At 39.0% G+C, this 144179-nt stretch overlaps 9 protein-coding genes and 3 long non-coding RNA genes across 16 annotated transcripts; 6 read left to right on the forward strand and 6 right to left on the reverse strand.

Annotated features, from left to right (window-relative positions):
* The first annotated feature begins 28599 nt into the window (after positions 1-28599).
* On the forward strand, positions 28600-42771 carry LOC122082281. The gene is made up of 2 exons (XM_042649742.1): positions 28600-29363; positions 42514-42771. The coding sequence occupies exons 1-2, from the start codon at positions 29055-29057 to the stop codon at positions 42769-42771; spliced, it is 567 nt and encodes a 188-aa protein (XP_042505676.1). The 5' UTR covers positions 28600-29054.
* Positions 42772-60228: 17457 nt separating this feature from the next.
* LOC122082645 lies at positions 60229-61244 on the forward strand. Its single transcript, XR_006141376.1, has 2 exons — positions 60229-60534; positions 60815-61244. It is a non-coding gene; the product is annotated as an uncharacterized LOC122082645 (long non-coding RNA).
* A 1885-nt stretch (positions 61245-63129) lies between these two features.
* LOC122082282 (uncharacterized protein At4g10930-like) lies at positions 63130-70228 on the forward strand. Its single transcript, XM_042649743.1, is given in 7 exon segments — positions 63130-66359; positions 66362-67272; positions 67376-67565; positions 67685-67748; positions 68264-68401; positions 68470-69412; positions 69770-70228. Coding segments are annotated over 6 exon segments (2244 nt in total). The 5' UTR covers positions 63130-66214; the 3' UTR covers positions 69266-69412; positions 69770-70228.
* A 3155-nt stretch (positions 70229-73383) lies between these two features.
* On the reverse strand, positions 73384-81871 carry LOC122081793 (E3 ubiquitin-protein ligase SINAT5-like). Its single transcript, XM_042649081.1, has 3 exons — positions 81199-81871; positions 74547-74933; positions 73384-73963 (listed from the first exon to the last, which is right to left on the reverse strand). The coding sequence occupies exons 1-3, from the start codon at positions 81385-81387 to the stop codon at positions 73601-73603; spliced, it is 939 nt and encodes a 312-aa protein (XP_042505015.1). The 5' UTR covers positions 81388-81871; the 3' UTR covers positions 73384-73600.
* A 5396-nt stretch (positions 81872-87267) lies between these two features.
* LOC122081307 (aspartyl protease family protein 2) lies at positions 87268-89154 on the forward strand. The gene has a single exon (XM_042648373.1). The coding sequence runs from the start codon at positions 87479-87481 to the stop codon at positions 88910-88912; it is 1434 nt and encodes a 477-aa protein (XP_042504307.1). The 5' UTR covers positions 87268-87478; the 3' UTR covers positions 88913-89154.
* Positions 89155-89286: 132 nt separating this feature from the next.
* Positions 89287-93654, forward strand: LOC122081308 (F-box protein SKIP8-like). Of its 2 annotated transcripts, none has more exons than XM_042648374.1 (3): positions 89287-89897; positions 90534-90745; positions 93218-93654. In XM_042648374.1, exons 1-3 carry the CDS (start codon positions 89706-89708, stop codon positions 93441-93443), a joined length of 630 nt encoding a protein of 209 aa, XP_042504308.1. In that variant the 5' UTR covers positions 89287-89705; the 3' UTR covers positions 93444-93654. The 2 variants fall into 2 exon arrangements, with proteins under 2 accessions (XP_042504308.1, XP_042504309.1); XM_042648375.1 differs by having other exon boundaries at positions 90534-90730.
* A 390-nt stretch (positions 93655-94044) lies between these two features.
* On the forward strand, positions 94045-96519 carry LOC122081309 (RNA polymerase II transcriptional coactivator KELP-like). Its single transcript, XM_042648376.1, has 3 exons — positions 94045-94518; positions 94762-94867; positions 96177-96519. Exons 1-3 carry the CDS (start codon positions 94174-94176, stop codon positions 96269-96271), a joined length of 546 nt encoding a protein of 181 aa, XP_042504310.1. The 5' UTR covers positions 94045-94173; the 3' UTR covers positions 96272-96519.
* Positions 96520-97481: 962 nt separating this feature from the next.
* Positions 97482-104543, reverse strand: LOC122082748 (protein DEFECTIVE IN MERISTEM SILENCING 3-like). 4 transcript variants are annotated; one of them, XM_042650507.1, is made up of 9 exons: positions 104413-104543; positions 103672-103846; positions 102584-102727; positions 102278-102392; positions 101949-102186; positions 101018-101209; positions 100628-100948; positions 99555-99783; positions 97482-97804 (listed from the first exon to the last, which is right to left on the reverse strand). In XM_042650507.1, the coding sequence occupies exons 2-9, from the start codon at positions 103690-103692 to the stop codon at positions 97763-97765; spliced, it is 1302 nt and encodes a 433-aa protein (XP_042506441.1). In that variant the 5' UTR covers positions 103693-103846; positions 104413-104543; the 3' UTR covers positions 97482-97762. The 4 variants fall into 4 exon arrangements, with proteins under 4 accessions (XP_042506441.1, XP_042506442.1, XP_042506445.1 ...); XM_042650508.1 differs by lacking the exon at positions 104413-104543 and adding an exon at positions 104135-104368; XM_042650511.1 differs by lacking the exon at positions 104413-104543 and having other exon boundaries at positions 101018-101119; positions 103672-104371.
* A 7353-nt stretch (positions 104544-111896) lies between these two features.
* LOC122082376 lies at positions 111897-113653 on the reverse strand. The gene is made up of 2 exons (XR_006141303.1): positions 113376-113653; positions 111897-112289 (listed from the first exon to the last, which is right to left on the reverse strand). It is a non-coding gene; the product is annotated as an uncharacterized LOC122082376 (long non-coding RNA).
* Positions 113654-118179: 4526 nt separating this feature from the next.
* On the reverse strand, positions 118180-118797 carry LOC122082283. The gene has a single exon (XM_042649744.1). The coding sequence runs from the start codon at positions 118795-118797 to the stop codon at positions 118180-118182; it is 618 nt and encodes a 205-aa protein (XP_042505678.1).
* A 10704-nt stretch (positions 118798-129501) lies between these two features.
* Positions 129502-132938, reverse strand: LOC122082447. The gene is made up of 2 exons (XR_006141316.1): positions 132535-132938; positions 129502-129769 (listed from the first exon to the last, which is right to left on the reverse strand). It is a non-coding gene; the product is annotated as an uncharacterized LOC122082447 (long non-coding RNA).
* LOC122082446 (transcription factor MTB1-like) lies at positions 129925-132537 on the reverse strand. The gene has a single exon (XM_042650013.1). It carries the CDS (start codon positions 132087-132089, stop codon positions 130230-130232), a length of 1860 nt encoding a protein of 619 aa, XP_042505947.1. The 5' UTR covers positions 132090-132537; the 3' UTR covers positions 129925-130229.
* Positions 132939-144179: the final 11241 nt, after the last annotated feature.

Here is a 144179-nt window from a genome sequence, read left to right on the forward strand (position 1 = left end):
GGTAAAATTGGGGTTTTCTTTCCCAGATCATCCCTATTGGCCCTGTGGCCCCTGTGTATGGTGGTGGAAATACGTATTTTTCAGTGGGGTGTCATTTCCCAACTCCATTCCCCTTTCTCCTTCTTTTGTATAGTTTACAAATTGGGTTTTGTGATTTTAGGGTTGGTTTTTCATGTAGGGTATCCTCACACACTTCACTTAGCTTAGGTTTAGTGAAATTAGTGAGTGGATCAACATAGGGTTTCAAGATACACCCAATTTCCTCAATACACAAGTCTAGGTTAGGATACATTGGGGAAGACTTAGGTTGATCTCATGGAATGGTCATTAATGGCTCATGAGATCACTCTCACACACCATACCTCGATTTAATTTCATTTTCCCCAACTTAGGATTAGGTTAGGATGTTAGGTCATAGAGGATTTGTTCAAATTCCCAAATCCTAGGGTTTTGGATAGGGATTTCATAGGGATTTGTCCTTAGACCCAAGGTTGAGTGAATAACCTTGCCAATGTAGGTCTCTTACTCTAATTTCCCTCTCCCATTATGTAGTATTTATGGTTGGGTAGGTGGAATTTGGTTGGATCTCCATTACTCCCAATAAAGAGTGAAATGGGAAAGAGAGAGAGAGAGAGATAGATAGAGATTTATGTGTGTGTGTGTGTGGAGAAATGAGCATATGGGCTTACCTCAAGAATGGAGCCCTAGCCTTCCTCCTTCCTTCATCTCCTTCTCCTTCTTCTTCTTCTTCTTTCTGCCTTTCCTTCTTTCTATTTTGGTAGGAGAAGAAATGTATGGTAAGAGCCCTATTTATAGCTACTTAAGTCCCACTAAGGGCTGTTTGGGAAATTAATGGGTTTTTACCCAATACCGGGTTATTCCGTTATTCGGCACTAACGGGCCCACCTTAGGGTGTCCGAATACGTTCATCTATTCCCCAATAGGTTGTACCAGCTAGGGGTGTCAATTCGTGGCCCGACCAGATAGAATTGATCGGAACCGACCATTTAAAGCCTGGCCCAACCCGGCCCATTTATTAAACGTGTCGGGCTTGAGCCCGGCCCGTTTATAAACGGTCGGTCTCAGTCCTGATACTTGGACAGTCAGGCACCTGACCGAGACCGACCACTTAATACCCAACCGAGACCGGTCTATTTTGCACTGGCCTGGCCCGGCCCGGTTGTAAGATACCTATTTTACCCCCAAGAGTTAAAAAGAAAAAATAAACAAAGAAACCAAAAACCCTAGTCCCTCGGTCTTCAACCTTTCTCTTCATTTAACACTGCCGCGGCCGCTGCTGTGGTCTTCGTTGTCGTCGATTCGCCACTCGCCAAGCCCAAGTTGGTCTTCAACCTTCCTCTTCGAGTCTTCGTTTGACACTGCGGCTACTGTGTCGCTAGTCGCGACCACCACTGTGGTTCTTCATTCTCCGGTGTCATTGATTCTCCAGTCACCGAGCCCAAGTCGATCTTCAACCTTCCTCTTCGAGTCTTTGTTTGACACTGCGGAGACTGCGTCGCGACCACCGTTGTGGTTCTTCATTCTCCGGTGTCGTTGATTCGCCAGTCGCCGAGCCCAAGTCGGTCTTCAACCTTCCTCTTCGAGTCTTCGTTTGACACTATGGCGACTGCGCTGCAACCACCGCTGTGGTTCTCCATTCTCTATTGTCGCCGATTCTCCAGTCGCAAAGCCCATTGAGCTTAGTTCTTCATTTCTTTGCTGTCGCAATATATGGTGTTGGCCGTCTATTACTTCCATTTCCTTCATTCAAATGCATCTGGATTGGAGCTAGATTAATTTCGGTGAGTTTCTGCTTCTCTTACAAGGTTCAGAGAATTTATTTTTTCCCTTGTGTTGCATGTGCCTCCTTTGGTTAAAAGAACCAAGTTGCTGGTGTGTCTGATCCTATAATATTAGAAGGGTTCCGGTGACGATCGGACTGAACTGTAGTTGAGACTTCCTAGGTCAACTGTGTATGATGTTTTCTTTGTACCTGTTTACTATCAATTCTTATGTGCAACATTCATCTCTGTGTCTGTGTAGCTTTGTTTCTCTGTGTCTGTACGATTTTTTTTTTCTTTAAACGATTCTGTGTTCATTCTTTGAGCTACTTCTCTCTTGCTTTAGAGATCTTTCATTCTTTTGTGTTTTTTTTTTAATCAAGAACGAGCACAGGTTTGGACTCTACCTCTTTGTTTTTGTGCTTGAAGTTACATGGTATTTCCCTTGATTCTGGATCATTGTGAGCTTCTTGTTTTGAGCTTCATGTAAATATAACTTTGAATCAATCAAGCAGTCGCTATGGCTGATTTGTGTGTATTGCTTATCCTTCCTCTGCTTTCTCGAGTAACTGTTTTTTATTTAGGGAGACATTTCTTTGGATCTCTCTCCTCTTTCGCTCTGAGATTTTTCTCTGTCAATGAGACTTTTTCCCCCTTTCTGATGTTTTTTGTTCTCCTCACTGCATATGGATTGTTTTATGTGGAACCTACTCTTTCTCTCTCTGATTTCCACTGTTTCTATGCATTTTCTCTGCTCAAGGTGTTTTTACTTTCTCGCAGGTAGTGGTACATCCTTCTTGGAGGAGAGTGATGTTTATCAATGCTTTGGATTTTTTGTGATGTTTTTAAATATGTGACTTGGAAGAGAGTAGGTTCCTCTCTATTTTCTTGATAGAGAGGCTCTGAAATCTTAAAATCATTATCAGCAACAAACCTTATATGATTGTTTGTACTGGCCAAAGTCTATATTTAGTTATATTTAGTTGTGTAATATTTGCAATCTTCTTAAATGGTAAATGAAAGGTACTGGTTATGTATCCAACTCAGACAAGGATTTGTATGCTAGTAAATATGATTGTTAGTTCACTGAACATTGTCTAGTGTACCTATTTTCATGATTTGGGGGGGGGGGGGGTGGCTTTGATTTCATGGTGATAATACAATGAAACTCAACAACAGTGGACTAAACCCCATCATCTGTCACGGCGTCGTTGCTCAANTCGTGGGGGTGGGGTGGCTTTGATTTCATGGTGATAATACAATTAAACTCAACAACAGTGGACTAAACCCCATCGTCCGTCATGGCGTCGTTGCTCAATAATATTAAATAAGGCCCGTTTAAAAATCGGTTACGCCCGTTTAACATTAAACATGTCCGTGGCCCGGTTAAGGCCCGACTAAAACCCGATTAAGGCTCGATTTTGATAGCCCGAGACCGATCGACCGAATATAAAGTGTACCATGTCCTCACTAACTAAGCCCGATTAGTTAAATGGGCGGACACGGTGCAACCTTTAAAAGTCTTCAAGCCCGATTAAGCCCGATCGAAACCAGACCGGCCCGACCAATTGACACCCCTAGCTGTATCCTTCCAATTAAGTGTCGTCATGTGGGAAGGGAAGTCATTCCCTCTTTTTTGCTTTTTCTTTTTTTTTTTTTTTTTTTTTTTTTTTTTGCGTTTTATAATTCTTCTGGATGATATGAAACTGGTTTTATTTTTCTTTGATTTGTCCTTGGATTTTTTTTTTCTAAAAGAGAAGATCCACATTTAGGAAAATGAGAGAAGGTTACACCGTTACAAACAAGTTTTTTTTTTTTTTTGGTAAGGAGTAAGGACCTTGTTCAAGTTCTCTTCATCATTTTAAAATTTAAAAAATCAATAGATAAGTTTCACAAATCTAACAAAAAATTAGCATACCTGAAGGTCATCTCTCCTGATTCTGCTGCATTAGCATCACAATCTCTTCAAAATCCATCTGGATTGTGACGAAAGTGCTTCTTAACCATTTCACGTATTGTATTCCTTCGAGAACTCCTTGCATTTTGGACTCTTATGCTCTGTACATAATCAGAGTTTAGAATAGCACTTAAATATTAACTATATAATTAAGAAAATTATTGAGACCCATCTGACATAGTAAGAGATAATCTCTGAAGTCGGTTCAAGTAAAAAAGGATAAGATGACGGGTGGGTTGTTGATTCCAGAGGTGGAGAGAGGATCACAAGCAATCCATCTATTTATGTTTTCATAATTAGAATGGACTTGGGAGCTTTCTCACTTTGAAAGCATTTGTTTCGACCAATCCATAAAAATTAGCAAGTGATGGAAAAGATGGAAAAAAAAATAATTAAGATTTGTTTTGGAAGTGAGGTGAATTTGATTGATCTTGGTTTCCAACATATTGAGAATAGAGTTTCCAGTGAGGAGCTCAGTTCATAAGCCTAGATTCCTTGTAGCCTATATTCTTTTGTAGAATAACAAGAAGGAAAGAGATGTCAGTCAGTCTCCCTCTCACAAGCGCATATAATGGGCATATCTCATCAATTTTGAAGAAGTTGGAGAGATTGACCATGGTAATAGACATTTCATAAGTAATTTCGAACAGAAGATTTTAAATTTTGGATGAATAGGAGACTTCCACAAATGATTTCATAAGAGGGTCTTTGAGTTGTTATATGAGGAAGACGCTTGTCAAGATAGAAAATTGATAGCAATTATTGTGTAAGCACCCCTTTCCTTGAACGGTGGCAAATGAACAAATTATTTTGTTGATCAAGGCTTAAGGGAAGGGAGATGTTTTCGAAACTACTAATTTTGGGAACAATAAATTTATTACTGAAGCATTCTAATGATGGCTGATCATAAGATCCATAAAAATTGACAAAATGATTAGAAAAGATATCGGTCAGATTAATATAAATTTGGTTCCAATTGGACATCCAAGGATCTTTTCAGATGTGAATTGAGTCACTTTGACCTACTTTCCAACAGATGAGATTTTTGAGAGATGGAAGGGTGTGGACAATGATATTCCATCGTCCATGATCCAATGCTAGAGTAGAAATTCACATCCAAAATATAGCTATGGAGGGAATATCGAACCTTTAAAATATGTTCCTCTAGGGAGGATGGATTATTAACTGGTCGCCAAGCTAGAATGAGAAGGAGAGCTTGATTGTGAGTATAATTGAGATGAACCCCAACCCTCCTTGGGATTTAGGCTTATAGCACCCCCCCCCCCCCACCAAGATAATAGATAACTTCCTAGAGTCTTGAGAGTCTCCACTCCAAAAAAAGGCATTTTTTTTTTTAATGGAAAGAAGAAAATATATTACAAGAGAACTATAAAGATATACAACCGGTAGTGTCCATGGTAAGGTATCCTAAACTAACCAAATCACCCACAACCCTTAAATACATCATAGAAGGATTAGACTCCCTGCATTTGTACACATACATAATCTTACCAAAATGAACATAAATTTCCCAGAAAGTTCCAAAACTAAGTAAAGGTCAGTAACTGTGCAACAGTTTCGGAATAAGCTAAAGTAAATTCTTTGATGAGAACCAAACTTCAGTTATAGTCCAACCTTGAGAAGCCGCCGTGAGCAGACCAGCTTCAATCTCCTCAATGGATGAGGATGTAACGACGCCCTTAGTAACTGTCTAAAATTGACCTTGATATAGAACACCATATATCCAAAAAGATAATGTTCCCAAAATATTAGTAAAACCGGTGCAAACTAAGATAGGATATGGCAAAAAAGGAAGATCGAAATGTCTTCTCAAGAGGACATCGGGAGTATCTGTAACGGATGAATAAACAGAGTTAGATTTAGAATCCTCAACCAATTTTAAGTCTGGTATCCATCGATTTATCTTCTAGATGATTCCCATAGGGGTAGGATTAATATGTTGTGCAAAAACAGTGTTTCTATGTTCCCAAATAAAATAAGCTACTATAGAAACAATGCTAAAAAGTCTAATACGTTCCGAGCGTGACAAACAAACCTGTTGGAAGAAAAAATTACCAAACCTAATAAGAGAGGTCACCTGCAGGGTCTTTGGCCTTAAATCGAGAAGGCTACCAACCCAAATCCTATCAGAAAAGTCACACAAAAACATGAGATTATATATAGATTCAGATTCTTTACCGCATAACACACAAGTAGAATCAATATTCAACCATTTACTTAGCAATTCTCAATAGGAATTCTATTAGGCAAAATCTGCCATAAGAAAATTTTGAATTTAGGATGTATATTCAACTTCTAAGAAAAAAAGTCCACCAATTTGGGGGAAGGGAAGAGTAGGGCCTATTAGGGCTGCCAGTGAACTGACCACGCTCAAGGTCTGACCATATTTGGAGATACGACACCACTAGCTGTCAAGACAATAAGTAATCTGAATCTTACAGATTCAGAAACCATATCAGACTGAACAAGATTAGCAAGAATAGACTCATTCTAGATGCCTCCTCTAATCACCTCACAGACCTTCAAGTTGGAACTAGGGTTAATGGACGTGATTGGTAGTGAACAATCTGGAATAATTGACACCAATGGGTCAAACCAAAAGAAAGCAGAATTACCTGACCCAACAGAAATGTATACCATCCTTTTATAAGAGTTGGAATAACAGATGCAATGTTGTTCCAAATCCAGGATCCTTTCATTTTTTAGAGTGGAAGGATCGAAGAATGACCGATCCGAGGAATATCTAGCCTGAAGGGTTTTAGCCCATAATGAGTCATGTTCATTTAGTAACCTCCAAGCCAATTTTAAGATAAGAGTTGTATTATGAGTTTTGGCATCTCTTAAGCCTAATCCGCCATTCTTAATAGGGGAATCGATATGTTTCCAAGATATAAGTTGAACCTTTATGTTGGAATAGCTAGAACCAACTAGGGGTGCAACAGGGTAGGGTTGGGCTGGGCTTCTTAAAACCCTAGCCCAACCCTGAGTTCCCTTAACTAGACCCAAACCCGCCCTGACCCTGAGGCCACAAAACTTTAACCCAGGTCCAACCCTTCAGGGTTCAGCCCAACCCTTATAAGCCCTGATTGGCCCTGACTTTTTAGGATTGGGCTGGGATGACCCTGATTGGCCCTGACTCTAACCCTGATTGACCCTGACTCTGTTTTGCCATTAAGGGTCGTGACTCTAACCCTGCAAAATATGAAATAACTAAAAAATAAAAAATATTCATAATAAAGAGGAGATGAAAAAAAAAGTTTCACAAATAACTTATCATGAGAACTTCTTAAAGCAAACATTCAAACAATATAAATAACTCCAACTATTATGGTAAATAAAGAGGAGATCATCTTAAGAAATTAAATAATCCAAAAAATTTCAATTATTTGTCATGATAAACAAAGAGATCTTCCTAATAAGGAAAAAATCAAAAGATCTCAAAACCCTTGTCATGTTAAACAAAGAGGAGACATCCTAAGAAAACAAAAAAAATCCAAAGTCAACATTAGGGACAAAAACCAAGGCTGGGTAGGGCCAAAACCAAGGCCTAAACTCAGGATAAAAAAATTAGGGTCAGGTTCAGGGCAGGCTGGGCGAGCTAAAGACATCAACCCTTACCTTCCCTAACCCTGACTCAGGGTCAGAAATTTCAGAGTCGAGCCGGCCCTCAGAGCCAAAATTTTTAGGTCGGTACTTGTTGGGATCAAGGTGGGCCAAGGGTTGTTTTGGACCGTTGGGGCCAAACTTGCACCCCTAGAACCAACCAAACCATTCTAGAAGTGCGCACAAATTGAATCAATTTTATGGAAATTTTTAAGAGGAAGAGCAAAGCAAGACATCCAATATGTTGGGATAGAGTATAAGACTGAACTTTCCTACCTGCATAAAAGAGAAGATTAGATTTCCAAATTGGTAGTCTATTAGCAATTCTATCTATAATATAGTTAAAAGCCCCAATTCGAGAACGATGGTGGGTGATCTTAGTTCCAAGATAGGAGATATCAGTGAGGATTTCCTTGACACCAAGGAGAGAGCAAAGATGAGAGCACCCCTTCATCATCACATTAGCACTGAAGAAGCAACCACTCTTAGAAAGGTTGACATGTTGTCTAGATAAATCTGAGAAAAGATTAAAAAAAAAAAAAAAAAAAAAAAAAAAAATTAATAGACAGTAAATCCTCTGGTAATACTTTATAGAAAAAAAACACATCGTCTGCAAATAACAGATGCGATATTTCTAGAACCCGTCGGGCAATCCTAATCCCTTTAAAAAGATTGAGATCTCTGAAGGTAGACAACAGAAGGGAAAGAACCCCCATAGCCAAAATAAAAAGGTATGGGTTCATCGGGCATCCCTGCCGTATACCCCTTGAAGAAGTGAAATAATCAAAAGCAGATCCCTCCAATTTAATTGAGTAGGAAATAGAGGACATCATATAATAAATCATGCCACACCATTGCTGGCCAAAACCCAGAAAAAAAAAAGATATTCCCAATAAGATTCCATTCAATTCTGTCATAAGCTTTGGACATATTAATCTTGATAGCGACAAAACCTGTTTTCCCCTTCTTTTTTTTTTCAGAAAATAAAAAATCTCATGGGCCAACACAATATTATCCGAAATTTGCCTACCATGAAGAAAAGTTGCTTGAAATGGAGAAATGATTGATGGGAAATGAAATTTCAGTCTATTATCCAACAATTTCGCAACAATCTTGTAAACAACATTACAAAGATTGATTGGTCTGAAATCCTCTACCACCGAAGCATTCTCCTTATTAGGAATGAGACAGGGGAGAGTATGATTGGTACCAAATAGAAGAGAACGATTCACAAAGAAATTGGATACAAATTTGCATACATCACTACCGACTACCTCCCAAAACTTCTGATAAAAACAAGCCTGATAACCATCAATTCCAGAGGCCTTAAATGGACAAAGAGAAAAAATGACCTTATGAATTTCTAAATCTATCGGCATCGTACTTAGAGACGATTTTTGGGAATTAACATTCCACAAAGGAAGCATCAAGAGGAGTGGATGTAGAAAAAAGATTAGATAAGTAATCTGCAAAAACTTTTGCAATATTACGGATACCCATGATTTTTTCCCCTATAGGGCTCCAAATAAAGTCAATATGCCTTCTACGAATGTTAACTCTAAACACAGCATAATAGAAACATGTATTGCGGTCTCCATCCAAAATATGAAGGGATCTGGACTTCTAAAACCAAACTTTCTCTTCTGCATAAAAAATCCACTTAAGATTATCAGACATCTCATTAATAGAAGAGGGATCGATAAAGGGAGTAGCAGCATTTTACAAGAATTGGAAGTTGTGTAGAAAGTGTTCCTTCAACATAGAAATATTGCCAAACACCTCTCTAATCCAGAAGTTAGGATGTGAAGTCCAAGTGTCACGCCCGGTTCACATAAAAGTGCACCAATGACCGGGTTCCCTCCGGGTAACCCAAAATCATCAGGATCATTTACAAGAACCATAGCACAACAAGCCACAAGCAATCATGGAATATAATATAATAGTTCAATAGAAGTCTTGTCATAAATGATTACCTATAATTCTCTATATATTCTTGAAATTGTTGTACATAACATAATTACATGTGGGCCCGTAGCCAATCCCCCACTGAGATTTTGTCAGTGGGACCCGACATGGCTTCTCTATGGAATAACCTGCAAAATCATCTAAAAAGGTATGTAAACGAGGGATGAACTCAATGCATTCTCCATCCCATAATACGCCCATGGGATTATCAGAGAAGGTCCATCGTGAGCACTCGAAAAAATAAATAATGGTCCAACCACAGTATAAATGTAAATCATGGCCGAACCATAGCAGAAAAGTAAATCATGGCTGAATCACAGTAGAAATTAAAAGCAGCTTCCCCATGATAACCCAACACGAAACCCCTGTTGGGAAGGGTCGTAGCACAAAGGAATATAAAATCCTAACCACATGCTCCTACATGAGATAATACAACTGCATAGTAATTCTGTATCCCATTCCACGGTATACCAATGCATTTGTTTCTAAGCCAACAACGGCATCTAATCTAGAAATCTCACACATGTTCGACAAACCGACATCATATTCATCATATGATAAATCCATTCTCAAGATTTCAAGCAAATAATCATGCATATGGAATTTAAGATACAATATGTTCAGTTCTAAATGCATCGTTCATACATCAACATATGCATGGGAATGAAAATCAAGATGTCAATATAGTCTACGAATGCATTGGATGCCAAAAACACTCCAGAAATTAAGATCAAAGCCTTCTCCCCACTCACTTGTTTTCGTAAAAGAATTGCACTCGCAGTACAGGTAAGATCCGAAGTGAGAAGATAAGTTTCTCAAAACCTAACACAAATAAAGAGTTTAGAAATACGTCCAAATTGGGACTATAAATGACATAGGATACGATCATAATGCGTATAATAGCGTGAAGAAGGTTTTTGATGAGTTTGAATTCCATCGGAGCTCATTTGGGCAATAGGTGGGTCATTCAGGTGGGTAGGAGAACCCACCTGTGTAATCTACCCAGACCGGTGGGTCATACTGGTAGGTTTAACACCAGCCGGTAGAACCAGAAGCACAGACGAGACTGGTAGGTCACACCTGTAGGTTAGGCACCTGTCGATCTTTCCCATCAGTTGACCCAGAGAAGACAGGCGGGTCACACTGGTAGGAGTGTCACCTGCCGGTATTCCTCGGGTTTTGCTGTTTTCCTTCTCTTCTTCATTCTACCTCTTGGAACCTCAATAGGGTGGTTCCCCCTTCATTTCTCACATTACTTGATTGTTCCATGGATCTAAGCCATTAACAAGATTCGGGGGAAGAAATCATACATTTACTTGAAAAACCCCAAATCTTGGAATCCTCTTCCCAAACTCAAATGCTACTTCAATAACTCCCAAATATTTGTTTCCTTTCTTAAAACGACGCAACTCCGAAATCCAAGGGAGAAGCCTCTTCCCAAGTCTTCTTCTTCTTCTTTCTCTTTTCTCCCTCCTTTTTACTCCTCTCACCAACTTGCTGAAATCATAAATGAGGGAGAGAGAGAGATATAAAGGCTATTTATACCCTAGCTAATAAATATCTCCTAAGGTTCATTTGGTTTTGTCCATTTATGGACCCAATTGCGGACGGAGTTCCTAACATTCAAATATGCTAACGTACCTTTCCTATTCATACATGGCCTTCTGATATGTGCAAGGGCACGGTTTAGGCATGCAGATCAGGACCCTGCAAGACCTAACCAAATCGATCGGTCAATAAATTGGGTTTAAAGAGCAGGTCTCTGCATCTACCCTCTCTTTAAAATTTTTGTCCTCAAAATTACCCTTCTTAGAATTCAATATCTTTCCTGCGGTTGTCCGCATAACTCTTTTGATGGGATTGGGCTACCTTAATTTTCTTGCAAATAACATTAACTTTATCACAAGTCATTTGTATCATTTCTGACCTAAGCATTTATTGTTCTCCTATGTCATCATAATATAAGGGAGTTTAATTCTTTTGACGGGATTGGGCTGCCCTGATTTTCTCGCGAATAACATCAAATTTATTGCAAGTCATCTATATCATTTCTAGCCCAAGCATTCGCCGTTCTCCTATGTCATCCCAATATAAGGGAGTTCTGCACCTTCTACCATACAATGTCTCATATGGAGCCATTCTGATCGTGGCTTGATAACTATTATTATAAGAAAACTCTATAAGAGGTATGTTTTCTTCCCAACTGCCACTCATCTCCATTGCACAGGTGTTTGAGATTTAAAATGTAACCGCAAGCGTACAGATCAGTGTAGCTCCGGGTCGAACACAAGGAGAGCAGCCACTTTATTTTTTTTATCTCTTTTAATAATGCGAAAGTGAACCGATTAATAGTTGTGATCTAATTCTAATTACCGTCCTAAACATATGTATCTAAAATAACATCCTAACCATTCGTCATCTAAGAATTTAAAGACGCAAGCCACGCAATTAAAATTAAATAAATAAATAACTGAAAATAAACAACCCACGCAATTAAAAAATAATAATAATAAAGGGAAAAAATGTTGAAATAAAAATAAAGTAAAAGAAAGGGGATAAAGCTAGAGAGAGACTCACAAGTAGGTTTCTCTACTTGGCCCGAGGGATGCATCATAATATGAGCTTCCCTACTTGACCAGAGAGTCACTCTTACAAGGGTTACTCTACTTGGCTTTAGGGAAAGGGAGAAAATTAAAATAAAAGCAATAAATTGATGGTTCTATGGCTAGGAGGGGCAAAGCCAACACATACACTAGCCATGAACCTTGGGGGAAAGGGATAGCAACAATGTAACGACTGAAAATAAAAATCCTAAATTAAGAAAGAAAGGGTAGTCAGAAGAGGGAATGAGAGGGGGGAGAGAAGACTACTGAAGGAGCCTACTTACTTGAATCAATGCTTGAACTTGAAAAAAAATTGCTCCACGGCTCGTGATCTTGTCACCTAGATCTAAGCCTAGAACTATAACTTAAAAAATTACAACTCAATTGCATAAATCATAAACATAAAAAGGCTGAATAAAAATAAAAGAGTGCTTGCATTAATTAACATAAAAAACTATTACAAAAGTGATTAAAGCAAAAATAGAGAAGAACTAGAACTAAAGAGTGAGAGAGGGAGAGAGAGAGCAACAAAAAAAAAAACTAGAAGAAGAATGAATTTTTCTCTCCTCCTCTTACATGAGTTGTATTTATAGGGAATGGGGAGGTAGGGTAACAAATTTCTCTTTCCTAAAAGGGAGAAACCCACAATTGATTGTGAGATCTTTTGAGACCAAAAGTGCTAAGGTGGAGGAGAGAGAAGAGAGAAATAAACATTGAGAAATTTCCTATAATTTGTTTGCTTATTTTCTTTCCTTTTTTTTTTCTAATTTATTTTTCTTCTTTTTCTCCCTCCAAGGGACGATTTTCTTCTTGCTTTATGTGATTTGGACAATCTTTTGGTGGGTGATGATGCGGAGGAGAGAGAAGATTTGGACAATCTTTATTTCTCCTTTTTTTTCTTTCTTTTTTTTTTCTTCTCTTCTTGTGCAGGAACCCTTCCACGATTTTGCTTGCTTCTAATTTGAGGTGGAAATACCCTCCATGCCCTTAGTGCTTTAAGTGAGTGAAAAGCAGAAAATCTCGAACTTGAGACCTCTTGGTGAGCAAGGGAATTTTGTACACCATAGCTCACCAACTACGTTAGGTAGTTGTTGTTACCAAAAACAAATCTTTAATCACTTAAGGATGTGGCCCATCTATCCTTGTTGGTATTTAAAATATTCCTTGTACCTCTGGGACAATTGCAAATGGGTTGGTTCTGCATCTCGGTTCAGTTCTAATCCATTATTCTTTTTCTGACCCGAAAAGAATAATCATTTGTACGGGTGACCAAACGAATGTGTACTTTTAATTGAACACGTCCATCTTGCTCAGAATTTCGTCCTCTTCTTAACCATGAAAAGAAATAGGACCTCTTTACGTGTAAAATTGAAGATATAGCATCCGATAGTCCTTAAGGCCTTGAAAATATAAAACCTGCAAAAAGAGAGTAAAACCCAAGGTAGCTCCATTCTAAATATGTAAAATGCATGTTTTACTACCCTAGATTTCACACATAAATGTGCTCATCAACAGGCTCTAAGCATAACTTCTAATATTTGTATGGTCCATTCAGATTGTCCATCAATCTGTGGATGAAAAGCAGTACTTACGTTCACCTATGTTCCCATGGCATGCTGGAGGCTTTTCCAGAATTTAGATGTGAACCTTGGATCTCTGTTTGACATGATACTCACTAGTACTCCAGGTAAGTGAACAATATCCTTCATGTAAAGTTGTGCTAGCTTATCTATAGAGTAGGTAATCTTGATTGGAATGAATTGGGCAATTTTAGTAAGCCTGTCAACTATCACCCAAATTGCATCCATTCTCTTGGGTGAACGGGGTAGCCCGGTGACAAAATCCATAGTAATCATGTCCCATTTCCACTCCGATACTAGGAGTGGCTAAAGAGTGCCATATGGTTAGTGCCGTTCTACCTTGACTTTTTGACACATAAGACACTGTGCAACATATAGGGCTATTGTGATCTTCATCCTTGGCCACCAAAATTTCTGCTTAAGATCTTTGTACATCTTGGTGCTTTCGGGGTAAAGTGTGTACTCAAAACTATGTGTTTCCTTAATCTTTGAAGTACTATTCGCAAATGTTGTGCATGCTCTTCTTCCATTTTTGAGTATATCAAGATGTCATCAATGAAAACGATGACCTACTTATCAAAAACATCATAAAATACTCAATTCATCATATCCATAAAGGCTACTGATGCATTGGTTAGCCCAAAAGACAACACTAGGAATTCATAATGACCATATCGGGTCCTAAAAGCTGTCTTGGGTATATCACTGCTCTTTATCTTGAGTTGGTAGCAACCAAACCTAAGATCAATCTTTGAGAATACTTTAGCACCTTGAAACTGATCGAAAAGGTCATCTATGCGCGGCAACGGATACCGGTTCTTGATAGTCAACTTGTTCAATTCCCAGTAATCGATACAGATACTTAAACTCCCATCCTTCTTTTTGACAAGCAGAATCGAGACACCCCAAGGAGAAACACTTGGGCGTATAAATCCTTTTCTAACAAATCCTACAGCCGAGTCTGTAACTCCTTTAGTTCGGGTGGTGCCATTCTGTAAGGAGCTTTAGACACTGATGCCACTCCGGGAACTAAATCAATGGCAAACTGTAACTCCCTGTCAGGTGGAAGCCGAGTTAGATCATCTAGGAAGACATCATGAAATTCCCTGACTACATTTAATTCCTCTAATGGTGTGACTTTTGCTTCTACATCTTGTACTGAAGCTAGGTTGCCCAAACATCCGTCTTCCAATAACTTTACCGCTTATAATGCAGAGATAAGAATCTTTCTAAGTTGTTTTATCTTATCTGCTTGATACACAAGTTCTTCACCATCATCATTCACCACTTTAATTTGCTTCTCGGCATACATGACATTTGCCCCAATGAGTAGATAACCAATCTATGCCCAATATAACTCAAAATTCTGCATATTAAATTTGATAAGTTGGGCATCCAGCTCCTTCCCACCTATTTCAATGGAATATGGCTCGTACACTTCGTTTAATTATACTACTTTGCCCGTAGGTGTGCTAAGAATCAATTTATTTTCTAAAGCCCTGGGTGTCACATCAATCTTACTAGCAAATCGTTTAGATATAAAAGAATGTCATGCACCATAATCAAATAATATATAAGCCAATATACTCGAGATAGATAGGGTACCTACTACAACATCGGGGCTTGCCTTAACCTTTTCAACTGATAATGCATACATTCTTCCTTAAGGTAGATCACCTTGAGTCAGGGCAGGTCTATGAATAGGAGCCTGACTCTGTACCACAGCTGGTTTATATGGGCAATCCTTTGTAAAATGCCCAAGTGAATAGCAAACATAGCACCTATTCTGAGAAGCTAGCACTGGTACTGGTGCCCTCTGTATCTGAACCTGTGTAGTAAGAGGACGAGGTGGCCGTGGAGATGTAGGCACCGTGCCAGTGTTTGGACAAAAAGAGGTAGTACCCGGTCTACTGGTTGGTCAGGGCATGTAACCCGATGACCTATAAGACTGCTGATAGGATGGACCATAATTATACGGCCCACGAAAACTCTTGTTTAGGTTACCTAATTCTACATAGGGATTGGATCTCTTCCAAAGTCCAGGTGTGGTAGTGGACTCTCCCTTCCGCTTATCTTCTATAGTCTTGGCCTTCTGGACAATCTGAGCAAAGTCAGTCAAGTCCATCGCCCCCAAAACTATGCCTATAGATACTTTTAGTCCTTTCAGAAACTTCTTTGCCTTTTCTTTTACTATTTTTATGTGTGGAGGAGTAAAGTAGAATAATTCCTCAAACTGCTACTGGTACTCAAGAACAAACTTGTTCCCCTGAGTCAGAGCTGAAAACTCAGTCTCTTTCTTATCTCTGAAGCTAGTGGGCTAATAGTTTGATAGGAACAATTCCTTGAACTGTTCCCATGTTGGTTCCAGATAGGTTGCCACCAAAATAGGCTTAGAACCCTTCCACCATGAATCAACTTCATTCCTTAACTGTAACCTAACACATATGAGCTTTTGAGGTTCTGTACATCCTACCACCTCAAATATCTTTTCCATTTCTTAGATCCACCGATCCGATTCTAATGGATCACTTCCCACCTTGGGGAAGATAGGTGGCAAGTGCCTCTTAAATGACTCCACCAGTAGTGGCTGCTGGTGGATAATATAGAGGATAAACGGGGTAATGTTGGTATGGGGTGGCACCATATATGGAGAAGTACCATGAGGAGGGAACCATGGAGTAACCCTAGGTGGAGTACCTCTTAGTTGGTCTTGTGGTGGTACAGCAGGTAATGTACTCCCTTTGTGTCTCAATAGGTGGTGCTCGAGGAGAAGTACCCCCGATTGAACTCCAACATCAAGTACAACAGGAGGATCTTGTGGGAAGGGTACCCCCGAGGATGCTGACCCATATGCATAGGATGCAATTATTGTTGACAGCATTCAGGAAAGTCTACTGTTGTTGGAGTAATTGTTGTTGGACTGCCTATTACGACTGTTGGATAAGAGCCGCAATATCATTGGGAGTAACAACAGGAAGAGGATCCGGAATTTCAGTTGTAGGTCAGTCTTCAACTATATCTCCTTGTCTATGACTCACCCGTGGTCGAGGTTCCCGAGGGTTAGGTGGCCGTCCAACAGGACGGGAACCACGTGGGGCCCCTCTTACATTACTTACGGATCTAGTACGTACAATGATGCTTTGTACCTGGATTGCATCAAGATTAGGTACAATTAAGTGCAACATTCATCTCATATAAGCACAAGATCAAATCACATCATGCCTCCTATTATGCAATCATAGTGCATTTCAGCATCATAACACGCATCCCAAGCATTGGGTTCTATGAGATAGCATAATTATTCCATATAAGCATGCATAAGGATTCGTTGCACATCAGCCCATTATTCTCATAAAAATGGGGGTTTACGAGGCTTGAATATCAAATCCCCAAAAATCTTGGGATTTTCGGCCCAAAAATCCACACCGGTGGGTGGGTCTTGAAACCACCGGTGGGGGCGGCACGGCTCGGTTTTAAGGGTAGAAAAGCCCTTATTTTTAAATCGCTCTCTCTCACTCTTTTTCCTCTCTTCTCCAAATCGCTCAAGGGAACCAAAAGAAGGTTCAAGGAGCCATTACAAACCCTACTCACGCTTCTTTTCACACTCAAAGCCTCTCAACTTCATCCTCAACCTCAAGTAAGTAAGTTTTCCCTTTTTCTCTTTGGGATTTCGGTTATTTTTGCTCAATAACCTCAAAACTCCATTTTCTTTGGATTTCCTCCAACTAGTTTGAATGTAGTATGTGAATTTGTCATCTTCTTGATGTTTCTGATCTCCAACATCGCATATGTCATCTCTATGGATTGTTTAACCCCATTCTTCTCAAAATTTTACTGTTTTAGGGTTTTGTTCATTTCCTCTCTCATTCCTTGCAAGATGTTTGATTCAATGAGTCTATATATCGACATTTGATTGCATAATAGTGGTAGGAGTGCTACATTGCACATATGCATCACTTTTCACACTTTGGCATGAAATTTTTCCACTTCTATGTTAGTGTTCTAGGGAAATTTGGGGCTTTCACTTGTTTGACCTGAATATGCCAATTTGCACACATTTTCTTGAAATTAAACCTCTTCTCATTCATTATTGCCAACAGTTTCCTCAATGCCTTTGATATGTTAGGTTTATGCTACTCTCTGTGAAATTTTCCATTTCTTCTTTTGAAAAAAAAATCTGTCAATTTCCTCAGACAGTTGGCAGCCTTGATATTTACATGTATCCATGCCTTAAATAATGTCTCCATCTCTTGTCTTTTATTAATGTATTACCTCAAGCATCGAAATTCCATAATGCTCATTTATCCGCATATGATTCTTGTCATTTACCATTCTCATATATTTTCATTATGTCAATGGCATTATACTTGTAGGGTTATTCTCCCTCATCTGTCATGCTACATGCATTGCTAATTCAATGTTGTTTAGTAGGGTGTGTCATTTTCACTAATCACTCCATTATGACACATTGTCTCGTTCCTTGCATTCATCCCTTGTTTTACAATTCCTCTTGGTATCTTATCGGTTTTCTCATATATATTTTTCATTTTAACTTTTGCAGGATGTCTTCCCGCAAAGGCAAGGGAACTGCTTCCTCATCCAGAAGTGGGCAAGCTTCGAAGAAGAAGGGTTCTACTTCCAGCTCTTCTACTTCGGGCTCGACCCGTAAGAGACCTCTCTGAGGAGTTCGAGGACTATGACGATAGCATGTTCTGCAGTCTTAAAGCTGCACATTCTTGGGTCGACTTCACCAAGAGACCCGTATTGATGGAGAAGTCGGTTGAAACGGAGGACTTTGTTCGGGTTCAGCTACTCGAACGATTCACAGCCCTTGGTTGGGAAACTATCTTATCATTCGACCGTCAGGGCTACCCCAACCTTGTGCGACTATTTTATTGCAACCTTGAGGTGGTCTACGACAATCGGATGTATAAACTCACTAGCCGGGTAAAGGGTCAAAACATCAAGCTCCCCATTGACTTACTAGCAAAGATCTTGGGCATCTCCTTAAAGGGTACTTGGTACTACTGCCCTCCTAGGGGTAAGGCTTTAGGTCCCCATATGAGTGATACTCCAGAAGCACATCTACCAAATCATTTGTGGTAGTGTTGTCTGCCCTGAGTCTGAGACATCTTTCCTAGATGAGGTTCAAGTTTTCAGCCAATTGTTATAGTTCAACCTACTTCCCCGGGCCCGGCACCGGAATCAGGTGAACTTCATGGCTGCCTATGTAGTCTATTGCCTCTATACTGATTTAGATAATCCTCCATGCCTTTACCTTCCATATGTGATTATGAAGACCATGGTGTACCATGCAGCTCATCCCACAGACGATAACTATCCCTACCCTCGGTCACTCACCAAGATTTTTGAGCATATTCACGTGGACCTTGTGGGTGAGGTGCGTCGTGCCCCCTGGGACAGATTTTCCCGGGGCATCTTGCATAAGATGGAGCAATTCCATCTAATGGAGTCGGTAGTGGGGGAGGCAGCCCACGAGGAGGGTGACGATGAGGAGGATGACGAGGACTATTTCCTCAAGGAGGATATAGATGTGGACGTAGAGATGGAGGATGAGGTACCCATCAGAGTAGTTCCACCATTTCCAGGTGGAGCCTTTGATTTTCAGTGTATGATGGTCGGGTTGAAGGCACTAAAGGAAGGTCAAGAGAAACTCCTGACAGGACAGGCAGCCATGTAGGAGACCCAGGCAAGCATGGTCATGGACATAGATGAGTTGGACACTAACTTGGACACAGCTACCAGGGACATGGCAAGGAGCCTGAGATACCTTCAGGAAGATATGGATTTAGTGTACCACCGGTTTGATTATTATGATCAACGCTTGGGTATCAATTCAAGGTCTCGGCTAGGAGATGTCATCGACATTGATGATGATTGAGTGGGGCATAGCTTGTCTTTTTTTTTTTTTGGAATGTGACTTTGGAACTCTATCTTCTTTTTCCTTTTCTAATTATTCTCTTCTTGATTATACTTTTTGTGGATTTCTACCTTGTGTATGGAAAATTTTCTATGGTTATGTAATCTTGTTTCTTATGTGAACTTTTTGGTACCCCCAACATATGAATACATCATGGCAAAATTTTTGAGTTTTGTGTTCTTTTAAATTTTGTTTGAAGTCTTTTATGGTTTTCCTAACCCCCTTGTCTATTTTTGGTTTCTAAGAATTTAAAACTTGCAAGTTGTGTGTGATTAGAGCATCGCTCTCTGATACCACCGTTGTCACGCCCCATTCACATAGAAACGGATCGGTGACCGACTTCCCCTGGGTAACCCAAAACCACCAGGATCATCAGATACAGTAACCACAGCACAGCAAGCCACAAGCAATTATGAAATACAATATAATAGTTCAGCAGAAGTCTTGTCATAAATGAGTACCTATAATTCTCCATATACTTTTGATACTCAAATTGTTATACATAGTATAATTACAAGTGGGCCCGTAGGCATGATATTTACACAAGAAATAGCAATTTAACTATCGAAAGCACAAAAGGGAAAATATACCAAAAGAATAAAAAAAATAGTACAGTAAGTGGAATCTGCACTATTGCCCTACAACACAACCCTCATATGGGCAGCCGACACCGTGTTTGAATTCTTCGGGGACCCACCAATCCCCCACTGGGGTTTCTTCAGTGGGACCCGACATAAGTTTCTCTACGGAATAACCTGTAAAATCATTTAAAAATATGTGTACATGAGGGGGTGAGGTCATTAGCTCAGTAAATGGAAAGAAAGATGTACACAAGTAAATGCAAAACAAATGATACTATATGAATGAGATTCATTTTAAACCCATTCCACCTAACAAACATACTAGGTCATAGGTAACGTGCTACTCACAACCACAGTGCACGTAAGCCCCGGGTTCAAGATGCTTTCTCTATCCCATGGTACGCCTATAAGGTTGTTGGAGAAAGCCCACCATGAGCACTCGAAAAAGTAAATCATGGCTAAACCACAACAGAAATATAAATCATGGTCAAACCATAGTAGAAAAGTAAATCATGGTTGAACCACAGTAGAAATTAAAAATAGTACAATTGGCCCTCTGAATATATCACCAAGGTTTTCAACTGTCCTAATGATTAACCAAGCGTACTTCTAACTAGCATGGCGATCCGTGACCAACGCTTCCCCTAGTGATAACCCAACACGTAAACCCCTGTTGGGAAGGGTCGTAACACAAGGGAATATGAAATCCTAACCACATGCTCCTACATGAGATAGTACAACTGCATAGCACTTCCGTGTCCCATTCCACGGTGTACCAATTCATTTGTTTCCAAGTCGACTACGACATCTAATCTAGAAATCCCACATATGTTCAACAAACTGACATCATATTCATTATATGATAAACCTATTATCAAGATTTCAAGCAAGTAATCATGCATATGGAATTTAAGATACAATATGTTCAGTTCTAAATGCATCGTTTATACATCAAAATATGCATGGGAATGAAAATTGGAATGTCAGTATAGTCTATGAATGCATAGGATGCCAAAAACACTCCAGAAATTAAGATCAAAGTCCTCTCCCCACTTACTTGTTTTTGTAGAGGAATCTGCATTCGCGGTATAGGTAAGATCTGGAGTGAGAAGATGAGTTTCTCGAAACCTAGCACAGATAAAGAGTTTAAAAATTCATCCAAATCAGGACTAAAAATAATGTAAGATATGGTCATAACGTGTATAATAGCGTGAAGAAGATTATCGGTGAGTTTGAGTTCCATCGGAGCTCATTTGGGTAACAGGTGGATCATATAGGTGGGTAGGAGAACCCACCTATGTAATCTGCCCAGACCGGTGGGTCATACTGGTAGGTCTCGCACCTACCGGTAGAACCAGAAGCACTGGCGAGACTGGTAGGTCACACCGGCAGTTCAGGCACCCATCTGCCTGACCCGTCGGTCTTACCCGTCAGTATTCCTCGGGTTTTGCTGTTTTTCTTTTCTTCTTCATTCCACCTCTTGGAACCTCAATAAGGTGGTTCCCCCTTCAGTTCCCACACTTCCTAAGCCCCATCCACTTGATTGTACCATGGATGTAAGCTATTAATAAGATTTGGTGGAAGAAATCATACATTTACTTGAAAAAACCCAAATCTTGGAATCATCTTCCCAAACTCAAATGTTACTTCAATAACTCCCAAATATTTGTTTCCCTTCTTAAAACCTTCAAGGAAATCACATAAGGGTTTCATTATTCCCTAGATTCACCCACACACAAAAGGGTTTCATCATATCTCAAGGGTTTATGGTGTTACTTACCTCAAGATGTAGATCTCAAGACACCGAACACTATTCTGGCGATAGAAAGGCAAGATGCGGCCCCGGAATCCAAGGGGGAAGCCTCTTCCCAAGTCTTCTTCTTTTTCTTTCTCTTTTCTCCCTTCTCTTTACTCCTCTCACCAACTTGTTGAAATCATAAATGAGGGAGAGAGATATATAAAGGCTATTTATACCCTAGCCAATAAATATCTCCTAAAGTCCGTTTTGTTTTGTCCATTTATGGACCCAAACCCATTAAATTGCATTTTTGGGCAATGTAGCTGACATCATCGGGCATACAAGACCTCATTAAGATGAAGAGGTCGAAATACACGTGCTTATCCAAGCCGGGCATGCTAGGGCCCCCATTGCCCCCAACAGGTGGGTCACACTGGTGGGTTTCGCACCTACCAGTGACACCCACCAGTTAGCCAAACAAGCCAACGTTGCTGTATTTTGGAGAAAAACGGAGTCTTAACATGTACCTTACTCTCGCCACGTGTTGCGGACCAAGTTCCTAACATTCAAATACGCTAACGTACCTTTTCTATTCATACATGGCCTTGTGATATATGCAAGGGCATGGCTTAGGCTTGCAGATCATCTCGGGTACCGGTTCAATCTTATTTGGCCACCCTGCATTTGACGCCACCCTTGCCATCATATACCATAAGGCATCAGCATCAACCTGTTCTGATCCGGACCCTGTAAGACCAAAGCAAACCGACCGATCAATAAACTAGGTTTAAAGAGCAGAGCTCTACACCAAATGTCCTAGAAATGAAATAATTTTTTGAAAGATGGTCTTGATCCAAGAAGATTCAGTAACAACAGATTATGATCCAAGCCAATTGAAGGAAGCTTAGTGATCGAAGCAAAAGGGAAAATCGAGATCCCAAAGGCTTAATATCAATAAGATCAAAAGAAAAAATAAGATTAGTAAGACCAAGAACTGCAACAGAAGAATAGAAAGGTTGACTCCCAAACTTATCCTTAGCAGATAGAACTTCATTAAAATCACCAATGATAGCAAAAGGGCAATCCAAGGAAGAAATAAAACTATGGTATCAAAGGAAGAAATAAAACTATGGTGAAGATTCCAATAGCTTAACCGAGAGGATACCTAGGGAGGGGCATATAAGCAAAGAAGACACCAATATCCCCAAATGGCATCCTTATCGTAGACAGCCAAAAAATTAAGTAAGATATCCACATTTGAAATAGAAATAGAATTAGAGGAAAGAAGAAGCAGACAATTGTTGCGTCCCTTAACTCCCACACTGGTCACAAACCATCTAGAATAATAAGCATCAAGGCATTTGGGTAAGGATAAAAAAACACTCTATGCCACTCATGTCTTTTTGTACCCTCCTTCTTGTTCTTCCCTCCTTTAAATGGAGTGAATTTTTCTTTCTTAAAGAACTTCTTGATCCCTTTGTTAGGTCCCATAGATGATGAAGTCTTACCTTGAGTAAGATTGGCACTTTCAACTTTGGTCCTATTAATTGTTCCCTCTTCCTGGGTTACCACAGTGATCAATTCATCAAGACTCCATTTATCCTTCAATGTATTATAAGTAGTCTTAAGAGTTTTGTAGCTCTCAGGTAGAGAATTCAAGGCAATGGTGACCACGAAGTCATCATCAAAGTTAATACATGTACCTCTAATCTTGTTTCCTAGGGAAACCAGTTCCAGTATATGCTCTCTAGCATTTCCTACTCCATCAAATCTAGCCCCAATCAATTGGCTCATAGGATCGTGAGCCTGTGATTTCTTAGAGTTATCAAACTTAGCTTTTATAGCAGCCAAATACTCAGAAGCAGTATCCTTTTTAGCAACACTATCCTTGATAGACTCAGGCAAAGCACTTTTAATAACAGCAAAGGACTTCCTATTTGCAGTGACCCACTTGTCATAATCCCCTTTCTCAGTTTGGGTACTGGTTGCAGTAGGTTCAGCTGGTTTGGTGGTCCTAGTACACAGGTCTAGGTCCTTGAGAATCATTAGACCTCTAAGTCTTCCATCCATTTGTTGAAATTATCCCAGTAAGCTTAGGAATATCAAGTCACCAAAACTAGAAGACATCCTGTTGAATATTTTAATAAAGAATATTCTATTCAACATACAGACATATATGTAAAAGAATAAGCATGTAACAATTAGCAAAATTAAACATTACATGCTCAAGTATCAATTACTTCATGAGTGTCAACCGGAACTACATTTCTGACCTTTGGGTCTGAAACATACTGGTCCACTCAAGTTTCCTATTACTGCGAGACTTCTTCTAATTTCAAAAGTACCGCCATCTTTGGATGGACACAATGTCACTTTGGTGAACATTAGCAACCTTGCTACCAACATTATTCTTTTTTTCAAAAAAACGGGCAAATTAGTTTCGGGTCAAAGTTCGGGTCAACGACCCGGTCAACCTTTGACCGAGTTGGTCATGAGTTGACCCACTGCATCCCGGGTCAACTAAGTAGGGTTTCCGAGTTGACCCGGTGATGACTCGTCGCCCTTTTTTTTTAATTTTTTATTTTTCTCTCTCCTCCGGTAGCCGATTTCCGGCGGTGCATGCCAGCGCGTACGGAGGTTTTCGGTGACATACAACATACCACTGAGACCATGTTCTCGTGCTCTACAACTTCCGTAAATAAAGTTTTCCCATACGGGATCTTTAAGTGAGAGTAAAATAATGATTTTCATAAATAGAAACTCATATCTTTTTTTTTTTTCCTTACATAATTTCTTGATTCTAACACCATAGTGTAGGCTCTGATACCAATTGTTAGTGATTCTAAATCCTAGAATCATTTGAATTACCTATAGTGTATAGAATATAAGAATGAATAATAGAAATAAATCAATCACATATCCGTTGAGCGTGAATAAAGTCCCTAAATCAAGGTTGACGCTTGTACCACGAACTATGATGAAGAACCACGCAATATGGGTCCTTCTACTGAGATTTTCTGCCGCCTCTTACTATGGGATATTCTCTCTGTCTCTACACTAGCTCTGTGAGAAAGCAGTGCTCCCAAATATTATTATGAAAAGTAATAGCTGCAGGGACCGTCAGTATTCTATATATAATAGAATTCCTAAACCCTATTCCATTCCCACAATATAATAGGGCTAGAAGTTTCCTAATTAGAGTGGTCCTTATTCTCTTAGACCCAATGGGTCAATCAATATCAGTTAAGCCCACATAAGAGTCCTAACAAGCTGCAATCCAACCTTATGTTTGTTATCTTTGATAAGGTCTCTTCATTAAGTTTTTCTAATAGATTTGTCATTTACAAAAAGGAAAGAGTCACAAGTTAAGAAATTGCTTGAATAACCAATTTACTTATAGAGTTTTAGGACAATTGTGCCCGATTAAAATTATGGTAGATTTAAGATATTAAACTCTGCTGGTAGAAAGAATAAGCATGGATTATGATGATCACTTTGGACATCACCCAATAGATTAAACCAAGTTTTTTTTTTTTTACATTGATGACATAAAGGAAAATAGAACAGGAAACACTTTCTTGATTTTTTATATTTTCAAGCAACATAAGGTATATTAGGTCTTAAGAAGTCAAGCTTTAATAAATAGTCAACTTCCAAATATTCAGTATCATGGTTGATCATAAAGGTAAATAAGTGTGTTATTAAAGCAATTTCATAAACTATGTGCAAAAGGTAAGGGAGGAATGAAGTCCAGTTTTGGTAATGGAATTCAAAGTATCTATTATAGTTAAGTAGCTTGAAACATTATCTACCTCGGAGAAATTTAAGATTTTGAAGTGAAGGCAATAAGAAGCACTTTCAATGACCAAGCAAAGGTATGACAAATTGGAGTTTTAATTATTAATATGTAGAAACAACTTCAAACTGCTTGGAAAATAACAATTGTAATTAAAATCATACTTTCAAAATTGGGATCCTATTATTTAAAATATCTCTAATTAGCCAGCTTGTAAGAAAAATATTTCTGGTGATATTTTTTCTTGTAGGTTCTTCTTATTGGATCTCTTGCCTTCACCTTCAGGTCTAGACCATGAACTGTATCCTCAATTTTCTTTATTAAAACTTCTTTGCTCATTATATTTTGCATGAATTTCTAAACCTAAAAGAAGGTGACTGGATGTAGATGACAGAAACAAATTAACAAAAAAGTATTGACCAGTCTATTATCGAAGGGCGTATTGTATTTAAAATTGACATTTGTACCATCTATTTATATATCACAAGCTCAGTGCTGTTTAATTGCTTCTTGGCTGGACCAAGCTTTATTCCTCTCACTTTTCTTTATAGTTCAATGAGCATATATAGATTCTCACTCAGACCATTCTCCTTAGGGTTGATCTTTACAAACATCAATGTCTTTGAATCTCCAGCTATGGATATAATATTCAAAATCAAATATGTTTGAGATGGTTCTATAATAGTTTTCTACTTTTCTTCTAACTAGGGAGATTGGGCGGAAGAAAAATAAATAACAAGTGGCAATATAGAGGATTTTTTTTTGGGAGGGGGTGGAGGAGATGTCCTGGTTGTATTTAAATGTACACTTGATAAAATCAGCATAGCCTAATGAACAAAGCCAACCAAACCTGGGGCATCTACTTGGTACATAAACCAAATGATGCAAGAATTGTTTCATGCCTATTATATGCAGGATGATTTGCATGTGTTGTTAGAGGTTTTAGATAAACTCTAGCTAATGCATTTCTTAGACGAGAATATCTTACCTTGTATTTTTTTTTTTTTTTTTTTACATTAGGGGAATGCTGATTTTTATCCAGTATGACTGAAATGAAATTTTTTACTATGGCAGGAAAAGTCTTATGGGGCCAAGTACTTGGCTCGGCCAATCGGGCAGGCTTATGAAAATGTTGTAGGTAGTCATTTGGAGCCAATGTTGATGATGATGAATGGGACAATGACAGTATGAAGATGCTAAGTCATCCAAGTACTATTAGTAGTTTATCCTTTTGCTTTGATTGATGTGCTCGTCACTTTGTAGGGAAAGGCGGGGAGTGGGAAAGATGGATTGGACATATATACAAACAAATGTTTCAATGAAAAACTATCATGCAAATTGGTTTAAACTTATATGTTTATTCTCTCCTTTTATCAAATATGAATCAAAGTCCATTTCTTTCTCTCTTTGTCACATGACATATGCTCCACGTGCATTTGCACGTGTCAGTCTTACTAGTATATATATATAAACAACTACAACTATGTGGGGAGAGAGAAATGACAGGCTATGTACATGTTTTATTTATTTATTTTTTTTTTTGGTGCGATATTAGAAACCGCTAATACTGATATGGATCAGACGATTTTTCCCTTATTTATTTTTATATTATGCCCTTAATATGTACAATTACATCATCGGTGGGTGGCGATATCGATCTAGATCAGCTGATAGGGTGGATCTATGTGTCCGAATCCTATCCAACCACTGGGATGCCCAGTGAGACATCCGACGGGTGGAGGTTGCATGAACATGTGTTGGGGTGTGTGTCAGAGTCCTCCCAATCATCAAATGCCTCATTGGGCGGATCAATACCTCAAACAATGGGACTAGGCGGGACCATAGTTAGTAAGTTTGGGAACAATACAGGGACGAACACGTACGTCAATTGAACGACAGATGGTAACAATAATTTTTTGAAATTTCGGCATAATAAAATGTGCACAACAATGATTCTATCTTACTTGATACAGATGGTCCCGCTAGCTCGAATACAAGCTTTTATATACATTTTTCTCGTACCCAATTTTGGTTTGTGCTGGTGCAATTAATATTTTGAACTCAGCTTCAGAATGGGCTATAGAATTCTCTTTCAGTGTAAATTTAGGTTCATCTACACAAAATCTATTATAGCTACTCAAAGACGTGGAGGCGGAGAAATTTTGGCAAGCATGAAGATGGGGATCAACACAAGATGGAATATAAATGAAGTTTAGTTCTCACAATAGGAGTTACTTCATCTTATTTCACAACCTACTAAGGAGCATGACCACTTCAACATTTTGTTACATTTTCCAAGATCAATGATCTTTCATGTTCTATATCCTTCTACCTCAAAAAGGCAGAAAAGCATCTAGTCATGAAATATATGTTGTCTACAATGTATATGGTAGCTATGAGTAGAAAGAACTATGAACAATTTCGACATGATGTAATTAATTATGATATTTCATTGTAGCATTTATTATTATTACCAAATTGAAAAATAAATAATACAATATGTATTTAATACGATCATTCTATAAGAAAAAATATATATATATATACACACGAAAACATATATGTGCTTAGGATTTTAAGCCCAAAAAATTACTTAAAAGACACTCTTTTACGATTGATTGAAATAAATATTAGAGTAAATAGTATAAAAAGAGTATTGTTACAACCTTTTATAGGTTTGGATTTTCTATCTGGAAGGGATTTTAGGTTTTGATCTTTTATTAAAAAAAATTATTTTATATAATTGATATTTTACATGTAAAAAAATGGAGTCCACAATTAAACCTTCGAATAGACAAAAATACTTTTTTTTTTTGTTAGTAATAACAAAAATACTTATTTGATACACATATTTACTAAGTATGGCCGGGCGGGAGCCGGGGGCCTCGGGACATGAGGCCCGAAAAGGTGTCGACATAGGCGCAGTAAATTAAACCGGTGTCAAAAGAAATTAAACCGGTGTCAAGTTCCTTATATATATATATTTTATTTTTATTTTTATTTTTTTACTGTATACACTGTATGGGTAGATTATCAACAGAGAGAGAGAGAGAGAGAGAGAGAGCGAAAGAAAGCGCGAGCGAGCGAGCGAGCGAGCTTTGTGTTCTTTGTGTTGTTCTGTGTAAGCGTCTCGAAAACAGCAGTCCTTCTAACGATTCTGAGAGCACCTTAGATCGTTCCAAAACCATCAGAGTAGCTTGTTTACCCCAATTTCAAACCCAAATCTCGACAACTAAAAAATCATTTCTGCCGTTTCGTGTCTGCAACCTATATCCATCCATTGATTGATTCCTTACCGTCAAAAAACCAAAAAAATTTCCCGAAATACAAACCGTTTTCGATCGCTTACTGGTTCTATCGTACATGTTTCTGATGAACTCTGATGAGCGTTTCATCTAATCGCGTTATTTTTTAACTTCCCAAATGTTTCTGCTTCGATTCTGTTCCCCGCCGGTGACAAAAACCGTCGCAGGGCCATTGTGTCGGTGATGATTTCTGGGTTTGTCATTGGAAAATCTGTAGCTTTAACTTCTGATTGCATGGGTGATCTTCAACCTTGGTCGTCACAGCGAGACGGCGTCTTAAACGAAGAGGGCTCTTACCTATCCTCTTTGTCGTCGCCGTCGTCGTCATTTAACCCAAACCCGATGTCTATTAGTGAAGAACATTGGATAAAATCCGAGCAGACGACCAATGAGATTATATGCCGCATTCAGCCTACTGTGGTATCTGAGCAGAGAAGGAAAGACGTAATCGATTATATACAGAGACTACTAAGAAACTTCCTCGGAAGCGAGGTGAGATTCCTTTTGGGCCTTTTTCTTTGTTGATATTTTTCTGGATAATATGTCTAATTTCTGGTTCTTAACTACTATTATTTCAAACGAGTATAGTAGCTTATTCAGGTTGTTGTTTCTGTATTAGTTTAATTTTATTTGCCACTCTTTATTTTTCTTGATGGGTCTTACGTAGTATCACACTACATTTTACTGTTTATACTCTTCATACTCTCGAGGTTTGTGAGTTACATATTTTTGTTTTTGTTTTTGTCTTTGAATAAAGGGGGACTTTTGTTGGAAATTGGAATATGCATACACATACCTTATTAAGAAAATTATCACTTAGACACAGTATTCATAGTATCAATTTGATGCCAAGAAGATTATCTCAGCTTCTACTATTTGCAAGATTTACTCTATTTTCAATCCTGTTTACTGTGGACTCCAGTTATTGGTTACACATCTAGTAGTTCAAATGGTGCTGTAATATTATAGTAAGACAGAGTGAAGATGTCTGCCATGTCTATTTATAAGTTTCACAATCTCATCCCATACATTATAACATTTTTGTCTCATTTTCCTTTGGTATGACAGGTTAAGATGAATAAGATGCTGTTTTGGACATGTAGACAATTGAATGTCAAGTTTTTTGGGATATCAATTGTACACTATTTTTCATACTCACAAACACATGTTTATAATTGTATGTGCTGTAACTTAGTTTGGATCGTGGAGGATAATCACGGAATTCTTTGGGATTGTATTTCTGGATTTCCTTAAAGGAATTTTGGATTTTACAATTGTGATTTAAATAGAGTTGAATGGGCAAAGCAGGATGTATGTAGCTGACCTTATTTAGTTGGGATGCAGTGGTGTTTATGGTGATTTTAAATTTTCTTATACTTGTATGCTGTGATGTTATTAAGAACTGAAATCCCCATTTGGAAAGTCCAGTTAAGCCATTTTGTTTCTGGATCTCAATGCCTAAAGCAAATCATATGATATTTGCCTTGAAGACCCATGCTCTGCTAATCTGCTATAGTTTCTTGTGCAATGAAAAGATGGTAAAGTAGAAATGAATATTACTGGTTCTATATGCAATTAGAAAGAAAAGAGTGAGGTTTATTGATTTTATTCTAACCATAATAAGGTATATAAATGGATGGAGACAACAGGAGAGAAGCTGAAATGTTTGCCATGTCAACATGAGAGTTATTATACCCCTTGTGGGTCCCCGAATCAGGATTTCTCAATTGCTTATCTCCTACCATAACCAATACATTGATCAATTCATTATAGCTAAATTCATTTGCATGCATGGGATGAATGTTATGAATTGATGTTGTGATTTTTATAAGGGGATAATCCCTTGATCTTTGGTTTTAATTATTTTTCGTTTTCTCCTTATGAAAATTTCACAAGATTGCCCAATATTTCACAACATTTGCTGTTTGGGAATACTGGAATGGAAAAACTTTTGGCAACAAGTATAGCTCAACTCAAGGCTACTTTCATGTATAAGATCACTTCTCATTGATTAGGATCGTTCATTTAGAGAGGTATTTGTGTTTGGAGGGCGTCCTTTGGCTACAATTGGTGGATTTTTTCTTGCCGTAGGATTACTCCACCTATAGCGGCTATGGGGCATTGGTCTCAACCAGAGAACTGAAATTCTCTTGCTTTGACCTATAACATCTCTAAGTTGCAGGTATTGTGCATGCTGATGCAGGGCATGAAAAAATGCTGCATGCCACCATTTCTGGTCTATTGCAATCCTATATGGTCATGATTTTTGGTCGAAGAACATCTTTAATAATTGAAAGGATTGGGGGGGGAGGACGGACCTGTTTAGAATAAGTATGTTCTTCTTGTATGCAATGGCATAGATGCAACAATTAGTCCACGGTCATGTTTCCTCTTCATGCCATTCCTTGTAATAATATGCATGTACTGGTTTGAGTAGGTTTTTTGTGTTTTGTTTTTCGAAAAATAACAATTTTATGTGCAAGAAAAGATAGTAGTGCAACAGAAGAGCCTTCCAAAAGAGAAAATACTGGAAAATGCACACCTCTAAGGAAAATAGTGGAAAACTTATGAAGAGATAACATTCCCAAAAATAGTCTAAACCAGAGTACCCTCTTTTTGCCAAGCCAATGCCAATTCATTAACACTTTTCCGCACTTTCCATATTTTCCTTTGATGTTCATTGATTATCTTTTGGTTCCATCAATAGTTAATCTTTATTTTTACCCATTTCAAGCCATTGCCACTCTTTTTTTCCCCTGGATGAAAAGTAAAAAATCTTATCAGGTTAGAATCCCTAGAGAAAAGAGCCTTACTAATGAACTTAGTATGCCTTACAAGCGCAACCCCCAAAAGGAAAATAGAAAATCAATTACAAAGATCAGGGATTGTCAAAAAATAAAATATCCAGTCATTCTCGATAGTGTAAATACTGAGCCATCTGGTGCCCAAAAGAAAAGTATACCCTTCGCCTATGCGCAACTTTATAAGGAGGCACTGTTTAGGTATAGAAGTTGTTTGGCCCCTTTCACCCCAAACAGACCTCATAACTGCTCCTAACACCTGCTTTCGTAGCTTTACTTGCAGTGCAAATGTTCATAATCTGTATATTCAGTGGCCAGAGAGCCCCTTTGGAAAAAAAGGTAGCATTTTTTGGAACTTACTTTCATACCAGTGGTGTGGGGTTCATGGAAGGAAAGAAATAAAAGGGTGTTGAGAATCCTAGGGTCACCCCCACCCCCAAAAGAAGTGCTGATATGCCAAGAATCAACCAACTGGGATTTGTTAATGTATACATTTTAGGTGAAACGGTAGCGAACATGGTATCAGAGAAGGGAGGTCGAGTGTTTCACTCCTTGGAAGTGCCAAAGGGAGTTTTCCCTCACTTATTTTCCCTCGGTGTCATGTGTGGGCACGTGCACAGTGCCAAGATGGCATGCACGTGTAGGGAGTGTTGATGTATACATTTACGCTGCTCTTTACTCCAAGTTCAAGCTTTTAGGTGAAACATTAATGAACATGATTTACTTTAAAAACTTGTTTGGGTAGAGAAGAATGGTTTCTCTTCTAACTGGGATGTGAAAACCTTGTGTGGCCGACATTTTGGTACTGTGGAATGATGTATCATCATCTCTCAGTGTGCTCTGCTAGAAGATAATAAGTATGTTTTTGCAAAAATATTTGTGATTGTCAGCCAAATTTCTTCAGATGGGCCAATCCTATCTTTATGGATATGGTATGTCATGTGCATCCTACCTGTCTTCCAAGTCCTCTACGTCTTGTTTGTTTCATATAGGCATGGAAGTCACATGAGTAGCTTTACTTTGCGTTGTCCTGTTGTCACATGAGTAACTTTACGTTGTCCTGTTGTCACATGAGTAACTTTACGTCTTGGTTGGGTCACTTTATTTTCGTAGTGCCAGAACTTGCTATCTTACTTTATGGAATCTTTATGAAGACAAAATTCTTATTTGTAATTGTAGTTTTTTGAAGTTTGGGGACTTGGAACAAGTTGAAGTCCAAGAACAATAAAAAGTAGAGTTTGGATTCAAAGGAGCATAACCCGTGGTGATATGTCTTGACCTCCATGTTAGAGTAGAGTTTGCACTCCTTATCCCTGTAATATTTCCTTCCAAATAGTGAAAAATAAGGCTGAGCATCCACTTTGCTTTCGAGCTTTCCCCAGTTTTAGGTTTTCTCAGTTGTCAAAACCTTGTGTGTTCTTATGTGTTTGTGCATATATGTGTTCTTATGTTTGTGATGGCCTATGTATGTACCGAGGTGTACTATTCGTCCTTATATGTGTTCTTATGCGTGCACAAGAGAAAAATAATATAAACATAGATATTGTATAAGAGCACACAAGAACGTACAAGAATACACAAGAGTAGAAGGAGAATGAACTGTGAGAAGGAGGACTTCATCAAAGGAGTTGAATGTATTATTTACATCATCAACAGAATGATTTGGAACTAGTATACAATCTGGTGATGTAATTTGGCAGGAAAAGTGATTGGTACTTGAGAAGATCCATGACCACTAATCTATATTCTATATTGTGTGGTTTGGCTCTCTCCTGGTATAACCTTACCGTAACAATTTATCGCACCTCTAGTTAGGAAGAAATCTATTTCTTGGCTACAATGATGCCCACTTAAAGGTTACTAAATGCTCCTATCTGTTTTTAAAGTATGTATTTACAATAGATAGATCATAAGCCACAACAAAATCTAAAACTTGTTTTCTTCTATTTGATGGATATAATACTATATCCAAATCTGTTAACATCCACCACATCCTTATTTAAATCTTTATCCACTACTATTACTTTTATCGCCCATATACCAAGGTTTAAAGTCGTCCAACTTCGTAGCTTTTTTACCCTTCCATCTAGTCTCTTGAATACAGTCTATGTTAATTTTTCTTCTCTTCATAGCATCTATCAGTTCTAGACTTTTACCTGTTAAAGATCCAATGTACCAAGATGCTAATATAATCTTACGCTATTGGACTAGCTTCTTTACCTGCACTTGTCCATAGTACGAGAACCTTTGCCTACTTGTCACTGCATCTGGGTGCCGACACAGCGCGTTGCTTATAGGGGACGCTCTTGTTAACCCTTGCTCACTTTTCACTACACGTATGTCATGGTGTAACGCATTGCTTATTCTAGCGGGGAATGCCCTAGCATAACGTTTATAATATGAGGTTGTAGAATCCATGTAAAAGGGTCTGGCTTGAGTATGATTGCTTGTGGATTTCTTTTAGAAGGCTTGAGTGTGATTGTGTGGAGTCTCTTCAAGAAGGTTTGAGCTGTCAGTGAGAAGATTATATCTAGTAACTATTTTGTTTACTTAAGTTCTTTAGTCAATGACAATTTAGATTTGGTTTCTGTTTTTCTGTATCCATGTTTGTTTTAGAAGGCTGGACTGTATAAAGCCTTGCTAGTTTCTTTTTTTCTTTTTTTTGGGAGGGGGGGGGGGAGAGGTATTATTTGACCAGCCTTATATGGAGGGGATATTTTCCAGATCTTGTGGGTCCCATGGCCAGCTGTATGGAGGCAAGATTGAGGACTAGTTGCTGTGGGATGGAGGACTCTTACAGCTGCTATAAATTAGCTTTTTATTAGATAGATTTCAATTACTTTTGTTTCTATTTAGGCTTTATTCAGTTATGTAATTGGAAGGCAATCTAGGATTAATTTCCATTATTATCAGGATTTACTTTGGCTGTATCTAGAAGATTTCTCTCTCTCACTGTCTCACGCACGGAGATTTACGTTGTAATTGATTTACCTTATTATAAATAAAACAAAAGGGATAAATAAAAAGAAAGGGGACTATCTCCCAATGATTTTAATGAAGAAAAAGATGTTTGTTAAACATGAGAGTGAGGTGAGAGACCTTCCATGATATGAGATGCAGTGAGGCGAGATGCCCAAGGGAAGAGTGAGAGACTCATCCCATCCTATCTTCTTATTTTTTTTTCCCTTTGTTTCTATATTATTATTCCTGCAATCTTCAATGTCAGAGAAGCATTCGTGGTCTTGTTCTTGCTGTTGGAGTTACTGGGATTTATAACACTGAGCTGTTGCTATTCCATCGAGTTACCGCGTGATACTAGAAGACTCACCCTGCAGCAACAGTTGTTGGGTTTTCCCTGTTGATATCTTCAAGTTCCAGGAGTGCGGATCCATCCATTAGTTGTGGACTATCTTTCAAGACTGTAACACCATACAAAAAGTTGTTGCTTTAGCCTGCTGGTGAGACAGTATATCGATCCTCCTGTAGGGTTGGTTCTTAGTTGAACTGGTTCTACATTAGGTTCACTAGAAATGATGATCAGGAATGCAGAATCTTGTTAAATCTTACCTTGAGATCAAATTTAGAGAATATCTTGGCATTAATCAACGAAGTAGATTTTGCCATGATGGAAGAGGGAACTTGTCATTGGTGAGAGAAATGCGTTAAGTGGTTGATAATTGATTACCAATCCTAGATTTCCATGCGCTTGCTCGGAGTCTTTATTATTATAGAATGCTTCACAAGCTGAAGGTGAATCAGTGGGTTTGATGAGCTTATGAGCTAGTAACTCAAAAACTTCCTGTTATTAAGATGGTTTGGATGCATCCCTTCATGAGAGGCCATTGTGGGATTTATATCTTTGTTTTTCTTGTAAAGAACAGTTTTGACGAAATCGGGATTGTTCCAAGGGGGAAGGAGCATTTCAACAGAAACTCTGTAGTGGAGTTGGCATTAGATAGCTGGATAATGTTGCCTTTAATTTCATAAAACAACTCAAAATGATTTTGGATGGGGTCCATGGTAAAATGTGGCTTTTGTAGGTTAAGTCTATGACAAAAGGTGCAAGATTTTTTTTTTTTTTTGGGGTGGGGGGGAGAGCGTGGTGAATAAGATTCATTCATTGTCATAAAACATCTCAAAATGATTTTGGATGGGGTCCATGGTAAAATGTTTTGTAGGTTAGTCTATGACAAAATGTGTTGGGGTGTGAATAAATATTCATTCATTACCAAAGAGAGAAAACAAGGAGAGCCCCAAAAGGGGTAGAAGGAAAAATAAAATGAAACAATGCAAAAGGGAAAACAAACCCCTCAAGGGGTGGGGGAGAGCAAGGAAGAAGAAAGGTCCCAAGAGACAGCAATATGCTTGTTCCTTGGGGCGGTAATACAACTAGAGAACCCTGAAACTTTGCTCAAAACTTCAAAGGAGATGGAATTCCAAATCTGACGAAAAGAACTAGAGTTGAAGGTCCATCTTCTAAGGTTGCGCTCCATCCAAATATGAGAGATGGCCACGCCAAAGGCAAGCTTCCCGATTATATCGCAAATAGATTTTCCAGAAAAAGTCGTGTCCACCCAAATCCAATTTCTAATAGAAGGGAAGTATTCTTCTTCTCCTAGGCCAACAATTTTCAAGAATTCTGGACCAAATTGAGAAGGGGCAGTAAAAAATTAGGTGATCAATGTTTTCCCTTGCGTTCAAGCATAGACAACAAGAGGAGGGATCTGAGATCTGCCGATGAAGGAGAAATGATTGTGTTGGAAGGTGGTTAGTGAATTAGTCTTCTAGAAACCCATCAGCTCTGCCCAGATCTAGCCTTCAGATCAAGATCTCTTCCATTAAGTGTGGGCCCATTACCCATAGGCCAATCAGATCCATAAGATCTGATTAATTAGCATCAGTTTGGTATCAGAGCCAAATCTGTGCCAAATCTTGATCATGGATAAACAATAGGTCCATCACTTGATTAACTGGGTGGAAGAAAAATTGCAGAATTAATCAGCAGAGAGTACAAATCGGTTTCTAAAGGGGCAAAGAGAAATAGAGGCGACATACACTTGAAAAGGAGTGGCAAGAAGATCCAAAGGCAGAAGAATTCAACAATCACCAAGAGATGATTCCAATTGAGAAAACACAATTCACAGAACCGTTGATTTCCTTCTTACTCCACAAATCTTCTACATGATGAAGCTGATCATTGCTGGTTTTGTTAGTGTGAAGCGTAGGATCAACACAGAGGGTGTTGATCTAGAAGACTAAAGGATAAACTTGGTATAAACCCAGAACCGCAGTGAACAAGTGATGGCCAGATTAAAAGAATTTCAATAGGATGAAATCAAAAGCTCGGGTGGGTCTGATATTCCGATCAAGGGTCAGATTTAGATAGGTGAGTACAAAATCGCATCCAAATCTGAAGTTTTAATGATGACCTACTATGAATAGGATTCTTTCAAGTTAGGATTTCCAGAAATAATATTGATTTCAGAATTGAGGAGCTAATCAGTAAACAACAGTTGATTAGCGGAAGACCAAAATCAACAATAAATAGTAAGATAAAAGTCAAAACAGAATTCTGGTTTAGATCCACATACTACAGAAGAGTTTGCTCTTCCTATAGAAGAGCAAGATTGGATCCTGAAAACTGAGATCAAAAGAGCATAAGAAGAGATTTCTAAATATTGTCTCAGATCTGAAAACTTGATTAAAAAACTGAGGAAATCAAAGAGTTTCAGTTGAAAAAGCATACTCATAAACAAATCAAAGATTGTGTTGTCAAATCAGGAAACTGAAGTCATGAAGTGCCATTGCAAGATTTGTAATCAGATCTGAAATCCTTATTCAAATCACAGGAAGTTAAGAGTTTAGACTGACCTCTTTGGAGGAAATAAACAATGAAGAAGAAGATTAGAAGAAGAAGATATAAACTAAGTATCTCACATAGTCCTCAACTATAATCCCACCAGCTATTATTGGCATCCCACCTATTCGTTGTTGCATCTCACAACAGAATCCTGTATTGCACAGAATATGGAAGCAAAACAATGTTTTATTCAACTTTAAAATCGTGGGTTAGGCTGAGAACTGCCTTACATATTTATAGATCATGATTTAGACTTATTCATAATCTTAATAGGAAACCAAATTAAAGAAAACAACTTAGAATATCCTCCATGCGCAAGCTGGAAAAGGATCCTATGTAGACTAAGAATTGAAGAGACAAGATAACAAAAGGACTCCTAGAGTCCTAGTATGCTGGAATATATAAATCCTATTCCAGACAATATTATAATAAATAAAGAATTAAAAATTACTCCTAGGAAATACCCACGATTCTGGTTCTGGGTGAACCAGAAAACACCCAAGCTTAAGGCCTTGCTGAACTCAAAACTTATTCAATCTGCGTTACTCAGAACCTCAAGGTTGAGTTACTGAGTTCAGAATTATTGAATTAGGTTCTTTCTCCTCCAACGGTAAGGTACGAATGTTGCGACCTGGTGGTCAAGCGGCCGAAACAGCCTCTCGACATTATCGGGGTAAGGATGCGTAGTTCTCGCCCCTCGGACCTCACACATGCTAGAGCCTCGTGCATCGGGGTACACCTTTTTGTTCTTTCTCCTCCTTTGGAACTTTCTTGGGCACCTTCCTTGATGCTGATTTTCATTAATATCTAATGGTCAGATGCTGAGAATAATCATTAGATCTGAATAAATAATTTCCAGAATAATTCAGTCTTAATATAGTCAAGTATTTGATTTGATGAGGTGGAACGGACGAGTGGAACAAGGGGATCGATGGGTGTTATGGGGGAGATAAAATAGAGAAGAAGCGACCATAGTTATCACAACGTCTAGGTGACCATAGGCATTGGAGGAGGGGAAAAACCAAGGCGACAGCGACAGTGACAGTGACACCAACAAGCCACCTAGGTAGCCTAGGCAATGCCTTGCAAGGAAGTCGTAATTCCTAATCAATCTTGGAGTCGAAAAAAATAAAATAGTTACTTTAGGTCTCCAATCATATATTTGGATAGATAAGGCACGGTCTGATCGACCAAGTGTCAAAATTAGGAGTTTGGTTAAAATCAAATACCATCCAATGTGTCGGCTTGCATCCCTCGGTAGTCAATACAGTAGAGTGCTCCCTCTTGATAGTCATGGATTTTCAGAGCTATATGTGTCCATGCCAACCCGGTTTTTGCTGGAATTTGACATGTGAGCAGTGGACCTTGGGATCTACCTATTCACAAAATTTGGATCCCATCTGAGTTACCATGTGGCAGAAATTTGGGCGGTAATGGAAGTTCCTCATCAGTGGGCCATTCAGAAAACCATAGCTCGTTATAAAAATGAGTAAAAGCATGTCTATTGTGAACATTAATTTTGTTTTCAGTAAAATAGTAAAACTGGGATTTACTAAACAAGTATGTGAATCAGCTTGAATAGTAAAATAACCCCAAGGGGGGGGGTAGCAGGAAGTGTATGGTTATGAGTTTGACTCCTCTTACCTCCTTGGGGCCACTCACACGGGGGTGTTTTCTTCACTGCTTTCAGTGAAAGTTGAATGGTTTTCATTTAACCCCGGTATGACCTGGTCCATGTGGTTGTGGGGTCAGTATGGGGCTGCGGGACTAGTCAGGCCGAAGGCTTGGATACCCGTTGTTAGCGCTAAAATAAAAAAAAAAAAAAAAAGAAAAAGAAAAAAAAAGAGAGGAAAGTGAAGGGGTTGAAGATATTGATGATTTGAGGCCCCATAAGTTTGATTCTTACTTATCCAATTGGAATTCTAGCTAGGAGATCAAAGGAGGTGGTCAGCTTACCGCTTGGTCTGTACAAGGGTCTTTAACATAGAAAGACATTTTAGAAGGTATGTAGTCATGATAGCATGTGAGATCATGGGTTCTTTATTTGGTTGGGCAATGCAAGAATGATCTTCAGGATTATTTGGAAAAGCCATATGATCATGTAGAGTGCAACTTTCTGTGCCATGTTAAAGAGGCAATTTAGAGGAAATTAATCATAGCTTGTGCAATTATGGTATTCTCTCGATCCTTGTTTATCGATCTGAAGCTGTTCTGGAAAAGCATTGCTGTTTTAAGGATACTTGAGCATGGGATTACAATTTCAGTGGTTCCCTTATCATGGTTGTCACAGCGCTTAGGCGGAACAAGGCAGTCGGGGGCGGGGGCAAAAGTTAAGGCGACCAAGGCACCAATACAGACAAAACCGCCTCGACACCTAGGCGTCACCTTGACAACTATGTTCATTATAATGGGTCCTTTTATGAGGCCCAAATGTTAGGTCCTAAGAAAAGCACAACTTTCTTCTATTTTTGGAGTTATTAAACTGTTTGGGTAAGTCGTCTAGCTATAAAGTTGTTTTCAGGAAGTATACTTTCTATTTGAAAGAGTGTTAAGGTACATAAATAGGTCTTTTAGGACTGAGTTTCTGTTTTTCAAATTATATTTTTTGAAGTCAAGGTAGAAATCCTAAATTACTTATTACTTTGGCAAGAATTTCTTGAACAGCTGGTCTAGAGGATTTCTCTAGATCAGCACCAAGTTTTGACACGTGGAAGAGTGATGTGGCAATTTCAACCATATTAATATCTAGAAAATGGCCTAGATTGGTCAGATGTCGAATTTTAGACTTAGATCCAACCATCTTCACTTCCATGTGGCCATGTATTGGGCGTATTGGCATCTTCCCTTGTATTTTCAGAGTCCATTTCTTTCTGAAAAAGTTTCATTTTTTCACCGGATTGAACTCCACTTGGCCAACTCCGCTTTGGCTGAAACTTGACATGTGAGCAGGGGCCCATATCCAATCCATCATGCGACAGATATTGGTGCCAGACTAGAGAAACTCTTAAGCATGCAAGACTAGAACAACTTTTGTTTTGTTTTTTTGTTTTTTGGTTTTCTTGATAAATAGGAGTTTCTATTTTCTTACACAGGTGTCTTTATATATCAATGTAACTCCTACAGTACTCTAGGAAGTGATGGAATAAAAAATTGTCTTGTGTGTGAGGTGTGCTCATGGTGGCCAAGTGAAGGCTGTGTTCTCTCCTCTCTGAGATTTCTCCTAAGTAGATATCTTTTCTGAGAGTTTACTGTTCATAAAGACTGTTCACGGGTATTGTTTACATTCCCACAACAGGGGGAAAAAAACACTTTCTTGTTCTTCTCTATTCCTTTAAACTTGAACCAGTCCCTCTTTTTCCCTCCATCTCTGAGTAAATAGTGTCCGAGGGAAAAAGACATTCAATACGGCTTTTGTCCCTTTTGTTCTTAATTTTTGCAGAATTGTTAAGAAAACTGGTCCTGAAGAGTGAAGACATAGGGAAGATTGAGGGAGTGAAGTTATTGTAGGTGCCTTCTGTTTTAATAGTCTACCGCAGGTAGTATCAACTGTTATTCAGTAATCTCCAGCAACATTGAGGCATGAACAGAATCTACATCCTAGTTCTTTGTGTTGGAACCAACTAGGTTTTCAAAACAAGCCAACGCAGCATAGGTTGCTGCAAACCATAAGAGAGAAACCCTAGGGTGACCCTCAAACCAGTATAAGAAGAACCAGAGAGTCTGATCCTTTATCACTCTGATACCATGTAATGAAATTATGAAACCAGAGAAATAAATCAAATAATGGACAGAACCTGCTCAAGGTAAGGAGAGGAGGAGAAGAAGAAAAAGAGAAGATAACAATAGGTCTATATTGCTAAAACAGTGCTAAAACAGTAAATATTACAAGTGTATCCCTGTCCACAGTAAATTACCCATTACCATATAATATAAGATTGCAGGACAGAAATACCTCAGCAGTAGACTATTCACTCTAATAATCTCAACAGTGGCAAGCTATGTCATTTATGCCTGTAGAAGTGTAGATCTGTCAGCTGGTCTTGTAGAGTGAAGCACTTTTTGAACAATTTGCTGAGCTGCACAATTATTTTGCAGTTAACTGAAGGAACTTAATTGATGAAAAGATAGAATAATGCACACTTCTACTTTAGCAATTTGGATATCCAAAAAAGCTAGCTTAGGACCAATGGCAGCTTTAGCAATTTGCATATCCAAAAAGGCTAGCTTAGGACCAATGGCATGAGAAGTTTGAAAAGGTGCGTGGGGGTTGTTTTTGGTTATTAGAAGTATGTTTTTAGTTGTTTACAGATAATATAGATTTATCAGGAGTATGAAGCCTTCATGCTTCCAAAAGGTAAAGCTTTTGCTTGGTCATTGTCTTTAGATACCATCAAAGAGGGTGGGGATATAAAATTTGCGGGCAAGTGCTACTTTTGTGAAAAAAAAAAAACAGGAGGATGATTCAGTGCACTGAGATCCACTTATTTCTAGAATGTAAAGTTGGAAAGTGCTCCCTTTGGGGTTTACGGCAAGATTCTCTGGGATCTCCTCTCATATGCTCCATTTAGGGCCTGTGGAGAGTCTTTCACCCCTGGATGTGTGCAGACAATGGTTCCCTCTTATTGGTTTGGCTTGTTCTGCTAAGCAAGGGATATTTATCATGATTCACTGGGAGATTCTTGAAGATCTTTTCTATGGGATTGAATCACAATGCATATGCTTGTGAATTTTTGTATATTAATTGTGAAGCTGTAGTTGAATACACTCATGCTCAGCAACTCACACTTTTAAATTAATGTAATGCAAACTTGTGGCGTGAATCCTTTGTCCTTCCACTGGCTTGACGTTATGATTTCAGTTTTTCATGAAGTGTGCTTATTGTCTCCTACCATGATGCTCTAACCAATTTACAATTAAGTGAACTATGTTGTTTGAACTGTTTTTAGATTTTTGTGAATGAATTTTCTTTGCAATTATACAGGTTTTCCCGTTTGGATCTGTGCCATTGAAGACCTATCTTCCTGATGGAGATATCGATTTGACTGCCTTTAGCATTCCTAGTGCTGAAGATGCTTTGTCGAATGATGTTCGTGGTGTTCTTGAAGGAGAAGAGCAGAACGAGGCTGCTGTGTTTGAAGTGAAGGATGTTCAATACATTCATGCAGAGGTTCTTTACTTTGAACCTGCTAAACGTTTATTGTTTTTTGAGAATCGAGATCGCATATCTCTTTACCACTAAGGGCCATTGTCATATTTTAGGGTATTACTTGCTGTTTTGCAAGTATATGGCTTTTTAATTTTTCTTGGGCCATGTTTTGATGTGCTGTCCGGCTAGATCTTACACAGATCGCCAATTGTTTTCTGAAGTATTTTCTTTTGAACAATTAATTGATTTCTACCTTCTCTTGTGTGATGCTTTCTTTTCCATTTTGACCATAAAATGGTAATTGTTTGATGTTCCTGGAGTTTCCTCAGTAAAATAAATGTTGGAATATAGGTCAGGTCAAAGTGAAATTTTCTAGTTATTACTCTAGTTGCATGTCTTAATGAGTTTCTTCTGGCTTGCTGAGCTGTGCCTCTTTCCCCTTACTTTCTTTGTCTCTCATGTCTCTGGTATCTTTTCTATTACTTTTTTATTGCGTTGTTTCTATGATGGTTTTCTGTTTTTCCCTTTTTTGTTTTGCACTGATCCATGTAGCGGACCCCATTAAACTGGAATAAGGTTGTTGTTAGTTTGTTTATACCACGGTTATGGAAACCAGACTAGTGGGAGTGAACGGTGAGCCTGGTTTCTATGGTTGTGGATGGGTAGATCCAGTTGCACCTTTTTTGCGGCCTGGTCTTCAAAACTATGGTCTGTACTAGCCTTTGCATTGATTCTTCCGTTCACTTTTAGTTTTGAGGTTTATGGAGGTTTTAGCCCATTCTAATTTCTACAAACAGTTCTCAACTTCTAACTAATGATGGATTTAATTTGAAAGAAGTTAGATCAACAAAACAAAGCCTAGTACAGAGGGAAGTGAAATTTTAATACATTAGGTGCCTTCTAAACCTTCTTTAGCCTCTAAATTAACTAAAAAGTAATGGAAGATAGGTTGCAAGACCCCTGTCCTGCTCACAGTGATTGCAGGTGTAACTTATGGAAGTCTAGAGTAGGAGGGTCGGAGAATAAATGAACAATGCTAGGTTGTGTAGTTATTAGGAATTCCAGCCGGGGTATTGTTTAGGGATGGGGAACCATTGATATTTGGGAAGGTGGTTTTATGTTGGGGACAAATGTGCAACCACGAGGAAGAAACCAAGCAAACAATCACACACAATAGGAGGAATTTAACGTGTTTCAGCATGAATGCCTATATTCACCTGAGAAAGCTAGAGATTTTTCATTAAGCCAGAAAAAAACTTTCTACACCACTCTCCACCTCACAATGTGATTCCTTGTTTGTGTCTGGCATAGTTGTCACGACACCGAGGCGAACCAAGGCGGTGGAGGGTTGTCTAAGCGCTTAGGTAATAAGTTGCCGGCTTAGGCCCCTAAGTAGCCCAAGAGTTCCCCCCCCCTTTTTCTAACATCATTTAGTATACTACATATACCTTGTATCATAAAAAATCAACATTAAGCCAGATCAAGTCATCAAAAATCAACATTAAGTCACATTAAGTCGTAAAAATCAACATTTAGAGAAACAATCTTGTTCTCCAATAAGTTTTTTTTTAGATGAATAAATAATTCATTACCAAGAGGAGAAGAATATACGAGGGGAAAAGGGGGGGGGAAGGGAAGGCTTAAGCCAACAAGGAAAAGCCTTCCCAGGGGGAATCAACTATAGAACAAAGACAAAACATCATGAACCAGGGACAACAAAGGGGGGGGGAGAAAGCCATAATGCCGTCAAGTGGATTGGATGAGATCGACCAGAAGGTTTCAAGAAGCAATGATGTGGGTATATCTAAGGGAGTTGGGAACAAGACGGGCTTGGAGGGCTTGGACTTTGGAAGTAACATCAAAGGAGATAGCTTTCCAAATCTTATCTGTAGATTGAGATTTGGGGGTCCATCTATGAATATTACGCTCCATCCAGAGATGGTTAATAGTTACGCAAAAAGCCAATTTACCGACAGTGTCACAGATGGAAGAACCAGAGAAGGTCATGTCTATCCATAACCATTCCCTGTCAAAAGGGAGAATGGATCTCCTAGCCGGCCAGCACTTAGAAAGGGCAGATTTCCAGACAAGGGAGGAGAAGGGGCAAGAAAAGAAGAGATGGGAGATATCCTCCATACCCTGGGGACATAGGAAGCAGGAAGGGTTGGCGGGGATATGGCAGTGACTGAGGAAGGATTGGGTAGGGAGGCAATTGGACAGGCAACGCTATAGATTGAAGCTGTGGTGGCAAATATGGTCGTTGTGCCATGGTTTTAAGTATCGGCAATTTTCCAGATGAGCTTGAGGACTCCCACAGAATTGGCATCATTGATTCTTCTAGTCCCTAATCCTCCTTTAGATTTGGGAAGACAAACATTTTTTCAACTGAGAGCCCTAAGGCATTTGGAGGAATCGGAGCCCTTTTAAAGGAAGTGAGCAAAGGAGACCTTCAAAAGACTTAATCACGAAGATAGAGAGGACAAAGGTACCGGACCAATAAAGATACATGGACTGGAGGACTGACCTAATCAAGGTAAGACGGCCGACAAAAGAGAGGAGTTTGCCTTTCCAGAGTTGGAGCTTTTTCCTGAGGTGGTCGAGCAAGGGGGTGCAATGGTGGGAAGAAAGCCTAAAGGAAATGAGATGGAGGCCCAAGTATTTAACAGGCAAGGAACCCAGCAGGATTCTAGAGATTCTAGAAAGGGTGTCTTAGGCCTCAAGGGAGACACCGGAGAGGAAAATATTGGATTTGAGGAGGTTGATGCTGAGACCCGAAAGAGATTCAAAGGAGCGGAGTTTGGTCATGATAGTGGTGATGGAGAGAGGATCAGCTTTGGAGAAGATTATGATGTCATCAGCAAAGACCAAGCGAGAGAGGAGAAGAGATTTGCATTTAGGGATGAGAGAAATGAGATGGAGGTCTGTGACAGATTGGATGGAGCGGGAAAGGACTTCCAAGGAAAGGGAGAGGAGAAGAGAAGAGAAAGGAGACAACCTTGGCAGATACCACGCCCTGAGGGGAAGTAACCGGCTGGGCTGCCAGTCACTAAGACAGAGTAGCGAGGGTAGGAGATGCAAGAGCGGATCCAATGGACAAAAGAGGTCGGGAAGGACATTTGGAGCAGAACATTGGAAATGAAGTCCCAACTGATCATGTCAAATGCTTTATAGATGTCAATCTTGAGGATGGCAGCTGGAATGTGAGACTTGCGATTGAAACTGCGAACGATCTCATGACAGAGGATAATGTTATCCGAAATGCTCCTGCCCGTAATAAAGGCAGATTGGTTGGGACTAACAAGGGAGTTAATGACTTTCTGAATCCTATTGGCAAGAGTTTTGGTAGTGAATTTGTAGATAAGATTACAGAGAGAAATGGGCTGAAGTCATTCATGGAAACCGTACCTTCCTTTTTAAGGATGAGACAGAGGATGGTGTGGTTTATCCCACCAATTTGGTTGGGGTTATAGAAAAAAATACGCACCACAAGAATGAGGTCATTGCGGATGGTTTTCCAGCAGGAAGAGAAGAAGCTCATACTGAAGCCATTGGGACCCAGGGCTTTATTGGCCTTATGGGATAGGATGGCTGAGAGGATTTCCTCACTGGGAATGGATTGGAGGAAAGGTGATGGAGGGGCCTTACGGAAGAGAGGGGAAACCAGAATAGTAGGGGAAGGGGGGAACCACATGTTATCACAAAGCACCAATTCAACTAATTCAAAATAAATTCACTCTAAGTTGTCCATTGGTTACAACTTATATATAGGAAAATAGAGACATGAAATTAGAAACTAATTAGAAGTAGTATCCAACCTAAACTAGGAAACGAATATAAAAGGAAACTGGTGCAAGGAAGAAGTCCTTACTCCTATGTTTAAGTAAAACATGAAATAAAAGGCTACTAGGAAACTACTACTTAGTTCCAACCCTTGTTGGACCAAAACCTCGGGCTGGACTGGTTCCTCTTGGCTCTTGGCTTCCAAAGCCGGTCATGTTGGTCCAACCAAGTAAGTGCAGCCTTATCTGCATCAAAAGAGAGGACCTCATCAGGGATAAACTTGTTGAGGAGATTGGGGGGATTGGGGGGGAGTTATTGGGGAAAGGCAGAAGAGCCCCTGAAAGTGAGAGATGGCTTCCCTTCTCTAATAAGTTTGGTTGGTCAAATGATTTTATTTTCACACGAGACTTTTTGTATTATATAGAGCACAAAACCAACTTTCTAAAAAGTCTAAGATTACTTAAATCTAAGTCATAATGACAAAGTTATGTTCCAACCAAACTAATTTTAAAATGTGAAAATGCTGTTAAGATCTCCTGGATGAAAATTATTTTATGGACATCAATGCAAAAGATTATTTTTCCGCACTTTTGATTTTTAGCAATGTTTTACTATGATAAGCATTATGAAATTTTTAGAATTGAGAAAACCCAAGCATTTGAAAGTTAAAAATTGCTCATACAACATAAAAATCCAGTTCTTGGATTGAAGGGTTGACTTTTTATTATTTGGGAATTTGATTTTTTAACTATTTTTGTTGGATTCAAATAGGGGGCATTTTCTTATTTATGAATAATATCTTAAGTATTAAATATTATCTGTCATAAATAAGTGTTGCGCCTTGCAGTAAGGTGACAGTCGCATAGACCCCAATTAGGTCACCTAGATGCCTAGGCGACGCCTTGACAACCATGGTGTGTAGGATTTTCCCCACAAATACAATATATAAGAAACATTAAAAAAAACCCTAACACATGATTACAATTTTACCCTGTACATGTAATGGACCCAAAACTTGACAAAATTACAAATACAGACCCAATAATAATTATGCAGGCCCATAGAATACAAGACACACCCAACAATCTGGTGATGCCTAATGGCAGCCACATCCCCACCCCCCCCACCCCCACCAAATTTGGTTGAAATTGAATTTGGACTGTTGTTAGTTGGGAAACCTGGAGCCATCTGGGGAGGGTGGGACCTTGAGATTGTCTAGCAGTTTTTATTGGCACTCTGTCTCAAATTCTCAATGGGAGCCTAGAGTGGTCCGTATGCAGACTGATGAGCTGTCGATCACCTTGGCGATGGCAACCATGAGTAATTCTCCTCTATTGAGGACTGCTCTGTTCCCTTATCAGACAATTGAAAACTCTTTGCTGGAATCCAAGTTTACTGATCTATAGGTCCATTCAGTATTTACTTGCTGTTTGGGTTTTCAGATTTTTTTCATAATATTTCCGTATTTTGATTCCCTATCTATTTATTTAATCAGAACTATTTTGATTCAACAGGGGTTTCTATTTTGAAGTTAGAATCATTTGCAATACTGTCCCTACGTTTTGCCTCTAGAGTCAGGCCGTCACACTTGAGGGTTTTGGATATCAAAATCCATCCTACATTGAATTATATTTTTCCAGCTGAACCAGGATAAGCTGCACTTCTAACCAGTCCAGTACTCGAGGGTTTTCATTTAACAAGCATCCATCAAAAGTTTAGCTTGTCAAATCTCTGTTGGGAGAGGGAACCACTCTGGTGAATGGTTATGTTTACTTCAAAATGGATGGTGTATGTTTGTCACAACTATGGAGGCAGTTTGTGAAGGCCGGAAGGCCGTAGAAAAGGCTTCCTAAGTTTGAATGAAAAATACTAATTTGGATAAAATTTTAAAAAACTCTATCCTCTATTGTATGTTAAACACTGGAAAACGTCAAGAAGTTTGACGTTGCAGTGTTCATGTTTTTTTAAAAAAATTGTGATGCTTATATTATACATTAGGGAGCTTTTTAGATCCTGTAGCTTTTTCATGAGTAAACTTCTGTCTACAAAGTCATGGTTAGCTTTCCTGTGTCTATTGTTGTGGGGCAATAGATTTTCACTCTCAAAAGGTCAAGCACCATTTGGCTTGGACAGCAGAGTCATTTCTATCCTTATTCTTCCAAAGCTGTCCCTGAAATAGCATTCGCTGGTAGGTAGTGATATGGCTCCTTCCTCCCTTTTCCCCATTGATCCATTCTTCCCTTCAGGTGATTCCTTTAACACTGTTCTTTACTTGTTTCCTTCCTTATTTCCTCTATTTCTTCCTGTTGTTCTTCTTCTCCCTTCCTGTACCTTGCGATCTGTTCTGGGCTACCTAACAGTCACGACTTGGGCTTGATTTCCTTCATTCCCTCTCCTTTCTTTCTAATATTCTGGGAATTAATTGACCACCCTGGGGCAACTAAATCCCTTGAGCATCGTCCCCTAAAGACTCTTCTGTAGTGACTTCTTGACCTATTACCGGGCCTCCTATTCTTTCAACCGTGTTCAGATTTCAGAAGTCCTTGGTTGATCAAAGACCTAATTTCTGAAGCTACTATTGGTCACTCCTAAGAGGTCTAGATGTTACTACCTAAAATCCCAGACCAAACAGAGCTCTGTGTGATGCAGTTCCAACAAGGGTTTACACAAGGAGACCAAGACCAAGGTCGACCCAAGTGGCTGACTGGTCGACCCGATCTGGTCCAAGTCAGCCCACGGTTTGGGCTGCTGATGGGGTTACTAATTAGTTATTTAGTTTCTATTTTGAAGTCCTAAATTAGTTTCAAATTTCAAGTCATTGTTAGTTTCTAATTTCTGTTTAGACTAGTTTCTATTTTCATTAGATTCTAATTTCCAGTTTTTAGTAACTTCTTGTAATCAATTTTTAGTAACTTAGATTTAGTAACTCTGAGTTACTAAAGATGATGGCTCTTTTGATGAGCCACGATTTTGACAAAATACATGGCTGCTGTTGCTGCTTTCTCTGCAAGAGAACTTTCTTGTGTCTGATCAAGGTATTGGGTTTGGTGTTTGATCCAAGCGACTCCTTGCGGCGAGAAATCCAGGAAGCCTCTTAAGTTTTATTATTTTTCTCAACAATTTCAAGTGTTCTTCTCAGAGATCTACTGCTGTTACAATCAGGTATTTATTGTTTAAAGTTTTTTGCCCAGAATTCTCTGTAGAAGTACCATCGGCCCTGTCTGCTGTAGCTGCTAGAAGTGTCTGTTAAGGCTGAAATTCTGATCGATTGTTCTCTTATTCCCCACTAAGGATCGCTCCATATCTGGGCTGATTCTGTGCATCCATTAAAGAGATATTCAAAATCTCTCATATTTTGTCCTGTAGTGATTTTTTTTTCCAGAACAGAACCAGAATCGATTGCTTTGGTTTGTCCTATTCTGTTTCTGTGATTCCTGCTGTTGATTTGGGATTGTTGCCTCATTTTATTGCTGCTGGTTTTATTTATTGGATCAACTAATATCTGACCTAAGTGGTATTGAGTACTGAGATCGATTGGTCTGGGTTGTTTGTCACTGCTGTTTTATGATATCAGTCATTGAATACAAGTTGCTTGCACTTATTTGTACTGATTTCAGCCCCTGGTTTGATCCTATCTGACTACTACTGGTCTGACTTACTTGCTACTGGTTTTCTGAGATCGTTATATACTGTTACTTCTATTTTCTGTTGGTCTGATTATAGTGGTTTGTGGGGTGTAATCTGGTTGTTCTCTAGTCTAAAAGTTCTTGCAGTTTTGGGACTGGTTTGGTTGTCAAATCTATCCCTATATTAAGTGGTATCAGAGCATGGCTGGGAACAACACCCCCACCCTAGCTTCTCTTATGGAGATGCTACAGACTATGAGGACTGAGATGAAGGCTGAACAACAAGCCTTACGGACTGAATTGAAGGCTGAATTGGATGCCAGGTTGTTGAATGAAGAGACCCCACCACAACAGCCTACCGGTGATTCATGTACAACACCCGAAGTAGAAACCCCATTGAATGTAGTTGCTCAGTTGACTAACATGAGAGCAAACCCTAATCTGAGAGCACAACAGAGAGTTCTGATAGCACAACCTACTGTTGAAGAGCATGTAAGAGGATATTTTGAGACTGAGCGTCCCATGCAACAGAGGTATTCTAGAGATTCACAGAAGGTCAAGCTCGATCTGAAGGAGTTTGATGGGAGATATGACCCCCAATTGTTCTATGATTGGGTAGTGGCACTAGACAACTATTTTGACTATTATGAGTTACCTGAGGAACGGAAGATGAAACTAGCTCGTGCTAAGCTAGTTGGGGTTGCTCGTGAGTGGTGGAGGACCTATGAGCTAGAGTTAGAAGACCGTGGTAGAGAACCTACTAGTTGGGAGGAGATGAAGCTTGAGTTATCAGATAAATACTTGCCACGCAACTTCAGAGCTCGCATACAAGACCAGCTGAACTCTCTTCGTCAAGGGTCTATGACTGTTGCCGAGTACATGAACAAATTTGACGCACTTTATTCTCGTACAGGCATAAGGGAGAATGAAAGGCAACTGTTATCTCGGTTTCGACTGGGATTGCGAGCTGAAATCAACAGGGGTATCGGAGTTGTTGTAGTGCACTCAGTGAGGGATTGTTTTGACAAGGCCCTACGAGCAGAGGAGCTTCTAGCACAGCCAGTTAGAAGGTTTGGGGTCCAAGTTGGGGAGGTAAAGAAGAATTTTCCAGCTATTAAACCTAGTAGCTCAGCACCTCCAAAGTCCACTGTTCCTCCACGAGTTGATCATAAAGGAAAGGCACCCATGACCAGTGGTAATAAGGTACAGTGTTTCCATTGCCAAGAGGTAGGACATTTTGTAAAGTCTTGTCCGCATAAGCAGAGGGTTAATGCAGTAGCTGAGGTCGAGGAGTCCAATGAGGAGGATGAGTCAGCTCTTTACCCCTATCCTTTAGAGGATGATGATGATGATGATGGTGGATATGACTATGATATGGAAAACACTAATGAGGATGATACTCAGGGAATAAATATTGTTACTCGAATATTGGTGGCTGAAACCAAAGGAGATGATTGGCGACGTAACTGCATATTCTACAGTTGTATGAAGTCAGGAGAGCATACTTGTCAAATTATCATTGATAGTGGTAGTTGTGTCAACGTTGTTTCTGAAACCTTTGTGAAGAAAGCAACCTTGAAAGTTGACCCACATCCTCAACCTTATAAGGTATCCTTGCTGAATGGTAATACTCTAGAGTTGAATAAGAGATGCTCAGTTCCTTTGAAACTTTACCGATATGAAGAGAAAGTTTGGTGTGATGTGATCCTAATGAAACTCACAGATGTATTGCTTGGCCGTCCCTGGATGTATGACAATGATGCCATGGTTGGAGGGAAGAAGAATCTGTGTACTTTCATGTGGAAGGGTGCTCCTACAACTTTCTATCCGGTAAATGTGCCGGCTAAAATACGGCGAAAGAGATCCCTAAGGTCAAATCAGAAGGTAATAGCTATGCCCACAAAGGAGTTACTAGCTATTCCCCGCAAACAGTTCTTACGCACATGCCATGAGACTGGAATGGTTATGGCACTTGTTACTAGGGAAGTCACTCCCCAACCTGAGGTAACGTATAGTGCACCTATTAGAGAGCTCCTGTCTGATTTTTCTGACTTAGGCCCTGATGATTTCCCAGATGAGTTGCCTCCTATGAGAGACATACAACATGCTATTGACTTGGTACCTGGTTCGGTTTTACCCAACCTTCTTGCTTACAGACTTAGTGCTACTGAGCATGCCGAGTTGAAACGGCAAGTGGATGGGTTACTACAGAAGTTCTTCATTGAGGAGAGCTTAAGTCCTTGTGTAGTACCACCTTTACTCACGCCAAAGAAGGATGGTTCTTTGTATATGTGTGTGGACAGCCATGCTATCAACAAGATAACAGTCAAGTATAGGTTTCCTATACCACGACTAGATGATATGTTGGATATGCTGTTTGGGGCAAAGGTCTTTTCCAAGTTAGATATGAGGAGTGGCTATCATCAGATTCGCATCCGTTCTGGAGATGAGTGGAAGACCGCCTTTAAGACCAAGGATGGCTTATATGAGTGGAAAGTCATGCCTTTCGGTCTGACAAATACACCTAGTACTTTTATGAGGGTGATGTCACAGGTCCTTTGTCCCTTTATTGGTCGCTTTTTGGTTGTTTATTTTGATGACATTCTGGTATATAGTAAGAACCAAGAAGAGCATAAGGATCACTTGAGGCAAGTCTTGAGAGTACTCCGTGCTGAGAAGTTATACATTAATCTCAAAAAGTGTTCCTTCATGCTGCCCAAGGTTGTATTCCTTGGATTTATAGTGTCATCAAAGGGGGTTGAAGCTGATCTGGAGAAGATCAAGAGCATCACTGATTGGCCCACACCTAAGACTCTAACATAAGTCCGTAGCTTCCATGGGCTGGCTTCCTTCTATAGGAGATTTATTCGGAACTTCAGTGCACTTATGGCACCCATCATTGAATGTATGAAGTCGAGTAAAGGGAAGTTTGAATGGACAGCTGCAGCAACCAAAGCCTTCGCTCTTGTGAAGAGGAAGATGATAGAGGCACCCATCCTACGCCTACCAGATTTTGACAAAGTATTTGAGGTAGCTACAGAAGTATAGATGCTTCACATGTTGGGCTAGGAGGAGTGATAATGCAAGGAGGACACCCCATCGCCTTTTATAGCAAAAAATTGAATGAGGCCAAGAAGCTACTCGACTTATGATCTGGAGTTGTATGCAGTCATCCAAGTGCTATGCCATTGGAGGCTCTACCTCATTGGTAAGGAGTTCATTTTGTACACTGATCATGAGGCCTTGAAGCACCTTCACTCACAGAAGTCGATTAGTCACAGACATGCCAAATGGGTAGCCTACTTGCAGGAATTTGTATTTTCTATGAAGTACAAGGCGGGAAAAGAGAATATAGTGGCTGATGCACTTAGCCGGAAAGTGCTCATACTTAATACATTTTTAGCACATGTTATTAACATAGATCAGATACGGGGTGAGTACACCTCTGATTCTGATTTCAGCGCTGTCTTTATGGAGTTACAACAAGGTGGGCAGCACCTAAAGTACTCTATTCATGATGGGTACTTGTTCTTTGGCACATGGTTGTGGATCCCAAACTCTTCCCTACGCCATCACATCAAACGAGAGTTACATGGAGGAGGATTAGGACATTTTGGGAAAGATAAGACTCTTGCATAGGTGACTGATCGATATTATTGGCCATGCATTGTAAAGGATGTCGATCATGTGATCAAGAGATGCCGTGTATGTCAGTTGGCAAAAGGGGGAAAATAGAACACAGGTTTATACTCTCCACTACCTGTTCCTCATGCACCGTGGCTTGATGTTAGCATAGATTTTGTTCTTGGACTACCCCCTACTAGAGAATGATATGATTCCATTATGGTGGTTGTGGATCGTTTCTCTAAGATGGCTCATTTTATACCTTGTCGTAAGACTTTTGATGCTTATCAGGTTGCAAAGCTCTTCTTCAAGGAAGCAGTACGACTACATGGGCTGCCAACTAGTATTGTGTCTGACCGTGATATTAAGTTCATGAGTTATTTTTGGAAGACATTGTGGTTGAAGACAAATACAAAGCTAAACTTTTCAACTGCATTTCATCCACAGACGGGCAGACAGAGGTGGTGAACCGTAGCTTGAGAAACTTGTTGAGGTGTTTGGTTCAAGACTATGAGAAGACATGGCCTTATATTCGTGATATTGCAGAATTTGCCTACAACAGCTTAGTGAATAGGACAACAGGTCGTACTCCTTTTGAGATCTTGCTTGGAGTTCAACCTAAGCAGCCTATTGACCTTATGTCACTTCCACCCCAGGCTCGAGTTAGTATTGAAGCTGATGAGTTCTTGCGTCATATCATTGAGGTGCATGCCAATGTCCGACGACGTATTGCCTTGAACAATGAGGTGTATAAGGCTTCTGCTGATTGTCATCGGCGTTATGTGGAGTTCAAACCCGAGGACATGGTGATGATTCGAGTAAATCCTGAACGGTTTCAGACGGGTGTCAATACCAAGCTACATCCACGAAAGATGGGTCCCTACAAGGTGCTGAAACGTATAGGACCTAATGCTTATGTGCTTGAGCTGCCAGATGACATGACCATAAGCAACGTGTTTAATGTGGCTGATTTTCACCTTTATGTTGGGCATCATTCGGATAATGGAGACATGGAGCAAATGCTGAGGTTGCCTCAACTGAAGCCACCCACTTCTGAAGTTATTGAAGACGTCTTGGATGATAATTACAAGACCTCCCGCCGTGGCACCAGTTATCACACTTTTCTTGTCAAGTGGAAAGGCCGTCCCCGTAGTGACTGTACTTGGATTCATGCTGATGATTTCAAGAGGCTTGATCCCGACTTGTATGAGCGCTACATGTCCTTTATCCATTCGTTGGAGTCGAATGTTTTCAAGCCGGGGAGAGCTGATGCAGTTCCAACTAGGGTTTACACAAGGAGAACCAAGACCAAGGTCGACCCAAGTGGCTGACTGGGTCGACCCAGATTTGGTCCTAGTCAGCCCACGGTTTGGGCTGCTGATGGGGTTACTAACTAGTTATTTAGCTTCTATTTTGAAGTCCTAAATTAGTTTCTAATTTCAAGTCATTGTTAGTTTCTAATTTCTATCTAGACTAGTTTCTATTTCCATTAGATTCTAATTTCCAGTTTTTAGTAACTTCTTGTAATCAATTTTTAGTAACTCAGATTTAGTAACTCTGAGTTACTATTACTTGTGAACCCTCCCCATCATCATAAATAAAGATAATGGCTCTTTTAATGAGCCACGATTTTGACAAAATACATGGCTGCAGTTGCTGCTTTCTCTGCAAGAGAACTTCCTTGTGTCTGATCAAGGTATTGGGTTTGGTGTTTGATCCAAGCGACTCCTTGCGGCGAAAAGTCCAGGAGGCCTCTCAAGTTTTATTATTTTTCTCAACAATTTCAAGTGTTCTTTTCAGAGATCTACTGCTGTTACAATCAGGTATTTATTGTTTAAAGTTCTCTGCCCAGAATTCTCTGTAGAAGTACCATCGGCCCTGTCTGCTGTAGCTGCTAGAAGTGTCTGTTAAGACTGCAATTCTGATCGATTGTTCTCCTATTCCCCACTAAGGATTGATCCATATCTGGGCTGATTCTGTGCAGCCATTAAAGAGATATTCAAAATCTTCATATTTTGGACTGTTACCTCATTTTATTGCTGCTGGTTTTATTTATTTGATCAACTAATATCTGACCTAAGTGATATTGAGTACTGAGATCAATTGATCTGGGTTGATTCCTGCTACTGTTATCAGTCCTTGATTTCCCTCTGCCCATCTGGTACTGTTCAGTCATAGAAATTACTGGGCTTTTTTCTGAGATCGATAGCTGCTGTTTGCTTTGTTCTGTTGGTCTGATTTAATTGGTTATCTTAGTGGAAATCTGGTTGTTCTTTGGTTTATAAGCTGGCAAGACTAAGAAGGGTAGAGTCAAAGATAAATTCACAATAGGGAATATGGAATTGCACCAATAGGTGACGACATGGAGAAAAGTTGATTGAAATTGTTCAGGCATGTGCAATGAAGATCAACAAGAATTATATGGTATAACTTGGTAGTGTTAAAAGGGTCAAAGGGAAAGATTGAGTGGCAGGGAAAGACATGAGCGCTCATGAATTGACATAAAAATTCACATGGCCTTCATGGAGTAGAATGGTAGAACATGTAGATGAACCCAAGCAATTGGGGTTTGGCTATGAATAAACCTTGGCTGATTTCACTACTAATATTTTGTATTTCCTACTTCAGTTTTGTTAGTATACTTATTGTATTTTTATCTATGCAGAGATGATGATTGGTGCATTCAAGGAAATTGTAACACTCTCTCTTTTCCATCGTTCTACATTGATGAAAATGTATTGCCCTCACATGTTATCCTTCAAAAGTTTTACTTCATCTTTTCATTTTGTCCGTCTATAGGAGTAAGTTTTACTGCCATCTAATTCATATAGGGTTTATCACTTTCTAGGCTGTTGTCTGTGGATGGAGATGCCTGCAAGATACAAATGGACAGGCAGCATCAATGATGATTTAAATCTTGATACATCAATTGCTGTGATTCATGTGATTTATGGTACGCACTATTCTTTCAATGCATAGTTTTCACAGCATCTAGATGATGCTAGGCGTTGTGGAAGGGGGAAAATCAAGGCGACACCAACAAGGTGTCAAGGTGTCGCCTTGACAACTATGTTTCAGGGGACTGTGTAACATACATGTTTTGTGTAGATTGACAACACCACTGCCACTAATTCACAGTGTATGGTGATTCTTGCAAATAAAACATTGTTTAATGTGGCAATTTTCTCATATACTAACAGCTGCCTCTCCGATACAGCCAGTAAGATAAGTGCATTTAGTTGTTTCCGAATTGGATTGAAAAGAGTTACATGGAATCCAGAGATTGAGATATGAAACCATCTGTCTACATTGTGCAGTTGTGCTGATTTGAGCATTTCTTGCTGAGTAGGAATTGAATATAGGTTCTGGTCATGAATATTCTGCTGGACTAAAGAGAAAATTTCATGCTTGATGAAACTTTTGAAGTTCCTATTGTTATGAGTTTAAAACTTCCTTTGAACATAAGATGTCAAATGTGATTTCCAAGGGGATGGTAATTGACTCACATAGTAGTTGCTAATGGAGTTTGCAATTCTAATTAGTCTTGACATTACCAAGACCTGTTCATATCTAATACTCTGACAGTTTCAAATATGTGGGCCAATACTATGAAGATGCATCATTTTAATGAATTAAGATAAATATTTCTTCAGTTTGTCCGTAGCAATAATTTTTATTGATATATCAAATTTGGAACTTTACTAATAGGCCGCAACTTTTGTGGAGACAGGTACCATGCTTATTGTGTGGGATTCGTTCCTGAAACTACATCAGATAATTTGTGGTTGTGTCCAAGGTTATCCAGAGCTTTGTCTGATCTTGCAGAGTTTGCATTTAGCTGCAGATTACCTTTTTTCCTTACTACCTTCTATGTACAGTTCATCTGTACCTAGTTCACATTATTGATCAGGATCAAATTTGTCTTTTTGCAGGATCCATGAAAAATCAGAAGAGACGAGGGTACCCAAGCCGTGTACATGCACCTATCATAAGGCCATGTACGGATAAAGCAGGTATGTAGCCGTATATTAAGGCGCATATGTATATTATATCTTATGCCAAGAATGAGATTCGTGCCGAGGGCCGAATTCTGTCAAAATTCAAAACTTGTTGGCCAAGTTTTGGCCCTCAGGTGGGCGGACACAGGTGGGCGCATCCACCCACCTGAGTGACCCACCCATGTGATTACGTAGTTATTTTAAGAAGTATATATATCATTTATGTTTCCTTTTTCTTTTCTCATTTATGACACTCGGACGTTGGTGAGAAGAGTAAAGAGGAGAGAGAAAAGAAGGGAAAGAAGAGGAGAAGAGAAGGAAGAGGAAGAAGAGATGGATTTCAGCGGCACCGAGGCTTGATCTTCTCATTCCGACGCCGGAAGAGTGATCTCCAACACTAGATCTACGTTTAGAGGTGAGCAAAGGCTGGGTTCCTTAAGCTTTCACCATACCCAAATAAAACCCTTGATTTGGGTAGGGTTTCTTGAAGTCGTGTAAATCCCCCTTGAGATGATGAATTTAAGGTTTAATAGATGGTTTATGTGTTGATTTTGAAGGATTTGAAGAAGGGTTTCCACGGTTGCAAGAACATTGGTGATTGGAAGTGATTTTGGGGTTTTGAAGGAGTTCTTGAGCAAAGAAGGTAACATGGCTTTCCATTCCTTAAATCTAACCTAGATCTAGGTTAGAACCATCTTATGAGACCTTGAATGTGTGAAGAATGGGTTTGAAAAAGAGGTTGGGAGAAGTTTGGGAAGAAATAGCATTTTCCCGCCAAGACCGGTGGGCCAAACCGTTGGACCAATGGCCCGCCTGAGGGCACCCGCCTGAGAGGGCAGGACCCTCGGGCCCAACTGGCGGTTTTTATGTCCGAATGGACCCAAAACGGACGTGCGGCCTTCTTTTAGGATCCTAAACATGATTTCGTCATTGGACTTGTTAATTTTGATCCCAAGGTGGCGAAATGCTAACCCCCATTCACTTATGTTAGGTTCACCAAAACGTACGCTTCTCGCACCGGATCTCGCCCGTACCGAGCGTGAGTCCTTGTACATTACAGGTAAGTGGGGAGAGGACGTTTGGCCTTATATCCTCATATTTTGTGCTGTGTGTTGTGTTTATTTTTAAATGCCAAATGATGATATGCTTATGTGATGAATGTGAACATCATTGTGCATGATACATTAATAGACTAGATGCCGTAGTCGGCTTGGAAACGAGTGCATTGGTGGCCCGTGGTATGGGAAGCGGTGGCACTATGCAATCGTATTATGTCATATAGAGATGCGGTTTAGGATTTCACCTCCCTGGTCATTAGGACAGTCGGCAACCCCGGCGGTATATTCAAAAGGGCCAATCGTATTGCTTTTAAATTGCTGGAGTCAGCACATTTAATTTCAGTCATTTACTTTATGTTGAGAGCCGGTAATCGGCATGTTTTATTTTTCCGAGTACTCACGGTGGGCCTTCTCCGATAGCCCTATGGGCGCATATCATATAGTGCATATGGTTGTGATTGGTTATGTGGACTGCTGTGTGGTCCTTCTTTCCACTTACTGAGCTAGTGAGCTCATCCCACTTTTAGATGATTTTGCAGGTTATCAACCAGATGAGCATGGGGCGGGTCCCACAGTTGAGTTCCCTGAAGAGGATTGGTGGGTCCCTGAGGAGTTAGAGCAAACCTTTGATACCGAGCTGAGCTATACACTCTGATTTTTTATGATTTCTTTTGAGTACTTGATATGTAAATTGTATTCTTTTTGTGTAAATATCATGCCTGCCATGTTGTGGTGGAATACTGTATCAGATGATCCTGGCAGGTTTGGGTTAACCGGTGTTAATCCGATCACTGGCCCGTTCTGTGTGAACGGGGTGTGACAATAAATCTTCAATTGATGCTGCTTTTTAGTTTCCATTGCCGATGCTGGAGAGACTGCTGTTGTTGTCTGAATGGTTGAAGAATCAAGAGAGAATCTTTTGGTAGCATCAAAAGTAGTCATGGACCAGGAGGCAGAGAAATTTCTATATAATTCCAATGCCACTAGTTCCATGATGGAAACACAATTAAAGGAAACAACTACCACACTATCAAACAATGGGGCACAGGAATCATCACTAGGATTGTCTTTATCAAGCAAAAAGCGTTGATAAATCAATTTCTGAGCCTAATGGTTCTGGTGAATGTAGTGTTCCTTCCCAAACTTCCATTAGTTGAGAGTGTTCCATCTGAAAGTGAATCCAGTATTGATCTTCATCTTGGCTATCTGTCGATCTTCTGTCAGGTAGCAATGCAATTTGAAAATTTCTCATTCTTTTACAACAGATGCATAATAATTTCTATTGTTCGGGCATTCACAAGAAGATTTTATTTTAAATCTCTTCAAACAATGTTGGAAGCCAAACTAGAGTGATCAATTGAACTGCCTGATTGTGATCAGGGCCACTAGATAGTTAAGTGTTGCATCTCATCCAATCGGCATTAGAACCAGTCTGAATATTTGATTGAATTGTCATTTAAACATTTCAACCTAAACACTAAACCACTGAACTGAAATTTAAAGTACATACCTAGAACAGTGTTGTGGCCTTGTGGGGCTTACTTGGCTTAGCCCACAGGTCTGAACTGGCTGAACCAATCTGCCCTGGTGAGAATATCAATCTCCTGTCTGGGTTTTAAAGTATTCTGTTCCTTATATAATCTATCATATCTCATAAGCCTTTTTTTTTTTTTTTTTTTTTTTGTTCTGTACAGTTGGCAAGATGGAGCCTCTTGGTAATGCAGATATTGTTAGACTTACAGGCAAAAAGAGGAAGTGCATGAGCTCCATGTAAGTAGTTGTCCTAGAAACATCTAGCTTTTCGTTATATTTTGTAGTTAACTAGTTATTAATATTATTTATTATAAACTATATTGACCTTGTAGATAATGTGGTCCAAAATGCATTCCAAGTGCAGTATTAGATACTTAACGTGTTCAGAACAAATGTCATTTATCCAAAAAAAAAAAAAAAAGTGCTATCCCATAATGTCACTCAGTATCTTGTCATTCTATACAGCTCATGTACTTGTGTTGGATTTTTTAAGCAAATACTGTGACACTTGAAACAGGTGACTCCACTGAATTTTCTTGAGCCTAGTGTGATGCAGAATGGTAGCTGAACGGGATTGACCCTTCTGATAATTTAGATTGAGGTGAACCGGGTCCAAGATTGGTATTGTTCAATAGGAAATTTAGGATTTATTTTATTTGGGAAAGATATGTAAGTTTTATGTTGAGGTAGTTATTAGACAGGTAAGGAATTTCCAATTTGAGTTTTATTGAGATTCTATTTTTGTTAGTCTAAGCTTTAGGAACTAGTTAGGATATTTTATTTCTATTTTAGTTTTAGACTTCAATTGGGAAGCTTTTAATTTCGTTTTTTTATAAATAGGCTTGTAACCCAATTCATTGGGCAGATTTTGAGAGTGGAGTTGTTGAGTTGTTTATGGTGCCAGATTGGTACATAGTAATGGACGTGTGACCTCCTCCTTCACCCCACCCCCTCTGTGGGATTTTTTTTTTTCTCTCTTTATTTCTTCGTCTTTATATTATTATATCACTTTCTGCTAAAACCAAATCCTGCCCTGTTCTGGACATTACTCTCAGCCTCCAGGTTTTTGGAGTTGATCTGTCTCCTACCTTAGTCTTCCATCCTATATTTGGTGGGCTGTTCACAAACCCTTGAGCGATCCAGAATACCAAATCTGGGCCTGAGACACTACCTGTTTTGTGAGTTCTAAGGAGATTTCAGGTCTGATTCTTCCTCTACTGCCAGCCGTAACTTGCAGAAGTTTTATCTGCTTTAATCCGTGATATCTGGGTCTGTTCTTGGATGGAATCATGAGGGATATGAATGGAAAACAATCGCTCAAAGTTGTAGCTCGGTTCATGTTCATACGATAGTGTTCTCTCAAAATAACTAAACCTGTCTTCCGATTCTGTTCGAAGTCTCAAGGAAGAAGAAGACCTGGATTCATTCTTCCTCTCCTTGTTAATTTCTATGTATTTTGTATTTTTGTGTGTTAAAATCTAATTTATGTTTTCCCAAAATACGTCTCTTTGAGTCTATTATCTTAATTTGTCCTAACTTCATAAATCCTTCCAAGTTCAATCCTTACATAAAAAATCTAATCCATGTTGTGTCCCTTCTCCTTTACCTATCAATTTAACCCATAGAAGATTTTGGTTATCACAAGATTTCCCTTGCCTTCCTATTATTTGCACTTTGGTTAATTGGTGGGTCCATAAGTGTTCCAAATTGGGTTATTTGAACTCAGGATCCACATCAATTGGTATCAGAGCCAAATTCCTTTAATTTCAATGATGTTCAACCTTGAACTCATTACTCTTTTGGAGAGGCTTAAGTAAAAATTTGATAATGGATTGAAGGAATTTCGAGAACTTTGATCAAATTTCGAGAGCTTACTGATAATACCAATCGCGTCCATGATAAGGAGTTAAGCATGATAGAAGACTTAGATGCCGGGTCAGTGGTGATAGAAAAGGTGAGCAGCGAAGGTGATGATCAAGATGAATGCTCAAGGTGGCATTTGAATGGTTAGGTCTAATTTCTGTTGTGAAACCATACAATTGTATTCCATCGGAGAAATTTCGTTTAACGACCATCAGAAGATCTTGACAGTTGATCATGAGATGTGCTAGATTGTCTGCCCATCAAAGACAATGATCGTGGATGTTGATTGAGTGGTGTTGATCCTTTCCTTTAAAACTCATGGTTGAGTTTTTTTTTTTTGTCAACATCAGGAGAGTTGATTCATAATCGTGGCTGAACCTGATTGACCATTAAGATAATTTAGACCGAGACAAATTGGGTCCAAGATTGGTATTTGTTTAGTAGGAAATTTATGATTTATTTTTTAGTAAAGAGTATAACTTTTATTTTGGGGGTAGTTATTAGACAATGAGGGAATTTCTAATTTGAGTTTTATTGAGCCTCTATTTTTGTTAGTCTAAGTTTTTAGGAACTAATTAGGAGATTTTATTTCTATTTTAGTTTTAGTGATGCAGATACACAACCTTGGACCGATCCAAAGCCATATGGGTATCCAAACAAAGATGAACCGGATCCATATTTGAGTCTTGAGTCTAGTAGGATTGTAGAAGGTTCTGTTATTTAGGAGAATAATATATTTACTTTATTTTATTCTATATATTTTAGGAAGTTGAGTACATAGGAATTAGGAGTAGAGTCGGTTTGTAATTTATTTCTTTTCTCAGGGTTGTTTCCTCCCTTCTTTTTTTTTTTGTGTGTCTTTATTTTCCTTTATATTGGTTTTAACTGATGGACAGATCAGAAAAGGAAAATATGAATTAAGTTTGTGTGATTTGAGAGCCTACGGGCTCTGTGTATGATTCTCTTCCTTATCTCCCCCCCTTTCACACGTGTGAATCCTCTCTCCCTCCTTACAACTTTGGGTTCATCTGTGGGATTCTTCCCTACCCCCACCAGCCCTCCATCATTTAGACTTCAATTAGGAATGTTTTAATTGTGTTTTTTATAAATAGGCTTGTAACCCAATTCATTGGGCAGATTTGAAGAATGAAGCTATTGAGTTTTTTATGGTGCCTGATTGGTACATGGCAATGGTCGTGTGACCTCCTCTTCCCCCCCCCCGTCGCTGAATTCTCTCTCTCTCTCTCTCTCTCTCTCTCTCTCTCTCTCTCTTTATTTCTTCTTCTTCATCTTTATATTATATCACTATCTGCAAAAATCGAACCCTGCCCTGTTCTGGATGACACTCTCGTTGATCTCTCTCCTACCTTAACCTTCCGTCGTGATATTTAGTGGGCTGTTCACAAACCTTTGGGCGATCCAGAATACCAAATCTGGGCCTGAGACACTCACTGGTTTGTGTGTTCTAAGGAGATTTTAGGTCTGGATCTTCCTCTACTGCCAGCCCTAACTTGCAGAAATTTTCTTGGCTTTAATCCATGATCTCTGGGTCTTTTCTCGGATGGAATCATGAGGGCCATGAGTGGAAAAACTCTCTCAAAGTTGCAGCTCGATTCATGTTTATATGATAGAGTTCTTTCAAAATAACTAAACCTGTCTTCCGCATCTGTTCGAAGTCTCAAGGAAGAAGACGACCTGGATTCCTTCTTCCTCTCTTTCTCGTTACTTTCTATCCATTTGTCTTCTTGTGTTAAAATCTTATTTATGTTTTCCCGAAATACCCCTCTTTGTCTATTATCTTAGTTTCTCCAACTTCGTAAGTCCTTCCAAGTTCATCCTTGCACAATAAATCTAATCCCTTTTTATGTCCCTTCTCCCTTACCTATCAATTTAACACAGAAAATTCTTGTTTTTACAAGATTACCTTTGCCTTCATGTTATTTGCGGTGGTTAATTGGGTGGGTCCATAAGCGATCCGGATTGGGTTATTTACAAATATCTGCTATTGGGATTAAGCATATGAATAATTGCTGTAGATGGATAGATAGATATTAAAAGGCCCTCCTGAATCAGTTTGAATAGAGGGAGTCCAAGGAGAATTATCGCTTGGTGATATTCTGTGGCACTTTTCTTCTAAAGAGACGTTTTTTCTCCTGAAATTATTTATGTGTGCTTTTTGTGTAAGGGCCAAGACGACAATTTGGCTAACTATTGTTGAGCAACTCCAGCAGGTTTCTGAGGGATTTTCTTTCAAAGAGATTAAATTCATCAAGGCTATATCATACATGGCTGCATTTTATTACAATCGGATTGGAATTAATTATGTATAAATCAATTGAGTTTTATTTGATACTTTTATTAAGTAAAGTAGAGTCGTCGTCATTTTCTTTATTTAGTTGACATGGTCTAGTTGTGAGATGGGTCTTGGGAACAGTTGCGAAGTCAAGTTTATTATTTCTGTAATGACCTGTCAAATGGCAAATGCTTTAAGCTTCCGCATAACTGCATCCTCTATTTATTTATTTGAAGTCTTGGAGTTTGTAATTTCATAATGTCCAAGTCTAATAGACTTAAGAAGTTGGTTCTTGATAGAAATAGGCATTTGGTTTGTTGACTGCTGCGACAGTGTTTCCTGGCTGTGGTCAGGGAACCTTGCTGCTGTTACTATTGTTCTTTAATTGTAGTTACATGGATTTTGCTACTATAATGTCAGAGTGATCATTATTTGGGAGTGGTGTTCTTTTCTGTTTATAGAATCTTCTCTTGGTCCTTGAATCTGTTAAACATTATTTCTTGAATCTTGATAGGTTCCCCCCCCCCCCTTGTCCCTCTTTTGCTGCAGTGTCTTGATCATATTCATGTTTCTTTCTTAGACTCTAAAACGTGATATGATTCCTGGGTTGTCAATTGAATTCTACTTCCAATTGCTGTGTAACCTTTGCCAATTGTCAAGATTGAGATTCTATTAAAGAAACCAATCCTTGACACACCATATAAAGTGAAAGAAATCATTCTTTCTTAGCTGTATGGTACTAAGACCCCAATTTCACCCTGATTTAAGTTTGGCCCAGGATGGGGTTCTATCTGATTTAATTGATTTAATTGTTGTCTCTCAACCCTTCACAGTGGGACTCTGATCCTTGAATTTCTTTGCATCTTAAATCTTTTCCTTGCCCACACTTGATATTCTTAGCAACCTTGTATCTTCATTAGGATTATTTCATCCCATAACCAGTACACTAAGTGGTCCTTTCGTCCTCTTAGCTCTTTCACAGCCGGGAAATCATATGCTTCCTTCCAAATTTCTTCTAGAGGATGCACCTTTTTGTTCCTTTGCTTTTTTGACTATATACAAAATGAGGAGAAATGCTTTCATATGTTATTTTTCTTATGATTTCTGTGGTTTTGTATAATTTATGTGGTTGACTGGGCTGTAACAGAACAGTTTTCTTGCGGATTCAAATTCAAACTCTTTGATGATGATGATGTTAATAAGGAAATTGTTTTTTTGGGTTGGCTTGTCCTGAAGGAACCTCTAGATGGCAAACCTTGTCTGTGCCATGTGGAAGAATGATGTGGTAATTCTGACTATTAATTGTCTAGGGAATGGTCTGGGTTCACCATATATCAAATTTCAGAGACAAATTCAATCATATACCCTCCCATTTATTGGCATTTTCCAGGTGTCTATATTTAATATTACTATTATTACAACATTATTACAACAACAATGAAATATGAAGAATAACTATAGTAATAATTGTATTGAATTTTCTCCTCTAACATTTCTCTCTCGTTTTCTTTGTCTTTCTTAGGGATTATATTGAGAAGTACGATTATTCAACAAATGAGGATGGAGAAGCTAAAGCTAAAATAGAAACCAAGCTTTCCTCAAAGAAAGCCAGGCCGGACGGAAAATCTCAAATGACTAACCAGTAGGGCCAAGTTCAAGAGTCTGTTCTCAAAGGTTTACAGAAAAGCTCCACTCTTTCTGCAATTATGGAAACTGATAAGTTGCAAGGTGTTAGAAAGGGAAGCTGAAACTTCAGATATCATGACTATGGTTAGGGGGACAGATCGAAAATCTTCTGAAGGGCATCCATGCCCAAAATCTACTAAGTTCAGAAGAGATAGAGAGAATGCTGCTGGATTGAGAGTGAAAAAGATTATGCACAGAGCCTCAGAAGATAAGGAGTCATCAGTGTTCAGAAACTCCAAGAAGAAATTAGAGAAGCAATTCGTAACAACTCAAAAGATCTTGGTAAATATATATATGATCCAAAGCTTCTTGCTGCATTCAGGGCTGCCGTAGTGGGACCTAGTACTGAACCTGTACAAAAGTTGAGTCCTTCAATTGTAAGGGTGAGGAGGTCAATGCTGCAGAAAGGGAAGATACGTGAGAATTTAACAAAAAAAATATATGGAACACTCAAAGGAAGAAGAAGACGTGCATGGGACAGGGATTGTGAAATTCAGTTTTGGAAGCATCGGTGTGTGAGAACCACAAAGACTGAAAAAGTTGAAACCCTGAAGTCAGTTCTTAACCTTTTAAACAAGGGCTCAGAGATGGAGCAAGAGTCTGAGCTGGACATTGCAAACCCCATTCTTTCCAGGTTGTATTTAGCTGATACATCTGTCTTCCCACGAAAGGACGATGTCAAGTGTCTCTCAGTTCTTACAGCTGTTGGTGACCAGAGAAATAATAATGAACATAATTTAGTGGAAAAATTTTCTCCACCAATTCATGACAGCCATATGGTCCAGATACCATCCCCGTCACAAGCAAGTAAAGATTCAGCACAGATTAGCAATCCTTCCTTTGATAATGAAGGGAAAAAAAGTTGTGCTCCAACCTTAAAGGGTGGGTCTACTTCTCGAAATCTGCATCCAAATGATTCTACAAACAGAGGGAACTCCATTTCTTTATCAAGTAGGTTGAAAATAAAATCCCAAAGCGAGAAGGAAATGGCTGCTAAATCTGATGATGTGAAGATGGATAAAAGGAACTGGGCACTGGAGGTTCTTGCAAGAAAGAATGCGAGTGAAGACGGGGATACAAGTCAAGTGAAACAAGAGGACATTGCAGTGCTCAAAGGAAATTATCCTTTATTAGTATGTCAATAAATTTCTTTTGTTGAAACAGAGGAATATTATCCTGTTCATCTGGCTGAATAACACCTTTCTGATGTATTTTTCATTCAATTGATTTGTCCAGGCTCAATTACCATCAGATATGAGACCAGTATCGGCACCCAGTCACCATAATAAAGTCCCTAGTTCAGTTAGGCAGGTATGCGGTGCCTCAAGCGATAGCCAAAGTAACTGGCTTATAGCCTTATACTCTTCTATACATGAACAAGTCAACTCAGTTTCTGTTACAAAATTGTTCTGTTTTCACTTTGGATCTTAAGTACTTTTTAAATTGTTAAAGGCACTGCCCTAGCATTTATGGCGGAAAAACTAGAAGAGATACGAGTAAGAAATGAATGTATCAGAGCTGATTTGAGAGATTGCCCTGATCCAGGTCAAGCTCCGCGAAAGCCGTTTGAGGTGGTGGCTTTGTTCAACGGAGACCCTTGGATGCACCAGTAAGTTAGAGCGATCAGATTCAGATAGAATGAGCTAAAAAGGCTAGCTGCAGACCTAAAATGACTATAGAAGAAGTAGCAAGGAAAGACATGCAGAGTTTAGGTCTTCACTGTTGTATGACCTCAAATAGATCTCTTTGGAGGGAAAAGATCCGTGTAGCTGACCCCTTTAGTTGGATGTCCCTGAGGTGTCTTTCTTCTGTTTCTATTACTATTCTATCATCTTATGGATTCATGTAGCCAACCCCCTTTAGTTGGGAAAAGGCTGAGTTGCTGTTACTACCCTAACATTTATGCTTTCTCATAGCCACATTTTAATTTTAAATGAGATTGAGTTTCTTGTTTTGAGAACCGTTGTCTTTGACACCACATGAGCATGCAGTGGTTGCTATGATACTGAATCTTTCTATGCTTTCTTTTTCCCATTTTCTTATTGCAAGTGGTACTTTGCTTCAACACCACTGTATTGTCTGAGTGACTATTTATATCATGTACCAAACATTTGTCTTTACAAGCACAACTTTACCGCTTGAGCATTTCTTGAGGAAAGCAGATCTCCATGTTATCCGCAGAACTGCTGCTACAGAGTTGGCTGTCACAGATGCGGTTAACATTGAAAAGGAGGTTGCTGATAGGTCAAACAGCAAACTAGTGTATGTAAATCTCCGTTCTCAGATGCTAGTGCAGCATGCAAATAACAAGAAGGCTAGTGGAGCTGTAGAATCAAAAGCTTCTTCTCCAGAACTGCTGCTGCAGAGTTGGCTGTCACAGATGCTGTTAACATTGAAAAGGAGGTTGCTGATAGGTCAAACAGCAAACTAGTGTATGTAAATCTCTGTTCTCAGATGCTAGTGCAGCATGCAAATAACAAGAAGGCTAGTGGAGCTGTAGAATCAAAAGCTTCTTCTCCAACAGCTGACACTACTAGAACTACAGAACCAACAGTTGAAAATGCTGTGTCTGATCCCATGGTAGAAGAGGCACTGAGAATGGCAGGGCTTTTGTCAGATTCCCTGCCAAATAATCCAAGTTGCCCAACCAAGAACCTTGATGATGATGACCCCACAGAAAAGGTCAGAGAAGAAGGACCCGAGAATGTGTTTGAACTTGATTCTCATCCAGAAATAGATGTATATGGAGATTTTGAGTACAACTTGGATGATGAAGACTATATTGGTACTAGTGCTTTTAGTGCATCCAAATTACAACCAGAACAAGGTGACCTGAAAATGAAGGTGGTCTTCTCCACTTTTAACGCTGAAAAGACAAAAATTAATCAAGATTCTAAGGATGACGAGAGGTTGCAGACTTTTGAGGTCCCAATGGATTCTTCTTGTGTTCTGAAGTGTGAAAAGAGTGGAGGCCAGGAAGTCTCAACCTTGGAGGTCATAGAGATGCACCATGCCTTCCTCCTGAACCGTTGCAAGATGAAGGAAATGAAGAGCCTTCTTTGGCAGAATGTGAGGAGTTATATGGCCCTGATAAAGAACCACTGGCAGAAAGATTTCCCCAAATAGCATCACGACAGCCAGGTAAAATGATTGCAGTTGAGACCTCAACTGAGAACATAACCTTTTTGGAGAAAGCGACTTGCAAACCTGATATAGCATCTGGATCATCCAATGTTGTGACAGACAGCTGTGCGGAGAATACATTTGTCACAGGTAGACTTGTCACGAACCATGTTTCTTCTGGTGGGGAAAATTCTCCGAATCTTTTGACAACTCAGATTGTTCAAAGGAAGGAGTTGAAATGCAATGAAAAGCAGTCTGACCTCAGGCATTCTATATCCGAGAAGGTACAAAGATACCTAGATAGGTCTGTGTTTGTCACATTAGCCAGAGAATTGGTCAGTTTTTTGTATTTTTTGTATTTTTTTTTTTTTGGAGATACCAATAACACTGTAATTCACCTTAGAGATCAAGCGGTCTTGATCTATACTCTTTTCCTACTTGTGTCATTCAAATTATTTACTTGCTGGCTTCCATTCACTCATATTGTTATATCTGAGTCTTTTGTAGGTGGAAGCCTACATTAAAGAGCACATCAGGCCATTGTGCAACAGTGGTGTGATCACGGCTGAACAATATAGATGGTCTGTGTGTAAAACTAGAGAGAAGGTTATGAAACACCATTCTAAAGCAAAGAATGCAAATTTCCTCATCAAGGAAGGTGAGAAAGTAAAGAAACTTGCAGAACAATATGTTGAAGCAGCACAGCAGAAAGGAAGACTCGAAATGGTTCCTGCTATTTAGCCTCCATTCTTCAAGTCTTTTTTTTTTTTTCCCCAGATAAGATACAACAAGGCTAGACCCGACTCATGGTTTAGTTATAGCAACACAAAAAATCAGAAGATACAAATAGGTCATAGATAGAGCGGCAACAAGTACACTGGGTTGGATGGATCCTGCTTGGATGTGAATGTAGATTACTGTACAGTGTACAGTGCTTCATAACAAGAAATTTGTTCACCAAGGAAACAAAACAGGTTCTGCATTTCACATTTATTGGATGATTATCCATCCATCAGTTGTCATGAAGTTTCTGTTATTTACCCTTGTTTATCTTTAAATGTTTATTTCTCACAAAAAAGTATGACCAGCTTAGATTTCCCCTCTTGGGGTACTTCAAAACTGAGGCTCAGTTTGTTTCAGCCGGCTATTTTTCTGTTGTGTCAGAGGCCGTCGAGGCTTAGGGATAGGTCTTACGGGGTTCCGAAGGATGTATCAGTAGATAATTTTACTGGCATTGTTTGGAAGCAAAGGCTCATGAAATTTTTTTTCATGCTTAAAAAAATGTTTTTGCAATCATTCTCGTACTTTAAAAAAAAAATATATATATATATATATATTTGTAATCATTACCCCGTTTAATTATATAAATTAGTTGATTTTTTAATTATATTAAATAATGATATATTTTAAGTGTAAAATTTTATTTTATAGCAAAAGTTGTTATATGCAAGTAAAGTAAAATTTTATAATCAAATATAAAATGATTCGAAGTCAATAATATAATCACATGGTATAATGATCATATACAATTTTTTTTTAACTATAAAAATTTCATTTTTTTTTTTTTTCTATTTCTTCTTACAATCAAATACAGTCTAAATGTTTTGTTAAGGCTGCGTTTGGTGTTTGCCAGCCATTCTTGTTCGATAATGCATTTTGAGATTATTATTCACTGTTTTTATATGTCAATAATGCATTTTAAGAATCCGCATCGCACCGATTCTTAGAACCCTGACCTTAATCCCTTTCAGAAGCCCTTCTTGCGCCGGAGACCTCGGCCGGCGGTGGAGGACGAAATGGCTCTATCCATACCAGCCTTCTTCACCCAACTCAAAACACTTACAAAACCTCACTAGTGTCCTCCGTCGTCTTCCTGCCGTGCCGCGTTCTTTCCTTTGCCACCCCTGAAGAAGCCGCGGCCGAGCGTCTCCGGCGCAAGCACCGCCTCCGAATTGAACCTCCTCTCAATTCCCTCCGACACTCCCAACCCCAACAACGTCCCATAAACCCTAAACCAAACCCCAATGCGTCCAAACTCCCAAAATCCGTCTCTGTTCTCACTGGCAACCTCCGCAATCGAATTCTCACCTTCATCCGCCAGAACGATCTTGATGAGACCGCACTACTCACTCGCCACCCCATTTACTCCAATTGCAGGTCCATCATCTTCACTTGTAACGCCGTCTTGGCCGCTCTCCTTCGCCCATCTCAATACTCCGATCTTCTCTCCCTTCTTCGATTCATCACTCACAATCTCCTCGTTAACGCTTACTGTGATTGTAGGAAAACCGACACCGCTCTCGAACATTATAAGCAGCTTATCAATGTTGCCCCTTTCAATCCTTCCCCGACTACGTATCGCATTCTTGTTTGGAGGTGTTCTTCGACCAGATGATAGAGAAGTTGAAGGTAGATTCTGCTTAACTACGAGGTGATGCTGAAGGCGTTGGGTGAGGCGGGTAAGCTGGATGAGGTACTGAAGTTGGTTGGCGACATGTTGAACGATGAGGACGTGGGTTTGAGTCCAGAGCTGCAGGAGTTGCCGCGGATGAACTGAGGAAAGGGGGAAGAGAGGAGGAATTGGTAAAATTGTTGGAGGAGAAGGCGGAGACTCTTGCCAAGGAAGCGGAAGCAGCAGCAGCAGCCAATGCCAGAGCAACAGAGGCCAAGTCGTCAACCTCTGCAACTGAAGAGATTCAAACTGAGGAGCGTGATGTGAGTGAGGCTGCCGTTGAGTCCGTGCAAGTAAATGCAGCAGAAGCTCAAGTGGCTGCTAGTGACACAGAGGGTAGCGAGAAAGCTGCTAGTGGTGAAGTTGATGTTGGTCTTTGATCCTGCAGTTTCGGATGAAGTGATGGAAGAAGCGAGTGAGGCTGATGCTGATGACGGATCAGGTGAAGAAGGGAGGCAACAACATAGCCACGGGTTTCTCTTCCTCCGTAAATTCATCCTTGTTCAAAACTGTGGAGGAAAGGATTGATTGATTTGATGATCAATCTTGTTGGTGGTGCATTCCTTTGTCATGTTGAGAGTATTGATTAAGGCAACACACAAAATGTGAAGCGCTCATTCCTCTTCAATTTCAAGTTCAAGTAAGGCAAAGTTTTTGCAGATGCAGATTTCTGGTCAAATTGGAAGAAAGTGGATTTTTCTAATGCATTGGAAGCTAGAAAATATAAAAGAGTCAGGTTTCTGAAAGCATTCTAGATCCAGAATCTATTCTGAGATTGCGTACATTGAACACGGCCTCAAATTTGGCATTCTTCCATTTGGAGGAGCTTATACAAAAGTAGACTATAGAGGTTTCTATTGTTGGAAGCAAGAAGGGAGGTTAGCACCAAAACTATTGGAAATTTTCGTCGAAGTAGGCCGGATGATCATCCCCCTTCCCTCAAATCCAGCAAGAGTTCATAAGCAAAACTTCATTGTACGCCTGGAATTTATTGTCATTCGCTTTTCTAAAGCCACTTCGATTAGCTAGACAAGCCTGAGATTTCTCAAACTGAAGCAACACCCAAAGTCAGAAAACATGGCAAAGTACTCTCGAGCTCTTTCAAGTTTCAACACGTCTCTGCCGCTGGGTGCTCTGTACTTCTTTTTTTTCCTTTCTTTTGCTTCGCCAACCATCGAGGTCGACTGCAGTAAACTAAAGCCGAAGTCACAACAAGAGCACCTAAGATAAATCTCTAAGGCAGCTATCATGCCGCAGGCACTTGCCCCCAAAGGGGATCATGAAATCTGAAATTGTGTCAAACCTCTTCTTATTCTTCTTCGTTTTATCATGTAAGAGGGCTCATAGATCTCATCACCCTTAAAACCTTTTTATCAACCAAACCATCAGAGTTACAAATCCTTCCATGCATGTCAAGTTAGACAAAAAAAAAAAAAAAAACACCAGATATAATCTGTTAATGTCCCCAATTAAGGAGCTACTAATCCAGTTATTTGCAATGAAGCTGCAGTCACAAAAACTGTCCTTCCACTTCCTAATTTTATACAATTGTTCTACTTCTATAATAGAGTTAAAAGGCACTTGCTATGATTTACATACATAATATGGTACCACGGAGAAATAATCTCAATAGAAGAAAATGAAGAAACGGGTTATAAACCAAGCCACAGAACAAACCTCCAACTTCCATTTATATATCTTTCACGGTTCCCCAGCATCTCGTACATAATTACTTTACCAGAAAAGTTGGCACACAGATAAACACGCAGAGAGAAAGACAAAGAAAAGAGAGCTTTGGAACAAACATGACCAAGAACCAGTAAAACCGTAGTCCCATGGGTTAGCACAAACAGCATGATACAATGAGCCTGGTAATCACATGAATTTCAGCTACAAAGATTAGGAATGCATACACCAGCATCTGGGTTTTGTTGTTCCTTCCAGATGCGCCCTGTAACCCGTAGCTTCAATTCTTTCCTATCCCCACCGGAGAAGAAAAGCGCCATGTTCCGCTGGATAATGAGGCCGTCATGACTGTCCCTGACCTTCCGATGGCTATCGCGGATGCTCCTTGGGGTGCCCTCCCATATAAGTTTACGGCCATTCGCACCAACCTCTAAGCTGTAGCTAAAGTTCCGAGCCTCGGCCTCATCTCCCATAAAACGGAGGAATGCCATGTACACAGGAGCCATGCCAAGCTGGAAGGCTTCAAAGTGCAGACAGAAGTACTGACCGAAACAATTGAAGACCTACAAAAAGAGAAACATGGCCATCAGGATCACTTTAGCATAGAAACCAGAATCTTGTATGCAACCAAGAGACAACTTGCATCTTCCCAAACAACCAAATAGGTCATGCGTAGTGCTGGTTTCATAGTTTGTCTCTGGCAAATCGTCCACGCCTGCTGCAGTATAAATTGTTTCAATGGCCATTTAATGTTCCCAACAGTGCTACTGCTGAGCCACACCACCATGCCCAGTGCCCAAAAATCACATCAATCAGGTGACCATAGATGCAATTACCCAATTATTGTGCATTACATCTCCAGAGTGTCACGCAAAGTGTCATCCAACTAAAATGAATCTCATGGACCAAATTGACTCCCAAATAGATTGAATCTGCAGTATGGGGTGTATATAAAAATCTACCATAGAAGTCAGGTGCATGAATGGTAAGATTAAAGAAAGCTTGTCCCCCAGAACTTCATAACCCTACCAAACATGGATGATACAAATGAAAGTTTCTTGTTGAAGTCCATCACAAATTTCTGCCAATGGTCTTGGAATCCAAACTGAAATTCTTAAAAGGAAAACCAAGGAAAACCATACTTACAGTAAGCATCCAGGTGGCATTTTCAACTTCACGTGGATTAGACTTGACATAACGATGGTTAAATGTGCATCCAGAGTGCATGTCAACCTTGTGATCATCCCTCAGATGGGCAACAAGAAAGGGGATATCCCCCATAACGGAGCACTCTGATCCAGCATATGGGCAGTTGTATGGTCTAAAGTTACACTGTGCTTCATGTTTGAGCTTGCTGTAGTAGGGGAAGATCTCTGGGCAGCCCAGGGAGCAGTATTTGCAGGGTAGTTCAAGCGACTCAGCCACCTTCTCTAAAGCTAGACACCTGATGTCTCCAAGTTCCTGTCTACAAGTGGGGCATCGATTATGCACCCTTGTTTTACAGGTGGAACACAGTGTGTGGCCATTGTGGCACTGCAAGCAAAATTAATTTGTCAGAAGTACTTAATAGTCTTGTTTTACCAATACATGAAGAATGGTAAGTACGTCAAAGAGAATGATTACAATGTAAAAACCGTATCAAATATAACATCACTATATTATTATCATTATGATCTTCTCCCATTTTAGCTTCAAGCTAGTTGTCCACACACCCACTCTTATCATTCACACCACATAGGATACATCTTCAGTCAAAGCATGAAGATCGAGACAAATGAAAGCCAAGAACAAAGACAAGCACAAGGAGAAGCTCATCATCTAGGAAGTAACATGTTTAACATGTCTATACACTTTGATTTCTTGACTACTAAGGATGTCTACTCAAGGAGAATAGCAGTTTTTGGAGAATACCTCCACAAAAATTGCCCCAACACACCCCATCCAGTTTTAAATTTGGACACATTATGCATGACCAAACCCAGATTTTGGACAAGAAAGTTTCGTGCAGACCTAGTTATAATCGGGTCAAACATAATCAGTCAGATGGGTTGGTCAAACTTGGTCACCCCTAACCCAAACCAATCAACTCAGTTTTTGAAAAGTTACTTCAGAGGCCAGGCAATTGTCACTGTCTAAAGTTGATGACTGGTGCTTCACAAAATTATAATTATCATCTACAAAAAGGAAGTTTCTAATTGCTAAGCTCCATTACCAACATCAGATTCTTCCGGCATAGCTTACAACCTTCTGATACCCTGGGGTCCTCTAAACTAGCCTGTGATGCACCATTCAATAGAATGATGATCTAGCAAATGTGCAGCAAGCCTCGATACATCAAAACCACTGGGCCTCTAAAGCCCTTTCTCCTTTGCACAGACTCCCAGAAAAAAAAAAAGTTGCCATAATTGTATGTCTTCCTTCTCAATTCGAATTTAAAATGAAAACCATGGTGCCAAATCTCTGCTTCTGCCAACACATCCATTTATGATTAAAGGTGAGGCCCATTCAATTGCACGGTTCAATTAGAAGCGGGGATTCTACTTTACAGAAAGACTTATCCATGTATTGGAAGTAGAGCCCTCTAAATGGCACCACTCTATTCTGGATTTGACAACCAGCTACAAACATCTGTGGTCCCCCATGAGGCCATGACCATGAAGCTGCTTAACAGGTGACATATGAGCTGCCTTAGTTTCTCAAATCAGTATTCTGTCTCAATAACTCAAAGAATGGCAGCATTTGTTTTGCCTGTCAATGTAAATCGTATTTTGAAAAACTTTCACAAATATACAACTGGAGCAACCTTATCATCCCACAACATGAGGGCACCCAAACAATCAGGGAGAGTACCAAAAAGACAACAATAAAATGCAAGGAGATATTGCACAAAAGCAAGAGGATCAGCTTAGGATGGCGACACTCCTGGCTTAGCTAGCATGTCTGCCAAGGGTGGTCATCCTAGGCATCTATTGGAACAAGGCCTCCATAATATGCTAAGAGAGGATAAGTAAAAATGAGGTGGCAAACCAGTCAAAATTACCAACTTTTCCTCAATAAAAAAAAGGGCACACCGGCAAGGTGGGGGGGAGATAATATATGTCCATTCGAGAATACTAGTGTCTGAAACTAAGGAAACCCCACAAGTTTGAAGCCTAGAAAAGTCAACAATCACAGTAACCGAATTGTTCTAAAAATCTCTAGACCAACAGTCCTAGATTACAAAGAGGAAAATCAACATTAAAATAGACAATGTCCTCCAAGGGACTGTCCAGTACCTTGTAACCATAAAGGGAGACATAGGTCAAAACCTGATGATGATAGACCAAAATTGTAGTAAAGAGTCTGAAGATGAACTCTAAAACATGGAGACTATGATGGCTCATCAAGCCACTCTATATCTAATCATATCTTGGATAGAATACGTCACATCTTATAAGAAAGAAAAAAAAAACACTTTTGTTCCTCGATTTCCAAATGTTCCATGACATTACCACCAACAAGAACTTCCACATGTCTGCCTTTCACCAAAGGAAGTGAGATGCCAAAACAACAAAGAATCAATTATATCATTAGAAAAAAAAACCCAACTTGGTCAGTTTCAAAAGTAGCACCTAATTTACGATGAATCCAGAGGTGTGTTGACCAGTTTCCTTCTCTCACAATAAGAGACAGAAGGAAGAAGGAGGGCCTTTTCTCCATATCCTCCAAAGCATGTCAGAAGAGTATTTCCAGAATAGGTGCACTCCAAACCAAGGAAGAATGGACCAAAGAACCCACACAATCTTGTATAAGATCCCAATGTTTAGCAGGGTTCCATCAGAATCGGCCAAACCTTCACAGCAAGGAGGAGAACCTGAAGCAACTCAAAGTGTAGACCCACCATATTAAAACCCTTAATCACGCTTTTGAAAATTTGACTAAAAAAATCAAGGTGATTCCTGGCATGGATTGTCTTACAATTAAGCTGGTAAAAAAAAGCCGCAAACATTTTGCGCCTGGTCCATAATCAGTCTAAAGTTTGCATGATCCTAAGAGTCCAAGCTTCAAAATCAGTTCAAGTGTCAGAGGTACCACAAAACTCGACCGCATTCAAATGCCCAACCGAAAAGGCCACAGAAATCCCCACTTTGCGGGGTCAAACCGTCTAAGGTCATCTATGTCCATGTCTTCATCTCTAGGATTGCGGAAATAACCCCCAACATTTTGCTTGTGACCCTCCCCAGACCACTCATGCATTGGGTGCGTCTTTTTGCACAGCAGGGAGAAAAATGAGTCAAAGAAAATTTACCCACAGTTTCCAAGGAAAACAGTGACCATATCTAAGATATTAACTCCATGACTTCTGTGGAAATCCAATGCATGTGTTAAAAGGACCAATCTGCATGCAAACTTACATGCTGTTGTTCCCTTGTAAAGTGAAGTAAACCAACATCACCATGTTCTCTCTTTAAGTTCTAAATATTTTCATCTATTACAAATTTGTGAAACAATATGGAGTGAGATCCTCGGGTTGAAAAACTTATTTGGGCCGTTTATGGGCCCATCCAACTCAACAAAAGTCCGAGCTCAAGAAGGGAATGGCAAACTTGTAATAAACCAGAATGTTTAAGGGGCAACTTGGTAGTTAAATAGGGGAATGGACAAGAGAGGGATTAGTCTTTATTGAGTGAGGGTAAACTTGAAACAAGCAAAAATAAAAGTAATCTGGTTGCAGTTATTGTTTAACAACAGCAACAACTCAGCCTTGTCACAACTAAATGGGGTCGGTTACATGGATCCATGAAATAGAAAATAAGAATACTAATAATAAAAAGAAAAGAACACAGCAATCACAGGTATTGTTGCCAAATCAGATGGCTCTCGGTCTGGATTTTTTTTTTTTTTTTTGGGGGGGGTGGGGGGAGGTTGGTTGAATTTCCGATGGGTGAGTGATCTAAACCGCAATTCCCAAAGTGAAAAAAAGAATGACCAAGGAGATCAATACCCAATTGTTTGGCTGCCTGTATCATTAGAAACAAGGAAAACAGAGCGCTAGGACGAAGTGGGTGGAGGAGGGAGAACGACAGCCAGCTGCCCAAGGCCAAGCAGGCTTCAGTAAAACAAACTCAACTCATTCTTCAACTCCAATCTTTGGTAGATACAAGCATAATAAGATAAGACTCCTAAAACTTAGAAACTCTTACTAGAAAACTAAGAACCAGTGAACAACTCACACTGGGAAACCAAATATCCTTCATCGCTAAGCTTCTGAAAAAATAAATAAATAAATAAAAAGAATACATATCACCCTAAAGAAAATAAATATCTAATTATCCTACAAGACCCAAATCCCAATTTGGGCCTAATTCTCAGTCGGGACTCTCAAACAGGTTTGGCCCGGTCCACGCAAATGCTCCTGCATCATGGAACACTCAATTACCTTCAATAGCAGAATGAGTAAGCAGAACAAGTAAGGAAATGCAGAAGAAAGATGGAGAAACATAGCATGCTCCTCAAGACTGCAATGAATAACCATAATGAAGCAAGCCCTTCCCTGTAGCCGCGTAGAGGTAAAATTGTATAATGCAATATGAAAATCAAGATTATAGATCCTAGATGCAAGCAGGTCCAATGATCAAATTTGTGATCAGATATGAGATAAAAGAAGCAACTATGTCTTTAAAGGAAGAAATCAGAATGATGGAAGGGAAGGGTGTTGGTGTATAATGTCTTGTATTCCGTCGCAGTTTAATCCAGGGAGTACTGGTGCAGCACCTAGACAGGCAGGACGGCGGTCCCGCTAGCCGGTTAGCGGGCCGTGGGGGTTACAAGGGGGGCAGGAGGCCCCCCCTACATAGCAAGAGGTGTAGGGGGGGCAGCCCCCCCTCGAATTTTTTATTTGAGGGCAATTGTGTACTTTCCAGATTAGGGTTTTTTCGCTATATATTTGTAGCGAGGGTTTCTTTCTCTGTAATGCAAGCAATACTGAGAGGCGTGAGGACGAGCGCTGTAACCCTATTCTCCATTGATAGTGAAGCAGGATCTCATCTCATCGGGGCCGTAGGCAACCTTGCCGAGCCTCGTAAAATCCGTGTGCATTGTTTGTTTTGTTTTTTCCATTGTCTTCTACATCGTTTTAGGGTTGCGTTTCTACAAAGGGAAAGAGACGAAATCAAACTTTTCAAAAGGAAGAAGAGATGAGAAGAGAAGAAATCAGGTTTGGGATACCAATACCGTATGCACTACTCAACAATGCCAAAACTCTTTAAAAATTTAATATTCTTTACTCAAATCATCTCTAATTGATGGAGGGTGTACTGCATATATAAAGACTTTCTAAATTCCTAAACTAACTCATAACTCCTAATCAAACTCACACACTCAATAAAGTACATAAACTCAAAAAGAACTCTTTCTAGCTATCAACTATTCTAATCTAACTCAAACACTTAACTACTAATTCCGTGTACTACCTTTATCCTCATTCCCTGTCCTACCACATGGCATCTTAGGTGGGACCCAAACCTTGAGGACAGGTAGACCCAATGTCCCTGGTCAATTGTTAAATTTCAACCGAAACAAATTCACCTACATGGCAAAATAAACCTCTAGAAATTCAAGACTAAAAGGGTGCACACTAGTGCACGGACTTCAAGGAGAATGCATGCCAAAACAAGGATGCATGCCAACAACGGAAGGTTATTAGATTGCATTGAACTTTTCAATGTGATATGTGAATAATCAGGGCCATCTTCTCTCTACCAATAGTTGGAATTGCCAAATCATCCTTAGACAAGACACAACAAGGTAATAGGCCATCAAGGAACCCCTTCTACATGGTCATAAAAAGAGCCTTTTGCCCAGTGTATTTCTTTTACAACTGAAAGGTCTTTTGGTTCATCAATCAGCTTTACTTATCAATATTTTATCTTGACACCTATCCGTTGTGTATAAAGTAATGTCATGAATACTAACATTGACAAAGAAAGGAGAGGGTTATCATTTTACAAAACATTAAACAGGTATGCACAAAATAAACAATAAAAGGATCAGAAAAGCTTCAAAATGCATCATAGTTCTCAATCATCATTTGTATATAACCAAATCCAGGAATAATGACCAAGTTAAAGATACTCCAATTCTCCTTCCCTCGCCAATAAATTAAGAGTTGAGAATCCAAATCAACCATAGAATTGACCACTAATATCTGACGATACCAGCCAACAAAAAGGCGCAGGAGGCAAAAACAAAGCCTTTGCAAGATGTAACCCCACGCCAAAACTTAATCTAGTATGTGTAAAATATTGCCCATCCATGGAACCAAAAAAATGGGGAGAAAGATTGAAGTAAAATACCTAACAGTCGAAGATTAAAAGATTACCCATCAAATAGCGCCCCACATTTCTTTGAACCCATATGACATTCGAATCCCAATGCCATGTCCCAACAATAGAAAGGCCAGACAATCAAATAAAAGTTTCAACACAAGAGTAGAGCAAAAACCAATCTGAATGGAACCAATCTTCCAATCCATTTCACTTTTCTACCGAGTTACGCCCCAGATGTATAAAATTCGACTGCTAATACCCCAAGTTCCGACCAGAATTACCAGGCAAATGCAAAGAGTTTGAAAACATGAACCAAGAACCAACCTTTATCAAGAAATCCTTTCAGACACTATAATCAACACCCTAAAACCCAGCTATACCAATCACAATACCACAACTGCAAACTTTGAAAACATGAAACCATAGGCAGAAAGATACTAAGAGAAGAAACCCATGGACCAAAAAAATAAAAAAAAAGAAGAGAAACAGACCTGATGGATGGGTGGGTACATGGAATTGGTGCAGACTGGGCACTCGAGTAACTCATGGACACTGGTGGCCGGAGATATCGCCGGGGAAACGATATTGTTGTGAGGCTTGGTCGAGAACTGGTGATGATGGATCTCTTCCTCGTCGATCCCGTCAGAGGACGAGATACATTCAATGTTATCCAAATCCATTCATACAAAGGGATAATGCAAGAAGAGATGCAACGCAGAAAAATACGTTAAAACAATGACGAGTCGTTGACTCGTTATTCCGCGTTTCCTACTTTTCTTCGGATTCTTCCCCCTCTTTCTCACTTCATTCTCGATTTTCTTGGAAGATTCAACACCGGTAGACAAGAGAAGAATAAAAGAAGAGAAAAAAAGAGAAAAAAGAGAAAGAGGAGAGAGAGAGAGAGAGAGGGGAAGGGGTCCGGAGGAGCAAAACAAAGAGTTCGATCACAATCGAATAACTAAAAACTTCCCCTTTACCCTCTCTCAATAGATGTGCTTTTCTAGTTTGCTCTGCTGGGGTTTGGGAAATTGAGAGATGAATCGCTCGCCATCGGAAGCTGCACCAGATATCGAAATCGAACGGATTTCAGACATGAGAGAGGGACAGATTGAGATCCTATTAACATCATCAACACTTAAGAACCCTTTCGTTTTACGAAAAAAAAAAAAAACTTTGGACAATAAATTAAGTCATAACCGCTGAAATTGAAGAACACTAGGAGGCTGCGTAGCTACTCTCTGTGTGTATCTCCGTCCTGAAATTACATATCTGCCCCTTATAATGAGGAGAGAAATACAAGAAGGGGCCAACATATGCTATGCTACGAACACGTACTAAAATCATGAAGGCTTTGTTGTAAACTTTTCTTTGAAAAACATAATGGGAAAGCGTGTGGATCATCATCAACGTCAAGGTAGGGGTAACGGATTCTTTTTTTTTGCTTACTTGTCTCTAGGGTTTTTTTTTTTTTTTTTTTTGGTATTCTAGGCATTGGCAACCTCAAACTAGGGGTTTTTTTTTTTTTTTTTACCCCCAAAAACAATATACTTAGAGAATGGAGAAAAGCAAAGGGATCTTCGCACCATGGATTTTTGCACCACCCAATGTGAAAAATGATAAACAATTCTAACAATCGATCAAAGTTATGAGTATATTAGAGGCTTTAATAGTTTAAAATGAGACAAGATTTTAGAGAAGGGCAAGAGGTCATTGCCTTGTTACATAGCCTTTGTACTTGCGCTGGGGTCAATGAGAGTGCTTGTAAGGGCATTAGCATGGTTTTCTTTTCAAGAGTATTTTTATGTAAGATATTTTCTTCTTTGACACTCATCAAGGTGTCAAAAAATTTTGTAACCTTGCCATCTTAATATGACTATAACAAGAGTAATAGTATCATTTTATAGGTATACTAGAAAGGTATGCATGGCAATAACGCCTTTTGATATTGATGATATGTTGTTATGTCACTTTCAACATTTTGTAACCTTATATTAAAGAACTTGACAATAAGACTAGGGGCAATGAAAGAATGTCAAAGTTCAAAATACACCTATAGAGGTGATGAAAGTAAGATAGCCTTGTTATAGAGTTTCATATGAAAAATGATTTTGTCTCATTGTATCATGTAAAGTGATAACAAATTATTATTGTATATGAAAAATGATTTGAACTTTTTTTTTCAAATGGGCGCTTTCCTATCCTCGTAGTACGTTTTAGGGATCTCCTTATGCGAAGGAACTCTTGAACATTGTTTTGCTTTTTTTGCCTCGGCAAGTTGAATAGATTTGTCTTCGTACAATATATATATATATATATATATATATGATTTGAATTTTTTTTATCTCACCCTTCATCAAATGGAGATATGATGCTATGACTGGAATGGGCTCATCATTAACTTTGACATTTAATTGTTCATGGTATGAGATACCCTATTTAGTTTAATCTGGAGAGCACTAAAATTCAAATGAGTAGATGAAGAGATTTACCATTAACTTTAGGTGGAGAGGAAAATAATTAATCTTTTTGGTAAACGGAAACAAATCAATCACATGCTCAATTTTCCCTTGATGAACTAATATCATTTTAGAATTTGATTCATCATCAAATCCCACCCTCTATTGTTCATAGGTTCTATATAAATAAAAAATAAATAAATAAATAAAAAACAAGAAAACAAAAAAATTCATGGCTTGAAAACCCTTCTTTGATCTAATTAATGGGTGGAGAGAAAATGGGTCACTCATACACTCAATTGCTCATAGATGAGCTAATATCATTTTTTAACTTTGGTTCAACAACAATTTCTCACCCTGTATTTTTTTTTTTTTCTTGTTAACGACGGGTATAACGATGGGTAGGGGCGTCAACCGATTGGGCTGGTTCGGTTTCGATCAGGCTTAATCGGGCTTGAAGACTTTCAAAGGCTACACCGTGTCCGCCCATTTAACTAATCGGGTTTAGTTATTGAGGGCATGGTACACTTTATATTCGGTCGGTCGGCCTCGGGCTATAATCGGTTTACCTTAATCGGGCTTTAGTCGGGCCTTAATCGGGCTACGGACATGTTTAATATTAAACGGACTTTAACCGATTTTTAAATGGGCACTTTTTAAAATGTGCTCTTATATTCCGGCCCACTCATGCAAGCCCAAAAAAATTACAATAAATCAATAAATGATACAAAATATAACCATTATTTAAAATGTGAACATGTCTTTACTTTTTAGTTTTTACTCTTTAATTTTGGGGGTAAAATAGGTATTCTACAATCATTAAAGGGTCGGGCCAAGCCAGTGCACAATAGGCCGATCTCGGTAGGGTGTTATTCAGTCGGTCTCGGTCGGGCGCCCAACGGTCCAAGTAGCAAAACCGAGACCGACCATTTATAAACGAGCCAGGCTCAAGCCCGACACGTTTAATAAATGGTCCGGGCTGGGCCAGTCTATAAACGGTCGGTCCCGATCAATTTAGTTGGGTCGGACCACGAATTGACACCCCTAACGATGGGTATTCAGGCCTTTGGTCTGACTAGTCCCGTGGGATCATACTAACTCCACAACCGCATGGACTGGGTCATACCAGGGTTGAATGAAAACCATTCATGATTCAATTTTCACTAAAAGCAGTGAAGAACACCAAGTTTGTTGCTCACCAATTACGCTACCCCCTTGAGTTACCCCCTTATTCTAGTAACCACCTCCACCCATGCAAGAAAAAAATAATTGAAAACTCTATTTTATTTTCAAGATTCATTTTAGGGTTAAAAAAAACTGAATGGATCTAGAAATTTTATGGAGTAAATATAGCACCGAACACACTAGTATATTTATGGATTCTCTAGACAGGTCTTATATAAAAAGGGGAAACTACATGATTATTCACTTTTGGGTTTCTTTTTACAAAATTATCCCCCCAATCTTCATGTTTATCTAATTGACCAAATTAAGTTTGGGTATTATAAAACTACCCCTCACCACCTATATTTTGTTGACATTTTAACCCCTACTTCATCTTCCTCAACCTCTTCTTTGCCCTCTTTTGTTTACAGTTTACCCACACTACAACTCTCACTGATTATCTTCTCTAACTCGTTGATGATGAGATCTCTCTCCACCGGAATCACCATTTTACCCTAATTTTCTATTCTCTATTCCCCCCCTTTCTTCCTCCTATCTCCAGGAACTGGAACCCTCATCGGCACTAATCCTTTTATCCGCCTTTGATGGCCCGATTGCAAGGTGCCTCCTAACAACTAAGTTTGAAGAACAACTACTATTAAAATCCTAACCAAATTAGAGGACACTGGAATTCTAAATTAAATTTAAGTCTTATAGTCAGATTTGGATGAGGCGTGGAAAGAGTTGCAGAAAATGCCGTAATCAATGAGTTTTGCCTTATTGGGTTAAGAAACCCTCATAACAGCCCCAAATAACCCTCTTTCAAGAGAGAGAGAGAGAGAGTTGTTTATTTGTTCATATCCTAAGTTATGGCACCATGACTCACGAGAGGTTAGAAATGAAACCACACGAGAGAGAGTTTTTGACAACCTCTCTAACAGAGAGAGTGGAGCAAGAGAGAGGGATGATGCCGCATAGTCGGTTGCGAGTAGCGACTGCTGTTGTGGAGGAAAGTGTTGGGGGTTGAAATCGTCTGCAATTCCAATCTCGTACAATTCCGTGCAATACCACCTTCAGGCGGTGACACGTGTATTGATACCAATACAATGGCCCAGATCTGGTACAACTAATAAAACATTAAATCAGTGAAAAGACATTTAAATCAGATATGGGCCATTGTATTGGTATCAATACACGTGTCACCGCCTGAAGGGGGTATTGCACGGAATTGTACGAGATCGGAATTGCAGACGATTTTTTTCCAAGTGTTGGGGATAGAGAAGAGGATGAGAGAGGGGAGTGGGGGTAAAAATGTAAAATAAATCATATGATAAGGGATGGTACTTTTTTGGATATTTTTATCATACCAATGTTTTGAGTATATCTGTTGAAGGGAAAACTGAATGAATAATTTGATAAATTGAAACCCAATTGTAGGTAATCTTATAATTTTTCCATATAAAATCTGATGACTAATGTCAATCGTGTGATCTATAATAGATATATGTCTTCCCTTATTTATTCCATGGTCAAAGCTTCTTTAATTAAATTAGACCTTTTAAATAAATTTTAAACATTTTACTAACGTGTGACCTAGTTAAGTTGGACTCAGATGAAGAGGGTTTCCTATACCGACCATGTGTGGAGAATTATTAACAAAAAAAAAAAAAAAAAAAAAAAAAAAAAAAAAAAAAAAAAAGAAAGCCTTGTGTGGAGAATCTCTCATGCAAATTCCAAACAAGACACTAGAAATGATTCCACGAACAAGAGAACCCAAATTGCTAGGGGGAGAGAGTGTAAATAGTTTTTCTGATTAAGAGGAATTTGTAAATGTGAGATCCATATAATCAGATTGTAAAGGGTTATGGAAAAAACATATGTTGAATTTGTCTCGAATTCTTGATCCGTTTTGAAGATTGATCCACTTTGATATATTTTGGTGGCGACCTGAATAAAAAGTTTTCTGAGATCTGTGATGGAAGTAGAGGGGTTGGGTCGATAGGCTCAAACCCTGAGTCCATCACTGATCTCGTATAAGGGTGCAGGGACGTAGCCCCTGCAGTATGGTTTGACAGGATCAACCATGACCTGATGAGTCAGCCCATGACTTAAGAGTATATATAATGTATTGTTGCTTGTTGAGAAAGTCATTGTATTTTGAGAGTTTTTCGAGTTAGGGTTTCAGGGAGAGTTTTCTCGCTGCTACTTAAGTATAATCTCTATTCTGTATAGTGAAACATCTTCTTCTTCACCCGAGGACGTAGCACACCACCCTGGTGTGTGAACCTCATTAAATCTCTGTGTCATACGTATCTATTGTCTCTTTATTTTTCGTATTTCATGGTGTTTGATCTAACAATATCTATACACTATAAACTTATATCAAAATTGATTTTTTTTCTTTAATTTTTATAAATAATTTTCTTTTTCTATAACTTCTTTTTTAGTTTCTCTTGCAACCAAACAGAACCGCAGTATTAACACTGATCAGTGATCAATACTGATACGGAAAATTAATTCCAACGGTGCTAATATTATAGCGCAACTGACAACTGCGGTAGGGAGTGGGGCCACATCCAACTTCCAAGTTCCAAACAATAATAAAGAAGCACCTCCCGAAGTTAATTCATCACCTTACGAATTGGTACCCTAAAATTCAGTTTGGTGCTGGAGGGTCTCGAGTTCGAGACTCCATGATCTACACCCTAATATCACTAGGGACCAATTGACTGAACGGCGGGAAGGTATTTGAATCAATTTTTGGGCATGAAATTTCTCATCCAGACCATAGTCTTCCTATAAAACGCCAAACTAGCTACTTCATGGCAGCATAAAGTGTACACAGGTAAAAAACACCAGCTCATATAGAAATTGCATGCTTGGTTGGGAGTTGGGACCTTTGCTTGGGAGTCGTGTCCTGTGGAAACATTTCCTACACTGGAAAAAGAGTAATAAAGGAAGAAAGGTAAAGCACAGACGGAGTCACGGAGTGGTTGAGGAGAGAGAGAGAGAGAGAGAGAGAGAACTGAGAGAGAGAGAGAGAACTGTGTTCACACTCCATTCCCCATTACTTCTGGTCTCCCTCTTATAAGTCTGTATGTAGTCTCGTTTGCTGCTTAGAACGACCCAGGGTTTCCTTAACTCTCCCTCCATGGAAGGAAAAGTGAGAGTAATTACATTTTCCTTCTTCCTCCTTGTCGTTTGCCTCTCAGGCGGTTCTGCAAAACCGCTTGAGTACCAAAACCTGGTATTGGGTACTCTTCCGAGGCCTGCTACCCACAACAACGATCTCTCATGGAGCGAATCTTCAACCTTATCCGAACTTGAAAATGCCGAAACTAGCATTGAAACCACTCTAAGTGTACGCTTAGAACATAGAGACGTTCTAGCCTTCAATGCAACACCTGAAGCCCTCTTTGAGCTGAGGTTGGAGAGGGATGTGGCTAGGGTTGAAACCCTGACGACCATGGCAGCTGGTTCGAGAAATGCCACCCGCGTTCCCCCAAAGGACTTCAGCAGCTCCATCATTTCCGGGCTATCTCAAGGGAGCGGAGAGTACTTCACTAGGTTAGGTATAGGCACTCCTCCCAGATACCTCTACATGGTGCTTGACACTGGCAGCGATATCGTTTGGATCCAATGTGCGCCTTGCCGTAAATGTTACAACCAGGCCGATCCCGTCTTCGATCCTAAGAAATCTGGCTCTTTTGCTGCTGTACCCTGTTCGTCGCCGCTCTGCAGGAGACTTGATGCGTCGGGTTGTAGCCAGCAGCGGTTGTGCCTCTACCAGGTCTCCTACGGCGACGGATCTTTCACCATCGGTGAATTCTCGACCGAGGTACTAACCTTTCGAGGGACTAAGGTGGGAAATGTAGCGTTCGGATGCGGCCATGATAACGAAGGACTGTTCGTCGGTGCTGCCGGGTTATTTGGTCTCGGTAGAGGGGGACTGTCTTTCCCTTCTCAGACTGGGCGTCGTTTCGGTCGGAAATTTTCGTATTGCCTAGTCGATCGCCAGTCGTCCAAGCCCTCGTCCGCTGTTTTTGGGGAATCGTCCGTGCCAAGATCGGCCGTATTCACGCCTATGCTTACGAATCCCAAGCTCGACACGTTCTACTACATTGAACTCACCGGAATCAGTGTAGGCGGAGTGCTGGTGCCGGGTATATCAGCCTCCATGTTCAGGCTTGACGCGGCTGGGAACGGTGGGGTTATCATCGATTCCGGCACTTCTGTGACTCGGTTGACTCGCCCAGCTTACATAGCGCTCCGTGACGCGTTCCGCGCGGGAGCACAGTTGAAGAGTGCGCCTGGATTCTCGTTGTTCGACACGTGTTACGATCTTTCTGGGAAGTCGGTGGTAAAGGTGCCAACGGTGGTGATGCATTTCGGGGGTGGAGCCAATCTGGCATTGCCGGCGGCGAATTACCTGATACCGGTAGATAGTAACGCTACCTTCTGCTTCGCTTTTGCGGGAACAAGCGGTGGGTTATCGATTGTCGGCAATATACAACAACAAGGTTTCCGGGTTGTGTTCGATGGTGCCGGTTCGCGGATCGGGTTCTCTCCGAACGGGTGCGCGTGATGTGGGGACTAAGGAGAGGGAGAATTTTGTCTTTTTCTGTGGGAAAAAAAGAGAGAGAGGAGGGTTCAGGATAAGGCTTTGCACAGTCAGCAGTTATACTGCACTGTTTTACTGCGCTGTTGCGGCTATGGTGTTGTATTAACTATTAATCTACGTCATATTTACTCCGATGGGTAAATCTTAGTGCTGTACTCCGTGTAACAAAGTCTGGTTACATCAAGAAAAACCTTTTTTTCTCTTAATTTTTTGGGTAATTTAATCCGAAATAAGTTACAACTTAACAACGCCTCATTCCCATCTTTCCCTCTCTTCAGAATTGCGAAAAAACTGATAAAAGAGCGGTTACGCAGTTCCGTGCTCGAAAACACCACTTTACCTTCCATCCCTGAAACAAGAATAACAAGACGAAAATGGCAATAACTTCTAAAACCCTAGTTTCCTCATCAAAACCTTCCGAGACCTCTTATCTATGACTCCTCGTCTTCTCCTTTCCAGGTTTTGATGTCTTGTAGATGGATAGCATTTCTCTTTTCTCTGGCGGTTTCCATACTTTTCCTTCTATATAGTAGCGGCTATTACTGCATTATGTTGCTTGTGCGCTCTGTGGGCGGTTCGATTGTCTCCCTTGACCATTCTCTTGAGGGTGAAACGGTGGGAATCTGACGGAGTCGTCTACAGTACCGAGAATTCGTTGAAGAAGGCCTGTGGTTGTAGCTGTTATTGTGGTTGGAGTGGTGAAGGTACTGATTATACTCTTTCACCTGCTCCTTACGCCAACGGTAGTGTCGGAGATATGCACGAGAGAGCTCCTGTAGTGGCTGAGCTTCAGTCCGGGTCTTCAATGATGGAGCTCTTAGTACCGGAGATCACAACCCATGCGCTTAGTTATTTGGATTATCCGAGCCTCTGCCGTCTTTCGATGACGAATTCATCCATGAGGAAGGCTGCCAATGATGATAATGCCTGGAAAGCTCTTTATCACAAGGTGTGTGGAGACTTGTAATACTTCTAACTAATGGTCTAATTTTATAAAAGCTTGGAATCCTAACTCCGTTTAGATTGTTGAGTTGTTCAATATTCTTTCGTTCGTAAGTCTTGATTCTGCTACTTCCTCACTAAACTCCAAACTACTGAGTCCTTGCTTTGATGGTGCTTCCCTCTCCCGAAGTTCTATGAAGGCAATTCCCCTTCCCCTGCACTTCTCTCTTAATATAGGCCGCATAGAGGCCCCAAACTGTAGTTATTGACTTGTGGTGGGTACAACAACACAACTTTGGATTATGGCCGGTCAGTAGTTTGCACAATGTCGGAAATTTTTAAGTATGTAAAATAGTTGGGATAAGGTTTTGTGGAGTTTAGTGGAATTTGCTCGTTGGCTTTCCAATGATTGGAACAACTCATTCATATTCTGGCAAAGTATTGGTCTAACAATTGTTGTATGAATAATGCTTATTACCTAATTTCCCATACTGAACCACCACTTAAATTATGAGGTTAACATATATAAGTCTCTGTAATTTTTATATTAATATCATCAGATGGCAGAAATTTCTTGAATAAGCTTTGGATTCATTGAGTGTATATAAGATTTGTAATTTAGTTTTTGACCACGTTTTTTTAGGACTTCACTGTGGAACAAGACGACATTACACCACTTAATGGGTGGAAGGCATATTATGCAGCTACAAGAGCTGTTGTGAATGTCAATGAAGAGTTCTATAGTATCATCAGAGAAAGGTCACTTACAGCGATGAGTCGTGTCTGGCTTAATGCTGATTACGTGAAGTGCATCCATAGCTCTGGGGAGTTCTTCACGGGGTATGATCCTTCCAGGTTCTGTTCTGTAGTGTTATCCCAAATACTTTCTACCATACTAAGATCTATCTGTCATTGAAAACCATAGTAGATTTTTACTTGCTGTTTAACTTGGCTAGAGATCTTGAATGGGCTTTAGGGAATTAATGGTTGGAGATACCTGTCTTATTGCAGTAGAAATAGTGATATTTTTTACCTGAATACTGTTTATGTTTTAACATTCTGGCTTTTCAAGGAAAGTCAGGAGATTTGGTTGAAGAATAGGAAAGCATCTGATACTACTCCCCTCTCTTTTGATAATTACACATCTGATACTAGTCTGTTCCAGGTTTATTTGATTGTTGAAACATGGTAGTCTTGCTACTTAGCTTTTCACTCACTTACCATTTGCTGAAAGTATGCTCACATACTGGAAATAGTCCCTATGAGGACAGTTATTGATATTGGATCTATATTTCCCTTGGATTATGATTACTGCCAATTATGGAAGATTACTTTGTTCTCTCATTTTAGAATACTCCTTTGTGCTTGTCATATCTTTTTGGAGTTTTGAGGATTATCAAAAGATGGAATGAAGAAATAATATTTAAGATGTCCAATTGAATTGCTGCCTGAACTTGTATAAGCCTATGGCTTTAAAATGGCAACTTACTGTTGTTTTTTATATAATGAAATGCCTAGCAGTGTGAACAATATTAAATTTAAGTCTCCAGTAAAAAAAGTATGTGGTGAAATAATCTAATTTGGGATAATATTTCCACCTTGGGTACCTTTGAGAGGAGATAGTTATAAACCCGTGAAGATAAAAAGGCTTATGCAGGAATAGAAAGTGAATAAAAGGAGATTGAGAAAGTAAAGCCATTCCTTGGGACTATTTCGGGAAATTGTTGCCAAGAAGTCTCATCCCTTAATCCCTGCTGGAATTTAAGGTGGCACTTCACTAGACTTTGGTGGTTGGCTGGTTATCCTTTTCAACTTGGGACCCTTGCAGCTATTTTATCTCCTTTCCGAGGCTAGATCTCTCAGTTTTGCCATGAATATCTTGTTCAGTTGGAGACTTAAGAGTAACTTTGTTGTGAACTTCCCAAGAGTGAGGAGGGGTAGGTGCTTGTAATTGTTCTTTTTCTGTCTCTGTTCTCATTGCATTGAACCATTGGGCTTTGTTCTTTTCTTTCATCACTAATATTGGTATTATGCTCTTCAATTAAAAAGGACAATAACTGATTAAGTGGGGTTTTGAAAAGCCGACGTATACAAGAGGTTTAATTGGCCATGCTTATGGCACTTGCCACGAATAGGTCTGTAGACAACAAACGATACATATGGTGACAACATGATTAATTGCAAGTATATATATATATATATATATATCTTTTGGTGGCAAGATTGGTATAAGTACAGCTGATGATTGTCTATGAAAAGACAGAAGCAGACTGGCATCCTAGATATAATTTTTTCTGTGACCAACCTAGTTGGTTTGGAAGAGGACTCATTCGCCTAGGTGAGTAGTGAAGGATACTCTTTTCAAATGGATACAATTGAAGAAATCCTTGGGGCAGAAATCTGGAATTGGATAGTTGAAGGAAGCTAACAATTAAATTTCTTTCATAGGATGGTCAGGAAGGCATAAAATTCAATAAGCCAAGGGAGTCATATTTGGAGGATTATGAAGGAATTTTGGGTTTATTTTTGTAACAATCGCGTGTGTGCAGGGGTTGCACTTGTGCACATGCAGAAAATACATGCTTTGCAGTGGATTGATGTGCAGATGTTGGATAAGAAAGTGTTACTCTTCAGCCATGATTTTGATTTGGATGAATGGAGTCCATAATAGCTTGTGGTAGCTGTAGCCTATCTTTTCTGAGTAATAAATCAATCTGCCTTTCCTTTTTATTATTGGTTTTGATGAAACTTTCCTTTTTGCCATTGCTATGGAAGCTTTTATTATAAATTTTTATCAGGCACTAGATGAAAAATCATGTTTTAGGCCTTCAGTTTGATTGGAAAACTCCAGTTGATGGACAATATGTTGGCCCCTTATTAACCCCTGGTTTGATTTGAACATTTTGATTTGTAGTGGTGCGTCAGGTTGACAGTCGGCGCTTATTTTAATTAGTCATAAATCGTCAATCTTTTTGCATGGATCCTCGTGCTCATCCTTGCTTAGTATCTCCATGTAGCCGGCCCATCAATTTGGGATAAGGTTTTGAATGTTGTTATTGTTGTCGTTGATTTTTTTTTGGGGTTGGGGGGGGGGATCTCCATTCTGAGTTCTGTAGTCTAAAAAGTCCAAAAAGGGGAATTAATTGGAGGCTTTTTCAAGCCATTTCAACTCTTGTGGCACTAGGAAGGTGATCCATGCTAATCTAAACTCTTTTTTATTGCATTGGACTGAATTATATAGAAGAAGTCATGTTCTTATCATTTTAACAAGAGAGAGGATGGTGGGGTTGAGCGTCTGGATTAATCTGTTTATGGCTTTTTCTACAGGTATGATGCAGTTATGGAGAGTTGGCAGCTTGTGTTCAATTGGGCAGGGGCTGATGTTCAGATTCGGGATGTGCGTGTTCGGGTGCTGACAGACATGGCTTGGGTCACAATGAAAGCCTACGCGGACATGGAAATTGGGTTATTTAATGTCACCAATTTGTATGAGTTCCACAACGGGCAGTGGTACATGGTTCACCATCACTACTCTGTAATGCACATTGGTTAGGAGGCGGAGCACCAAAATATGTTCGCGTAAATATATAAAAAAGTTAGAAAAATATATAACCCATATACATATATAATGGCCTTTGTTATTAGGCCATCGGTTGTTTCTATTTGTTCTGCCTTTATTTTCTTTCACATTTGAGTTTCTTCTGTAAATACTCATTGTTCTACAAAGAAAAATGAAAAAGTAAATATCCATTGTATTTTCTCTACCTTACATCCTTTGGTTAGACTCTCGTTGAGGGATAAGGATCCTGCTCCTCTACGGCGTGGCAGTGTAAATTCGATGGTCTGAAACACCTGGTTATGGACTATGGACCCAACATGTGGGTGTATGCTTTTAGATGCTCCAAGCCTTCGGATGTACATTGCCACCTCTGCTGTGTGCCGTAGAAGAGCTCCATCCTTCTTCTACGGTAAATTCGATCAGTCTTTGTTTCACTTTGATTTCTACCTGTCTCATAGAACCCCATCCTGAAATCAAAATGATAAGGATCTGGTTCAATCCGAGTTAAACCGTTCAATTTTGGTCGGTCCGTTAGGTAATGGGCTGACCCAGAAATAACTCTCTCATGAATGTTTCCTTTGTGTTTTTGGTAGAATATAGTTACAGTCGAGTCAGTCTTCACTCTTGAGTGAATGCTATTACTATAAAAGGGATCCGAAAGGACAGAAACTCGATTACCGGAAAAGGCATCCTTGTCGGCGTTGTTTTGATATTTACGAGATACATGGAACCAGCAACACAACGGGAAGTGGAAGAGACGGTGCTCGAGATTTTAAGAAACACGGACATGAACGAGATGACCGAGTTCAAGGTTAGAACCATGGCTGCGGAGAAGCTTGGGGTCGATCTCTCAGGTCCGGAACCAAAGCGTTTTGTCAGAAATGTTGTCGAGTCGTTTTTGCTGTCTAAGGAGCAGCAGGAGCAACAGGTGACTGGCGCTGTTGTGGATGAAGAAAAGAAAGAGATCGAAGAAGAAGAAGAAGACGGCGAAGGTGGAGAGGAGGAGAAGAAGAAGTCCGCCATCGCTGCCAAAGAGTACGATGATGATGGTGATCTCATTATTTGCAGGGTAAGTTGTGCTTTACTGCAAAATCATAAATGCTAATTTTGCATTTCAAGTTATCAAAACCCTAGTTAGTTTGTGTAGTGTGAGGGGAACATCAACATTTCATTTTCCTTTCAATTGCTTTTGGCAGCATTAGATAAGGAGAAAGAACTCGTAAACCCTAGTTAGCTCTTGGATTTGTTGGAAACCGTAGTTAGCTCTTGGATTAGTTGGTGATTTCTCTAATGGGGTGCTACCTCCTTACAGCTATCGAACAAGAGAAGGGTTACGATTCAAGATTTTAGAGGGAAGACCTTGGTGTCGATAAGGGAATACTACGAGAGAGACGGGAAGCAACTTCCTTCCTCAAAAGGTAGTTATTCTGCCATGACTAGGCACTACTACTATTATCACTTGCACTTTCCCTTTTTTTTTCCTTTGGTGTTTGCTGCGATCAATTGGCTTGTATACTTCAGCATTTCCTTGGTTTCATTGTTAATTTTTCCAGTAATACATGAGTTTGTAATTGGAAATCTTTCCCCTAGTGGCATTTGTTGAAATGTCATAACATGAACCCTTTTCAGGGGGTATCCTGCAAATTTGATTTTCTGTAGTTCACTTCGGTCCCAGTCTGAGGCAGAATTCACTTTTTCAAGTCTTTGTGACAAGTGGTTTTATTATTGCTATTGGTTTATTTTTCGAGCCCGAAGTGGTTGGCATAAGCATGCAGGGGTTACGTAAGTGGGTGAAGACAAATTTTGAGCCTTGGACATGTATCAGTACTTAGTAAACTTGTTGGATAATCTGCTCAACTGTAGTTGTGGGCAAGATATGTTTCTTCTATGGTGTTAGAGCAATTGGATTCTTGTTTCATTTTTATTGAGCTGCCTCTCGATTATCAACTTTCAGTGCTTATTCATGAGCTGGTATATCAGTTGGACCTACTTAGGTGTCTTTAGATTGCATCACTTTAATCTATTTGTTACTATCACTTGCTAAAATTTGGAATTCTGCGTTTTTTCTTAGTATTTTCTTATAGGATTTTTTCTTTTCTTTATCGTATCGTTGAACTTTGTTGTAAGATTTCTACACCTTTTTGGTTAAAGAGGCTATTATGTTCTTCAGATTTATGCACATTCCAGCATGCTCTATCTGCTGGATTGCTGATGCCTCATGTATTTCTATTTGTGGATAAACATTAACCCTTGATGATATGAGAATTTCTTTCCGTTTACTATCCTATCAATAGTCTGCCAAAATCTGTCTGTTTGGTGGTTGGCTTAATCGTCTGGTTACTGTCGTGCACCAAGAGGTGCCTGGACTTGGTGTTTGGTATCTTATTTGATGCCCATATATGCCTGTTGCCTGTTTGATTTAAATTCAGTTGAAAATAAAGAGGCCTTTATTAAAGGTGTTCTGGTAATTCGATCTGGACAATACCCTTCCAATGTATGTCAGAGGATCAAGGTAGACATCCTAGGTCTGAAAGAGGCCCTCTAATTGGTGGTTAGGATATTCTTGTTGGATCGAGCCTTTTGCACACCACCAGTGTGTGTGCAGGGGCATCTCATTTTGAACTGTTTAACTATTTTCAGAGTTTTGTATATCTTTGCTCTTCATTAGGAATATTGGCTGCTTATTATAGTTGAATTATAATGATAAACTTTCTGTTGTATCCACAGGAATCAGTTTGACAGCTGAGCAATGGTCAGCTTTCAGTAAGGCTGTGCCTGCAATAGAGGAAGCCATCGAAAAGATGGAGTCCAGGCTAAGGTGATCTGTGGATTTCGGAGTTCATACATTTAACCAAGGTCCTAAAAATGGCAGTGATGTTTCAACTGGATCATGGATGTTTTGCACCTTGGAAGGATTTTGTTTGCCCTCTTCGTCTTCTGTTGTGGGGGTGTAGTTTTGGTCGGCCTGGTTGAGAAATATTATCTTGTAATCTAACTGTAGGATGCTCTTCAGGTTGTAACTCCTTTGGCATATGCTTATAAAATCCTGCTCTGGTTCATATTTCTGCAAGTGAAATCAAATCAGTATGAAAATTTTGTATTTATTACTTTTTAACATAATTGGGTAATTAATTTTTATTAACATTTTATATTTAATTAATTTTAATCCCTTTGATTTGTAAAAGAGAACAAAGACTTAATCTGACAAATTTAATCAAGTACATTAAATAATCATGTTTACAAATCAATGAGCGTTGATGTAAAAAAATGTTCTTCGGGTGCACCCCTCTTATTTTCAGCCTAGTGGTCCAAATCTTTGCATCAATGTTGAATGGCAAACCTGTCTATTGTTTCAGTTGATGGGGTTTGGGTCAATTTAGTACCTGATCAATAATCTGGTAGGGTCTTGATCCCTTCTTTGATGTTCAACTGTAGTTCAAATTCGGGTAATACTACCAAAACCTGTTTTACTACTAGGCAAGGCCAAAACAATTTCTTTAAGGTATATACCATTCTTTCAAAGAGCTATTATCGATTAACCGAATAGGATCTCAATAAGGTTGGCTGACTGACTTTATTCGGTATAGTTTGGTACCATGGATAGAATTCAGAACCATAGAACTGTTGCAATCCGAGTAGACTGGGTAATACTTAGCCCAGGACCAGGACAAGGCTCTTGCACGTATTTTGATCAAGATGATCCCCCTGTGTGACCTGGATTTAGATCTTCTCCAGCCCGGACCAGCCAGACTCAAAACAGGAGAGAGGAAAGAGAAACCTTCTGTTTCTCTGTGTGACCCACCCATCTGTGGTTCAATATCATCATTCTGCGTGCCATTACGGGTGAGGTTGGCAAAAAAATGCTCTATATACTTCCCGGACTTCATCAACTTTAACACTACAATACCATATACCATGATCAGGCAGCACAAAAGGGGAACATATACCTTAAAACCCATTCAAAAACGAAGTAACATTCAAGATTTCTCCAGCCACGAAAGATGCAAACAATCAATAGATACTTCAGAGACATGTAAAAAAAATGCTGCTCCATTAGTTATCCCCACTAACGAGAAATTTGTCTTTTTGCATGTACAAGTGAGCCCAGGAAGGCAAAGGACTCAAGAAGGATGAATTTCATTGTTTTCACATCAAGATACAAGGGCCTTCCTCTCTGGTCATTCATTCTTCGACAAACTGTTCCTTGAAGTGACCAGAAAACAATTACACTGACTGTAATTGAAGTAGAATCAACCAAGGAAAAAAAATCTTGAAGCTCCCAATCCAGCTTTTAGTTTTCTCAATTAGCAAGTTCATCTAGGGATGCTTTTATCTCTTCCAACTGGAACTTGGTTCTGCTCATGGTAACAGATCAGAAATCAGGACACACTCATCAAATAATATAAAGATCCTGATGGATAACAGAAAGATGCTATACATTTTGGTCATCAAGCATGTAGATAATAGTATTTTAATGGACAAAAGAGTTGTTAAGTATGATCAAGGACCTTTTCTTGGGCAAAAAACTTTCCATTTCATGTCCGAAGTTCCATCCTGATTAGTTATTCAGTGGGATGCCTTATTTTAGTCCTTTAAGGGTCAAACTATTAGAGGTTATGATAAAGATCTGCAGTTTAACATACTGGGTTTTGAGAACTAAGAAAGATTAGTGGGCTCCATTGTGACCAAATGCTCACAGGTTTGAGTCAGGAAACAACCTCTATGCGAAGCGGGGTTAAGGCAGCAAACGTTATGACCCTCCCCAGATTCCGCAATGGCGGGAGCTTCATGCATTGGGTACGCCTTTTTTTAGGCTTTCTAATTTATGGATGTAATCAACACGTGTGCAAACCCCCCTCCCTTTTTCTTCTGTGCGATCCCTCTCTATCATATCTTCTTGGATTCTAGGTGTAATATCCCTTCCCTTGAGACAACTAAAACCCTGAAGCCCTTCTGTGGTGAGAGTAAGTTCCGCAACTATACCTCAGTTTCTTTCCCGCTAGCAAGAATTCAAGATTTGATACTGTTCATAGATCAGTGTCGTTACTCTTGCAAATTGAACCTTTAATATCTTGGGTGGGCCCATAAGCGAACCCAGTAGGGTAATTTTGTGACCCGGGTTCCACATCACCTCCCCCTCCCCCTCCCCCACCCCCAAAAAAGAAGTCATTTCCTTCCAACCATTTCCCACTTGTTTAGCCCTATAGTTCCCACCAAATTCTTGTTGTGCTTTCTGCTGAATTGATTTGGTTCTTCCATTTCTCATTTTTTAACAGCAACTGTGCATCTCTTTTTCTTGATATAAATTCTGTGCATCCAAAAGTACTATTTTCCACAAAATTTTCCATTTTAGCAATTGTATCATATTCATGAAGTTTGATAATCCCACATCAACTTCATTCTGAAGGATTTAATTCCAAACCAAGCTCTAGAGTCACTCTCCTAAGGAAGACATAAAACAAAGAAGGCATTCTTCAAGTTCCCCAAAAACGAACATTCCTCAGAAAGGAGGGCACTTTAGCAATTGTGTTATTTCTTTTCTTCCCCCTCCCCCAAAAGGAGCCCAAATGTTGCATATTAGAAATAAGTTCATTTTCATTTTCATTTTCCACCCTCCCTTTACCCTTTTTCCTGTTGTCTTTCTGATTTGATATTTCCTCTCATTCATAAGCACCAAATCAACTTTTATATTCGTAAAAGTGCATATGCATGTAGAGAGAGTTCAATACTATAAAAGCTTCAACAATGCAACCAAAAAGGCTTTCTCATGGTACATACAAAACTGTAACCACAATTGCAGTTTATTTAAAATATCAAACTGAGCATAAAAAAAAAAGGGGTTCATTTTATACCCACATTTTTCTTGTTCCACCCCCTTCTTTTTTTGTGGGTCAATGATGGATTTATTGCGAAATAATTAGAGAACAGGCGAAAGAGAGAAACCAAAAACCCTTAATCAAGAGACATGCAACAACGGAGAAAAAATCACTATATGATCACTAACCCATAAAAGAACACAGCAAATTTCAGTTTATTGTTAGAAGAAACAAAAGAAAAGGCACAATAATTTCAGTTTATTTTAGAAGAAATATGCCAAGGCTGTACCTGAAATGTACCATGTGAGCTTTCAGCCAGAAACTTGACGAATTCTTGCTTTTTTAATTCATATTTTCCCTTCATTTGACTCAATAATGCCTGCTCTCTTTGCATATCTTCAAGAAGTCTCTCTTTCTCCCATTTCATTTCCTTGATCTTATTCTCCTCAGCTTGCATGTAATTCAGGGGAAGATTTGCTGTTCCAGAGCTTATAGGGAATCTCACCTCTATGTCTTTCCTTAAAGAAGATAAAGTTCATTATCAGAAGATGTTCCACAGAAAACAAACTTTATCGAACTAGCAATCAAACCAAACCATGAAAGGAATGCCCAGACCAAATCATACACTGCAGTTTGGTTCTATTTAATTTTCGTAACACATAAAATGGACTCTACAATGAAGAATCTCTCTCTCTCATTCATTTTTAATTCATTGATACATGAGAGGGGGCATGCCAACTTCCACAATCCATAAAGTTAGTTATAGTTGGGACATTTTGCCAACATCTATTGCATTCCAAACTCAAAACAAGGTGGCTGCAGGTAATTTTCAAACATTGGGGCAGCTTCTAGCAAAAACTCTGGAACTAGTCAGCTCCTGATTTCCATTTTCTTTTTCCCACTGTTATTGCCTCAGTATCAAGCCGCAGCTAGTGCTTGTAAGTTGTAACATGTGACAAGAGTTTTACAAGGGGAAAATTAACCATGTGATTTACTTCTTTTCTGTATAACCCTACAAAGTCATCATAAGCAATTGGAATAGCAGTGGAATGAAAAGCTGATTAGTTGACTGGGACATAACTATTATGTTTTACGTAAACTTTTAGGCATTTCTGGAGGAAATAAAACATTAACTGTTCATTAGTTGCAGTAGACAATTACTACTCACTCATTTTTGAGTACATAGGAAACATAAACCATAGGAATTTTGATCTCAAGGAACCAAGTTGTACCAATAAATCATTTTCCAAGAGAAGAATAAGTCATACCAATAAATTATTTTCCAAGAGATGCACACAACACAACAAAGAAAACTTGAATGCAAATGGATTTTCATAAGGTTATATGGAACTTGCGGACTACCTATTGCCTAGGGAAAAGATCCCATTACTCCTAATGATTCCACCATCCAATGAGACAGCACCATCACTAATAAAAGGGGTAGCATCTACCATTTCTGCTCTCGTTCTATATACTTGCAACCGTGAGAAAAGGCTGTAGAATAGAGTCTCCCTAAGGCCATGTCCACTAGCTGTGAGAAAAGGTAAGTTTGGACTGTCCAAATTGATCATATTCACAGCAAAGCCAAGAAACCCAGCTGGACACTCCCCATTTGGCAATCTTGGCTTCAGAAGAGAAATCGTTCTTTGCGGGTCATCAGCTATAAACTCACCAGCATATGGCCTGCACAGAAAAGCAAATTTAGAATGCTGATAGTCATATTAGCAAACATGGGGAATATGTGATTCTTGCCTTAAATTTTCAAGACAAATTACTAGATATCGGCCATCCATGGGCCTTCCAATTGTTGATCCAATTCCATGAATACCAGCGTTCTTATTGATCCCACCTTCCCTGTCATACAACTCCAGAGCTTTAACGCCTTCATATGTCTTGCATACAATTGCCAGCATAGTCTCCATACCTAAATACTCTGACAGAAGTCTGTGAATCAATCAATGTTAGAATGGAGTGAAACGTCAACAATTAGCAAAACATGGCATTGCATAATGCTCCTCTTTTCATTAGTTCCCCTTTACACCATGAACCACCTCACTGATAAAGCAGCCAACTTTTTTTTTTTGGACGGAGTATAAAGCATCCAATCAGTGGGCCACCTTCACTTAAAAAAAACAGATTTCCTAGGCTACAGCGACCATCTGAAAAATCAAATGATAGCCACCATTGTTCTCATTGTTTAACATTGTGTAATTTACTGAACTTTCTTCAAGATTACCCACCCCCAAAAAAAGTTCGTAAGGTCTACTCTCTACATCAATGAGGCCACTTACATGCTGGGTGAAACCTCCTCTTTTTTTCTTCTTTTTTTTTTTTTGGGGGGGGGGGGGGGTGGGGGACTGATTCAACCCTGAGGTCCAAAACCATGATAATGGGGTCAGTATGGGCCCATCGAAGCAATATAAATCTAATTACATGGAAGGAGTGACAATTGGACCAAAAACAGTTTTGGGACTCATTCATCTCAATCCGTGTTTCCAGATCAGGTCATGCTGCTCCAGCCAAGATAATGTTACTGCATCAGGGACACTTAAGAGTACGTTGAACAAAAAACGATTATTTCACCAGTCACACAACAACTAACATGCAGCATAGCCATGAGTATTGTGCTACTCCACACCTTGGAATAATATAGAGAAAAAAAATTTGTGGACCAGAAACTAACCTGCTAAGGTTATCATTATCTACTTTGCCCAGTGTAGCTACAATACCCAACACATCCTTTGTTGATGCTAGATTTGGTGCCTGAGTCCCATGACGAGTTTTCAACTGGTATAGTATGCCAGCTGCAGATTTCTCCTGCTGCAGTATCTGCTCAATTGTGTCCTCCTCAGTCTGACAGTGGTTATTATTTTCACTTTCAGTCTTGGCTTCACGCGATGAATAGTATTTTCCCAGAGAGACTGACAAATTAATGATGTTAGTAGACGAATACTTGGTGCTGAAGCATCTAAATATTAATGTTCTATATGGAGTTCCTAAAAAAAAAAATACCTTCGATGTCAAGAATTGATTCATCTAAGTTGTTTATGCAGTTCTTCAAAAAGGTAAAACTCTCCTCGTGGTGTTTGATTCTTAGCCCTAAATTTTGTAGATCATCCTGAAGTTTCTGTATGAGTCAAATCAATGAGACATTAGTTCTGGTTAAACTGCACCTATTCGAATGGCAGTAACTCTATCGAAGAACGAGATAGTTAACATGGGTTTGAGTAAATTAAAACCCGCATGATGATACTTTCCTGATATATGCATTAGAGAACAGAACCTCCATGGAAGTTCCAGAATTAGGACTGGACTAACCTTGGATTTGGTTACAACAAACTCGACCTTCCGGAATTCTTCCCTTTGTGCTTCACTCTCAGCTATAAGACAGGGATCATTCTGATCCACAGGATTGAACCCTGATGATTCTCGGGTAGCTAATGCTCTTGGAGAAATCAAGAGCTGAAAAAATACCAAAAGTACTGGAAAGTATCAGTGCAAAGAAGATCAATAAGGAGATAACAAATGCCACTCTTTACTATTTTTTTTTTTTTTTTGGGTAAGGCACTCTACTATGTGAGCATACAGCTCATGCAAATTTAACACAATAAACAAAAAACCTATTATTTACAAAATGAAAGCAAATGGATTAAAAAAGTCTGGACTGAGATAAAGGGTGTAGGGCCATATGCCCGGAGTTGAGTCGGTGACCATGCAAGATTATGTGATTGCATGTCTGTGAGAGGACCAACTCCAAATGGGAAGGGACACGTGCGGGTTTCCACTTTCCAGGGCAAGCATGAAAGATGCCTTCATCAAACGCTTAGAAGTCCCAAGTAAGGTCAGGGGTAGCGGCAGAGAGAAATCATCTGGATCTTGAATACATTGTCCAGTTCAATTTGATATGTTGATGTCTATCGGCACTTCAAGAACTGTTAAATTCCCCAACCCCCACTTACTCATTACACCGTTCTCTACCGGAGATGGTGAAACTATCCAGGTCAGAAGTACAGCACCGAAGTTCAACTCCTTTAGAACTTCCCACGTCTGGGAATTGACTGGAGTTCCAAATTATGCTGAACTAATCCTGTGGTCAATGCTCCCCCAGTTCTACCAGCATTTCATCAAAACCCAGTTCAATTTACACAACTAGAAAAGAATGGCGTCTCATTACGCATAACCAGAAGCAGCTGAACCAACCGACCAATTAGTCTCAAAACACGCATGTTACTTCATATTTCGAACAGAATTTAGACCCCCAAAGAAGAAAAAGAATGAAATCACGGGAGAGAAAGAGAATTCCAACAATGCAAGAGCAAGAAGAGAAGGGAAACCCTAGATTTTTTTTGTTGTTCTTCTTTTTCTCTCCCGGAAGCACAAAAGGTCAAGAGTACGTGGATAAAAACCTGGTGGTTAGTCTGAAACATGGCGGAGATGATGAGAAGACACGAAAGCGCCCTCTGCTCCGCCTCTCTTTCTCCCTCTGTATTTCTTCTCTTCCTTTCCTCCTTCCCCCCTTCGCCGGAATTTGAGAACTTCAGGCAGCAAGCGGTGGAGGTTCACAAATTCTTCGCCGGATTGCTACAGAGATTACAAGTCATAAAACAAATGGCAGTTTTGGGCTTTGCCCACAAATTTGGGATTTATAAAAGGTTCTTATGAAAGTAAATAGAGGATTGATAGTAAATTGTGATTTGTGAAGTAGAATCAGAGATTGCCAACGACAGGATGGTTGTCCTTCAAATTGACGAATGCAGCAGCGAATGGAAAAACCCAAAAATTAAAACGCCTTTTCCACGTAATTGGAACTTCTAAAAAAGTGTTATGCGAAACCACATGGCGAATCTAAATTGCTTCCTTCGCACTCACCGAGAGTGCTAGTGTAACTTCATCCGTTCAAGAGTAGACGGAATCCGGATTCAAATCCAATTCCAGCCGGAATCCGGCAAGAATCGCCTGAACCCTCGAAAATCGTCCGGAAATCAACGGAGCGAATCAGGATCAGTCGCAGACTATTCAATTAAATCCGATCTGCTTCCTCAAAAACATTGGTATCAAAATCGGTGATTGGGATTCGGATTTGAATCGGCTAAAATCGGCTTAATTATGCCCTAACCCTAGTTTTTTTTAAGAAAAAAGAATATTACCTGGTTGCATGGATCCGCCCTAAACACGGGAAAATGCCAAAAAAAAAATGAAAAATCCCACACAGACAGATGCACCTACTCGCACTGATAGAGATCTCTTGCCCTAAAAATAAATGCTTTAATAGAAACCTTTTGGATCTAAATAGTAAAATAAAACTTGCAAAAATAATGGCGCACTAATGGGATGCCTAGCATATGTCACTCTCTCCTTCCCCTTAGAAAATGACCTCAATACCTCTCTCATTTTTAGGCCCCCCATTGATTGAGTTTCTAGTAGGTGCTTATGTGTTTCTATGCTTAAACACAATAAGTGTGAAAAAATCATATTACTCCAGTGTTGAAGATGCTTATGTGCGTCCTCTCATTAGTCACATACTTGTACTAGCAAGTAATGTTCTCTTGTTCAAAATTATTATATGTTAAGGTAGTTTATCCATAAAAACGTAAGGTGATGTTTCCAAAACTTAAAAGATAATATGAGTCATTTATTTTTATGTGTTTTAAAAATATAAACCATCTATTTCCCACTCAGTGTTGGGAGAATAAAAGTAAGATATTTTTTTTTTAATGTAAGTTATGTTTCAGGTATTGGTACACATGCATGGACATGCGTTGAAGATGCTAACACACATCCTCTCATTGGCTGTGCCTGTAGGCATATACCTGCCCTTGTGGGAAGCGTTCTATTGCACTTTGTTTTGTCATGTAATTTCCTATTTCTTCATTGTAGAAATGTTCAATAAAGAAATGCAGTTAAGATCATACCCACCCATGACAACTTGCAGGTCAGATTTGGATCCTCTCCCATTCAAGAGGAAATCTATGGCACATGCAATAGCTGGGAGCCCTCCCTTGGGATGGATGTCCGGGGTGCTCCCCACCCATCAGATGTGGCTGGGCTCTCTTCCACACAGGAGAGGATCAAAATCCCTACTCAAGTCTCTGGGGTTCTCAGCGTACAAGCACAAATCTAAGCCACAGATGAGAAGGAATGAAGGGTAATGTGCTATTTCATGTAAAGTCCAGATCCGCTCTCCACATGGGGATGGTGGGGACAGATCTAGACCCTCGATGAGATGTGGGACACCCCATGTGGGGAGCGGATCCAAACCCTCCTATGGACTGCTGGAAGTTTGATGGGCCAAGCCAGGTTAGGAGGGAATAGAGAGGAGGGAAGTTTGAGGACAACTGGAGTTGTAATAGAGTAGCTAACATGTGTAAAAATGTTCTTCAGCTGGTGTTTGTTTGGTTATGTGACCATTGACCATTGAAGTACAATGGCAACCATCTACGAAGTCTCCGTACAACCACTACAAAACCATCAACAAAATAGAATCGGTGGCGGTGCAATTTTTCAGAGTGAGGAACCCTTACAGCCAAGTTGGTCGCAAAATTATTAAGTACCTACTAATACTTTTAAATTCTCCAACAGGTGTTCATGTTCACATCTCTTGCTCACATTGGTGGCACTTCTTCCGGAAAATACATATTTATCCAAAATTTAAGATATTATTATGGAGAATCGTCCATGACGGACTGCCAACAAAGGATATACTAGGCAAATGGGTTTCCATTAGAGCACATCTGCGTTCTATGCAACTCCAAAATGAAAACCGTTTGGCATTTATTCATCTCATGCGAGTTTTCTAAATGTATTTGGACAGCTTACCCTTTGGGTCTGAATACCACGGCCATCCATTATTATGTATTTTTTTTAAGTCAAATTTTGCTCATTACAATGATCGGGAATATTTCTTCACCCTTTCCATTATCTTATGCTATTATATTTGGTACCATAGGAATAGTATAATTTTAACGAAGGAAAAACTGAACCCTTACAAAATAATAAAACCTGCCTTCCAATGGATACATTTAACTTTGAATCCCGGGCCGTCACAGGCACACATCATCGGAGACCAAGTACATCAACTTTAGCTTACTCAGAATCCGAGTAATCTGCAGGAATGCAATATTTTGATCTGTGCCATAATATCAAGACCTGAGGAGAATCCAATGAGTTGGGCTGTAGGACTGTTTAATGAAATTAAGGAAAATCTACTAATTAAGGACTGTTTAATGACGAGAAACCCTTTTGAAGGAGGTGCCAAGACTCTTCTACTTGGAGCACAATCTGCAACAAGGGAAAGGAAGAAACTGACGGAAATATGGACCAACTCAGAGATCATTCAGAAGCTCTCTTTTGATTTAAACAACTTTTTATGGCCACTAAGCACGGCCTCACTATTTTTGTCTATGTATAAATCTATGAAGGATGTTTCATGTAAGTTACCACCTCAGTCAGAATAGGTATCTCACGTTGTTTCCATAGTGAAAGCCACGTTGGCAAACGGTAGATTAACCGCTGCCAGTTTTGGTAAATGACTGAAGCTTGTAGTTTTTTATTTTCAATAAAAAAAGCAAAACAAAACAGACTAAAGACAATGTTTTGGGTATTATTAACGCTTAGTTAGCTTTTCTGTTTCTTAAAGAAAAAATATATAAATAAATAAATAAAGACAAGAATCCCTAGTCCTCTTCCTTTATGTTGGACTTGTACTCTTACCTGGAATCCCCTTACCAGTGATTCCTTCTAATCCATTAGTTTTTCATACCATTGTACTCTTAAATGGAATTCCCTTTACCAGTGGTTCCTTGTAATCCATCAGTTATTTTTTCATACCACTCTAACTGGAATCTCCTTACAAGTGATTCCTTATAATCCACTAGTTTTTTTACCACTCTTTCTTCTTTTTGAATTTCTTTACTGCTTTGATATGGGGTCTCCTTTCTATTGTTAATTCATCATCAGTTGATGCTAATTCAAACTTTTTATCTACGATCTGCCTCATAATTTCCATGGTTTACCATGTAAAATCTATTGAAACTTCTGAAATGATGGCGGGAAAGCATACATCTGGTTCCCTGAATAAAATAGAAAACTCACCCAGGTAGATGTGTCTGGATTTTGAAGCTGATTGATAGTAACTGTACCTATATATTTGAAAAAAAAAAACATATATGATATATCATATGATTTCTCTCACTTATGTGGCAGAAAACACCAAATCACAGATGCAAAGTTACAGCCCTCCCACACCCCCAACCACAAAAAATGGCAAGCTTTCAACGAATTCATCTTTGGCAAACTGCACTGGAGCCACAAACTTCTTAGATCTAGAATCTGTAGCTACATTTTCTTGAATTATTGGTCAATTACATCCTGTCTATGCACAAGAATTCACAACAAAACTGCTCAATGATCATGGATTACTCAAGAAAGTTTCATGAACACATGTTTGAATGAAGTTTACAGTGAAAAAATTCTGAATTTCTGAATATAACGAGTAACAAAGAGAAAGCGATACCATTGCCTTTTCATAATCCCACCATCAAGAGAAAATGCCCCATGCTTTCCATAGTAGTGATCCTGCTTCATGTCTGCCCCTTTTTCATAGAATGAGTTTGCCAAAAAGTAGATATCATAAGGTTTCACGCAAACCGGGCCCTGGAGCTGTCCTTATGTGCAAATCTGTTTGTCAGGGTTGATCATATTAACTGCATTGCCTAAGAATACATGTGGGATCTTTCCAGTTGGCAGAAGTGGATCTAGCAAGGCTAGCTTCCTCTGGGAATTTTCGCCTTCAAACTCCCCAGTGTAAGGCCTATCAACAATCTAGACCAATTAGACCTTTTTGACAGCATATGGCATTCCCACAAACACATTTTTCTCACAGGAGAAGCAGTCCAGAGCTCTTAAATTTTGTTGTGATAGCGGGGGGAGGAAGCAAAAGATAATTTGATATTGCACAACTGTTTTGAAATAGCTATTTAAAAATACTCAACATACCTTATATCCTCAATGCATATGACAAGAACCCAGCAGTGGATATCCCCAGCTGCCGCATGAAGAGCATGTCTCTGATTTATTTTCCATCATTTTCATACTTGTTAAGAGCGCATGCTTGATCATGCCATAATTATACATAGAGAATGTCATTTAATTACTTGATTTCAGTTGAATATACATGATTAATTTGACTACACATTATGATTTCCTATGTTTGCAGGGTTTCAAGGGATGTGCGCGTAATTGATGCTAAATTAACGGAGATGATTCAACACAGAAACAAGTGTAAAAGGAGGAAGAGAAAAACTCTACACTAAAGGCATATCAGGAATTACAACCTAAATAGGGTGTTGCGCAGAAGGAAGGAAGGAAGAAAAGGAGGAGATTAGCAGCTGCCATCTCTCCCCTAAAATATCTCTCTCCTTTTTTGTTTCCTAAAATCTCTCCTTGTCCAAAATAAAATAGATTCTCTCTTCTTTTTCTCCCAGAAACCCTCCACAATTCTCCCTCTCATTGTTTTCTCCTAATCCATCTCACACCCTCTCTTTTTCTCATCTATCCCTAAAATCTCTCCCATCTCATGCCTTTTCTTTCTTTTTCTAATCTCTCCCCTATTAAATCTCTCACTCCCACGATATCTCTCTTTTCCAATCTCTCTCTCTCTCCCACTCATGCCACAACTCTCTCTATTTGCGGTAACTTCATCTCAGCCCAACGACTCTATCTCATAACTATCTCTCACCACCGAACCTCTCTCCCAATTTTCTATCACATATACACGCCTCGTCCCTCACGCACCCCCATCTCACTCATGCTTCTCTCCTAGCTCTCATTGTTCTGGCTCTGGTTCTTCTTGGATTGCACCTGGGTTCTGGACGATTTCTCTTAGACGACATTGCATAGAAATCATCACCATCGCACCAAGGCTCCATTACCACCATTACCACCGTTGCAGCCGCTACATTCCCTCACCTGCATTTCGGGTATCAATGGAAGAACGCCGTCGTTGCTGCCCTTCTTCAGTTTAGCCTAATTAGCAACTAAGTTCCATTTGTCTTTAGGTGTAGATAAACCGTTGATAATTGTCATTTAATTTTTAGTTTAAGCATACTTGATTGTTTAATATTGAGACTCCATCCCTTTTTGGATGATTTTAATTGAAGTATTTAGTTTACAGAATATGCTTCTGTGATTCATATTTTTTTTCAAACAATAATTTTATCAAAATTTTGGTTGTACCGATGATAGCCTTTAACTGACCGAACTAAGTGTGTTAAACGTACGCGAAAGACGCTAGAGCTCCGCAAGATAGGTTATACCTAGAATGAACCAAAAGTATTATTTTGTAGTTACATTAGACTTGTAGTTTTAGTGAACCGAAGTAGGTGACAGAATTAAATAATCATGTTAATGGGAATTCGATTATTTAACTATAAGCCTAATGCAACCACAGAATGATAATTCCAGTTCATTTTAGGTATAACATATCTTGCCGAGCACTATCGTCTTTTGCATATGCTTAGTACGCTCGATCAGTTAAAGGCTATCATCGGTACAACCAACATTTCAATAAAAACTATCGCTTGAATGAAAATATGGATCACAGAAGAACATTCTCTAAACTAAATATTTCAATAAAAATCATCCACAAAGGGATGGAGTCTCAACATCAAACAATCGAATATGCTTAAATAAAAAATTAAATAACAATTATCAAAGGTTCATCTACACTTAAAGATAAAGGGAACTTAGCCGCTCATGGGGCTAACTGAAGAAGGCTAGCAATGATGGTGTTCTTCCATTGAGACACAAAAAGCAGGTGAGGGAATGTAACGGTTGCAATGGTGGTAATAGAGCTTTGGTGCGATGGTGATGATCTCTACGCAGTGTTGTTTAAAAGAAATCGTCCAGAAGCTAGGTGCAATCCAAAAAGAAGGAGAAACAGAGCCAGAATGGTGAGCTAGGAAAGCGTGAAAAGAGAGAATCATGAGTGAGATGGGGGCGTGAGAGGGACGAGGTGTGTATATGGGAGAGAGATTCGGTAGTGAGAAATAGTTGTGGGAATGAGATAGAGTCGTTGCACTGAGATGAAGTTGCCGCAAATAGAGAGAGGGAGTCCCTTTCTCTTTTGGAAAAAAAAGAGATAATGGGAGTGAAAGATTTAACAGGGATTAGAAAAAGAAAGAAAAGGCGTGACATGGGAGAGATTTTAGGGGGTAGATCGGAAAAAGAGAGAGTGCATGAGATGGATCAGGTGAAAACTGTGAGAGAAAAGTGAGGGGCACAAGTATACGTGAGATGAGGGAGAGACAAGAGAGAGATGAGAGAAAATTTAGGAAATAGAGAGATTTTAGAAAAGTGGGAGAGGGGAGAATCGTGGAGGGTTTTTAGGAGAAAAAGAAGAGAGAATCCTATTTTATTTTGGACAAGGAGAGATTTCATAGAAGAGATTTTATGAAACCAAAAAGGAGAGAGACATTTCAAGGGAAAAATGGCTGCCGCTACTCTCCTTTCTGTCCTTCCTTCTGCGCAACACCCTATCTAAGGTGTAATTCTCTTTATGCCCTTAAGTGTAGATTTTTTCTCTTTCTCCTTTTGCCCTTGCTTCTAAATTGAATCATCTCTGTCAATTTAGCATCAAATACGTGCATATCCCTTGAAACCCTACATATATAGGAAATCACAATCTGTAGTTAAATTAATCATAATATATTCAACTAAAATCAATAATTAAATGACATTCTCTACCTATAATAATGGCATGATCACACTCCCCAACTTACACTTTTTCTAGTCCCTACTCTGCTCATCACTCCATTAGCTTAATTTAACCACTTAGAAGCAAGTAAAATTCAATAGCGAGGACCCATAAGCATGTCAATAAAATCCAACAGAAACCTAAACAAAGAAAAATAAACTCTTCCAAGCTAGCTGACTCCTATTTATGCATTCAAAGCCACTCATCTTGTCATAATGTCCAAGTGCTATACAAGCTCCTTTATTATAATGCTTTAGTTTTTTTTCTTTTATTTTTTTCACAACTACTTCTATCTATGCAATATCCTGACCTCTTGTGCTTTCTATATGGATCATGTAACAAGATTTAGGTCAATTACTCTCAAGCCAGAGGGCTTTAAGAAATTAGGTGTAAAACACCCAACGGCTTACTTAACCCAAATAGGCTACAGGTCAAGACTAGATTAAAGAGTAAAAAATTTTTCAACTTTCCAACCGTTTTACGCGAAACTCAATGTTTGTGATAAAGAGGCGCGGTTACTAAGTGGGAATTTTTTTATTTATAGGCATTCCAACTGTTTGATGTGAAACTCAATGCTTGTGGCAAAGAGACCTGGCTACTCATAAATGCATGATTTTTGAAAATTTTCAACCACATAAGGCTTGCATAATTACACATGAATCATCATAAACATTCACCAAAGATAGAAATTCAAGTCTCAAGGAAAAATTTGACCAACAGTGGAAGAGAAAAAAAAAATGTTCTAAGCTTAATTAACTGTTAAAAACATCAGCCAACTCAAGAATCATCTGCTATACCTTTGATAAAGATATTGAATGCTCTAGATTGAAAAAAAAAAATTGTGAATTGGCATAAAGATCAGAGTTCAAAATTGTGCAATTTGTTCACAAATTCAATGCTATTGCATAACTTGCAAACAACTGCAAGCATGAAATCTTCACCCAAGTACTCTGCAAACACCCTTCAATAGACAAACAAAAGGGTGATCATGTTCCATGTTGGCACTTGCAGCAAAAAGCAGATTTAATGTTAAAGTGTAAAACAATGGAAGTTACCCACTAGCACTGATGTCATTGATGGTCCCAAGAAGTGCAACAATGGCAAGTGTATCTTGCTTTAAGTAATCCTGAAATTCTAGAAACTGAATGTTCTTTGAAAGATTACAGATTACAGCACCAGCAGTATCACCTTTTCTGTCCATCTGTTTTAATATAAACTCTTTCCCTTTCACTACATAGTCCAGTTGGGTAGATAACTCAGATTCCATTATAGCTGTTACACACATCAATATTAGAAACCCATTTTGAGTCAATTTAGCAAGTTCTCATGTTTCAATGCATTTGAAAGGGTAGCTCCAACAAGCAACTCTACAGCAAAGCCAATGATTTCATAACATGTTAAGATATCAATTACATAATCAAGAAAAACACTAAAGATGCCAACACTCCTCCACACTAAAAGTGAATGCCCAATACCATCTTGACATGTAACATTTGGGTGGAAATGCAGCTAATGTTAACCCTCCATTACTATAAGCACACAACTAGTCTACATGAGCCACTTTTCACAAATTTCTGCATTTACACAAGGGGTTCTACGCCAAATTTCCATGCCAAAAGGTATAGTTGCTAAATCGACCCAGACAGTAAAATAGGCACTCAAGAGCATTGTATTTATCCAAATGACTGCTCTGGAAGATAAAAGAAACAATAAAATCAAATGACAACCAAGTCATTCAAAACACAAGGTTAACAAAAAAATATTATTTTGGCACACCACTTCAACTATAATTTTCATCACTACCATCCATTCAGGACAAGTACCAAATATTTGTAACCTTCTGTTCATCAATTTTCATACTAAAAAATAAGTTAAAAGAGGAAGTCACAACCAATTATAATAATAATTGAAGGAATTTAATGGATCTTTCAATTTGATTAGTACATTTAAAATGTGGCTAAAGAAAACAAAGTGTATACTAACAAGATATAAGACAACATAAAAACAGAGATTATATAGGTCCCAATGATTTTCTCTGATAATGTGACCCTAAAAAGCGGAATAGCAGAAGTGTCCATGATTCAGACCCTTGTAATTAGGATAAGACTTAGTTTCCACTGCATTTGGCCAAGAAATCCAGAAGGATCATTGTGCAAATCATCAACTTTGAACAAGAAATCCAGAAGAAAGCAGAATGGAAAACAAAGAGCAGCCCTTCAAAATGCTCGATTTGATAAACAACCAAAGATAAAAAGTTGCAGGTGCAATATCTAACCAATCTCCTCTCATTAGGTCCATTAACAAAGAAATTAACAGCGAAAAACCTCCCATCATAAGGATTAGATAGTAGTAGCTTACTATTAGATCGGCAAGAGCAGTCTCAAAATTGTATTCTTCTGGAAGCCCTTCTAGCAAATTCTTAACACTCATCTAACATTATCATCATAAGAGAAAAACGATGCAGATATGGCGTCGCACCTCAAAAGTATCAGTAATTTGATAACGTGAATGAACTCATCCAGGATCATCTCGTCCTCTGGTTCATGCAATATTAACCCTATGCTCTCGCCATTATAAGTAGCAGAACCTAACTCAACAATGGGTTATCGGCCTTTTGATAAGATAAGCCTCCTCTTTTACATAACGGCAACTCGGTTTTTGATTCGGTTTCGGTTTGATTCAGGAATCAGGATACAAATTTGTATAAATCAAAATCGAACCAAAATCAAATTGAATTGTTGGATTTTTATTTGTAATTTATATTATTTTATTTTTGCCTTTCTTTCAAACTATAAAATGGTGTTTCATGATAGTGATAATAAGTCTCAAGTCAAAACCTTCATATGGCAAGCAATGCTTCCAAAGAATGTCAATTGAAATCCACAACCTTCACAACCAATAGACTCGAGTGATGACTGATGATGAGACAAAAGTTACCATAACAACTCAACATATAAAATCTTCAAGTCAACCACATCACCTTGTCATGTGGCACTAGTACTTTGGCTGCGTACAGAAATTTAATTTTGATACAATAATATTTTCCATTTACAATATCTTGGGAAATCAAAAGCCAAACCTTTAACAAGATGAATCTTTAACGAGTGATTTACGCCAACCTTCCTGATGTTTGCCTAAATTACATCAATTCCTCTAAAAATTAAAAAATTACATTTAAACTCAAAAAATAACACTGTTGGGCTGTTGTTAGTATTAGAATATAAAAAGACCTAATTACCCTCCTACTTCTTCTTCTTCCTCTTCTTCCCACTTCTAATCCTCTTGGAAACAGATGGCCATGAAGACGAGCTTTGCGTTCGGAGTGGGTAAACAAATTCATGGCCACGCAATCCTCCATGGAAGCACTGACAGAGCTTTGCAACTTAATAGCTCAGAATCCATCACAGTTCACCGAAAAACTTGGATGGATTTGCAGTCGATGCCCTCCTGAGGGTTCTTTATCTATTAGATCTCCCAGGCTAACGCGGCTTCATCTCAATGCCATTCTTGCATTCGCAAGATTTATTTCTAAATTTCCCAGCCATACCGATCATGGCCCTAGATCGCAGGTCATTGGGTTTCTCCAATCGATTCAGGCTTCGTTTAGTCAATTAATATGGCCGCAATCTTTTGAGATTGATTTTATTTCTGCCTTTTACTCTAATTTCCTTACTTATGTCGCCAAGGCGGCGGAGTTATCCTCTGATTTCACTACGGAAGTCGCTGATATCATGGGAGGGATCGTGATTGCTGCTACCATTATCAATGACGAGGCTGGAATTTGTAGGGTATTTTTTTAAGGCTGTGTCCCAGAATTGCCCGCCAATTTCACCTGAAGCTGCCGAGAATTTGGTTTCTCGTCTTTTGGAGCAGTTTTTTGTTGCTGCTCCGACTTCGCCTAGGGAGACAGCATTTCCGATCTCAGAGAATTCATCATCGCAGAGCTCGCCACTTGGTTCGCACCATTTACAACCGAATGGGAGTGCCAGCCTGCGGAATGAAGCGAGCAATGCCTCCGGGTCGTTAAGCAACTTGGTTTTGAGGGTTGTAGATGATGTCACCACTGCATCCTCGAGGGGTGCAGCTACTGATGACAGCACCATTGGCTGGAGGAGCAGTGTGGATCAGCTTGGTGTGAACCTCGGGTACAATGACAGCGGAGGAGGAGGCGCGGCCTGGTTGAGGCAACGAATTGCATCTTTTGAAGAGGAGTCCATGGAGATCTTGGAAAAACAAGAGATAGCCTTCAGGTTGTTGTGGCACACTGTGAATAAAGTCCCTCTCGGTGCCGTGCATCTGGACCAGGTCAAGATGGTTTCTAACAAGCAGCTCCAACTGCAGAGAAGACTTCGCTGGAAGAGAACTCGAAGGAAACCGTCGCCTGAGAAGACTTCGCCGGAGAGAGGTGGTGGTGAACTGGATACAATTGCCTGAGAGCTTCTATCCACTCAACTATGCGCAAATGAAGGTGTGTTGAAGACAATAAGGGCAAAATGGGATTTTCAGTAAAACTCTATTCACTTGACAGACTTGGCCCTATAAAGATGCTACCGGTGTTAGATTTTTGGGTTTAAATGTAATTTTATTATTTTTAGGGAATGATGTAATTTGGGTAAATGTCAGGGAGTTGATGTAAATCACCCAATTTTTAAGGACCTAGTTATAATTAAAGAGAGAATCTCTTAATAAGATGGGACAAGTGTTCTTTTTTTTTATATAATTTACAATGCCACCCCCTGGAGAATACCAATATTAGAGGGACACCCCTTCTCTTTCGCCAAATTGGACTCGGATCCCTTGCCATCAGTCTATGTTAAGTGATGTTGTGAAATGACAATTTTTCTCTTATGAGTAAAACACCCTTATTATACTATTCTAAAAATACCCTTTAATCACCCTTATCGCTTATCACCTTCTCTCCCTCGTTCCTTTTCCGTACCTCAACCTGTGAGTCTGGCAAGATCCAGATTACTGTCACTGGCAAGTTGTGCCCATTCCGTCGACGGTGAGTGGCGCTGCCTCCAATGGTGCCCATGCAAGTCTCCATCGTCGGTATTTGGATCAAAATAAATGATTTCACCGGACTCAGTTTCATCTTCTTCCTCCTCCCATTCCTATTCACAACCATGACTATTTCAAAACCTTTATCTCTCTGTGATCTTTCTGATTCAGGTCCAATTAAACCCTCTACCCCATTGGTTTCCTTCCTCGAATGTTTACAATCAGCCGCTCTTGATTCTTTTGGTAATTCCAACTTCGATCCCAAGCAGGCCTCGATAGAAACCATTCCCAAAAGGGTTGGTTGCAATTGCTGCCAAAATGAGTAATTCTCATCAAGGATCTAATTACCCATTTGGAGAGAAAGGTGCAAGTCTCCATCGCCAGTATTTGGATCAATGAGGCTGGATTTGTCGATGGCATGCTAGACTCTGGTGGCAGACATGGAGGTAGAGGAGGCGGTGGCGGTGGAGAAGGAGGAGGTGAGGGAAAAGGTTTGGTGCCTTCACCGGAAGGGGTTGTAGTCGCCAATCGATCAGGTATAAGGGATCTTCTTCTCTAACTCAGTGACTCACGCGATTGGCCATATTAGGGAACTTGAGAAATAGATAAGGGGAGCGGTGTCAGCGTGGTGGAGGAGTGGTGTCAACGGCGGCAATCTAGAAAACTCAGCTTTCGAACCTCCGGTGTAGAATCAAGAACCAAGGTCTAGAGATCGATATGATTTCACCGCCAGTAAGTCCATTGAAGAGCCCATGCAAGTCTCCATCGTCGGTATTTGGATCAATGAGGTTGGATCTGTCTGTGGCATGCCAGGCTCTGGTGGCGGACATGGAGGCAGAGGCGGTGGCGGCGGTGGAGAAGAGGAGGTGAGGGAGAAGGTTTGGCGTCTTCATTGGAAGGGGTTGCAGTCGCCGATCAATCAGGTATAAGGGATCTTCTTCTCCAACTCAGTGACTCACACGATCGTGAGTTGTGAATTTCATTGTTCAATCGATTTTGAGAATACAACCATTAAGGGAAATTTCGGTATTTCCCTAGTTTTAAGGGCAAAATAGTATTTAGGAACAATATGAATTGTTGATGTTAGCATTTTTGGTATATTCTGTAACGCTGACTGACGACAATGGATCGATGTCTAATTTGGTGAAAGAGAAGGGGTGTCTCTCTAATATTGGCATTCTCCAATGGATGGCGTTGTAAATTATCCTTTTTTTTTTTGTAGGTAAGGAGGGAAGTAGGTAACAGCTAGGACACTCGAACTAGAGACCTCCTAGTGAGCATGGTTTTTTTCACACCACAACTCACCAACTCGCTAGACAATTGTTGTTAAGATGAGACTGATTTTGAAAGTCAACTCATACGATTAGGTGATCATACGAAATCATATGATTATTCTTTGTAGTGAGTATGGCGGTGTGGTAAGGAACAGATAACTGAGAGCATTTGAACACACACCCTAAGATCCTCTCGATCATCCGATATTCACCGCATCACCACGGATAATGGTTTTGGTAATAGCAGATGGAATAGTGATACCCCGAACACGGACTCTCCTAACCTAGGGAGATGAAAAACCCTCTTAATTTCAATTTTAGGAAAAAGATCAGCATGACGTCATTATCTCTCACATCTTTACCATGTGAATGATACCTCCCTTCTGTCCTTATGGGACACTCCAGACTCTCACCCTTTTCTATAACTTCATCTTATTCCTAAAGTGGGTCCACCTAATTTACTACATGACAGATATTAGGGCACACCAGACCAAGGGAGCCTATGTGGATCAGTCCAGCATTCACTTCTCTCCCCCTCCCCACTTCTGATAGAATTGCAGAAAATAAATCACCTAGGTTTGATACGATGGTTGCTTTACTAGTCTTACCTCTAAACAAAATTATGAAGGTTAATGAACTGTGGAAACTGCAACCATTGGATGAACATATTATAGATGACCCACCAAACACCTCATATCAACCGAAAAAAATAAATTTAAAAAAAAAGAAGAAGAAGAAGAAGAAGAGAGAAAGAAAAAGTAGTCACTCAATTGGTTGTCGAAAAGCTTGCCAAGAGTTATCATATGATAAGACAATAGTGTTCAATTAACTATATACAGAACAACAGAAGCCCATTAACTGTTGGGCTAGCTATGCTATTCTATGCTCTACTTGTGGTCTTCCATGGACAACTTACACACATTAGAAAGGATGGGTGGTCTTCTAGCCAAACCCCAAGGACTCTTGCTTCTCTTTGGTGTGGCATTGGCTGAGCTAGCAGCACTTCTCATCTTCTCAATCAATGCCTCTGTGTTCACCTGCTCAGATAATATCTCCTCAAGTTCCTTAGTATCAATCACCAGTTTCACTCTCCAAACACCTTTACCCGGCGACGGCAAGACTTGCACGGCTGGCCTGCCACCCATGGTGGTGGTGGTGGTCGCTGTTCCTACCGATGATAGTCTCGGGGTTTTACCTTCACTTGCCACCTTCGTGTCCATGTCCATGTCCATGCCCAAGCCCAAGCCCATCTCCTCAGTCATAGACTCCTTTTTTAGTGGAAGAAGATAGTATGATTGACCATTGAGAAGCTGATCATGGTGGAATAACGGCGAAGACACCTGATCCCGCCGGAAAACACCGTACCCCGGGTAGTCATCAAGGATGTTTCTGACTTGAAGAGGCCCTTCTAACTCCATTATCCCACCGGAATCCGTCATGATTCGGATGAGATGATCACCATTAGTACTTCTTCCAGTTGCTCCTTTGTTAGAACAGTTTCCCATTACAGACACAAGTGACAGACACTATGGCTCCTCAGCCTTATTCCTTCATTGGGTTCCTCTCAGTTTCTCTTATAACTTTCAAGGCAGAGAGAATCTCTCATTGAAGTCACAGGATCACTATCAGACCATTAGGGGCCCGTGGAGAACTAGTAAGTAGTAACTAGGAAGGTTCATAATTAATATAGTTAGCATCTCTCACCTCTCTTTTTCAAAATTTAAACTCCCTAGCTTATTGTCCAATTAGACCGTTGGAAAACATCAATTAGCGAACAGTGACTGTCCCAAGACCAATTGGCATTAATTAATCGCAGTCCCAAGGTCTCCATCATTATTTTAGTTAACTGCTATAGTACATTTCACCCCAATAAAATAAAAAATAAAAAACTACTATAGTACATATACATAACATTAACAATTAACATTCATTGTAGATGTACTCATCTTCCACTTGGTTTTGCAGATTTATTTAGTTATTTATTATGCAAGACCCACGCCAGGGTAGATAGGGACCCACTGGCCACACCGGGGTAAATAGGGACCCATTAGGTGCCAAGTAGGGGACCAAGAGGGGCCAACAAGGGGCGACTGGGCCACACTATTACAAACTACTAACCTACATTAGACCCCAGTTGTCTTAAAGTCTGCCATTGGGGTAAAAACTCAGCCCCAATTTTACAGATATGATGATAAACGCAATGGTTTTAAAAATCAGGATTGTCAGCGGATCTCAATTTTGGTTAATCCGGCTCAATCGATTCTTGTCTAAAGTCTAGGATTTTGGCAATTTAGGGTTGATTCCCAATTGATTTCAGCCAATTCCATTCAAAATGGACCTATTCAAGTCCCGGATAAAGCCCGAAGAAAGCCAAGGTAGCAATATGGATTAAGGTCATCGATACCAACATGGGTTATTGGTATTAGTATCGTTAGAGGGTGAAATGGTAAAAAAATCGATGGTATTAATTTTTTTTTTGTTTTTTGGTTGGGGGGGGGGGGGTTGGGGTGTAAAATATCTAATCCAACCTGATATAGTCGATCAATACATATCAATATGCAGTTTTAATTTGGTTTTGTGCCTCAATTTTAATTCGGTTATGAAAAAGATTCCACTTTTGGACCATGACTGTGATAGACCAAAGACCATAATGGGCTCAAGTTATGGGCCTTATGGCCATTACTAACTCCAAAATTGTCTTAGCATGTAAATATGTGATGATAAATTTGCAAAAAAATACTTATCACCTGAAAAATCTCTCTTAACGATACTAGGGTTTTTTTCATTTTTTTTGTTTTAAGAGCAATTTGGTTCGGTTTTGGTTCAAACAGATGATTCTTACACCCTAAACCGAAGTGGAGCCGAACTGAGGTCCATACTCACATACTCAAACCGAATTTGAACCGAATTAATTTGGTTTGATTCGATCGGTTAATTTGGCTCGATTTTGGATTCGGTATTCGATTTCGATTTGAAATTAATACCTTTAGTGACAAGGCTTGAGTGGTTTTGACTTCTCCAAATGGGGTTCTATTCCACTTCAAAGTTTCAGTATTGTATCAACTGTATCGGCCAACATGTATCGGTATCACCAATACCTGATATGGTACTGTTCAGATACCAATATCATAGCAATAATAACAGTAGAGGGGCAGATGAAAAAAAAAAAAACATATACACAAACACACGAACATTTATCTACAGACCATTCTTGTTTTGTCTGAGCAGATACACAAAACATGACCAGTCCGTGAGTATAGATGCACAGTCCGTGATTCCATATTTATCTCATATCCATCCAATCCCACATATGGATAGAGCTTTAAGAGTAAAAAAACAAACAAATCAGCTTCACCATGTGAACCTGACTTTCTTTCTATGCTCAAAGATTGAAAGAAAAAATCAGCTTCTTGTGTGTGCGTGAGCCAACATGGACCCAATGCTAGAGTAGATCAATGAGAACACGTGTATGGACATCTAAAGGGAGAGGTGGGATGATCATTTCATGGAAAAAAATCGCCTGCAATTCCGATTTCGTACAATTCCGTGAAATACCACCTTCAGGAGGTGACACGTGTATTGATACCAATGCAATGGTTAAAATCTGATTTAAATACCTCTTCACTGATTTAATGTTTTATTAGTTGTACCAGATCTGGACATTGTCGGACAAAATTCTTTTTTCATTAAAAAAAAAAACTTACAAACATGAAGATGGAAGGATAATTTGGTCATTTTGACTAGTGTATATATAGTGAATCACCTAGATATGCCACGAATTGAATCTAAAGGACCATTTGTTTTGCCTCACCATAATGATTACCTTTCTCTCATATTTTCATTAATCTTAGGTCCATAAGTAGATATGATTTTAAAATAGTTTTATAAATATTATATTTGTAGCTGGAGAAGGGTCTAAAAATTAATCCATAATCATATATGACATGAATGTCTATTGGGTTTTTTTAATTGCAAACGAAGATGGTCCTTGTTTTCAAAAAATTTTTTTTTTCTTCTACTTTCTACCTATAGTTTGTGAGAGAAGATTGTCCCTATAGACAAGTTTTCATATAGTTGTTGAAATTCATGTTTTGGAAAACTTTTTTTGACTTTTAGAAGCTAATTTTTAGGATGTGGGGCAAACTAGATGTATCAGTTTGGAATCTTTACTACCCCTAGTCTAAGAACCCCATAAGCTTCCCCCTCTAGCTTCTTGGCTCCTCGAGATCGAGACAGAAATTATTACAAACAATACACATTCTACCAGATCTACCTCCTTGCTTTTTAGTTTTTGAAACTTATGCAAATTAATGCTTGATAAGCTTGACCAAATATGCACATGGTGTCATGTTCATCAAATCATAGATCATGTGCTTTAGAGTCTCCAATTTTGTTTTTTTTTAAACATGCATTATATATATGTTTTGTAAGAAAAAAAAGTGACACTTTATAACAGTGATCATAGCCCTTAGGCCAAAACCCCAATGACATGCAACGCTTTCATAAGACCAACAAATGATAAAAACATGTTGGCTGGACGGTGATGAGGTATGTATATATCCAAGAACCTTTTTATTCTTTCCCTTGTATGACTATTTTTTTGGGTGCAAACAAGTTACTAAATGATGGAATGGATATATAATATTGCACTTGGGTTCTCACAAAACCACCGAGAGATGCCTATAATTGCCACTATTCTATTCTAAAAAGCCACTCACCCTTTTTAGTATGGACCCCCTCCCCCGTGAAGGGCAGCTGATTAGATTCCAAGACCTCACCCATAGCAGGCTTAGCAGCAGGGTCCCTGACCCTAGTTGGCACTTTACCTCTCATGATTTCATAGAAAGGTAAAAGGGCTTATACTTTATAGTTTGCACATAATGGAGAATTATCTACTCCAGATACCTACTTATGTTATGTGGAGTAGTGAAATAGAAATTCCGGCCATTGGATATATTAAAAAAAAAAAAATTGAGATTAATCACATGTTAAATTTCAAACTCAAATTCAGTCGTATACTTTTCCATCTATGTCTATGCATCCCAATAATTTTTAGATGTTGACTCTTTTAGGAAACACTTTCTTCCGCAAAATAGGGTTAAGATTGCTTGCATTATGATCCTCCCTAGACCCCAACAATGGTTGAAGCTTCGTACATTGAATACCCTTTTTCCTTATCACTTGGACTATTCCATTTAGACTTAAACTTGACTCCAAAGCAAGAGACCTCATGGGTCTATCTATCTACAAAATTTAAACCATGTCTGGCATGCCTGTCATGTGAAAGAATATATCTGTATAGGATAGATAATTCTCTACTCCACACAAAGTAGAGATTCCACATCCAAAATATATTAAATTTGCATTAAAAGCTGAAGTTTTAAGACAGGAAGAGGTTGGCTTGTATAGTTGGACTCCCTTGCTGTTCAAAGAGCTGGCACTCCTTTAAAGTTTGTCTCCACATATTTGCATGTTATTAAGGAGAGGAGAGGGGACAAAAGGGTATAACTAGGGGTGTCAATCGGTCGGTCCGGCTTGGTTTCGGTCCAGGCTGAGTCGGTTTTGGTATGGTAAAAAAAAAAAAAAATTGAGATTAATCACATGTTAAATTTCGAACTCAAATTCAGTCGCTTACTTTTCCATCTATATTTATGCATCACAATAATTTTTAGATGTTGACTCTTTCAGGAAACACTTTCTTCCGCAAAATAGGGTTAAGATTGCTTGCATTATGATCCTCCCTAGACCCCCACAATGGTTGAAGCTTCGTACATTGAATACACTTTTTCCTTATCACTTGGACTATTCCATTTAGACTTAATTTTTAATGAATTTTGGAGTGTTTCGGTTTCTTACCGGTTTGGTTTCAGTTTCGGTTCGGGTTTTGAGCCTATTTTGGTTTGGTTTCTGGTTCATCCGGTTTCCAGTGCGGTTCGATTTGGTTTTGGGGTTGCAATACTCCAAACCAAACCGAACCAATAAGGCTTTGGTTCAGTTTGGTCCAGTCCGTGTTGTTATCGGTTCGATTCGACCGATTTTACCGGTTCGATTTAGGAATTGACACCCCTAGGTATAAGGTGATGAACTATTGAATGGAAAGTCTGTGCCATATAATTTGACTTTATATAGATAACAAGAAAATTAACTCATAGATGGGTCGATGCATTGCTTTGGAGTGTTCCAACCACTGTTCATAAGTATTAGAATCGTATTTATTAATATGTATCAATACGTCGGAGCCTAATACCAATATAGTATATATCGATGAATAGGTTAATACGGTAATTTTATTTTTTAAGGGAGAGGGTTGGCTATGATGTCAACTTTCGATAACAAACGATATGCAACAATCAAGGCTGAACACATAATGGCAAAAGAGTCTTTTCCAAAGGAGGAGAGAGGATGACACATGACGGTGTGCTCAGGTTTTCTCCTTTTTAAACCATAAAGTTATTTTTTATTTTATTTGAATCTGATTAATACAAACCTAAGGGTATGAAAGTGCAGTTGGAATCGGTCAGACCAACCAAAAATTATTGGTTTTAGTTTGGATTGAACCGAACCCTTATCAAAAGTAAGCCAAACCAACTGAAAAAGTAAGCCAAACCAACTGAACGTGACCCAAAAACCAAACCAAACCAAACCTAATAAAAATTGTGACTAGGCCGATAAAAAAAAAAAACGAATTGTGACAAAAAATTCCTTAATGGGTCGGTTTTGAACTGGCCCCTATACGAACCAATTCAACCAATAAATCGGTATGGTATCAAATATTGAAGGCATACCAGTAATAGTAGTGACAGGAGTTAGTTGGGTCAAAGTTGCTTGTGAGTTGTGACTTGTGACCACTCAAATTGAAGGTAATCCAATTTAAAATGTTAGGTTGGAGCAGATAGTTTAATTTGAACATTTGGTAGGTGGAACGGTAAGATTTGCTAATGCCAGTCCAGAACAGTAGAACACTAATTAAAACTTTTGAATGGTTGATGGTTGAAACGATACCAATTCAATGATAGCTGTGTCTAGTCAGGCCGGAATATCTAAGCCCAGGCCGAGCCCAACCCATCCCGGCCCTGATTACCTCTGTTAGCCCCTGTTTTTGCAATTTCATGGCCAAGCAAGCCGGTTGGCTTTGTTTTTTAAACCATAAGTATGATGTTACCCCAGGCCTGAAAATCTTTGCCTGGCCCAGCTCGTTGGTTGAAAAGCCCAGCCCATGCCTTGCCAAGCTCAGGGCCGGTTTAGGCGGATTCAGGTTTGTTCGGCCAAACTTGCACCCCTAGCGAGAGGGTTCTCTAAACAAGTGACATAGGAGAGTGCATAAATGAAAAGTGATGAAGTATTTTTTTAACATAAGGGTAGAAAAGTTATTTCATGTGGAGTCGAGAGAGATAGAAAGAGAGGGTCTCTGGTCAATTTAAAAAAAAAAATCTTATTCTAGCAAAAAACATAGAAGGAGAGGGCTCTTTGAGTAAGCAGGATAGGGGAGTGCACCAAAGAGTGGTGATACAGTTTCGAATGTAAGACTATAAGAGGTAGAGAGGTCTAGTTGAATTATGGTCGGGCCATGAAACTGGGTCTGCTCAATTCTGAGCATTGTTATATGGGTTTGAAGCAATTGGTTTGAACGGTTACCTAAGGACCAGTCCACACACAAGTGTATGCCCAGGTGAACTAATAAATGATTCTTTACTCACCAGGAAAAATAAACTAGACCTATAAGAATGTGACTTCCCTTTCATAGTCTCTCCTCTCTCTTCCTTATTCCTTCTATTCGGTCCCCTTCTCTCTTATTAAGTATATTTTTCCACTCTTTGCAATTGACTCGGCATGTATGATGCTAATATAAGAAAGCAACATGTAGATCCTTAGTTCTTTTAATAATAAATGATTCTTTACTCAAAGGCTATGTTTGGTATCTAAGAGAAGAAAAGAAAAGAAAAAAGAATCTAGAAAAGAAAAGAAAAGAGAAGAAATGGTGGAAAAATAAAAAGAGTATGTATGTTTGGTTATCAAGAGAAGAAAAGAAAAAAATTCAAAAAAAATTGAATTTTAAGAGAGAGAGAGACACATAAGAAATCATTGTGTAATTATTTATTTTTGTCTTATTATGTTTTCATATTTTCTCATGTTTTCTTATATTTTTGGCAAGAAAATTTTTGGAGGAGCAAAAAAAAATTTCACAATTCCTAAGGGGAACTTTGAATTTAAAAAGGAGAATCTTCTCTTGGATGAAGACATATCAAGTGCAAAGAAAAATTCTTAACCCAAGGAAAAAAGTATAAAAAATGTACATTTTTCTTTTCTTTTCTTTTCTTTTCTTCTCTTGGCTACCAAACATAGCCTAAAGGATTACCCTTTGGAGTTAACTATCACCACAAGTCTTAACCAGTTAGAATCAACTGAACGACCGGTATTCTATCTTTATATATTAGAGAACTACATTGGTGTGTTCTTTTATGTCTCTTGCTCAGAGAAAACCTTCTTTCAAAAATTAAATTTATTCAATTAAGTCATGTTCTTTTATGGATTTTTATTTTATTTTATTTATACATTTTTTTCTCGGAGGAGAGGGGAATAAAAATCCCTTATTCTACTGAAGGCAAGATTTGATCCCAATACCACACTACTACGACCTTTACTAACACATTGAATCAACCTTGTGGCTATAATCCTTTTAAATTTAATTTTAATGTTTTCAAACTCAAATGTCTTTTTCATAATCACCTCGCTTGTCACTTGAGCATTAAAAACGAAAAGGATAAACGGAGAAGGCCTCGAAGTATATGACTGAATTTATTGACTAGACTCCTTGTAACATGAAAAATAAAATAAAGATAAAATTTTGTGAAAATGTAGATCCCAAGGTTGTTAATATATTAGATTTTAATCTGAACCCAATTTGAAAATGACTCATCATCTAAGATTTGATCCTATCCAATCATGATAACTAGGGGTGCAATAGGGTCGGGTTGGGTTGGATTTCTTAAAACCCTAGTCCACCTTGAGTCCTCTTAATTGGACCCAAACCCTCCCTAACCCTTAGTTAGGGCCACAAAACTTCAACCCTGACCCTACCCTTTAGGGTTCAGTCCAATCCTTACCTGCCCTGATTGGCCTTGATTTTTCAGGGTTGGGCCGAGATGACCCTGACCCTGACCCTAATCCTGCAAAATATAAAATAACTTAAAAATAAAAAATATTCATAATAAAGAAGAGATAAAAAATACAAATTACAAATTACTTGTCATGAGGAGAACATCCTAAAGCAAACATTCAAACAATACAAATAACTCCAACTATTATGGTAAACAAAAAGGAGATCATTCTAAGAAAGCAAATAATCCAAAAAATTTCAATTATTTATCATGATAAACGAAGAGATTATCATAATAAAGCAAACAATCTATAAAATTAGGTTAAATTCAGGGTTAACATTAGGGTCACAACCAGGGTTAACATTAAGGACAAAAATCAGGGCAGGGTTCAAGGCAGGCCAATGACATCAACCCTTACCCGCCTTGACCCTAACTCAGGGTCAGAAATTTCAGGGTCGAGCCGACCCTTAGGGTCAAAAATTTTGGGTCAGTACTTGTTCGGGATCAGGATGGACCAAGGGTGGGTCCGGACCGTTAGGGCCAAACTTGCACCCCTAATGATAACTATATATTAAGAAATAAGGCAATAAGTAAATAGATCAAATCCAAATTTACCCAGATTATATCTAATAATGATCCAAACCAAAGCTTAATTTTGAGACATCTTTCGATCTCCTCCAACCCCCTTTTTTTTTAGCAGAATTATATATAATATTGTGTAATAAATTTAAGAAAATAAACAATTATAATATGAAAATAAACAATTCGAATAAGGTTATATAAAAAAAATTATAATGTGGTAAAGGGGGTGTTCTTGACGGGGTAGTAGAGTAAAGTCGTTGCTTATTTAAGGTTGAAACGCATTAGTGCAATAGTTTGATTGTGTATCACGTTAGATGCTCATGTTTTTGACTTCACATTAAAGGGATAGGGTTATATAAAAAAATAAATGGAAAAATAAAAGAATGATTTAAGGGTCTCTTAGCGAACCCAATTCCTAGATAAAATCTCTACTTCTCCATGCAAAAAAAGATGTCTGATCTTATCAACTTATTTAACTAACCTAGGACAACTAAAACTATCTTATTAAGGTGGTGAAGTCCTTTTCGTACCTTCTCCTTTTTAGATTTATGTTCAAGAGATACCTCAGAAAACCTCAAAACACCAACCTTTATAGAAAGAAAGAACATGTTTAAAGGGAAAGGCTAGGAAGATTGTGTCTGGGAATGAAGAAAATCTGCCATTGCTACTCTGTTCAAGAACACTTGGTGATACCTCAAACACCTACCTTTATAGAAAGAAAGATTTAAAGGGAAAAGCTGGGATGATTGTGTCTGGGAATCAACAAAATGTACCATTACTATACTGTGTTTCTTTTATGGAATGAAGAAAGCAGATCATCAGACAAAGATAATTTAATTACCCCAATGGACAAAAGAATTCATCACATTCATTAAAAAGCTAATACTGAAGGTTTCTGGTGTTAAGGGGAAGAAATTAGTGCAAATGATCATTACCACCCATGAGGTGAGGTTGGTTCCCTTAGAGGTGCCAATATCAGTGACCCTTGATCCTAATTTTCGCTGTTTCAGAGCGGCCGATCCACATTGGTTTTTACGGTTCAAGTAGAATCCGATCAATTTCCAACTGATTCCGCCCAATCTTGAACTGAATCGGATCAGAATTGGCTGGACCCGATTCAGGTACCACAGGATATTGTGAAGCAAAACCCAATTGTTCATAATTCATATTGCATTAGAAAATTCATTGTGAAGTACCTTCCAAATCCTACTTCAAGCTCGCCATCGACCAGGGTTTGAATTGATGGAATCTGATCTGAATTCTTACAATCCAAATAGGCCGCTCTAGAAAGGGTTTCTAGGGTTTAAGTTAATTTCAGTTCATTTCTGGCCGAAGCCAATCCCATTGTTGATTCTGCTTACTTGAACCTATACAAGGGCAATTTTCTTTGAATCATGCCTTCTTGGTTCCCACCTTTAGTTCTTAAAAAGAAAAAAAGGTATGGTGAAAAACAGTTGACCCTTACACCAACACATGGACCAATGAAAGTATATGTAAAAGCATCAACAAGAATGGGATTTTTACCTTTTATGAAAGATGAGTCAATGAGACGATCATTTCACCTCGGTTTACATCTAGGCATAAGGGTCACGCTGCCTTTTCCGTTTATTTTTTCATTAAAAAAATATATAAAATACTTATGCTTGCGAACATGGACAAAGGAAAGGAAACGAGTATCATCAGAATAAATGGGTCCCAGTGAACAAACAGAAGCACCCAAAGAGCTCACGAGATAGAATAGTGTGGACGGATTCATCACTTTGGAAGGATTCATTAAAAAGATTCCTCTATAAACCTTTTTCTCTGTACCAGTTTTTCGACCAGTCATTTTCTTTTGGACCACTCAAAGAAAATGTTCGAATACTCGGGGAATGAGTTTCTAATCCACCCATTTAAAAGATGTCCCTCAAGAGAGGAAAAGGGTGATAGTTTGACACTGATCCCCCCTCTGTATTCTTCAAGTCATTAGAATAGATAAAAGGATAAACCGAGCTGAGAATCACAGAAAAATTCTAGCCCTACAATAACTTTTTACTAGCTTCTTCAACATCAAAATCGACTCAGTAAGGTACCTCCACAGATATAATCAGTGACCACTGATTTTGATAACACAATGGTTTTGACCCCACATTGACACCTATAGAAAACCTCAAAAGCTACAGAATGTGTGGATCATATCCATCCATTCGGGGTTAAGCCTTGCCATATTTGGAAATACCATTTTAAGCCATAACTGACTTTATCATATTTGATGCCCTATACAGCTACCGACACAATGAACCACCCACCTACCCACAAATTGACACAAGGAAAACGATTATACGAAGCTCAGCTTCTTCGCTGTTATGATCCCATATCAGTCATATGGAGGGTTGATCCCACATCCGTTCCATAAGGAACTTGGTGGGAGTTGTTAAGGCCATAGACACCCTCACCTTATGATCCAGCTAAGATCCTATCATTCTCAATCCTCGTGTCAAGCTGCTAACAAGGCAAATAACATCAAAGCAAACTAACAGATGATTTAAATAAGAAAAAACCCACTAAAGTTTTCTTAAATTTGATGCATATGTAAACGTTTATCTACATTTTCTTATATCAAATCTCAGCAGATTTACAAAATTTAAGTTTCTAATTCTCACAGCTGGAGAAACAATAAGCCTCACCAGTTAAGACTCTTTCTAGTTGTTTGTCACTGAAGAAGAGTCTTAAGACTCCTATGCTAAATAAACAAATTCAACCTTATCAAAATCCATAAATCTGTCTTCCTCCATTTGAGTAGAGTTTAATACAGTGCCTGTGAGACCACAAAAGCAAAAAAGAGGGGAAAAGAAAGAGGAACTGAAGATTAGAAAAGTATAATGGATCCAAACGTCTCTTTGAGCTTTATAATCAAATAACAATAGTAGAGGATTGAAAACTTCTAATCAAGTAAAAACATAAGAGAATAAGTAGAGCTCTATGGAAAACAAATCAAAGAAATAATGGTAGAGATTGTGTCAACTTACATATTAGCCTGCAAATCTTGCTCCCCAGTTGGCAAAATGAAATGAATATATCTATTAATACTGAAGGCACGGTTGATTTGTATATTAAAAACAACCATCGGATAGTAACACCAGTTCACTATACTTCCCTTCCTGTATATAAGAACTTTGTAAAAAGAAATCTACTTCCAATGGGTTCTCCATTCTACAAACTAAGTCTAAAAACTAAGGGGGATCAAATCCAAATATCTATCCAACTTGAGAAGAATGCTACAAGGTATTGGGTTCACCAGAGAATGCGGCAACTAACTTGTCCTTTGTCAGCTGTTCTGATCCTTGAGATTTGACTACAAATGTATGAAAAACAGTATCATTTCCTGCAGAGATGTTTGATTCCAAGACCGTGATTTGTGCCTCCTTAAACACATGGATGACTCTTGATACAGGATGTGAATTCAATGGGCAGCTCACCCTCACGATAACCTCATCATGGACAGACTGAATGTCAATGTCAGGTGATTGCATCCGAACCTCTGTCGAATTCTCTTCCGAAGCCCCCATCTCCGTGGGCGGGTTAGAAAATTTGTCTCTCTCTGATTCCATGTCCTTGAGCTTCTTCTGAAGCTCAGTGATGTAAGTGATGGCATCTCCAAGCAAGGATGCTTTGTCCATCTTTGAGATGTTGGGCACTACAGCCCTCAATGCATAGAACCGTTGGTTAAGCTTTTCTCGCCGCTGCCGTTCTGCCTCGACATGATTGAGTGGTTCCTCTCTTCCATTTGCAGGCTTCCGTCCCCTTTTCCTAGGTCTCCGCTCGTCAACGGGGCCTGAACGATCTTCCCTACATGACGCCTCAACATCTGAGTGCTCTGATTCAATGCTACCTGGCCGTGCCATCACTGAGGCCCTTGAAGTTGCCCCTCCGAAATCAATTTGCCTCTGTGCCTGTGCCTGTTTCTGCACCTGAAATGGATTCAGCCGAGGGTCCTCCCTGACTCCATTACTATGACCAAATGATCGATGGGCAGTATCTGCATCATTGCTGATCGTCATGATACTACCACCAAACTTCTGATTATTCACAGGGTTTTGAGAACTGAAAACCTGTGTGGTTGGCCCGTGTTTGAGAGGTGTCCAACTCAAACCATGAAGACCCTTCCTGGTATTTGCAAATGGAAGCCTATTTCCGTTGGGATACGCATCCCAAGGCCTTTCTTCTACCTTTGCCACAAGGAGCTTATCATTAACCTGAGACCGACCAGGGTTCAGATCCTGCCCAAAAATCTTCGGATATTCATCTGTCCGCTCCCCAAATCCAAAACCAGAGGCCTTGCCATTATCGTCTTTCTTCTCAGATGGTGGTGGCAAGGCCGCTATGGGCATCACCTGAATTGGCGTCGAACTTGAGCCAAACATGGATCGAACAGTCTGCAACACCTCTAAACTCTCAGGTATGGATCTCACGGATCCCAACTCAGCAACCCCAGTTTCGGTTGGAATGAGAACAACTGTCTGTATCCCGGCAGACCTCGCAAGGAGGGATCGGATGCAGTAATCAGTAGGCGATTTCAGCGCATCTGAGAGCCAAAGGTGCTTCCCCGATCGGAAAGCCTTGCCAGGGGCACCTTCGCCCTGAGGAAAGGAGAAGTACATGGACGCGAGGAAGAACATCTCTGTGTCTGTGACCCTGTCCAGTCCAAATGCATAGCTGTCCTCGTCGGATCCACCGAAGAATGTATGGAGCTTCTGGAGGACCCTCTTCCTCATCTTCTGCTGGGTCTCATCCTGGAATCGAGGTTTCTGTAACCGGTTAGCTTCGGATTCCTCCCCTTCCTTGGGCTCTCTGCAACACCCATCTCCCCAACCCAGAACCAACTCCCCCGACTTGGACCTGGAAATCTGCCAAAAGATCGCATAGTTCCAACTAAAATTGGACGAGTTGGGAGCCTCAACGAGCTCGGAAAGCTTGTTATGCAAATTACCCCCGCTCCCAACCGCAGATAACAGTCCTTCAGAAGATACTGTGCTTGAAGTCAAGTAATCGAAGGCTCGAGCACCCATGACAGCGAAGACCATGGCCTTATCCTCATCGTTCCAAAACCCATCACCCATTCCAATTTCCATCTTCATCTCTTCCCGTACCCTTCCCCAGGCGGCAAAAAGAGGGGAAAGAGAAAAAGGAAGAGAGGGATAATAAAGAAGAAAGGAAAAATAAATATTTTCACAAGACAAGCTGAGATTTTAGAACCAACATGCAACAAAAAACCAGAAGAAATTTCTCAACCCTAAACAAAAGAAAAAAAAAATCCTACCCACAACCTAAAACTTCAAACCCAGATCTCACACCAAACATATTCAACAGAACCCAACAAGAAATCAAAAAAACCCAATGAAGGAAACCAACATGCATCCGATGTTTGTTTCCCTTTTACAGACAAACAGGAACGATTTCTGAACTTCTAGATCTCAGGAACTCTTGTCGGCCTAGATAGAGAAATTAAAACACAGACAAAGCAAAGTGGGGCGAAAAGAAACAGCTATAACAAAATCGAAATTGATAGAAGAACATACACACCGGTTTGGGCGAATGGGATTGAAATGCTCCAAAGGGGGGGAGAAAATTTGCAGCTTTTGGTTCGACTTCCGGAAACTGAAGCGACGGGTGATAAACAAACATCCACAACCGAAAAAAGATCAATTTTCTGTACTCTCTCTCTCTCTCTCTCTCTCTCTCTCTCTCTCGCCCTTCTTTGGCTCGTGTTTGGTCCGTGATTCAGCAGACGCGAGAGTGTGAAAGAGAGCCTACAATGCCCATTAATCCCTCAGGATCAAAAGGGTTTGGACGCGAGAGAGAGAGAGAGAGGTGTTTTGCAGGGGGTGTGGGTGCGCCGTGCGCGAGGTTTAGCTACCCTTGATACCGAAATCCTCACCTCACAAGTCACAAAACGTGGAGGGGAGAGGAGAGGAGATCTTAGCTGATTAGCCACCTGATTAGCCTCCTGATTAAGTTAGTTAATTTTATAAGTTGATGATTTATTATTGGATTTAGCCTTTGATTAGTTGAACCCAGCCAATCTAAGCCACTGTAAGTGTTTAAATCTCATCGACCCGATTAACCCATTGAAACTGGTTCATCGAATTCCTTATCGATTTGGTTAATTTTGACTTTTAGAAATTTGAGAGATTGGTTTATGGATTTGTTTTCTTAATCAATTAGTAAAGCGGATTTCTCACTTGAAAATATTCAATCTGTGAATTGTGAAATCCTCTCCTAAAGTTGTGGAAACTCAAAATTCTTTGACAAAGTGGTATTACCAATTTTTACATGAATTTAAAAGTGGATAAAACAGGCAATTAGTCTCGATTGGAGATAGGAATGCATGTGTTAAGCGAGATTCAAGTTGGGAAAATAGTTGAATTTGTCAACAGTGTGAAATGAAAAAGAGGTCTGAGCCAACCAGACCTACCAATGAAATTGATTGAAACTGACCATTTGTATCGAAATCGAGGGAAAAGAAGAAAAAAAAACACAAATATACAATAAATCAATAAAAATGTAATATTTATCTTTTTCGAACAATTATTGGTATCGAAAAGGGATGGTAAGGTAGCACCTATGGATTCTCTATCTCTTTCATTGGTACATGAAATGGCCTCTCTGTCTCCAAAGAAAATAAAAAGGAAATATAGCAGGAGGTGCTAGAACACACTTCGTTACTGGGTAGGAAACTACTCCCTCCTTTTTCTTTACACTTTTTATTTGTTCATAAAAAAGGCCTACAGATCGATGGTTATTGACTTAAATTGGTTATTTTACATTGAATACATTGACAATTTAATTTTGGTCTTAGCCAATATATACATAAAAAAAATTATTTGAACGAGAATTCATGATTATTGAACCGACCGTTTGACATCCCTAACTAGCCTAGCTTTTTCCTTAACTCGGACGGAGTAAGGTGGTTTTATCTTTTCATGATATTCCTTCCATTGTGGATAGAATTCTAAACATAGAAGGGGGAAAAAAAAATTGATGTAAAATACTTGTGGGGAAAATTATTTTTGTGTTATAAGGAAGGATGAGGTAGGCATTCCAACGATTGGATGTCGAAATGCTATTCTAAATTGTCAAGCTATCAAATCTCATATTAAAGTCGTATGGTATACCCCCTCATGTATTACTACACCTTCTATTTTTTTTTTTCTTTTTTTTCTTTTTTTTTCAGGAATGAAATCTCGATATTATTTCTCGGAGTTAGAACAAAATTGTAGATTTCTTCTTCTTATTCTTCTCTTTTTTTTTTTTTTTTTTTCATATTAAGGTCCTATGGTATACACCCTCATGTATTACCTTCTATTTTTCTTTTTTTCAATAATGAAATTTCTATTTTGTTTCTCGGAGTTAGAACAAAATTGTAGATTTCTTCTTCTCCTTCTTCACTGCATGATTGACAGAATTATGTATCCCAATAACTACAAGTTCACCGCGTTGAAAGGAATAAGTTTTCTTCTACCAATTATATTTTTCCCAATTTGTACACCGCATGTAAATACCATATCTAACTTATCATGTGATGAAATTAGGTGTCACCCATCTAATGCTACATACATAGGCATGGTCTAAAAACCCAGAATCGAGATCCGGATTAGTATTGATTGATTTGAAATTGAACTGAATTTAGATCAATCAGGTATCAATGAAAATCAACCTAAATATGTCTAAACCCTATTTTTGGAAAAGGGGGGGTTAGCCAAAATCAGGATCAGCCGGAGCTGATTCCAACCAAATTGGTTTGTAAAACCTTGTATGTGGATGACCCAACCACGAATTTAGGATTTACTGTTGAATTGGCTACATTAGCTAATTCATTTTGATATCCACTGTGACCATTATCCATACATACCAATATAGATTGATCAATATGAGACAGACGTGATATTTTTCCTTTTTATGAAAATATTATTTTGATTTAGAATTGATACCAATAAAACCCGATGCAGTCAATACATATTGATGTTAATTCAACTAATATCACCACTGATACCATGAACTAAATTCATGGATCCATTCATGGTTTAAGGTCACAGTATCAGTCATTATTAATGTTGATCTGAATTGGCATGTATCGATAAATCATTTTTTTTTTACCTTTTTACCCTTGATTTGTACCGTTACGTTGATACGGTCGATTGAAAACTAATACCTCAAAAGCTCAAACTACTATGGGTGTCAATCGATCGGGCCTGGTGGGCCTATTTCCTTGTGTCTTGTGTCAGGCTCAATCAAAATCTAGGTTTAACCAAGTTTTTTCTAATCGGGATATAATCGACCCTTAAAAGATGTAATGTACTAATAAATCCTTAAACAATCTTTAATTGTCATAGATTTAAGAAACTCTAATATATTTTATTAAATCATCAACAATAATTAAAAAAAAAATCAAAATATACATATAAATGATCAGGCTAAACGTATCAAGTCAAATCGGGATTGTAAACAAGTTGAACTGATTGGATGCTCGTTGGGCTTACCTTTGCACCGTGTAATATTTGTTTATAAACTGGCCAAATATGAGTCCGACATGTTTAATAATTAGTGCGAATTGAGTTGATCTTTAACAATCAGATTGAATCGATGTCGACTTGGGATTGAGTTGATTGACACAACTAGCTCGAACCATGGTCCCAATTGGAGGGGTTCACTGTTAGATCTTATTTTAGCCGAAGAAACAAACAGAGATTTAGGAAAAAGTATCTCACTCATTTTGTGATCCAAAGATAAGAAACGTGATGAAACAAGACCAAATTTCCATGTGCAATTGGAGAGTGGGAACTGCAAAAAACCTACTAACTAGGGAGAGCGTGATCGCTTCTTGGTTGTCATTGCATGTTCTTGTAGACCACACAAAGAGAGTGAGAGAGAGGGAGACACGAACCTTTTCACGGATTAAGATCATATTTGGATATTTGTGGGATTTGGTTCAGAATCCCAATCGAAAATGGATAAAGGAACAAAAAGGGCCCACCCATCAACCACTTTCCTCCTCCTTCCCCCTGTTGCTATATGCTTCGATCCCATCCCCAAACCAAATAAAGTAACGCCACGTGGTACGGAAACTATGTAAAACGTAGCAGCTTTATTGCAAAAGTTACCCTCCCCCAAGTTCACGTGCTCAATTCACGCGCAGTTGTTTCTATATTTGCGCTCACCGCATTGTGTTCGCCCACGGAGATCGAAGCTGTAATAAACAATAGAAACAATAAGATACAAAGATCGCTGCCAGGCTGCGTGGTCAAGGTTTTAGGTATGTACTTTTTCGATGTCTAAGAAGATTCTCACAACGAGATGATAATAAAGAGTGAGAGTTGGTTAGGGTTTTGTAACTCTTGAAGTGACAAATAAATTTTCTATTTCTGTTTCAGATATGAATCAATTAGAATCAGATAAAAATTGTTAATATCAACAGAAATTGGTGTGATTCTATCAATCCAGTTTTTATTTTTGAAACCATGAAGGGGCTTGGAAGAAGGGTAACTTTTGGAATATAATGGAGGATTACGGCCTCGACACTCCACAGTCCAAAATGTTGAAATAAAATAAAATGGAATCTAAACCCCTAACCACCGCCAGTACAGATTGGACTGTTTTGTTTTTTTTGGTAGAACAGATCAGACTGTTAGATCCTCCTAAACGAGGTTCACTTCAATTCTATTTATTTATTATTTATTATTATTTTTAAATGAATCATTGTTAACATGACCCACAACATCACCTAATTTTTATTTCCATTTTTAGTAATAATTTAAGGAATCAGCCGGTTCGTGCTCTTCTATGTATCACGCTTCCCGAGCTGCTTTATTGAAAACCAGGAAGGAAGGCTCGTTATCCCGTCTTGCGAGGACACGTGGCCATAAATATCACACACGTTGTTTCCTTTATTGCGACTTCTCATCTCGTCTCGTTTCACGTTTACAGCCTATCAGAATTGAGTATTTAGGATTTAAGTCCGAGAAGAGTTGTGTTGTTACTTAAAATCTCAAATTGAAGTAATGACTGACGGTGACGGTGACGGTGACTGAGAGATTGGTTCCTCGATGGAAACGGAAGTTATAGGCTCAAGTAAAGCTTGTGAAGAGCACGTGATGTTAACGTGAAGGGGGAGGTGGTGGGCAGGTGGGGGGTGGAAAACAACGTGAACCGCATTTAATAATATGGGCCTTTAAAGTCGCTATAACGTGTTCGGCGTGTGTGTTGAGAAGTTCAGATGGAAATTTTTGAAAATATATATATATATATATGGGAAAAAGTTAGGTATATTGTCGATATCAAGTATGCTAGCACCTATTGTGTCTATCTTTTTTTTTTTTTTTTTTGAAATAACCCTCATATCCTTCCTGAATGGTACTCCATCATGTGTTCCTATTGGTGTTATCTGCTAGTATACTTGATATCGATGGCATACCTATCCTTCTCTCTCTCTCTCTCTATATATATATATATATACCCCCGTGACGTTCGTTTCCCCACCCTCTCTCTCTCTACTTTTGAGTTTTAACATCCTACACGCTAAAACCTGGTCCTTCCATTATACTCCTCACCCTACTCTTCTACTAGGTTAAGGAACAAAACCCTAAATCTTAAACTCAAAAATCCAATCTAAAAATATAATACGGTTCAAACTAAATTAAATTGGTTCAATTATATTTGATTTAAATATGAAATTGAATCAAACATAATGAATAACTTTTAAAATCAAATCAATTCAAAATTTTCAATTTAATTCAATTTAATTCTAATGAATCAATTTAGATTTGGGTTCTAAATTGACACTAGGTGTGCCAATTAATTGGTTTTGATTGGGCCTAATAATCGTAGGCCAGATTTATGGATATGTTTTTATTGAATGAATTGATTACTAATCTATGATTTAAATAATTAATATTTAATCGGACTATAAATGATCCTTATACGAATCATAAATGGTTTACTTGAATTATAAACGCTTAAATAAAAAAATATCTGATCCACCGCACAGGCCGTGCATGTAAGCCTAAAACATTTAATAATCAATTGGGGCTAGTCTCTAGGCCTATGGAGGCCAACTTTTGACTTTTCTTTTCTTTTCTTTTTTTTTTTTGTAAAAGAGGCCAACTTTTGACACCATTCCCCCACCATGTTTTTTTGACCTTTACCATCCCATGATTGTCCCTAATTTCTCTCGGATAGTTGGTTACGTCCCGTATCTATAGTTCTTTTGTACGCGCTTTGTTCATGTGGATTCGTGGCGGACACGGCTCGTGTCTCCGCGTGAGTTCATTTTTTCAGATTTTTTTTTTTTAAATATTTTTTGGTATCCAAACACTATCATAGCAGTAGAACACAGAAGAATGCACTAATAAGGCATGATAAAATGGTTTCATTTATAGAGGACAATGAGGTCATTTTATGAGAGGGAGAGAGAGAACACGGCAATTTAGAATGATGTGTTTAGGTTGATGGTCCCCACGAATGAAGCATTAGAGATGGTGGGGATGCTTCGTAAAATCGAGGTTTACCTCAAGCCTGAACTTTAAACTCAGGCAAGTTCGAGGTTTCCTAATTAGTTAAAAAAAAAGAGTGCGGCTTAGAGAATATTTTCACTCTAGTTTAAGCCAAAACTGGCACATGGTGCTTGTTCAACTAAGGTAAGTTACAAAAGAAATTGTAATTTAATCACAAGAATGATAATTTGATACATTTGTACATGTCAAATTTCAAGCTGTAACTCAATCAAAACATCCATCTTGTATTAGATTTTCCTTGTGTATTTTGAACAGTTGAATTATTTTGCATTTTTTAAGAAAAAAGAAAACTAACAAGTTGCATGATGCCTACACCCTAACAAAGGAAAGGTGAAATGACCGCTAGACTCTCATAAAATTTTAAAATTATATCTTGTTGGATGTCCCTGTCTGCATTCTCATTAGTCATCTTGTTGGTGAAGTGGCCACAACTTAGCTAAGGATGTTAATAGGTCCGGAACTAGGTATTAGGTTCGATTTCAGTTTCGGTTATGAGGATTGTTAGTGTGATTCAGAACCAGACCAAGTCTTGTCTTGGTTCTGAAAATTGGTACTTGTACCTGACCTATCCGGTTTTGGTCCGATTCTGGTTCCTATTCAGGAACAAGCAATAAATAAGGGCGAAGGTCCCTAGCTCGATGGCCCATTGAGATTTGCCTCAAACTCCCAATTATCTACAATGTGGCAGATTGGATGAGTCACAACATTATATCTATAGATAAATAAAATAATTTTGCAAGTTCCGTTTCAAGAAAAAACATAGACATCAGAAACATAAGAAATTTCATAAGAAAAGTTGCAACACTATTGGAGATTGAAAATCAAACAAGTGCAATGTTGTAGGAGATGAAAAATCGACATGTTGTAATGTTGTTGAGAAGAATCGACCGATTGACCATCGAAAAATCATGAGAAAAGGAAGAAGGGATGTTTTCAGCCTCTGTAATTCTGTTTAAGACAAAGATTTGCTGCTATGCCAACTGTGAGAAGAGGAAGAACAAAACACTTCAAACTTTAAAATACACAATTAAGTAGATTATTGAACTCATGGTTCATGAGTCCTAAGGCAACAAAAACTAAATAAAAAGAGGGTTTTACAGTTGGACTATTATTGTAACTCTATAAGATGATTTATCATTTAGGTGATTAATTATGTCGGGTTTCCATATTAGTTACGATAAATTTTTAGTTAAAGAGGAAAAAGTGACATTATGTTATTTGGTCCGATTTCGGTTAGATTCGAGGGTTCTTAGCATAAATCCAAATTCGGACCGAATCGAATTATAAATACTTATTTCAGATCCAGGATTTAACCATATTATAATGGGTTGGATTCGATTCAAGGTATTTGGTTTGGAACTTGATTTGATTTTCAGTTTCGATTCCGATTTGACACCAATAAACTTAGAAGCAATCAATCTTTCTTTCTTTCTTTCTTTCTTTTTTTTTGTTTAATAAAATAAAAATATATTAATTAAACGTGAGAGTTTGAAGCATAGCTTGGGGTTCCTTGATGGCTACTTTCCTATCCATAGGAGGATAGCGATCCTCCTTTTCATTACTACTTTGACTATCATATTGTGCCATATGCCAAGAGTCCATTTAGACTTAAGTTCTACATATGGATGGGGTTTGGTGGTCCTTACCTATTAAAATTTAACCCACAATGTTCTTCACATGATAATGATAACTTAAAAGTGCTCATGTAACTTGCCCCACCTGAATGGACATTCAATAACCTCCATCTCTTATTTTAAATGCGGACTGTTTTCTCTTCGGGGAGTGTACATTTCATACCAGCAGAAAACACCCGGTGAGTTCCTCCTAAAAAGATTATTTCAAAGGTGAGAAAACATTGGAGCTGGAAATCCCAAGAAGATTGATCATCACCATCGCTCTCAACACTAGTGGGGACCTAACTAAGTCACCTAACCGTATCATATTGGAGAAAAGAATATTTAAGGGTATTTTTTATCATGTAGATAGGGTGGGTAAAAAGTATTACATATCCTCTGGATATCTTATCTTCCCAATAACATCATTGGTTGAATCAATTGTTTTAATTTGTTTATACAAAAATTAAAAAAAAAAAAAAAAAAAAAAAAAAAAAAAGAGGAAGAAGAGACCAAAAAAAAAAGGGTCTCTGAGCTAGGGGCATAGGATTCGGTTTTATTCCCGAGTGTCCATCACCCAAGTCGACCTATAGTCATTTAGGCAAACGCCATGTGTTCAGGTGAATATCCAATGCTTTGAAATAAGGCACGACGAACGAGGCACTTATAGAGGCACGAAAAGTGAGATGTCACTAACCGTTGGATCCTTGCTTGGACACGTGGTGCTAGCCCAAGTAGCTATAAGCAAGACTTAGGTGATGGACACTCAGAAGATGAACTAAATCCAGTGGCATAAGCTATGACAATGTAAGGCTGTAAGCTATGACCACTCTCTCTCTATACCCTGCCAGCTCAGAGAATATAAACCCACAAATAAGCTATGGATAGTAATCAGACTATGGATGGTTTTGGTGATTAAAAAGCAACCCACATTCAAAATCGAGTGAGATGGCACCAAGATCTTAATTGGATTATGGATAGTTTTAGTAATTAAAAAGCAACCCACACACAAGATCGGGTGAGAAGGCACCAAGATCTGCCATGAGGCAAATCATGTGGGCTTAAATATTTCTTGGCAAGTAAATTTTTTTTTTGGGTAAAAGACTTGACAAGCAGATCTTAAAGCAGTTTACTTAGAGGTCAACTTTCAGCCATTTTGGAGTTTAGTCATGTGGCAAAATAAAACATGAATAAATCCGAAACTATACTATAAGCACACGACTATGAGGAGTGCATGAACATACAAAAGAGTAGATATCAAGAAAAATGATTCAATGAGGAGGTTGAAATTGTCATGCGGCTTATTTAGATAATTTTATAAATACTCAATGATTATAATTGCCACATCACTCTTTCACGTGATCAACGATCAATTAACAAAATTAAGTGGATGAACACAATGTATTATTTTTCCATTGGGACAAACAAAGTTCCTTTGCCCTAATAAGATTTTGGGAGAGGATTTCCCACCACGCCAAGTGAGATCAAATGAGATGATATTTAGATAGTATATGCTAATATTGCCATGTACACATGGTTCTAAGAGTTGGAATCAGATTGATACTTTCAAATCTAAAATGGTCAATCAATGCTAGATTTTTAGGGTTGAGATTGATTCCAATTGAATCAGAATCAGCTTAGAGCGATCGCATGATCAATTGTACATATTTGAACCTTGCATGTAGGTATGCGATTTTCATTAAACTTTGTAAATCTCCTAAAGCCTCTAAATCTAGGTTATGGAAGTCTTCTTTTCCCAAGGGATATTCTTAAGAATAAAATCTAGTTTTTGCCCAATGAGGCCTAATAGATCTTTCCCCACCGTGGGTTTACCTAGAAAAAAAATAAAAACTAAAAATAAAGATAAAAGGAATAGTTTAACAAGTCGCTTTCGACTTTAAAATATTCTTTACTTTGACGATTTTGAACTTTCATTCCCATTCTCGTTTTGTGCTTTGGGCACCTAGGATAGATCATGCATAACTTTATTTTAACCAAAGTCTCTATCCTTGATCCCAATTATCATATTTATTTATTTATTTAATAGATTTTATATGATATTTTTGTTGTATTATTCAAAAGAAGAAAATATAAGAGGGTAAACTGCAATAAGAGGGCTTCGAAATGGAAGCATGATATAACTTTGGTTGGCCCAATAGATCCGGATAGCCTATGGGCTAGGCCCCAAACATTGAGAAATTGTTGGGCCTTTGCCTGCTTACCAGAAGATTAAGGATCCAACAGAATAGTTGTTGTACCTAAGAGCGGAGCACATCCCTAGTCTCCCTTCGTTGCAAGCAAGGATTTAGGGGATGGTATTGGTATTGGTATCGGTATCGGTATCTGCTGATATCAATTTAGATTAGATCGGATCAGTGGTATCAATCGGTTTTGACCTTATTTTTTCTAAAAAGTACTAATTTTTTACTATTTTACTCCGAAAACGATATGAATAACAGATCCAGATTAGTCAGGGATCAGGGATCAATCTCAGCCAATACTGATCTAATACGAGACCAATACTTGAAACCATGGTTGTAAGGGAAGTGGGGAAGGGGAGTGAAGTAAAGGGAAATATTTGCATTTCTTCATAATATATTTCACTTAAAAAAGGAAAATTTTGCATTTTCCTTACAATCAAACATCAAAATTAATTTTATTGTAAAATATATTTCACTTCTCAGGAAAATATTTGCATTTCCCTTGCATCTAAACAAAACCATTAAATCACTGAATTTATTAGAACAGTAAAATACATATTGCGATTTGCGAGTCACGCGTAATTTTCAATGAACACTATTTTTCGGTTTAGGAGAGAGTTCTCTAGGCTATTGGTATGGAAAACCCCTAGGGATGTAAACGGATAGTTGAAAATACAAATTCGATTCACATCTGTATTTATTTAAGGGTATCTGTATCCCATCAGACAATATCTAGATCCAAATTAACTGGAGAACAATTGTTCGATCTAAATAGATAATCAATAATAATAAATAATGATTTTGATGGTTCTTGAAGTTTAGACAGGTTCTAGAGAATGAGGAAAAGAGTTAAGGCAGCTTAGATACATGGATTGAGAGCAAATTGTATTTGTTGGGGTTTGTGACCTCTCAATTTTCTCCAATGAAACCGGAGTAGGTGAACTGTCATGAGAGAAAGTAAAAGAATGCATCCATTTTTAGACAAATTCAGTGTCTTGTGGATGCTCTCTATGAGGTAGTTAGATACATCCCTTCGACGATCTATTGGGACTTTATAAGGATTCAATCAAAGGGCACAAACAAATGAAGAGAGGTCCTAGGAGAATGTTTTGGGTTACACAAATGAGGGCTGTAAATGAAAAGAAGAAATTTGAATTCGATTTGCATTTGTATCCATATTTGGACAGGGAAAATCCAAATCCAATCACATCCGATCGAAATTAAATTATTGTTCATTAATGGGGTGCAAAAGGAGAAAGAGTATCCAGAGAAGAGAGAGGGAGTTGTTGGCGTAGCCTCTATTGCCTGTTGGTAGCTTAAGGATACTTTTCGTTTTTAAGAGAAAAAGTTCTCTAAGCTGCCAGGGTAGGGTAGACTAGCACCTCTTTTTTATCTCGTCTTCATATGAAATGATCTTTGCCCTTCTGTATACGATTATATTTTATCACACCTCATTGGTACCCTATTCTTACGATTTATAGCACTATGAAACATAGATGATATATTGGATCATTAAAAATCCTCACATCACTTAGAACTTTGGGTGACTAAATGAATCCCATTTGGTTGGGTGAGAACCTAGTTAACAATTCGGCCGAATAATTCGCGAATTATTCAGCCGAAGAGAAGTTTTCCGAATTAAATAAAAAATTCTGACCGAATCCGAATTAAAAATAAATTTCAGTAAAAAACGTGCTTTTTACTAATTTGAATTTAAAACGCTAATAATTCGGGCCGAATCGAATTAAACCGAATTATTCGGTCCACTTAAACAATATTAAAAAAAAAAAAACAAAAACAAAAACAAAAACAAAAACAAAAACAAAAAACAAACAAAACGTCAT

Source organism: Macadamia integrifolia, chromosome 6 (genome assembly GCF_013358625.1).
Source record: "Macadamia integrifolia cultivar HAES 741 chromosome 6, SCU_Mint_v3, whole genome shotgun sequence".
In the NCBI taxonomy this organism is placed as follows: domain Eukaryota; kingdom Viridiplantae; phylum Streptophyta; class Magnoliopsida; order Proteales; family Proteaceae; genus Macadamia; species Macadamia integrifolia.

Coding starts and splice junctions, on each gene's coding strand:
- LOC122082281 (XM_042649742.1), top strand. CDS start 29,055: ATGATTTCTGGGTTTGTCATTGGAAAATCTGTAGCTTTAACTTCTGAT. Junction 29,364..42,513: donor GAAACTTCCTCGGAAGCGAG/GTGAGATTCCTT, acceptor GCAATTATACAG/GTTTTCCCGTTTGGATCTGT.
- LOC122082446 (XM_042650013.1), bottom strand. CDS start 132,089: ATGAAGATGGAAATTGGAATGGGTGATGGGTTTTGGAACGATGAGGAT.
- LOC122081307 (XM_042648373.1), top strand. CDS start 87,479: ATGGAAGGAAAAGTGAGAGTAATTACATTTTCCTTCTTCCTCCTTGTC.
- LOC122082748 (XM_042650507.1), bottom strand. CDS start 103,692: ATGTTTCAGACTAACCACCAG. Junction 102,393..102,583: donor TTGTTGTAACCAAATCCAAG/GTTAGTCCAGTC, acceptor TGACTCATACAG/AAACTTCAGGATGATCTACA. Junction 102,187..102,277: donor ATCAATTCTTGACATCGAAG/GTATTTTTTTTT, acceptor TTAATTTGTCAG/TCTCTCTGGGAAAATACTAT.
- LOC122082283 (XM_042649744.1), bottom strand. CDS start 118,797: ATGGGAAACTGTTCTAACAAAGGAGCAACTGGAAGAAGTACTAATGGT.
- LOC122081309 (XM_042648376.1), top strand. CDS start 94,174: ATGGAACCAGCAACACAACGGGAAGTGGAAGAGACGGTGCTCGAGATT. Junction 94,519..94,761: donor GTGATCTCATTATTTGCAGG/GTAAGTTGTGCT, acceptor ACCTCCTTACAG/CTATCGAACAAGAGAAGGGT. Junction 94,868..96,176: donor GCAACTTCCTTCCTCAAAAG/GTAGTTATTCTG, acceptor TTGTATCCACAG/GAATCAGTTTGACAGCTGAG.
- LOC122081308 (XM_042648374.1), top strand. CDS start 89,706: ATGCACGAGAGAGCTCCTGTAGTGGCTGAGCTTCAGTCCGGGTCTTCA. Junction 89,898..90,533: donor GGAAAGCTCTTTATCACAAG/GTGTGTGGAGAC, acceptor ACGTTTTTTTAG/GACTTCACTGTGGAACAAGA. Junction 90,746..93,217: donor ACGGGGTATGATCCTTCCAG/GTTCTGTTCTGT, acceptor CTTTTTCTACAG/GTATGATGCAGTTATGGAGA.
- LOC122081793 (XM_042649081.1), bottom strand. CDS start 81,387: ATGGATTTGGATAACATTGAATGTATCTCGTCCTCTGACGGGATCGAC. Junction 74,934..81,198: donor TGTACCCACCCATCCATCAG/GTCTGTTTCTCT, acceptor TTTTGCTTGCAG/TGCCACAATGGCCACACACT. Junction 73,964..74,546: donor ATGCCACCTGGATGCTTACT/GTAAGTATGGTT, acceptor CTCTTTTTGTAG/GTCTTCAATTGTTTCGGTCA.